This window comes from Patella vulgata, chromosome 3 (assembly GCF_932274485.2).
Source record: "Patella vulgata chromosome 3, xgPatVulg1.2, whole genome shotgun sequence".
NCBI classification, from domain to species: domain Eukaryota; kingdom Metazoa; phylum Mollusca; class Gastropoda; family Patellidae; genus Patella; species Patella vulgata.
In genome coordinates this window covers 7737188-7881366 of record NC_065881.2, presented here as the reverse complement: position 1 = coordinate 7881366, position 144179 = coordinate 7737188, and the positions used below count along the sequence as shown (strand labels likewise).

General features: G+C 36.4%; 6 protein-coding genes across 8 annotated transcripts; 3 read left to right on the top strand and 3 right to left on the bottom strand.

Moving 5' to 3' along the window:
• Nucleotides 1-10429: 10429 nt before the first annotated feature.
• LOC126815367 (M-phase inducer phosphatase-like) lies at nt 10430-13136 on the bottom strand. The gene is made up of 5 exons (XM_050540954.1): nt 12954-13136; nt 12137-12235; nt 11799-11926; nt 11262-11379; nt 10430-10573 (listed from the first exon to the last, which is right to left on the bottom strand). The coding sequence occupies exons 1-5, from the start codon at nt 13134-13136 to the stop codon at nt 10430-10432; spliced, it is 672 nt and encodes a 223-aa protein (XP_050396911.1).
• A 30375-nt stretch (nt 13137-43511) lies between these two features.
• LOC126815368 (uncharacterized) lies at nt 43512-60286 on the bottom strand. 3 transcript variants are annotated; one of them, XM_056099983.1, is made up of 6 exons: nt 60202-60218; nt 56095-56157; nt 54430-54853; nt 49340-49939; nt 47884-48040; nt 43515-45344 (listed from the first exon to the last, which is right to left on the bottom strand). In XM_056099983.1, exons 3-6 carry the CDS (start codon nt 54596-54598, stop codon nt 45083-45085), a joined length of 1188 nt encoding a protein of 395 aa, XP_055955958.1. In that variant the 5' UTR covers nt 54599-54853; nt 56095-56157; nt 60202-60218; the 3' UTR covers nt 43515-45082. The 3 variants fall into 3 exon arrangements, with proteins under 3 accessions (XP_050396912.2, XP_055955958.1, XP_055955959.1); XM_056099984.1 differs by lacking the exon at nt 56095-56157 and having other exon boundaries at nt 60202-60286; XM_050540955.2 differs by lacking the exons at nt 54430-54853; nt 56095-56157 and having other exon boundaries at nt 43512-45344; nt 60202-60262.
• A 2811-nt stretch (nt 60287-63097) lies between these two features.
• Nucleotides 63098-75811, bottom strand: LOC126815925 (mitochondrial outer membrane protein SLC25A46). The gene is made up of 10 exons (XM_050542032.2): nt 75562-75811; nt 74389-74431; nt 73889-73946; nt 73212-73289; nt 72733-72833; nt 70836-70892; nt 69799-69856; nt 68705-68920; nt 66070-66526; nt 63098-64697 (listed from the first exon to the last, which is right to left on the bottom strand). The coding sequence occupies exons 1-10, from the start codon at nt 75722-75724 to the stop codon at nt 64654-64656; spliced, it is 1275 nt and encodes a 424-aa protein (XP_050397989.1). The 5' UTR covers nt 75725-75811; the 3' UTR covers nt 63098-64653.
• A 70-nt stretch (nt 75812-75881) lies between these two features.
• On the top strand, nt 75882-86431 carry LOC126815369 (protein RRP5 homolog). The gene is made up of 13 exons (XM_056099949.1): nt 75882-76038; nt 76928-77049; nt 77266-77397; nt 79092-79262; nt 79489-79647; nt 81055-81178; nt 82066-82193; nt 82769-82840; nt 83553-83654; nt 84696-84905; nt 85725-85792; nt 86080-86136; nt 86386-86431. Exons 2-13 carry the CDS (start codon nt 76951-76953, stop codon nt 86429-86431), a joined length of 1368 nt encoding a protein of 455 aa, XP_055955924.1. The 5' UTR covers nt 75882-76038; nt 76928-76950.
• A 1554-nt stretch (nt 86432-87985) lies between these two features.
• LOC126815876 (protein RRP5 homolog) lies at nt 87986-106409 on the top strand. The gene is made up of 19 exons (XM_050541887.2): nt 87986-88123; nt 89309-89488; nt 89995-90129; nt 91057-91131; nt 91845-92036; nt 93373-93447; nt 93765-93860; nt 95275-95509; nt 96319-96453; nt 97076-97215; nt 97821-97934; nt 99927-99994; nt 100746-100962; nt 102063-102133; nt 102414-102458; nt 103292-103367; nt 103947-104030; nt 104707-104806; nt 105650-106409. The coding sequence occupies exons 1-19, from the start codon at nt 88058-88060 to the stop codon at nt 105892-105894; spliced, it is 2349 nt and encodes a 782-aa protein (XP_050397844.1). The 5' UTR covers nt 87986-88057; the 3' UTR covers nt 105895-106409.
• Nucleotides 106410-108166: 1757 nt separating this feature from the next.
• Nucleotides 108167-119016, top strand: LOC126815894 (protein RRP5 homolog). Its single transcript, XM_050541932.2, has 9 exons — nt 108167-108242; nt 109179-109733; nt 110838-110954; nt 111978-112043; nt 112438-112622; nt 113162-113330; nt 116146-116299; nt 117076-117241; nt 118813-119016. The coding sequence occupies exons 2-9, from the start codon at nt 109203-109205 to the stop codon at nt 118982-118984; spliced, it is 1560 nt and encodes a 519-aa protein (XP_050397889.1). The 5' UTR covers nt 108167-108242; nt 109179-109202; the 3' UTR covers nt 118985-119016.
• Nucleotides 119017-144179: the final 25163 nt, after the last annotated feature.

Sequence of the window (144179 nt, the reverse complement as noted above, 5' to 3'; positions counted from 1 at the left end):
CACAATTTTGGCAATTTAGTCTTACAGACAAAAGTTTCTTTCAATGAATTACTAGGGCTACTCAAATCAGAATTATCAGCTATACTGGTACTCAATTTTTCACTGGCCTTCTCATTCTTATGTAAACAAAATTTGATTTTATATAAAGTTCTATTAATAGTGTCCGCAAATTCACTTGATTCAAAAATATCATTACCCACTTCATCTTCGTCTTCAATATCTTCCAATACTTTTTCATCGTAAGATGCTAAAACAACTTTCTTTTCCGTTAAAGAAATTCTGTATCCTTCTAAACTTTCAACTGAAGAAGGAGATCCATCAAATTCGGCTAATAATTCTTGAACACTTTGAATAATTCGGGTAACAAAGGCCCTATGTCCCCCTCTGATGCGTTTGTTTTTCTTGGCCACATCACTACGCCTGTCTGCGTCGTTACTGGTCGTAGACATGATAATAAATGTCAATACTTTATAGGATTAAGATAATAAGGTCGACTGGCACATGAACTTAACTCAAGAGATTGACTGACATAACTGTATCCGTCTCGTCGGACCATGTTTTGGATTATAGAAACGATACTCGATTATATAGGAAACATGTTTATTAAAGGCTGTTGCCTTTCTATACTCAGTACTCACATCTTGACTATACAAGATTTTACAAAGAAAAACACATGGTTTCAAAATATGGCTGCCAACTCAACTTCTTACAACATTTTTTTTAACTCCAAAAAAAGAGAGTCAAAAGAAAACAAGAGTTGTCTCCCTTCAATCATTAATCATTTCAGAACAAGGTAGCCACAACGGGGTTTATAGGAAGAACAATTAATACTATCAATCTTTGAGGCGCCATCTTTATTCTCGATCTCCTAGTGCATAATTATCAAGCAACACCAATCATATAGACACAGATCACTAAAGATTTCCCCATTGACTCCAATGTTGATTCTCGTCTCTAAGTCCGGCTATAACTTTTTCCCAAATTTTCGTTGGGCAGAACACTTTCTACTACAGATGTAGCAACATGTGGCAATCTCTTGCACTAAAGCACGTATGAGGTTCTTCATGAAAAACTTGAGATACACAAGCTGGAAGTTAACATGCAATTTTCGGCTCGACACAAACTAGGTCATTTCGAGACTAACACATGGTTCAATTTTATTCAATAATTCGCTTGCGCGTAGGGGTCTTTAGCATTGGGAGGAAACCACAGTACCCGGAGAAAGCCCACGAGGTTGGACAGGCGGCCACTACTCCTTGTCACGTACAACCGGGGAATCGAAACCCCGCCAGTTGACACAATGACAGACCGTATGATACAGCGCGCGCGTGCTAACCATTCGGCCATCCAATCCCCCACCGAAATAATAATATATAAGTAAATTATAACAATGCATAAAACAGTGGAATAACATAAGATATTGGCGAAAAAGGGGGAAAATGGATTATGCAAATATCCCTACTCGACATTTAGCAAAGAATTGCTGAACTTATGAACGCCAAAAGTCGGATCCCGGTCTCCACAAAGTGTTGTTTATTATCACTTTCTTAAGTTGTCACAGATTCACAGTGCTACATTAAAAAATTTCTCGGTGGGGGGGGGGCATGTCCCCGGGCCTCTCTGGAAAGCCCGCGCCTGCGGTGCACGGCTCTAGGCTGCGTCATTCGTATTAGGGGCCTGTTCATAAGTCAGTCTCATTTTTATTAACCCCCCCCCCCCAAAAAAAACCCCAAAAAAACAAAATGGATATGTAATAAGCGAGTTGCAGTCTCTTTAAGGTCCGCTTTCTATGTACACGTTTCTGTCGGCGGAATAAACGACATTTTTGTATTTCAGTGTGTACAGAAATATCCCATGTAAATGACGTCATAGGTGAGGGTTTAGCTTTACAACACGGGGCCATTTGTAAGCTAAATTTGCAGTAGAAAAAACAGAAGATTGATTTTGTGAAAGACAACCCTTGTTGGTACGCCAGAACATAAACATCCGTTTTGCACGCATGCGCACACTTCGCCCATCGGGCTGAAAAGCTTACACGGAACCGGTCCCATTACATTAGCATAAGACCGACTTTTGCGCTGGTCTAACATTATCTAAAGCCTATGCACACGGGTGGTTTGTTTTCGCTTGTGCCAGCGATTCTGTCGAAATCAAGATGCTGTGTTTTCGTGCAAAAGCACTGGGGGTGGCCATGAATACAACTCACAGATTCAGAGGATTGGTGAAACAAATAAACAAAGGTCATATAACGGAGAAAACCCACGATGTTGGACAGGCGACCCTACTCCTTGTCACGTACAACCGGGGATTCGAAACCACGTCAGTTGACTCAATGACATGTGCTAACCATTCGGCCATCGAACCCTCTTGTCAGTTTCGAAAAATAGAATAAGTATCACTATATTGTCTTATTATCATGAAATACCTCTTAATAACAATATCTCTCCATTCATACAATCAGCATCGCCATATTGGTTATTTACACAAATATTAGGATTCAGCAAATGCATCAAACCCATTACTTCCCCTTCCCGGTGTGGTGACGTAGTACAGTCTGCAATAAAGAAAGGCAAAATTTCAATCATACTAAACTTACGCCGTCTGTCTACAGTTAGCGCCACTTGACAACAGACACGAAGCTGGTTGGTCGACATTTTAATTCTCAAATCGACGATTTCTCTGCTGGTCATTAATTTAGATTATTGCTTAACACTAAGGCCTTATTTAGCTTCCAGTAGCAGCTGGTGTCGTATAGCAGGTAGGGTATACATACTCTCTCTGAAACACCTGGTAATGTCATTTAGACTATAATAATAATCTTTATTCAGATCTCACAATGAAACATATGAATACAATTTACAAAAAATAATCCATACAGTCAAATTCAGATTTTGGACAATATGCTACATTCATATTCCAATTAAAAACATATATCCAGACAAGGAAATAAATTAACACATAAATCCAATCTGATTCAAATACAGATCTATATTTCGTTTCGTTTTTTATACTTTTGATGGCCTACACTACATGAAGATCTGACTAGTAATTGTGATAGGTCATGTCAGAGGTCATACGAGCGGCTTTTGAGTCTATGACGTCAGACATTTGATTAACCAATAACCATTGATGTTACTAGTGGATTACCCACAGTTCCGTGCAAAACACGCCTAAAGCTCGTCGTAACAGGCCGTGTCAATGGCTAATCTCCCACACCATTCAGATTACGTCAATGATAACAACTCTTCCAGGTCCTACCGTAGTAAAGACAAGTCAAACAAAATTGTGAACTATAAAAACGAAACGAAATAGGATCTGTGTTTTAATCAGATTGAAATAAATCGAGAAAATCATATGTATTCTAAGCTTTCCAGTCCATCGAACCCTTCAACAGAGACACGAAAAAACAAATGAAGCTATTAACAAAATTACATGCTTCTATATGTTTCAAAGGGAGAGAGAGGGAGAAATGAGGTTTAACGTCAACTCGACACAAACTAGGTCATTTCGGGACTAACATATGGTTCAGTTTTATTTCAATAATTCGCTTGCGCGTAGGGGTCTTTAGCAGTTGGAGGAAACCGGCGGACCCCGAGATAACCCACGAGGTTGGACAGGCGACCCTACTCCTTGTAACGTACAACCGGGGATTCGAAACCACGGCAGTCGACTCAATGACAGACTTTATGATACAGTTACTTTGGACGGTTCATTTAAACTTATTTACAATCATCGATATTAATTTACATAGGTTTTTAACTCGACACCATAAATTTTTAAAAAGTTTGACAAAATTGATATAGTTTTTGTAATCGTGTACTGTTTTATAATACATAATTCGGTGGTATTTGTTTCCATTGTGAACATTTTGTGACCTGTTCAGTTGTATCTTTACGCTCTTCTGTGACGTGACAATCATGTTTCTAGTCCAAGGAATATATGTGGTTAAATGGTCCAGACTGAGACATTAAGTAATATATTGAAACAACACGAGGGACGTTAGTCCCGAGTTGTTTTTTCCTATATATTATGCAATGTCTTAAGCTGGAGACCATTAAACAACATAAGATACAGATACTCGCAGGTGCTTTGCAATGAAATACGTCACGTGGGTCCAACATTTCAAGTAGTATAAATAATGTACGCTTGACACCTTGTCCGTAACATTATTTGAAATAATGGTACGCCAACATCAATGGATGACGTCACATCTGTTTTTTAAATTTTAATGAGATTCACGGTCACAAGCCCAATTTCGAACACCAACGCCATCCCCAGTCCCCGCAATTTTCCAACAATTTGCCATCGCAAATTTTAGTCAGGGCGGCATATTTGTTCCAAGACATCATCAACAGATAACCTATAATGTTCGTAGGCGTATGTCATCAAATGACAAATGGTGGTCCTGGATCCCTGTGTGGCAAGGTAGCTGGGTTTAGCTCTAAGTTCTTGGAAGTCGTGTTCCAGAAAACTGCACACGCTACGTCAGCAAATCCGAACGCGTGTATTTTATACACTCTTGCCCTGAACTACTCGTAATCTGATTGTGTTGCCTACTGGGTAGAAGGAGTCGCCATCTATCATCCTTGCACACTTTTCTGGCGACACCTCAAGCCTGCTTATTAATTCAGACCTTCTTTGTGATCTATTTACGCATCGTTCATTGTCGGTCATAAATGAGAGAGAACGTGAAATGGGGTTTAACGTCCAATCGACAAAAACAAGGTCATTTCGGGACTAAAATATGGTTCAGTTTTATTTCAATAATTCGCTTGCGCGTAGGGGTCTTTAGCAGTGGGAGGAAACCGGAGGACCCGCAGAAAACCCATGAGGTTGATATTCCTTGTCATGTACCTCCGAGGAATCGAAACCACGCCAGCTGACTCAATGACAGACCTTATGATACAACGCGCGAGGACCCGCAGAAAACCCATGAGGTTGAACAGACGATCATATTCTTGTCATGTACCTCCGAGGAATCGAAACCACGCCAGCTGACTCAATGACAGACCTTATGATACAACGCGCACGCGCTAATCATTCGGCCATCCATCTACCCCCCCCCCCCCCGGCCGTAAATGAGAGGCTAGCATAGGCTGGAGATATAAGAACGATTAAGAAATTTTACCTCGCTCTTTTCATTGATTTTGAGACATGGTGTCCAATGGTGTTGTTACGGACTGGGTCATCATTAGGTTGTGTGATCGACCGGTAGTAGGACGCCAAGGCTCCCCGCATGCCTAGCTTTATAATACTTCGTCCAGCAGAAGGCACGCTAAGACCATAATGAGGATGATCCGAACTCTCAGCAAATCCCGTATCAGAAAGGAGCGGCAAAATATTTCCTTCTGGATCCCGGGATAAGAATTTTCAGGATTTTTGAAAACCCAACGTCTGGGCAGTCTTCGTGTAGCCGCCACGAACAGATAAACATTCAACCGAGAATCCCGGGTTTAAGGATTTCCGAAATTTTGAAAACTCTAATTCTGGGCAGTCCTGGTGCAGCCACCTCCCTCGAATATATATATATGAGAGAGAGAGAGAGAGAGAGAGAGAGAGAGAGAGGGAGAGATATTAACGTCCACCCGACACAAACTAGGTCATTTCGGGACTAACATATGGTTCAGTTTTATTTCAATAACCCGCTTGCGCGTAGGGGTCTTTAGCTGTGGGAGGAAACCGGACGACCCGGAGAAAACCCACGGGGTATCGAAACCACGCCAGTTGACTCAATGACAGACCTATTGATACAAGGCGCACACGGTAACCATTCGGCCATCCCCCTCCCCCAGTGATGATGGAGAAAGCACACGCACACAAGCGCACACGCTAACCATTCGGCCCCCACCCCCCTATGGTTGATAAACACTTACCTGTTGACAGTATACAAATAACAGACAATACAATAGTGACTCTCAGCAACATGATGAATCAAGGATGATTTTAACAGCTGCTTCAGTAACATCAATCCAATGTATTCTCCTTTTATACATAATGATAAAGGGTGGAAACGGATCAACTTATAATAAGATCTACATGAATCTGTATTCATGTAGAAGACTCTGTCATCTTTCATCTGTCAAATAATTCACGGGATTATACTTAACTAAATATTCAAAAGAATTTTAAAGAAACGAATTGGTTAAAATACGGTCTGTCATCTTCTATTTAAATGGATATGAATTGATGTCGAACTTCCTAGTTTCTAGCAACTAGGTTATCTTTTGTTTTAATATGTCAGTCCCGAAATCATCTAGTTTGTGTGGGGTTCACGGTGGCTAAGTGGGTCAGACGCTGGCTCGCTAGTCTGGAGGTCGGGTGTTCGATCCCTGCATTGGCAGAGAAAGTTCATCCAGATTTTCCGGCGTGGTTCCCCCTTGTCAGTGATGAAGGACTGGGGGGGGGGGGGCTGACCAGGACATGTGTCTAGTCCTTCGAATGGAACGAAAAACCGAGGACCCGTGTATACAGTGGCGTGCAAGTAAAAGATACCTTGGCAGTTGGAATTCGATATAAGAGTAGGTCATAGCGCCGCTGTCCGAGCAAAATTCCCTCATAGCACACTGTATGGCGTATGCCCGTCTTTTTAGCCCAGTTTAGGAACAGAACAGTAGGAGGTTGAACCCCATTTAATTTCTTAGAGACGCATAGTGCTGCATTCTGCCTCATTTTCAAACAAAGAGTTTCTTTTAATTTTCTCGCAAAAACTATATAACTAAGGCGTGCATGTAAACAAAAAAGATCGCGACTTTCGGTTATCATATCGATTTGGGATATTGTAAGGTGTAATTTTGCTAATAGATTTGTTTTCAACCTATTTTAGAGTTAATAAGGCGGATATAATTATTGGTACGTGTTCCAATACTCTTAAAATGCGTATAGATAAAATAAACAAATAGCGACCTGTTTACGGCAGCAATGGCTGACATATTTGTTCGTGGGCGCGTACAGCATCAAATACAATATTTCGAATGCAACACAGCCTGTAACATTAATTTCACTGATTCTGACTTACACGGAACGATCTCTCGAATAAATGTAAAAACAGATTTTGGGAATCCCGGCAGAAAAACAAAACCCTTAAGTTGATGCCCCCCCCCCCTTCTCTATTCCTTATGTAAAAACACTATAAAATCTGATAAGCACACCAATTATCTTCTATGACACAGTATTGACAAAACACTCCCAGAATGGGAACACAAAGATATATTTAAAATCATGCTAAGTTAAAGTGGTAATTTTATGTATTTTTGACATTATTTCATTCTGTAGGCTACATATTCAATTTTGATGAATAACAATGCTTGTGTATATTTTATATCTATTACCCGTTTAATTCTATTTTTGTGTTGTTGGGCCTGCAGTTCAATGAATCGATGTCCAAATTAATTACCCTTGGAAGTGCGAATTTACTGGTTTTTGGAAACCTACAGCTAAATCATGGTTTCTACTGCATTTTTACACTACCTTACTGCATTGCAGCTATAATGGGTTGGCGGGTCTACCCGGTTTACATCTCCTGGCCTTGACGAAATCTGCAAGTGGCCTTAATATTTAGACATCCCTAAAACAATGACCAATTTCTTTATGCAAACTATAGTGTTTCTCTTTAATTTGAACAGCACAATCGATCTGTTTTGCACAACCATATGCAGTGATCTGAAAACCGACATTTATTTATGATAGTTTGGGACATAAACATACCATCAAAGAAAAATAAAGATGGATATAACATTTTATGCTTTAGATTGTCAAGGAAATTACAAATCGGACGTGTCTGTTTATTCATAATGCAAGAATAACAGGAAACTCAACAAGGGGCGGATGGAAATATAACGTTTGATTTGAATTACAGGTGGTTTTTATTTCCTAGTTAATTTAAGAGATAGATGGGAAGTGGAGGGAGAGAGAGAGAGAGAGAGAGAGAGAGAGAAGGGGAGAGAGACCTACAGACAAGCGAGCCAGCGTCTTACTCACATAACCATCATGGCTCCAGCTTGTAAAGAATAGCAAAAGAATTTATTTATTTATTTATTTATTGATAGAGAGAGAGGGGGGGGGGATAGATTTCGTATCCACTGTACACAAACTAGGCCATACATGGACATTATATGGTTCAATTTTATTTCAATGATTTGTTTACGGGTAGAGGTCTTTAGCAATGACCGGAGAAAACCCCACGAGATTGGAAAGAGCTGAAGAGCTCATGCTAAACTGAACTATGACCCCGTTTACATTATACATTTTAAGCGTGCCAGGCACGGTACCAGGTACGGCAAGGTTATTTTTTGTAGTGCCAATTTGGCTTATTGAAGTGAGGTCGTCTCGGCACAGTGCCAGGCACGCCTGAAGTAGGGGAGGGGGGGTCTCGGTACGGTGCCAGGCACGGCGCGGTTAAATTTTCGTAGTGTACACGCTATCCGGTCTGAGCATGGTTTTAGTACGGATTACTGCGCATGCGCCAAATGAACCTTGACCTTTTTTTCACGCGCATGTTGGTAGTTTGTCATCAGTTCTGTCAAATTGGCTACTCAAACCAAATCAACTGCAATAATCAACTTTTCTGTGAAGAGTTCCACATTTGGCGTGTCTGGCACGGTTCCGAGGCCGGTTATTTTAGAGTAATATAAACGGGTCAATTTCTTTAAATTTATCGCGGCCTGGTACCGTTCCGAGAACGGTGCGCTTATCGCGGCCAAGTGTAAACAGGGATTGGTGTATATGACACATCAATCGGCGCCGGCTAGTGTAGTGCGGTATAGTCATTGGCGTGCACGCAAAAGAACCCTTGACAGTTGGATATCGAAATAAGAGTAGACCATAGCGCCGTTGTCCGGGCACAATTGCCTTCATAGCAAACTGTATATAGCGTCTGTACGCCTTCATTAGCGCAGTCGGGGCAGAATAGTAGGACGTTAAACCCCATTTAATTTCATTTAAATTAATACAGCGGGACACCAAGAAGCTTGAATCATAAAACTTCTTGAGGGACACCCACAACCCCTGGTGCACCGTCTGTAACGAGGGGATTCGCGCCGGCTCGAACACCTAGACAGCTGTCCTCCATCCTGTACCACAAACAAGGGGAAACCACATCGGAAAATGCTGATGAACTTTCTCGGCCATTGCAGGGATGCTTATAAATGAAATGAGGTTAGGATATTACTTTTCTGCACCGACTGGGATAAAGAAGACGGATAAGACAAGTAATGAAGTCATGCACAGTTTATTGGTAAGATCCAAAATACATATCATATACAGCACATGCAAGATTGATAAATATACAATAAATAGAGATATAAAGTGATAGGAATAAAGGAAGAAGGAATAAAGCAAAAGGTAAAGAAGAAGGAATAAAAGATATATAGAGAGGGTGAAGGAAGAAAGGAAAAAAGATAGACATAGATCAATTATAGCATTTTATGGTATTTCATAACATTTCATAGCATTTTAAAGTATATCATAGCATTTTAAAGCATTTCATGGCATTTTAAAGCATTTCATGTTGTTTTCCATAGCATTTTAAAGCATTTTATAGCATTTTAAAGCATTTCATGGCTTTTTAAAGCAAATCATTGCATAATTTCATAGAATTTCACGTCATTTCACGTCATTTTATGGTTTTACATAGCATTGCATAGGATGGTATTAATCTTGACAATATATAGCGAGAGGTTGAAAGAAGAAGAACAACTAAAATATCATTTCATGGTATCAATCATAAAAAAAACAACTTCATGCTTCATGCAAATAAATATCATTGTTTATAAAAATATAAATACACCGTTGTTCATGCACTATTTCATCTAAGTAACTCATGCATAATTACATCTACGTATCCCATGCAATTACATCTACGTAGCTCATGCAATTACATCTACGTAGCTCATGCAATTACATCTACGTAGCTCATGCATAATTACAATTATAATATATACAAACATAAATCATAATACGTACAGAAATAAAAGAGGATAGAGAAGGGAGAAGGAAATAAAAGATGGACGAATGAGGATAGAAATGAACATCAATGTGACAAATGTTTCGCAGGGAATGTAGAATTAAATTTTCCTTCCTTGGATCAATTCTCTTTTCGTTCTTTCAAATCAATGGCCGTCATTTCATTGATTAATCTGTTTGTTTAAAAAAAAACGAAACGCAATAGGATGCGTGCTTTAATCCGATTGAAAGAAAGTGTGCAGAGAGGTGATCGATGCCAATCAAAGAATGAAATTAAAATTAACTTATTAAATGTATTCCCTTTTTACATTTCTGAGTAGCCTACTAGGCCCTAAATTTGACATTGTCCCTAGCAATACCAAACCTCTGCACATGTCACATTGTATCTGTTACAGGACACCACAAACAACACATATATTGCACATCCCGATGTATTGAAAGCACTTGGTATTGTTTATATACACGCCGTTTAATACGGTGACATTAAGGATCGTCGTAACTTGGATTTTCTTTCACCGGCAGTCCAGGATTTCGATCTTGTACGGAAATGACGTAGGTCTGCACTGTGATCTTTGTGTAACATGGGTGTATATGCGCAGGGTTCACACAACGACTGAAATAGAGATAAAAATGAATTAATTATATAATCCAATTGGAATAGGGATCGAGTGTGACGTCATCGCAGCCATATTGAATTGTGACGTCATATCAACAATCGAAATCCGTCAATCAATTCATAATTTTATTGGCAACTCAGCAACAACGCCAAGTGTCATGTCGATCGTGCATGGATTGACGGGGTCTTTTAGGCCTTTGCGAAGAGCATTATTTGTTTTTACATCGTCTGCAGACGTTGTCTAGAATTTCAATTCATCATACAGAACAGTGGGACATTAAACCCGATAGTGTTTGCTGAGCAAGTTCGTCGGGATATTTCGGTGTGGATTCCCCTTGTCAGTGGTGACGGACGTGGGGCCTGACTAGGATAGCTGTCTAGTCGTTCGGATGAGACGTAAAACCAAGGTCCCGTGTATACATTAGCGTATACGTAAAAGATACCTTGGCATTTGGAACTCGAAATAAGAGTAGGTCGTAGTGCCGCTTTCCGGACAAAATTTCCCCTCATAGCACACTGTATGGCATATGCCTAGTCAGAGCAGAACAGTAGGACGTTAAACCCCATTCCATGTCGTTAAACCCCATTTCATTCCAATTCAATTCATCTTTGTAAATACTGAATGGCGTTGTGCCTAGACTTTACATGCATGCAAATAGACCCCTAAACAAAACATGGTACCTACCTGTTGATTTTCATAGAAGACTTTGTAACCCTTCTCTAGAATATAGATTTCAGGGAAACTCAGGTACGGGTAACGATGGCTGTTCTCTTTACGGTCAGCACTCCTTAAGTAACGTAATCTGAAATTTAAAAAATTGACGTAATATAACCTTCCAAAGTTAATGTAAGCATAAAAGGTAGGCATGCGACCCTACGCCTTATGAACTAATGCGCACGTGTTCGACCATTCGACCCCCCCCCCCCTCCCTCTTAGCCCTTATAAGCATAAACAGACACCCATAGGGCACACACGCGGATAAGACACACCACTTTTTTTTTTATTTAAAAGAATAAATGTATGATGCGCTGTACTTTTCCCGGTTCGGTAACGAAACAAGGTTCACTCGAAATGAAAAACAAATTTAACAGAGAGAAAAGATGGAAGGTCAAGGATGGAGACAGAATGAAAAAGGGGGTGGCAAAATGGGGTTGGCATTTCAAATTTGAATCATATCTAGCGAATTTGAATCAGTGTAGCTTGTATCAATGATTTACTTACAATTTTGGGCCTCTCTCAGAAGAAAATTCACAGTGAAATATAAGAACTCGTCGACAACCTGTATCCATTGTACATTGTGTTCGTAGAAACTCAGAGATGGCTTGTTCTGTATACAAATTTAGAGCTCCCTGTAATGAACACAATTGGAAAAAATAAAATTAAGTTTAAAAAAAAAAGAAATAAAATTAGGTTTAAAAAATAAAATGAAAAAAAAATATGGAATAAACAATTCAGTCTAAGTTTTTTAAAATTTAAATACGGATATGCCTAGGATAAGTTGAAAAGCAATTTTTTCTTTCACATTACTAGAATATGACCAACAAACAAGAGTTGTCTACCTTGATATGTCCACCATCAAACTCGTAAGGATATCGACAGTCAATAACGGTATATTCATCAATCTGTTCATCATAATTACCATTAATTACATCAGCCATCTAATAAAATAAAATTATTCTATTATAATTTTGTATTGTCGATAATAAAAAACATGTTTATTATATAATGTTTAATAAATTTCTAATATTTTTTTTTTACATCAGCCGTCTACTAAAATAACATCAATCTCCTATTATAATTTAGAATTATCGCTAATAAAATAACATGTTTAAATAAATCATTTTTACATCAGCCGTCTAATAAAATAACATCATTCTCCTATTATAATTTTTGAATTATCGCTAATAAAAAACATGTTTTATGTATCATAATTTATAATCTTCCCAATAATAAATCTTTTTTCGTCTTTGATTTGTTAACGAGTTGTTAATGTCGTATATCATGGTATGAGGTACATTGTTTGTGCCTCCGGGTTGAATTCTGATCCCCCGAGGTTCTCGTTATATCGTACTTTATATATTATAGTATCATAAAAACGTCTAACATTTATCATTTCAATTGAAGCGAACATTCGAATTGCATACGAATATTAGTAAAATCGGCATTCGATTTGCCCACTAATAGCGTTACGTTTATAACAGTTATTTCTCTAAGGTATTTATCGCACCATCCGAAAGACTAGACACAGAATCGAATATTCGAATTGCATAGTAAAATCGACATTCGATTTGGCCATTTACAATAGTTATTTTCCTATGGTATTTATTGCACCACTCGAGAGACTATTAATAACTATTTATATTTATAATAACTTACTGTTTCGTGTGATATTGATACCAAATCAGCGTTTTTTCCAGCAATAGTAGGTAAAATATGAGCTGTTGATCCGTCACCAATTAAAGCTGTTTCTTCATCCATTCTCTCTAACACATCTTTAATCTTTAATTCATTGGTGGGTGGCGGTGATGGTGCTGATATGGATGTTGTGCTACACGGCATAGACTGTAATACGATATTTTCATTAAATTTTATAGCAATAATTTAGTTCAGTCTATTCTAAGTTAAAACGCATTAAAGATTCATATTTCGTTCTAGCTATAATAGTTCAAAACATGATAATGCGAAATAAAAAGTTGAGTTTTTATCAAGTTCTATTGCTACGATAATCCATTCAATATCAAGACCATACGATGTTCTATAGAGAGTTGATTATGTGAATTAAATTTTTTGAAGCCAAAATAAATTTAGCTTGTTAGTGATGCAGGACGGAGGGTCTGACAAGGACAGTTGTCTAGTCGTTTTGATGGGACCAAAATGCGAGTTCCCGCGTATACATTGGCGTGCAGGTAAAAGATCCCTTGACAGTTGGAATTCGATATAACAGTAGGTCATATTGCCGCTGCCCAGGCAAAATTTCCCTCATAGCACACTGTATGGCGTATGCCCGTCTTCATTAGCCCAGTTCGGAACAGAACAGCAGGACGTTAAACCCCATTTCATTTCATTTTAATCAGGACGTGTTTGATGTCTGAGGTGAAAGCAGACGTAAACCCAAGTAACTCAATATAAACCGATGTATGTCGGTACAAAATTTTTGACAATTAACTTGTGAGATTAAATTTTTAAAAAACAAACTTACAATGTGTTTTCTGAATCTTTGACCACAACGCCTTGGTGAAGCAAACATATTCTTGTCATCTTTCCTCAATCTTTTATGAGACAGTGGTGACTCAGACGTCTCAAAACTAAGTTCAGCAGAAACTGGCCTCTTTTTATCGTTGACAGGTGACATAAGAAAAGGAAAAACCTGAAAAAATGTTCCCAAATTAAAACAAATCATGTCTGGTTGATGTGTCCAGCTTCGAGTCAAAATGGCTTCTAATTTTCCTAATCGTCCGATCAAACGTAATAATCTTATCCAAAATACGGCTGCCTGTATTTGATTGGTTAGTATAAGATTTAAGGTGTAAGGACCAATCGTTTATCAGTATTGAAAATTATCATCAAAGTACGAGTGGTTTTTGTTTTCGAATATAACCCGAAGCCTGTTCCACTTTATCTAAATCCCTTAATACAAAAGTGTAATTATTCAACCGCTTGGAGTTAAATTCTAACACTTTTCATTGGATACAACCTTGGTCCCCGTAAACTTACCGAATCGTCATTTTCTATGTCCACTTTGTTTTCATTGTCAATTACAGCAAAGAAATCTAAGGTTCGTCGACTCAGTTGAAAAGATAATCCGCTCACATTGGCGATTTCTGGTGTGGCTCCCAAGGGCGCTTTATCCATGGCCTATAAGCAAATAAAAACAATGAACTTTAATTAAGCAAATAGAATATGTATTCATTAATATGGCTTATTCGTGATCAAGATATTATTTAGCGAATTTAAGTCGCTGCCTTTAAGGTGTTCCATAGTAGTAGAAGTAATATGCCCCATATGGTATCTTGGCAAAATGTGTATGCTGGGTTTTCCATAGCACTAATATGCATATGGTATCTTGGCAAAATGTGTAAACTGGTAAAGTATTTACGGCATAACTAATTGTCATTTAAATTTGACGATGTGTGCTTTCTATAGCAGTAACATCCTCCGCGCAGTGTCCTAGTAAATGTCTCGATTATCCATTTTGACGTTAAATCATCCATCACAAAATGTATTCAAATCCAGTAAAAATCGCAGGTTAGCGATGGCACCGAGAGTTAATTAATGTCTAATTAACATTTCAGGCCTAAAGAAATACCTGCAATAGGTAGATTTAGCTCTTGCATAATGTATGTTTAAAATTCGTAGTATTTGCCATTTATTCCAACCAAATCATAAATTTGGTAGAACGTATTGATTAGCCATTTACTCCCATACAGAACCCCACTAATCTAATTTTGTTTTTAATAATCTTGAAGCCAAATCATCCTGTTCCTTCAAAGTTCTACACAACCAACTAACTGATGACCAAGGCACCAGATTCCATTAAAAAAGAAACAAAAAACTAATTATTACCATACCTTATCTAGAATTGTGGGGGAATCGAAACCACTATCTCTGGAAGACTCGTCAATAACAGTAGAAGGAGGGGCAATATTCCAGTCGCGAACTGTGTTGACTACAAATTCCATCTCACTTTATCACTCTACACTACCAGCTGAAAGAGAACGAAAAGATGTCCTTAATCCAAATAGTATTTGAAGAATCTCACTTGTTGTCAAATTGTCCAAAGAGTATCTGAAGAATCCACAAATCTCTACACACCCTTCTTATCATATTGAGTACCCCAAAGTATCTGAAACACAAATTTCTCAGCGGCCTGAATCCGTAAAAACACTATGATAAATATTATAACATAATAATTAAATAATAATTCTTATCCAAATTCCTCCTGTTGATCTACAGACTAAGTAACCATCTTACCAAAAACTAAATCATATACTGACCACATTTCTTTGAATAACCCTACTAACCTCGTAAAGTATCCACGTGATACCATTATCTTATAATACACCATAAATTAGAAAGTGTACATATTGTTCGGTTACATTTGAAACACTGAATATACATAGACATAAATCCCATTCATAATTCATTAATTTGAAGTTCCAATATGCACCTGACAAATTAATCTATGTGGTATAATTCAAACGTTCTATAAAACACGACAGTCACCATAAAAATTCCAATATGCACATGACAAACTAATCTACATTGATTGAATAATTTCAACGTTCTTCGATAAACACAAAAGCCACCTTAAAAATTCCAATATATTCTATAAACTTGTATTATTTGAACGTACATTCGATAAAACACGAAAGCCACCTTAAATATTCCAATATACGCTATTAAACTTGCATTATCTAAACGTACATTTGAAACAGTTCTTCGATAAAACACGATTGACTTTTTTATGTCCTCGGGAGCCACCTTTCTCATCGGATCTTCCCAACACTGAATGAGGAACCATCGGTAGTATTTGGCTAATATACGAATATTTGATGTTAATGAAAATAAAACTAATGGATTATCATTAAACCCGCGATGTTTGTTTACCCATCGTGTATAATTAAAGGGAGCAGTCCCTATCTGTATTAAAGATTAAAAACAGCGTGGTAAATCTTTTTAAACCAATCATCGACTCCATGTTTTGTCAAAATTTCGCGAGATAATGAAAGGTTTCACTTAAGTTTTAGCACAACAAACCTCTAAAGTGGATTATCTTTTTAAAACCTGGCTTCTAGTAATATTAGAGAGATAATGAGTTACAGATTAAAGTATTTATTTTCTACAAACATTTTATTGGTTTGTAAACACTTAAAAAAAATTAAAGAATGCAATGAAAACATTTAAGCCATTTATAGGTGTTTATAATAAAATATATTTAGTAGCCAACCAATTTTATCAATTTTAGCCATTAGTCAACATAAAAGCTTCGCAGTATATTTAGCCTAATCGATATATGGCTAATAATTCCCAGAATTACTGATTTCAACGTAATATTGTACAGAATTTCCATGGCCTCGCCCTTGTCTAATATAAAAAAATATAAAAGATTAGCAGTATTTTAGCCTAATCGATGGATAATAATTTCCAGAATTACTGATTTAAATCTAATATTGTACAGACTTTCCATGGCCTCGCCCTTGTCTAATTACGATGGTAGCAACTTGTTTATTTAAATATATTTACTTTATGAGGTCAATCTTTAAGTAGCATTTAGAGACTAGGACACGCATATAACAGAACACAATTTATATGGGAAATAATTAGTGGTTTTATTATAAAAGTACGACGTTTCGACAATCATCTTCTCGTTGGTCTGCTTGATTGTCGAGTTACTATATAAATTTTAACTAACATCCACTTCATAGATGAAAACCTAATTGAACAACACCCAATGACACCTATTGATTTTGGTGCCAATGGTATATTTTTGTAAATATAATATTATGACATGATAATGAATATTCTAATATAATTTTTTTAAAAAAGTATTGTATATTTTGAACAATTATTCTTGTTAGTTACATGATAAACTGGATTAAGAATATTTTCCATATAATTATAAATTAAAAATATTTTCCATATAATTATATATTAAGAATATTTTCCATATAAATATAGATTGCGAATATTTTCAATATATATATAGATTAAGAATATTTTCAATATATTTATAGACTTCTGTGATTGGCATTTAGTAATTGAACATATTAACAAAAGGTACAGTTGAATGGGTACACAATTACCGAGTTTAATACTAAGCAACGTCTCGACGAGCAAATGATACGAGAGTATCCTCGTCGAAACGTCGTTTAATATTAAACTCAGTATTTGGGTATCCGGGACTTTGACTAACAATATTAAGCATAGTTATTAACTAACTAATTAATTCTATTCGCTTAATCTTATCTGAAAAACAATCTAATAAATCTGAAATAAGTATCTCTTAAAATATCCGTATTTGTCATGCAATTCGTTTTTATTCCAATCATATATGTATTTTCATAAATATGATATCAATTATTACTTAAATAACCAATTAAACGATTAGTTTTTTTTAATTGAACAATGCCAATAACTTATGTCTTCTCTAAAATATATTAATATTATTATAACGATCAGCCTAATATTATTATTAGCTATATATAGACAATATAACGCTTGTAATAATGTTAATATTATTATAATGTTCACTCTAATATTATTATTACCAATATATAGAAAATATATGATTTAACATTTATAACGCTTGTAGTAATATGTTATTATTTGAATATATGGCGTGGTGGTTAGAACGACCATATCTATTTACATTACTGAATCAAACTTTCGTCGTCATGAAACATGTAACTTATTATTTTCTTGAAATATCACAAGTAAGTAACATAACCATATATGAGACAAATCTATATAAGCTTTTAGCTTGTTTTTGTATCATATCTTTAAAAATTGTAATATTATATATGATATTTTAGGATTATTGTTTAAACCAATATATGAACAAATATTAAATATTAATTATTGACAATTATTATTGTTTACGTTTACATTACACAATATTATATTATAATTTTGGAGGATATATCTTAAAATATTATAATAAATGAATAAACTACATTACCTATCTTCGTACGTACTCGACTATAGTAATCAAAAATAATTATGATAAAAAAATTCTAAATACTATGATAGATGAATAAACTGCAGAATTTAAAGATAATTTTCGTAAACGTTTTTTTTTAAAAAATACTATAATTAATGAATAAACTACAGCGTTTAAAGATAATTTTCGTAAACGTTATTTCTAATACTATTTCTGAATACTATAATAAATGAATAAACTACAGAATTTAAAGATAATTTTCGTAAATTTATTTTTAAATACTATAATAAATGAATAAACTACATTACCTATCTCTACACCTACTCGACTTATATACTCAACCCGATTAACCCATTACCACGCGTTAAGCTACCTATCTATCATCAAACCATATTTCACATAATATACAGATTATAGCGAACATTACCATCTATTGCTGGGAGGCCACGATCCAACTTGCAAATTGTTGTTTTCGAATTAAGAAATATATCCAAGAAATCCAAAATAAGATGGTAGCTGAACGGGTGATGACACTGGTATAACTTTTTAAAAAAGAAGCGATGCTATGATGTAAAGATGGTTATAGATGTTGACCCGAAGAGCTCTGAATCGTAAATGTCAGATTTCCTGAGATTCGCGGGTTTTGTACAACTCGGAGAAAATTAGTGTATATTGATGTCAGACTAGTTCTGCTGTCCGGCTTTGGTCATTCAGGGGGCCTGGCCTTGTCAGTAGGTGTTAGCAAGTTTTGAAAACAATCAGATTAGTTATTGAATCCCGTGAAAAGACTGAGTTGGCTTTGACAGGGAACTAGACTGTCTGGTCGTGTCATTGTTTTCTACAGCTTTGGGTTCTCATCCAATAATAAGCGCTAAACATACCCCGATATACATTATCCCCTTTCGTCGTACAATACTATTACAATACTTACCTCAGAAGACAATATGGACTCCTGGAGTTTTCCTCACTGCACGAAATCAGTTGTTAATCCAATACGGCTTTGGACCACTTAATGGCAACATTTACTTATATACCTGTATCCAACCCTCATATGTAATACACACCCCTTACTTAACACCTGTCTGATAATTCTTGTGGGAAGAGACCATAACGCACAGTTGTGGTTACCTGCATGTTTATTAGGTGTTGTAAAATGTTTTATGGTATCCGTTGTAACCCTCAGCTGATAAACATATATTTTTCTAAACAATTGGAGTTTGCCTGTTGTCAGTAAATAATACAAGATTAATCTCCGACAGGAATATACTTTTTTATTTTATAATCTGGCACGAATATACTTTTATTTTTATACTCTGGCACGAGAATACGCAGATAATCTGATATATACAGCATATATTGGGATGACACAAGGTGCGATATTGTTACTAATTTTGTTCCAATGACCATTAACGGTATTTGAAATTAACACAAGGTATATTTTTATACTCTGGCACGAATATACGCAGATAATCTAATATATACATCATGTATTGGTGCGACACAGGGTGCGATATTGTTTTGTTCTCATGAATATCAACGGTATTTAAAATACCTAAAATGTTATCATTTGTAAATAACTTAATTAAATCAACCTGTCCATAATATCCTGTTTTATGTCATGGACGTTAAATTTGTAATAAACAACAACATTATCATTTCCCTTAGTCTGCGATATTACGCTAGGTGGGAGGAGGACGTCAAAGCCGAAAACAACATCATAATTCCTAAAGCCTTATTTCATGTATAGTAGAAGTATAATATGGTTTAAACAATATTTTATTTGGAGTACGACATTGAATATACAATACTAATTAACTAGATTTGAAAATCACCTTAGATATATTAATCTCTAATTTCCGCGATATCCCTTCACTGCAGAAGCAGACTTTGGATAAATCAAGTTATTTCACCCCCAATCTTATTATATTTTAATAATAAAATCCAAATATTAACTGAATAATGAGCTCGGTATATTTATACGAATATATAAAATACCGTTACTTTTACTAATAATATGACGACTTCGTTTTCAAATCTGAATGAAATCAAATCACGTTACTCAAACAGGTAAAATAGGTAGTCTGGAGTAACCTGTCTTCATAATTAGATTTAAGATCTTTAACTAGGCTTAATCCAAATTTGGTGAGAATAATCTGTTAAGGTGACAACTAATTTCTCTCTTGGCATGTCAAATACGACTTAATTTTCGGTCGCCATCAGACGTGAGCTTACTATGTTCATTTCACACGACAATGTGATTTCAACTATTATAGATATTATATAGAAAGAGGTTGAAATCAACAAAATTGACACTGAAACTTGTGTAAGTGTAAATTGTGTCTCGAATTAATGCTCCAGAAAAATGTTTTTAATTTCCATAACAACATAATGATTTGGTTGCTCAATAATTGATTTGATTTTATTCATTAGCCTTTTTTTTTTATTTTCTAACAATATTTATTCAATATTTACATATTATAAAGATAAATATTTAATTATGAGGTCAGAAATCAGGCCGGAGTTTATATAAATCCATTACCCGTAATAAATTATTTACAGACATATAGATACATTGTTTATAATTATTATCACGAATTATATACAGTTATCAATTACAAAAACAAAACTTATTTATTCCCACTTGATGAAAATATACATTAGCATTGTTGATACAGGATAGTTGTACGGCAATCTCCATGTCGTTTTCATTATTAACAGAATGCCGGAACAAACCAAAGGCTTCTATAAATTGGCTCAATAATTCGAATCAGTTTGAATGAATTGAATAGTTTTATTGAAGTTATTGACTCTCAAGTAAATGTACATAATTAAATGCTATAACATTAAACTGTATATTACATTGTATATAGTTTCATGCATATTTGAGTGTATTTATATTTTTTTTGTAAATAAACTATTTAAAACAAAATGAAGTTATTTGAACATTTCATTGAATTTAAGTCTGCAAGTAAGCCATTAGTCCATAATATTTAGTCAGCCAATTGAATGACACTCTTGACTTATATTAAATACCATCTAGTGAATATAAATTAATATTAATATATTTTTTTTCTTTTAGATTTTATTTCATTAATTTCCTTCTTTTTTTTATTGTTCTTCAGGTATACTCACTTAAAATAACAACACGTGCTACACAGGCCCTTAGGGTAAACTACACATTAAAGATTAAACAATGGCTGATTTCAAGTACCACTCGAATTTATGGTACATCAAAGAGTAAGAAACACCGCCGATGATAAATAGGAGGGTAAAAGGAAATTAATCAGTTAATTGGATTAAAATAAAATCATCAATATTTTGATAACTTCCGGAATTCGTCACAATTAATATCAGAGACTTGTTGCTTGTTTTAACAATATTTATTTTAGATTAATTATATTGCTCCGGAAATAGGTAACCAGTTTAATTAAGACACTGGTTTAGAAGCAAAAATGCGAATATTGGGAAATTGTATGTGGGGAAATTGTCCTTCCGTCAGAAATTACAATTCTGTAGTGAGTTAATTTTTAAAAAGTAGCTGTTCGTTTAATCATTATTTTAAAATTTCTTATGTTAAGCCGGAAATAGATAAATACTTTAATTAAGGCACTGGTTGAAGCATATAAAAGGGAAAATATATATATGGAAGGAATCTTTACATCAGATATAAAGAGTATATTATTTATGATTACACTCTTATACGATGTGTTATATTCCCGTGGAAATGAATTTATATAAGCCCCGGCTTGGTTTCAGATCCCATAATTATATAGTGTACTTTTATAATATGTAAATATTAATTTAAAAAAGGAGTTTCTGTTGATTCACGTAAACATTTTTTTAAAGTCTGTGAAGGCAAAAAGAAAAAAAAAAGAATAACGTTTTTTGGGGCCATGAAGATCTGAGAAATACGTTAAATTAAATTATGCTAATTGGGGCCATTAGATGTATAACATCTTTTAGAACGCGTTGTTCCATGTGTTTCTATATTCGAGAAGGGGGTAACACATGTGCTTTATTGAGGGATATAATGTTCAGATTTACAGTGAGTGATGAATGATTTGAGCAAAACGTGTAACACACACTTTGTGATATGAATGGATTTACGCTAGCGGTTCCACACTGTTATCATTAACTTAATTACGTTAATCGCTTTACAATTAACGTTAATCTGTTTTATGATTTAGGATAATCCCAGATTAAAAACAGGTTGAGCAGAATCTTGAATCGACAGTTTGTTTAATCTCAGATTTATTAATTGATTGCTCTGGCGTGAATTACTGACTGACTGTCTGAACCGATTGCATTCAACAGATATGTTTAATTACGATCGCATTCAAGTCAAGGAACACCAACCATTCAAGTCGAGGAACACCAACCATTCAAGTCGAGGAACACCAACCATTCACGAGAAAACTGTTATCCCCAATGAGATCCCGATCTTTGTGAATGTATTAGGGACACAAAAAAGAAGGCAAATCGTCATTGGTTACACAAATGAAATGCTCTTAACTGGGCTAATGAAGACGGGCATATGACCTGCAGTGTGCAATGAGGGAAATTTTGCCTTGACAAGGATTCTTTTACGTGGCAGACAATGTCAACACAGAAACTCGGGTTTTCGTCCCATCTGAACAACTATACATTTTCCCTTGTCTGACTTTCCGTGACACAATAACGCAGCTAACCGTTTCTCTTCCAAATATTGCGTTATAATTTCACAGAAGTTTAGTATCGTATCGTGCTCAGACATTAATAACACAGACTTAGTAGCTATTCTAAAACAGTACATTTTTGCAACGATTACGACTTTTCATAATATGATACGGGGTACTGCAAAGATAAATATTATCACCAATCTTATTTGTACATTCTATATAAAACCTAACGAATTGTGTAAATTAGAAATAAAATATGTCAACGTTATTAAAAACCGATTGAAGATGAATTCGGCATAGACATAATCATAAATTTAAGAATTTGTTTTCACATTTCTTTAATCCGTTAATTAATTAACTTGGGATATCGAGAGAGAGAGAGAGAGAGAGAGAGAGAGAGAGAGAGAGAGAGAGATGGAACGTCCACTCGACACAAACTAGGTCATTTGGGGACTAAGGCCTTGTTCAATCTCAATGACAGACCTTACAACGCGCACATGCTAACCATTCGGCCATCCTCACACCCCCTCCCCACTTGGGATATCAAAATGTATGTACAGATATCCAAGACAAAACAGCAGAACTACGCGACACCCGACCTTCAGTGATATAGACTATGTCTACTGTATTAGTCTGATGGTATTAAACAGAATCATATCAGGTTTAATTCACATTCGGCGAGGATAATCTTTTAAGCAGATAATCAACATACTGACATGTCAAATACGACTTAATTTACTGTCCACCATCAGACATGAGCTTACTTTGTTCATTTCACACCAAGTAATACCACTGTGATTTCTACTATATTTCAGTCACCTGCCTAAATTGGATCTTTTAGGGCTGTGGATTAATGCGAAGTACAAATTCCTATAACTATAATAAGTTATACCAATCCTAATACCCTCTTAGCACATTTAATAAGATTGTAATTAATAAATTAATTTATTTCAGTCATTCGTGAGAAGTACTGGAAAGTTATACCAATTTGATGATCGACCAACCCTTTCAGCACTTTCTAAAATGTACACAATTAATTAAATGGCTGAGACGTCAGAGGTAAAATTCCTATAACTTTTCAAAATTTGATGATCGTCCTTTCATTAACTTTTTGGCACTTTCTAGAATGTGCACTGTTAATTTCCCCCTGTCCTGTCCATCAAAGAAATGGAGAGAGGGAGAGAGATTGAGAGAGAGAGGGGAGAGGGAAAGGGGAGAGGGAAGGGGGGGGAGAGAGAATTAGTTTAACGTCCACTCGACACAAACCAGGTCATTTCGGGACTAACATATGGTTCAATTTTATTTAAATAATTGTCTTTAGTAGGAAACCGGAGTAGTAGTAGGAAACCGGAGGACCCAGAGAAAAGCCACGTGGTTGGACAGGTGATCCTACTCCTTGCCACGTACAACCGGGGAATGAAACCATGTCAGTTGACTCAATGACATACCTTATGATACACCGCTCACGCGCTAACTATTCGGCCATAACCCCCCCCCCCCCCCAGAAATCAATTTGGTCAAGATGGATTTCATGGTGTGATTTTGCAATGTTCTGACTTAATTGAATAACATCACATTTTGATTTTTTTTTTTAAACAATATTTAATTCTTCACAGGATACCGAAACAATCCAAAGGCTTATATAAATCGGCTTCCCAAAAACAAGATACATGAATAATATAAACATATATTATAGTTATCAATATACGTGCATATGGAGTATTAAAGTACATACATGTACATAATAAGATTACAAGAAGAATACAATGAAGTTTTAGCTAGTATCAGGACCAAGAAACACTCGACTGCTGAGTTTAAGTTCGTTACAACATAGCATTAAGTTGAGAACTGGAAGACAAATTTTAAAATCGCCATTCAGTGTTATGATATATCCCTTCTTTAAGGACTTGTTGAAGATCGGTCATTATATATCTCCCTTGGATGACGGGTCCGTGCTGTGCTGTACGATACACAGTCTATCTCAGTGGTTATCAACCTTTTTTAGCCAACGGCACACCTTGGAACACATGAAAACATAGCGGCACACCCGGCTAAATACATATGAAAAATGTTTGCATTTTGCACAATACAAACATGGCAAGTCAGACGGCATACAACCATAGACAGAGACCAGTCATAGATACATAGAAATACTCAAACTATATAAAGAAAAACACAGCTATGAACTTATCAGTAGACATCAGTGAATACTCAAATGAGATCATGTGATTTTTCGCATTTTCTTAGTGTGCCGTTAAAAATTCCGCAACACACTTAGGAAGATCTCGCGGCACAATATGTTAATTAGTTTAAACTGTTTACAGTTCAACTTAATCTGGTTTATGATTAAGGTAATCTGGTTTATGATTAAGGTAATCCAGGATTATAAAGCGATTTATTTTTTCACATTCTTTTACTAAATCCGGGAGCCATGTATGGTGGCTCAGTGGGTGAGACGTTGACTCGCTAACCTGGAGTGCCTGTGTTCGATCCCTGCGTTGGATGAGAAGATTCATCGAGCTTTTCCGGCATGGTTCCCCATTGTCAGTGGTGCATAACAGAGGGCCTGACAGGGAGTGATGTATAGTCGTTCGGATGGAACGAAAAACAGAGGTCCCGTGTACACATTGGCGTGCATGTAAACGATCCCTTGACAGTTGGAATTCGATATAAGAGTAGGCCGTAGCGCCGCTGTCCGGGCAAAATTTCTCTCATAGCACACGGTATGGCGTATGTCCGTCTTCATTAGTCCAGCCGGAGCAGAACAGCAGGACGTTAAACCCCATTTCTTTTCTATCAAATCCTGTCCAGTGAAAAAAAAACCTTCACAGTTGGAATTCTATCGTATCACACTACATGCGTGTCCTAGTTGGACTTTAAATAAATCTATTTCATTCTTTATATTAAATCCGATTTAAGTAAGAATCAAAATTAATTTTGAATGAACTCTATTTTATAAGAATATCCGATTAATTGAATGACGACAGTTGAATGACAAGTGTTTATTTTCTGACTTTTATTGAATGGAGCATACATTTCTAGGTTTCATGCCGTTTTAGTCCTTAATCTTTTTTATTTAAAGATTAAGGGCTTACAAGGCACTTAACCATTGTTATCAAGCACAAAGATAATGTTAAGAAATGAAATGAAATGAAATGAAATGGGGTTTAACGTCCTACTGTTCTGCTCCGACTGGGGTAATGAAGACAGACATACGCCATACCGTGTGCTATGAGAGAAATTTTGCCCGGACAGCGGCGCTACGGCCTACTCTTATATCGAATTCCAACTGTCAAGGGATCTTTTACGTGCACGCCAATGTTTACACGGGATCTCGGTTTTTCGTCCCATCCGAACGACTAGACAGCTGTCCTTGCCAGGCCCTTCGTCCTGCATCACGATAATGATAAGAAGATACATGTAGAAACGTCGTGCTTTTAGAATAAAACCAGTGGTTGTCTTCCATAAAAAAATTGTGTTCTGCTAATCGTATAAACCCAATTTAGAATATAAAAGTCCCATTGTCAGATCGGTGACGAAATGACCTAGTTTGTGTTTTGTCGAGTGGACATTAAACCCTGTCTCCATAGTTAGATAGGTGACGAAAATATAGTAGAAATCACAGTGTCGTGTTACATGGCGTGAAATGAACAGAGTAAACTCATGTCTGATGGGTCAGAGTATATTAAGTTATATTAGACATGTCAATTTAAGATAATTTAATTGACATCTTAAAAGATCTGTCTACGATATCACCCATGGTGGAAGTGGACGTAAAATTCTATGAACGAACGATCTTAAAAGATGGTCCACTGGACAGTAGATATCTTTCAAATGGGTTGTGTCTTTATTTTGGTGTACATGCTACTCAGGATTTCTTTATGAAATAAAACATAATTAGTTGCCATCTATGAGAAAGAGAGAGAGAGAGGGGGGGGGGGTTAACGTCCACTCGACACAAACTAGATCATTTCGGGACCAACATATGGTTCATTTTTATTTCAACAATTCGTTAGCCCGTAGGGGTATTTAGCAATGGGAGGAAACCGGAAGACCTGGAGAAAACTCACGAGGTTGGATAGGCGACCCTACTCCTTGTCACGTACAATCAAAGCCACGAGCAATCTAAGTCAAAGCTAGAGACACTTGAGTGGCCAGTTGTCAACTTATTGCAAAACATTGACTGAGTGCTGCGACAACCTTAATATTAGAATCCAAGCCATGGATAAGTGCGAAATCTATCAGTGTTTTACTTAAACATGCATTATGCAAGAGCTAAATCTGATTATTGCAAGTCTTAATTTAGGCTTCAGATGTTATAGAAATTATAAATTAGATCTTTATTTAAACAACAAGACCAAAATCAACTCTGTAGACCCACGGATGGCTCGGCTACAGCTCGGATTTAAATAGGATTTCACTAATTGATTAAATCAAATAAGGGGTAACCTGATGAAAATACGTCAGTTAGATCGAGGCTAAATGATAGAGTGTACTTAGCGAGGCCGCTGTAAAGCGTTTCCGTATGCCATTGAAAACTTTACTTGATAATCGAGATATGTAGGTGGAGTTAACGCCTGTCAATCAAACGATCGGCCAAGGTGAAGACACATTTCGCTACCATTTCTAGGCAAATATTACAACGATGATAACTATGTTCAGAATAAAGTAATTTGACTGAATTTTTCAATATATTCTTCTTTCATCATCTACTTTTGAACTGTTATAGCACGAATGGCCAACTCTCTATAAAAATCTCCCATAATGTATCTTTAAAGATATTTCTGTCTTGATTGTAAAGTTTGGATGATATTTAGATTATCTTCGGTGTTTTTATTGTAGGAAAGGATGATTTACCCAATAATACCTAATACTACACAATACCATCCAATATTACCCAATATCACCCCATAATAATTAAATACTAGCACACGGTTATGAAAATTATTATTTTTTTTGTAGAAGATATGGGGTTTAACGTCCACTCGACACAACCTATGTCATTTTGGGACTAACATATAGTTTTATTCTATTTGAATAATTTAGCAGTGGGAGGGAACTGTTTGACCCGGAGAAAATCTACGAGGTTGGACAAGGGATCCTAGTCATTAACACGTACAACCGGGGAATCGAAACTAGGCCAGTTGACTCAATGGCGGACCTTATGATTCAGCGCGCACGCTCTAACCATTCGGCCATCCAATCCCCCTTATTTTTGTGTAATATTGGCTCATTATTTTACAGAAATTGATTGATTTTTGATAGGATTGGTTAATATTAACTGTAAGAATTGGGTGATCCAGGGAGATAATTGGGAAAGCGAGACATTGACAATCACTTTTGTCACATATTTATTTACATGTTTTCCACAAATTAACTAAATTGTTTTGTTTTATATATATATATATATATATATATATATATATATATATATATATATATATATATATAACTGAAGTATAATGTTAGTTTTTCACAATGATGAGGTAGTATTTAAGTAGTATTCGGTAGTATTCGGTGGTATTGGGTAGTATTGGGTGCTATTGGGTAAATCGTCCTGCCTGATATTCAAGCAGAGTTTAAAGGCTAATGGTTAGTTCTTACAACCCGTGTACGATTCACGATACTTATTAAAACCTGAAGATTTCTAGATTTAAAAAAAGGGAGTTAGAAATCTTTAGAGAGATGTAAATTAAACATTTATGCAAGAGCTAATTCAATTTAGCTTCGAATACGTCTTGTCAAACCTTCCAAGGCTGATATCTTCGCTCGCAATAGAGTAATTTGAATGCAATTTTCAAATTATTCATTTTATATTATCTATTTTTGAACTATTACAGCACGAATGACTAGCTTTTCATCTACATCTTTAAAGAGATGTAAATTAATAGAATTAATATTTTGTTATAACATAAAACTAGCTGTTAGTCATCTGTTTCACAGCTAGTGACATTTGATTAGTTAGTTGTCATGTTGCCAGGGTGATCTTAATATCAGAATCCAAGCCATGTGGATAAGTGTGGAATCTATCAGTGTCCTACTAAAAGATATCTTTGTCGTGATTGTAAAGTTTGGATGATATTTTGATTTCGTGAAGTGTTTTAATTATTTGTTAGTTTAGAATAGCTTAATTTAAAGCCCGAGGTTAATATTAGTTTAAAGGGCGTACGACTTTATTTTTTAGAACCTTGAAATAGATAAAATTGGTCCTAAAATCACATATTAATGTAATATGAATGTATGTTAACTGATTTATAATCAACTTTTGAAAAAAAATAATTGTATTTTCTAATCAATTATGTTCGGCGAAATACGTGAACAATTCAAATTGAACGGCAGTCGTTTACGCCGGCTTAGTGCATTCTACACGTTTTTTAAATTATTATTTTGTCGTTTGTGAATCAGCCTTTACTAATTACTTCAACTCGAAACCATAGGGTACACGACTCGTGTACTGATTATAAAATGTTAATTGTGTCTTAAATATTGGATCCCCTATTTTCACGGCAAGATAACAAAATCAATATTAATTAAAACTTATCAGTATTGAATTCCAATTCGTGTTTTAAATTTTGAATATCATGGAAATTATTGAGTTAGAGGTTTAGCTCCTTTATATTCGTGGAGTAATTTTAGCATAGCACTCACCCAATAAGGTACAGGATAGATTATCTATACTTGAAGATTATCTAGATTTAAAACAATTAGAGATCTTGTCACATTTTAAATAAGATATAAAAAGATAATAGTAATAGTATATTATGATAAAAACAAATATATTTCATAGTCATCTTCGTCTTCATTAGCCCAGTTGGAACAGAACAGTAGGACGTTAAACCCATTTCATTCCATAGTCATCTATGTCAAAGCTAGACACATTTGATTAGTCAGTAGTCATCTTATTGCAAAATATTGACAGAGTGTCAAATCAATCTTTAACAATCTTTAACACTGGTTTTTTTTATTACTGAAGACTTTCCATTTTCTTTGGTGTTTTTGTTATGCTATGTATGTTTAACTGTAAAGGTAATAATATTAACATGGCGGTATCTTATAGGATAACAGATTTTTTAGACTTCAAAATGAAATGGGGTTTAACGTCCTACTGTTCTGCTCAGCCTGGTCTAATAAGCATACACCATTCAGTGTGATACGAGGCAAATATAAAATTCCAACTGCCATGTTAGTCCTGTGCTATGTCCTCTGTCCTGCGTCACTGAGAAGGGGTACCCACACCAGGAAATCCCAATAAACTTTCTCGGACAACAAAGGGATCGAACAAGGTATCTCCGGGTTAGCGAGCTAACGTCTTACTCACTGAGCCACCATGGCTCCACTTTTAGATTTCGAACAATTAGAAATATTTACTAAGATGTAATTACATAGAATTATAATTTTAAAATAATAATTTGATATTATATATACATATATTTTAAGGGTAGGTTAAAGAAACAACTCAAGCGTGACCTTTAAGCAGGGGAGATAATTCTTAATATATATTTTAAAATCCTAGATATTCATTCTAATAAAAAAAACAACAAAAAAAAACCCAAATAAAAATGTTATAACTCATTTCATCCTTCGATTATTATTTTACTGATTAAGGACCATAATAAATTAATTTTTAAAAAAAAACATGAATAAGTTCGATCCCTGTATTGACCGGGATTTTCCGGGGTGGTTAAACCACATTTCATTTGTATTTCCCCAATTATTATTTTGATTAAGGATCATAATAAATTAATTTTCAAAAAACTGATTTAGTTAGACCGTGTATTGCCCGTAATCGGAATACGTGTTTCTTTCCCGTGAAAATCTAAGGTCTCTGGTTAATCCCACAGGATTATAACACATATTTTACTGGTTAAAGTAGATGTAATTATTAAAGTGATAAGATTGTATTAATTCTATCTATTTATATCTTATTAAAAGGTGACAATATTTCTAATTGTTTTAAATCAAGATAATCTTCAAGTGTTAATATCTATCGTGTATCTTTATAAGGTACGTGCTAATATCACCCCCGGGCTTTAAACTATCGCTAAAATATCAAACATCAAACAAACCGAACAAAAATCTATAGATGTGTTTTAATACAGATATTGAGAGAGAGAGAGGATAAAGACTAAGACATTTCGGGACTAAGAATTCTTTCGATGTGTAGTACAAAATATAATTGGTATTATATAAAATGTTATAATTTAACTTATAGTCATATAATAAAGATTAACTCGTTGTGAATTTCGTCGGGGTAATGCAAAGTTGATCGCTGTTTCCAATGCAATTCGTTGGGGTAATGCAAACTTCGTCGCTGTTTCCAATGCAATTCGTTGGGGGCAGGTCATCTTCTCCCTTTGTCATAATAAAGTTAAAATAGGAGGTCCAGCTGACTTATGTTTGGCGGTATCAGAGCGGATAAAAAAAACACGTGGGGGAAAAAGGATGCGCTGGCTTTATGTGGAAAAGCGAAGTGCTCGCAGTAAAAACCACATGGCTGGACCCGTAGATTTTTGCATATTATTTGTATATTGCATAAGTAATTAGTTATGTTTTATGGGTAGAATAATCCGGGATTAAAGAAGAAAAGTTTATAGACTACAAAATAAAAACATTCTGCTTGACGATCAGTCATTACAGAACAGTATGATTGAGACTGTCTCCAATATCTTGCTTAATTATTTTAATCTGTTTATGGTTAACTTAATCTGTTTTATGATTAAGATAATCCTGGATTATAAACAGATTAGCTGGAGATAAAACACTGGATTTGTTTGTTTTTATTTAATGATCATTCGCGAGCCACAGTGGCTCAGTGAGTTAGAAATGAAATTAAATGAAATGGAGTTTAACGTCCTACTGTTCTGCTCCTAACCTGGGCTAATGAAGACGGGCATACGCCATACAGTGTGCTATGAGGGAAATTTTGCCCGGACAGTCAGTGAGTTAGAAAGGCGCTGGCTCATTAACCTGCATGTCTCACGTTCGATACCAGTGACGATGGAGAAAGCACCTCAGTGGAAAGAGAGATAGGGAGAAATGGGGTTTAAGGTTCACTCGACATATACCAGGTCATTTGGGGACTAAAATATGGTTTTATTTTATTTCAATAATTCGCTTGCGCGTAGGGGTCTTTAGCAGTGGGTGGAAACTGGAGGACCCGGAGAAAACCCACGAGGTTGGACAGACGACCCTACTCCTTGCCACGTAAAAGATCCATTGGCAGTTGGAATTCAAGGAAAAGAATTCGGAAGCGTCTTACGTGGGTTAATTATTATTAAAGGCAACTTATAGAAACAGTGCAATTGTTTATAATAGTGTCATGTAAATTCATTTTAGTTACAACAGTTACATATGGTGAATAATTGTGATTTTTTGTTTGGTGTGTGTGTGCGGGGTGGGGGGGGGGGTAGCCGCGTTGTATAATAAGGTCTGTCATTGAGTTAACTGGCGTGGTTCTATCCAACCTCGTGCCCGCCCCCTCTCTCTCCCTCACTCTCTCCCCTCTTTGTCTCTGTCTCTCTCTCTATCATTTTTGCTGGTAGGAGAGATAGTAAAGTTTTCAGCCCGTCAAATTTCTTCCGGTAAACACTAATATCCCCGGATTACTAAATGGAAATACGTCGATGGTCATATGTTTAAAGACCAGAGTTGATGACATGAATTTTAAGTAAGGGAGATAATAGATTTCCCAGTTCCATGAAATTTCTTACTTCAAACAATAATATATTTATATCCCCGACTTACTAAATAATAAAAAAACCGGTGGTAATTATCTCTCCAAAGATTAAAGTTAATGAAGTATAAAATGTTTAATAATGCTGTAATTATAATTTCGATTTTTGTTTTTGAGTGCGGTGTATAATCAGTTTTCAGCCCCATGAAATTTCTTATATCCCCGAATTACTAGATAATAAGAAAACGATGGCAATTATCTCTCCAAATATCAGAGTTAATGACGTATAAAAAACCATTTAATAATATTGTGATTATATGTATGTGTTACGAAACGTGGTTATTAAATAATAGAGACGTAGTTATATCCATATATACCTGGTGTTGTGTTTTGTTATGAATAATTAACCGTGCTTCTATTGACGGTGGTATTTATCTCTCCAAAAATCAGAGTTAATGACGTATAAAATTTTTTTATAATGATATTGTCATTATAATTGTGATGTGGGGTCACGGTGACTCGCTAGCCTGGAGGTCGGGTGGTCGATCCCTGCATTAGTCGAGAAAGTTCATCCAGATTTTCCGGCGTGGTTTCCCCTTGTCAGTAATGCAGAGGACGTTAAACCCCATTTCATGTCAATATTGTGAGTATAATTGTGATGAGCGTTTTTAAGTAAGGGAGATAATGAAATATCTCACGGTAAACAATACGGACTCAGACTAGCAATTATTTGCCCATTGACTTCAATGTTAAATGACTGTAACATCACAGGCTGTAGCTTTTTGCTCAACATTCCGTTGGTTCCAATCTTTATAGGCACAATGGGGACAACATTTGGCAATCTCCTCATAATAATTTTGTAGGGGGTTGACCATTTAGATTTTTTGCTACACAGATTTGAAGTTGACAGGGGTGGAAATCTCACTTCCGACACAATGATTGCTCTGCAGAAAGACACTTTACACCCCCTATCCCTCCGCTGTAATATCATCAGTATTACCCAAAACTGCTATGAAATTGCAAATTTGATCCCTTTTCTCCAATTCTAGACCAAAAAGTCAACCCAAAAATGCAGGAAGAGGGGAGAAAAAAATTAAGGGAAAAATTGTCTATTTATAACTCGCACTACATTCGTCCATCATGAAATAAAGGGAAATAATTACTAGTCTTAGTCCATACCACGTTTATATCCCCGTATTACTAAATATTGCAGGCCATAATAAAAAATACAGTGGTAATTATCTCTCTAAAGATCAGAGTCAATGAACTATAAAATGTTTAATAATATTATTATTAGGTTATTGACCTGCGATTACAACACCTCATCTGTTTATGGACTGTTATAGTAACAACACAGGAGCGGATCCAGGAATTTTTGCAGGGGGGTGGGGTTTGCCAGGTTCCTGTTCAGGAAATTACGTACATACACACTGAGTTTTTTAAAGAGAGAAATCCAACACCCCGTTTGACCTCAATTTTTTATGAATTAATAGGATCACACTGTGATTCAATTTCATTTATGCAAAGTATTAATTGTCATGTCACATAATTATGTCTTCATTAGCTGAATTTAGGCGCAGAACAGTAGGACGTTAAACCCCATTTCATTTCATATGTCTATATCATTATCTCACGTTTTGGATGCCCATCCCATCCCACCATCAGATGATAAAGGATAAAGCAGACAACCGTGACACTTTTCTCATAAAAATGGTGTTTTAACAATTGTTCCTAACCGAAATAATAACATGTTTTATCAGTCGGGGTTGTCTAGTGGTCTAACGCGTGCGTTTTTGATCATAAGGTCTGTTACCGTGTTAAGTGGCATGGTTTCGAGCCAAGGCTCGTAAACGAGGGGTAAGGTCGCCTATACAACTTCGTGGGATTTATCTGGGTCTCCCAGTTTCCTCCCATTGCTAAATACCCCTACGAGTGACTTATTGAAATAAAAATATTAGTTTCTAAATGACCTAGTCTGTGTCGTGTTAAACCCCAGCTTCTCTCTCTCTCTCTCTCTCTCTCCCTCTCTCTGAGTTATTTGATTGGTTATAACTAAAATTACATGGTCCTCTCTGACGAGGATGAGAGCCATTCGATTATCACCATAGGATTATAACACGCCCTCTACTGGTTAAAGTGGATGTAATTATTAAAGTGATAAGATTCTATTAATTCTATCTATTTATATCTTATTAAAAGGTGACAAGATTTCTAATTGTTTTAAATCTAGATAATCTTCAAGTGTTAATATCTATCTTGTATCTTATATGGTACGTGCTAGTATTACCCTTGGGGCTGACCAAATCGCTAAAATATCAAACATCAAACAAACACAATCTATAGCATCCCAAACTCAGGCTGCCTATCTACAGCTAGCTCCGGCTGAGAATAGGCCCTAAGCTAATTAACCGACATTTTAATTCCCACATCGACGATTTTAGTCGAAAACACTGAGTATGCTTTTAGAAATTTTTAAAGGTATTTATTTCTCTTCTATTGTCATATTGAATGAAATTAAATATGTTTATTTAGCCGCTGTGTGTATGAAAGATGTCAAACTAATCAAAGCCGAATCACAAAATAGTCCTCTAATTATTCAATATGGCGGCGCCTATGAAACATAATTTCACAGAGGCGGTTTTGTTTGCGAAAACAAATTTAGGAGTATCTAACCTTGTTTTGAAAGATAAACAGATTGAAACTCTAAAGACAGTTTACAATGGTAAATAATTTATTGCAATATTACCCATAGCACATATCATATATCGCTTTTACGCGAGTGTCAGCGACATGGCGTGTTTACATAAAACACACGTGCGTGGGTTATTTTTACTCTGTTGTCTAAATAAAACGGTGTCTCGTCGATAAGTCCCGCCCCAAAATGATCACGTGCGCGTTTTAAATGGCGGGTAATAAGGGCAGTGTCACATTCTGGGAAGTATGACGTAGATGGGTCGCTGCGTGCAGTATGAATCTATAGATGTGAAATGAAGGAAGATTATGCCCATATTTGTTAATGAATCAATCAGCATCTCGCACTTTTGAAAAATGAAATGAAATGGTGTTTAACGTCCTACTTCTCGGCTTCATCCAGGCTAATGAAGACGAGCTTACGCCACATGGTGTGCTATAAGGGAAATTTTGCCCGGGCAGCGGCACTATGGCCTGCTCTTATAACGAATTTCAGTCTTTACATCTTTACGTGCACGCCAATGTATACACTGGGCCTCTGTTTTTCGTCCCATCCGAACAACTAGACAGCTGTCCTTGTCAGGCCCTCCGTCCTGCACCATTGACACGTGAAAACCACGTCGGAAAATCCCGAGGAACTTTCTCGGCCAATGCAGAGATCGAACACGCGGCCTCCAGGCTAGCGAGCCAGCGTCTTACCATGGCTTCCACCCCAACAAAGTGCACACTCCCTATTTCTTTTTCTTTTAAAAAGGATAGATTAAAAGCCCATGGGTATGTTAATAATTCTGAGGTTCCTAATTAGAGCCGAACTTTGATCTTCTGCCTATCTTATCGGGTACTTGATATCTTAAAGGCCTACTCCCGTGTTAGCATAAAAACAAAGAAGATATTATCACGTTCTTGATTTAATAAGGGGGCCTTGACTTGAAGCAAAGACATTAGCTGCGTAATTACTGTTATTGGTTAATAGAAAAAGGAAAAAAAATGGCAAAAGTTGACTATTAGATAAATTAAGTTTTAAAAGATTAAAAAAAAAAAATCCCGAAAACAAATTAATAGCGAAAAGAACCCTCAATGTTTCTTCGCGAGAATTTGAACATTTAAAATATGTACTGATAATAATGTCGCGTATTTTATTTTTAGTTTGTGATTGGCTTATCTTCTAGACCAGTGGTTCTCAACTTTTTTGCAAATGCCACACCTTGGAACACATGAAAAATAGCGACACACCTGGCTAAATATATATGAAAAATATTTGAATTTGCAAAATAAAAAAACATGTTAAGTCAGACGACATACAATCACACGGAGAGACTGGTCATAGACACATAGAATAACTCAAATTAAATAAAGAAAAACACAGCTATGAACTTATCAGTTGACATTAGTGAATACTCAATTGGGATCACTGTTTTTTTCGCATTTTCTGAGAGTTCTGTTTAAAATTTAGCAGCACACTTAGGGAGATCTCGAGGCACACCGCGGCACACTGGTTGAGAATCACTGGTCTAGATTATCACACATCTTCTAGTCTGTTGTTTTAATCCTGTGTAATTATTAAAGTGATAAGATCCTATTAATTCTATCTATTTAGTAAAACGCGACGAAGTTTCTAATTGTTTTAATCTATGAAATCTCCAGTTTTTTCGAGCCAGTATAACCCTGGGCTTTAAAATACCCAAGATCAAAAATATCAGAACCAATCTGTAGAATTATTTCCTTAAGGGTTTAATAGTCCTCATGTATCAGTGAAATTCAGTGTAGCACACATTATGTTGCTATCAGATGACTAAAATACATGTTTATAATTCGGCTATATTTGGTTTTCTTTATTGTTCACAACCTATTAATCACTTAGCCATCATGGCTCGAACTTGTAATGGATGCCAAACGAATTTATTTATTTATTTATTGAGAGAGAGAGAGAGAGAGAGAGAGAGAGACGGGGTTTAACGTCCACTCAACACAAAGTAGGTCATTTCGGCACTAAGAAGTCCATATTATGATTGGTATTATATAAAATGTTATTGAGTTAGTGCAAAGTTCATCGCTGTTTCCAATGCAATTCGTTGGGGTAATGCAAAGTTCATCGCTGTTTCCAATGCAATTCGTTGGGGTAATGCAGAGTACATTGCTGTTTCCAATGCAATTCGTTAGGGTAATGCAGAATTCACTGCTGTTTCCAGTGAAACCTCCTGCCATGGATGACCAGACTGTAGATCACAGTATGATTTACAGACTATCTACAATATCGTTGTTGTTGTTGTTTATTACAGATTTAACGTCCAATACAATAAATATGATATTATGGACAGGTTGATTTAATTAAATTATTTACACTTAAAAATTGTTAAAAACACAAAACAAAAAAGTCCTCGGATATCAAAAGTTCCTTAAAACACACCTGAAAAGAGAGCGCTGGTCATCTTCTCCCTTTGTCATAATTAAGTTAAAACAGGAGGTCCAGCTGACTAATGTTTGGCGGTATCAGAGCGGATAAAAAAAAAACACGTGGGGGAAAAAGAATGCGCTGGCTTTATGTGGAAAAGCGAAGTGCTCGCAGTAAAAACCACATGGCTGGACCCGTAGATTATTTGCATATTATTTGCATATTGCATAATTAATTAGTTATGTTTTATGGGTAGAATAATCCGGGATTAAAGAAGAAATGTTTACAGACTACAAAATAAAAACATTCTGCTGTACGATCAGTCATTACAGAACAGTATTATTGAGACTGTCTCCAATATCTTGCTTAATTATTTTAATCTGTTTATGGTTAACTTAATCTGTTTTATGATAAAGATAATCCTGGATTATAAACAGATTAGCTGCAGATAAGACACTAGATTTGTTTGTTTTATATTTATTGATCAGTCGCGAGCCACGGTGGTTCAGTGAGTGAGTAAGGGGCTGGCTCATTAACCTGCATGTCTTCCGTTCGTTACCAGTGACGATGGGGAAAGCACCTCAGTGGAAAGAGAGATAGGCAGATATGGGGTTTAACGTTCACTCGACACAAACTAGGTCATTTCGGGATTAACATATGGTTTAATTTTATTTCAATAATTCGCTTGCGCGTAGGGGTCTGGAGAAAATCCACAAGATGGGACAGGCGACCCTACTCCTTGCCACGTACAACTGGGGAATCGAAACCACGCCAGTTGACTCAATGACAGACCTTATGATACAACGTACACGCGCTAACCATTCGGTCATTCAACTACCCCAGTGATGATGGAGAAGGCACCTCAGGATTTCCCAGCGTTGTTTCCCCTAGTAAGTGGAGCAGGACGGAGAACCTGGCAAGGAAAATCTTAAGTTCGGATCGGACGAAAACTCGAAGCAGAATGCACACGTTGGCGTGCACGTAAAAACAAACCTGTTTGTGGTTGGAATTCGATGAAGAGAAGGCGGCGAAATTGTTATTTTTTGTTAGTAGGGGAGATAATAAAGTTTTCAACCCAGTAAAATTTCTTAACATAAACAATAATATATTTAAATCCCCGACTTACTAAATACTTTAAGATTATAATCTAAATACGGCGGTAATTATATATCTAACGATCAGAGTTAGTGTAATGTTTAATAATATTATTATTATAATCGTGAATTTTAAGTAAGGGAGATAATAAATTTCTCAGCCGCATGAAATTTCTTACAGCAAACAATACTATATTTATATCCCCGAATTACCAGATAATAAAATACGCTGGTAATTATCTCTCCAGAGATCAGAGTTAATGAAGTATAAAATGTTTAATAATATTGTGAGTATAATTGTAATGGGTGTTTTTAACTAAGGGAGATAATAAAGTTTCCAGCCCTATGGAATTTCTCACGGTAAACAATAGCATATTTATAGCCCCGTATTACTAAATATTGTAGTTCATAATGACAATACGGTAGTAATTATCTCTCTAAAGATCCGAGAGTCAATGAACTATAAAATGTTTAATAATATTATTATTAGGTTATTGACCTGAGATTATAACACCTCACTTGTTTATAAACTGTTATAGTAACAAAACAGGAGCGGATCAAGGAATTTTTACAGGGGGGTGGGAGTTGCCAGGTTCCCGTTAAGGAAATTACGTAAGCATACATATATACACACTGATATTTTTAAAGATAGAAACCCAACACCCCGTTTGACATCAATTTTTATAATGAATTAATAGGATCAACTTGTGATTCAATTTCATTGATACAAAGCATTAATTGTGATATCACATATTATGTCTATATCATTATCTCGCGCTTTGAATGTCCATCCCATCCCACCATCTGATGATAAAGGATAAAGCAGACAACCGTGACACTTTTCTCATAAAAGTGGTGTTTTAAAAATTGTTTATGGAGCAGAGAGGGATGGGGTTTGGGGGGGGGGGGGGTCCTCTGGTTTCGAACCAAAGCTCGTACCCGACAAGGAGTAGGGTCGCCTATACAACCTCGTGGGTTTTCTCTGGGTCTCCCGCTTGCCTCCCACTGCTAAAGACCCCTACGCGCAAGCGAATTAATGAAATAAAAATGTTAGTTTTGAAATGACCTAGTTTGTGTCGAATTAAACTCCAGTTCTCTCTCTCTCTCTCTCTCTCTCTCTCTCTCTCTGAGCTATTTGATTGGTTATAACTAAAATCACATGTTTCCTCTCTGGCGAGGATGAGAGCCATTCGATTATCACCATAGGATTATAACACATATTTTACTGGTTAAAGTAGATGTAATTATTAAAGTGATAAGATTGTATTAATTCTATCTATTTATATCTTATTAAAAGGTGACAATATTTCTAATTGTTTTAAATCTAGATAATCTTCAAGTGTTAATATCTATCTTGTATATTTATAAGGTACGTGCTAATTTTACCCTTGGGCTTTAAACTATCGCTAAAATATCAAACATCAAACAAACCAAACACAATCTATAGAAGTGAAATGGAAGACGATTATGCCCATATTTGTTAATGAATCAATCAGCATCTCGCACTTTTGGAAGATGAAATGAAATGGGGCGCAACGTCCTACTTTTCTGCTTCATCCAGCTAGCCAATGAAGACGGGCTTACGCCACACGGTGTATTATAAGGGAAAATTTGCCCGGACAGCAACGGCCCTTTTATATCGAATTTTAACTGTCAAAGATCTTTTACGTGCACGCCAATGGTTCAACTACAAAGTTAGGTTCAGAATTACGCCATATATCAATGTATCATAAGACTGAAAAAACGTCCATTTTTAGATTTACGAATGATGCTAGTTTGAAAACCGAATTTCATCAAGTTTCTTATAACCGTAAATCTCTTTGATCTTGCGGTCTGAAAGTCAGGGGTGGCTTTGAATAGAACAGGGGAATTTGGGGTTATTCTTCTGAAAGTTTTTCTTTAAAACTGTAACAGGTTATTCTTCCAGGGTAGGGTTTATTTTCCATACGAAAACATAAGGTTTTTCTTACTGGAATTCTGGAATATTCTCATTTAAATATGGACAGCCTCGGTTTTTCTTTTTCTCTGGTTATTTTCTTCTGTCTTTCTTTTCCCAGCATAACCTCAGTCACGTGCTTTATCCTACACATAAAGATTCTTGGTTTAGAATCCCGGCTTCTGTTTATAAAAGATATATGTCTTGTCTGGGTTTACAATACAGGCTTCTTTTTATTAAGGGGTAAGTTTCAATTGGGTGTAGTGTTATGGTGGCGGTTGCTTGGGTTTGGAATCCAGGATTCTGTCTATTAAAGGGTTAAGTTTGAATTGAGGGTAATGTTTCGGTGGGGGTTGCTTGGTGATGGTAAATACAAGCAAACCAATCAACCTAGGCCTAGTGGTCTAGAGTGTCGCGCTTCGAGCTCTAGCTTTCCTCTAACCTCTGTCTTGCGTGTGTGGTTTGGAGATGAGGTGGCGCCTTCTCAACCTCGTGTGTTACTAAGGATACTCCGGTTTCCTCTCACAGGAAAGATCCCTACGCGTGCGCTAAGATAATAAAAGATAAGACAACTTGTCTGCGATATCACACCAAGAACAACGACAAAAACCAAAACAGACAGAAAGTTTCCGTGCATGTCTTGTCGCAATATAGCACGGTTGGTTCATCATTTCATTTCCGTGTCCGGTGCTAATGTATAAGTTATAACCCATTCTTAAACTAATCTGTCTCATACACCCGTTGATTTTGGTGTAACATTAAAACCGATAAGTTCTGGCCATATATCGTAATTTTAACCGTTCCTGCATGGGTATAGTCATCAAACTTACATTATACCTGAACGATATAAGGGCAGGTAACTCGTGGTCTCAACGATATAAGGGGAGGTAACTCATGGCCTGGTTCCATTCCATTACAATATTGCATACAAAAACACACGACATGAAATGGGGTTTAACATCCTACTGTTCTGCTCCGCCAGAACTATTGAAGATGGACATACGCCATAAAGTGTGCTATGAGGGAAATGAAATGAAATGAAATGAAATGGGGTTTAACGTCCTACTGTTCTGCTCCTAACCTGGGCTAATGAAGACGGGCATACGCCATACAGTGTGCTATGAGGGAAATTTTGCCCGGACAGCGGCACTACGGCCTACTCTTATATCGAATTCCAACTGCCAAGGGATCTTTTACGTGCACGCCAATGTGTACACGGGACCTCGGTATTTCGTCCCATCCGAACGACTAGACAGCTTTCCTTGTCAGCGTGCTATGAGGGAAATCTTGCCTGGGTAGCTGAACTATTGCCTATTCTTATATCGAATTCCAACTGCCAAGGGATCTTTTACGTGCACGTCAATGTGTACACGGGACCCGACTATTTCGTCCTATCCGAACGACTAGACAGCTGTCATTGTCAGGTCCTCCGTCCTGCACCAAAGACAAGGGGAAACCATGCCGGAAAAAATCGGAAATAACACAAGTCAAGTGACAACAAAATTCTTCCCTGGTAAAAAAAAAAAACTTCGTTTATCTCACAGGATAATAGCACATATTTTACTGGTTAAAGTAGATGTAATTATTGGCCGTTACCCCCCCCCCCTCTCTCTATTAATTCTATCTATTTATATCTTATTAATAGGTGAAAAGATTTCTAATTGTTTTAAATCAAGATAATCTTTAAGTGTTAATATCTATCTTGTATCTTAAGAGTCTCGCGCCAATACTACCCTAGGCGCTGACCAAATCGCTAAAATTACCCGACATAAAAAATACCGAAAAAAGACTTTATCTTTCAGGAGTTAAGAACGTAGTCCATTTTGTACATACAATACTAAAGGAGAAGGTCTGTAATATTAAGTACCACAATATGTAATTACACAGCTAATGTCTTTGCTTCAAGTCAAGGCCCCCTTTATTAAATCAAGAACGTGATAATATCTTCTTTGTTTTACAATGTTAACCCAGGAGTGGGCCTTTAAGATATGAAGTACCCGATAAGATAGAAGGAAGATCAAAGTTCGGCTCTAATTAGGAACCTCAGAATTATTTACACACCCATCGGCGTTTAATCTATCTTTTTTAAAAGAAATAGAAATAGAAAGCGTGCCTTTTGTTGGGGTGGGAGCCATAGTGACTAAGTGGGTAGGACGCTGGCTCACTAGCCTGGAGGTCGGGTGTTCGATCCCTGCATTGACCGAGAAAGTTCATCAGGATTTACCCGCGTGGTTTCCCCTTGTCAGTGGTGCAGGAAGGAGGGCCGGGCAAGAACAGCTGTCTAATCGTTCGGATGGGATGAAAAAACGCGTCCCAGGGTATATACATTGGAGTGCATGTAAAAGACCCCTTGGCAGTTGGAATTCGATATAAGTGTAGGCCATAGTACCGCCGCCTGGGAAAAATTTCCATCATATTATAGCACACTATATGGCGTATGTTCGTCTTCATTAGCCCAGTCGGAGCACAACAGTAGGCCGTTAAACCTCATTTCATTTTGTTGGGGTAATCCAAACATCTATACTATCACCAATTTCATTTATAATACTAAAACAAAAATATACAAATTTCAGGTCTACGGACAGGGATATCACCTAAACCATCTGTGTCAAGGCTGTGTCTAAAATGTCCAAAAATAAGTTAATTAGACAACGCCCATTTGTGCTAAAGAAAAAAGGATAGGTGATATCCAAATTCCAAGTCTACGGACAGGGTTACCGCCTAAACCACTTGCCTGGGACAAGATTATGTCTATGGGCAAGTACATAAGACAACCCGATTTGTGCCAAAGAAAGAAAAAGGTGTGATGTCTATTTTATTTATTCTTTCAGTATAATAATATATTGATATACAAGTCAAACAATGTTCAATCTATGTTTTGTTTATTGTGTTCAAATGGTAATTGATTTATTTCCAGATTTTTTCACAAATATAAATGTATGTCATGCGCGTAGGGGTCTTTTAGCAGTGGGAAGAAACCGGAAGACCTGGAGAAAACCCACGAGATTGGAATAGCGAATTGAATACTATTACTCATATTATTGTTGACGTCATGTGCTCTCTTTCTCTCTATGATCAATGTCAATTTAAAATACAAAAAAAAAACAAAAAACCCACGCGGTTACATTTACAGTGAAGCTATTTTCTGACAACATATGCTTCGTGTTTCTTGTTTCAATTAGGGGATGGGGTCGGAATCTAGTTTTAAAAAATAAACTGACTGTAAATGGTGATTCCTAGAATCTATCCTGATGTTTCTAGCTTATGACAATCTTATCAATTCAGCAAAACCAACGTAAATTCAAGACTAAAATGGCCGGGCACGTGATTGTTGACGAGTTTGTAGGTAAGGGCTAGGTCCAGGGTTAGGGTTAGGGTTGGGATTAGCGCTAGCCCTGTTTACATCCCGTGACCTTAGACCAAACTTGACGTTGGCCTTATGAAATGGATCTAATCATCGAAGTACCAATTTTGCACATGGAGACAACTAGCAATTATTCGCCCATTGACATCAATGTTAAATGGCTGCAAAATCACAGACTAGCTTTTTGCTCAACATTCCGTTGGTTCCAATCTTTATAGGCACATAGGGGACCGCATTTGCCAATACCCTCATCATATTTTTGTAGGGGGTTGACGTTTAGATTTTTTTTGCTGCGGGGATTTGATGTTGATGTTCCGACACAATAATTGCTCTGCAGAAAGACACTTTACATCCCCTAACTCTCCGCTGTGATATCATCAGTATTACCCAAAACTGCTATGAAATCGCAAATTTGATTCCTTTTCTCCAATCCTAGACCAAAACGTCCACCCAAAAATGCAGGAAAAGGGGAGAAAAAAAATTAAGGGAAAAACTGTTTATTTCTAACTCGCGCTATATCATGAAATAAGGGGAGATAATTACTAGTCTTAGTCCTATAATACGTTCGGCCAATAGATCGCACTGGTTCAGGTCGAGAATCAAAATCTAAGACAAGAGATTCCCCAAAAACTATTATAATAATTAAACATACATTATGCAAGAGCTAAATCTGTCTATTGCAGGTCTTTCTTTAGGCCTAAAATGTTATCCAAACTATTAATTAGACATTAATTAACTTATCCATACTCGTGATGACATCGCTAGACTGCGACGTTTATTGTATTAGGCTCCGATTTGCTGTTTTATCCTACCGACTTCAGTAATGATGATCGAGGCTAGGCCGAAAATCCAATCGCTAAAATCTCGGTTCATAGTGAATCAATTTGACTGAAATTTTCAGCAAATTGCCTTTACAGTATCTAGTTTTTAACTATGATAGTAAGAACTGCCAGCTCTTTATCTAATCTCCCATAATGTATCTTTAATAACGTATCGTCTAAAACACAACTGTCAAGACAATGCAATAATATCACTTGTTATTCCGTACATTTTGTTTGAAGTCTCTGCGTTTCCTGTCCATATATGTCTTCCAAACGCTCTGCCAAGCCTTTCACGACCGCCAAATCTGATCGGAAAAATCCGTGGAAAGGTGAGTCCATGTCTGCCACTATGTAGCACAACATGGAGATAGAGACAACCGTTATAATGCACATTGATAATTCCATACGATAAGACTCGCCTTTCACCAATAATATCCCCAAAAATGTGAAATAGCCCAATGTCTCCAAGAACGCCCACCTGAAAATAAAAAAAAGTAAAATTAATCAAGAATTTAATGATGTAGAGAGAGACAGATACTAGGTCATTTCGGGAATAACACATAGTTCAGTTTTATTTCAATAATTCGCATGCGCGTAGGGGTCTTTAGCAGTGGGAGACAAACGGAGCACCCGGAGAAAAACCTCGAGGTTGGACAGGCGACCCGACCCCACTCCTTGTCACGTACAACCGGGAATTCGAAACCACGCCGGTTGTATGTGACAAGGAGTGGAGTTGGGTCGCCTGTCCAACCTCGTGGGTTTTCTCCGGGTCCTCTGGTTTCTTCCCACTGCTAAATAATTATTGAAATAAAATTGAACCATATGTAAGTCCCGAAATGTCCTAATTATGTCGAGTTGACATTAAACCCCGGTTTCCTACCACTGCTAAAGACCCCTTGTTAATCCAGAAATGACCTAGTTTGTGTCAAATGGACGTTACCCCCCCCCCCCCCTCCCCCTCTCTCCCTCTCAATGTATTCAAAATGACTGTAGTGCTTGCATTCAGCTGGATTTTCCGACGTGGTTTCCCTTTGTCAGTGGTGCAGAATGCGGGACTTGACAAGGACAGCTATCTAGTCGTTCGGATGGGACGATAAATGTATACATTGGCATACACGTAAAATATCCCTTGGCAGTTGGAATTCGATATAAGAGTAGGCCGTAGTACCGATGTTCGGTCACAATTTCCCTCATAGCACACTGTATGGCGTATGTCCGTCTTCAATAGCCCAGTTGGAGCAGAACAGTAGGACGTTATCCCCCATTTTATTTCTGTAGTGCTTGCGAGAGTGTACTTAATTGAGTTTGTGTGTTCATACCCACAGAACTCTTATCCAGACAATGGTAAATTATATTAATATTCCAAAAATACGATATGATGTTAATACATGCAATACAAATCAATATGCCTACTATAGAAACATAGTCACTATCATTCAGTCAGTCAATAATTAATTATTGTTGTACATTTTAGTAACGGTTTTTCTATTTAAAGTACAATTAACTGAATGCAACGCGTTCAATTCTATGGAAACATTGTAATAACATAAAAAATGTTTTATGATATAGATCAGTCAGAATCAATAATATCAATAATTGTTGTACATATAAAAAGGTGCATTATGTAGGAGCTAAATCTTGTCTGGTTTCAAATTTTAATGTTATATAAATCATACAAAGCGATGCATTATGAAAGAGCTAAATCTGGATATTGCAGGTCTTTTGCCTCGCTTCAAATGTTACATAAGTTATATAAAAGAATGTATTATGAAAGAGCTAAATCTGGCTATTGCAGGTCTTTTTTTCTGGCTTCAAATGCTTTATAGATTATTTTTCATACATTTCTTCACGTATGCTAACCCTATAATCAACTCTCTATAGACCCCCGGGTGGATTGATATTGAATGGAATAGAACACACGCGACATTTAATAATTTCAAGTTAAAATGAATAATCGAGACTTTCCTTATTATCGTAGCAATGGAGACTTTCTTGTCAAAACTTCAAACACTCATACATCGCCCAGTAATTTGAAATTTTCAATACATTAATTTTCATTATCAATTTTGAACCATTATAGCAAGGACAAGATTAATATGCGTTTGTAAGCAGTTTCTGGTAACAATTAAAACAGCATGATCGCGATGGGAGAATTTAAACCAAACAAGATACAATCGGGACGGGAGAATTTAACCTAACAAGATGAGATCGGAATGGGAGAATTTAAACCAAACAAAATACAACCGAAAAAAAAATAAACCAAACAAGATAAGATCGGGGAGGGAGAATTTAAACCAAACAAGATAAGATCGGGACGGGAGAATTTAAACCAAACAAGATAAGATCGGGACGGAAGAATTTAAACCAAACAAGATAAGATTGGGATGGGACAATTTAAACTCAACAAAATACAACCGGGACGGGATAATTTAAACCGAACAAGATAAGAATGATACGGGAGGAAATAAACCAAACAAGATAAGATCGGGACGGGAGAATTTAAACCAAACAAGATAAGATCGGAACGGGAGAATTTAAACCAAACACGATAAGATCGGGACGGGAGAATTTAAACCAAACAAGATAAGATCGGGACGGGAGAATTTAAACCAAACAAGATAAGATCGGGACGGGAGAATTTAAACCAAACAAGATAAGATCGGGACGGGAGAATTTAAACCAAACACGATAAGATCGGGACGGGAGAATTTAAACCAAACAACATAAGATCGGGATGGGAAAATTTAAACCAAACAACATAAGATCGGGATGGGAAAATTTAAACCAAACACGATAAGATCGGGACGGGAGAATTTAAACCAAACACGATAAGATCGGGACGGGAGAATTTAAACCAAACAACATAAGATCGGGATGGGAAAATTTAAACCAAACAAATTAAGATCGGGATGGGAGAATTTAAACTAAACAAAATACAACCGAAAAAAAAACCAAACAAGATAAGATCGGGACGGGAGAATTTAAACCAAACAAGATAAGATGACAAGAATACTTACTGTAGAAGATTTATTCGTTGCTTACTTGGAGCTTTAGAACCCACGGTATATGGTGCATCTGTGACTATCCGGACTATGGCCTTTCTAACACTTGTATTAAATACTGGAGACCAACCAGTGGGATCATCACTTATAAGACGAATAACATCCATCAAATCTACAAAATTTTAAAAAACTGAAATTTATACAAAATTGACAAAAATTGAAATTGATACAAAATTAACAAAAATGAAATTTATACATTAACAAAAATGAAATTTATACATTAACAAAAATGAAATTTATACAAAATTAACACCGTCTTCATTAGCCCAGTTGGAGCAGAACACTAGTACATAAAAACCCATTTCATTTCATTTCATTTCACAAAATGAAACTTGTACAAAAATTAACAAAAATTAAAATTTATACAAAATTAACATAAACCCATTTCATTTCACAAAATTAAACTTATACAAAAATTAACAAAAATTAAAATTTGTACAAAATTAACAAAATTGAAATTCATACAAAATTAACAAAATTGAAATTTATACAAAATTTGGAAAAAAAATTGAAATCCATACAAAATTTTAAGAAAAATTGAATTTTATACAAAAAATTATACAAAATTAACCAAATTGAATTTAATACAAAAAATTATACAAAATTTAACAAATTGAATTTTATACAAAATTTAAAAAAATGAAATCTATACAAAATTAAACATTAAACCCCATTTCATTAACAAAATGAAATTTAGACAAAATTAAAAAAATGAAATTTAGACAAAATTAAAAAATGAAATTTAGACAAAATTAAAAAATGAAATTTAGACAAAATTAAAAAATGAAATTTAGACAAAATAGTAATGTATATAAGTAGAAACAATGATAGCCGCTAAGTCAAGATCTGGGATGACTGAAAATAACCCAAGATATTCTAGGCATCGATGTTCCTGGGGCCGAAAAAAAGAGAAATCTAAAAGCAAGTTTCATGATTTTTGTGAATAATTTATAGGAATGAAATTAAATGCTATGATAATTTATATGAATGAAATTAAATGCTATGTCTCAACGAACGGCGAATATGGACTATCCGATACAACGTCTAGAACGGAAGTTCTCAAAAATCTAGATCTATATTAGAAATGTCTGTTGATAACGGGATAGGGAGAAATGGGAATTATCGTACACTCAACACAATCTGGGTCATTTCGGCACTAACATATGGTTCATTTTTATTTCACTAAATTGCTTGCGCGTAGGGATCTTTAGCAGTGGGAGGAAACCGGAGGACTAGGAGAAAACCTACAAGGTTGGACAGGCGACCCTACTCCTTGTCACGTACAACCGTGGAATCAAAACCACGCCAGTTGACTCGATGACAGAGCTTATGACACAACGTGTGCACGCTAACCATTCAACCTGTTGATAAAGAACGTTTGATTGATATAAAGATCCATGTCTATACGTACCAGGTAGATGAGTTGGTATGTCCTTGTCTTGTATGTACAGAATGAACTTCACCATCTCATTCTTTACCAACTGATAAATGTCCAGCTTGGTTGTAGAACACGATAATGTCATCTTGGAGACCATGGTTAGCAAGCGATGCATGTCATCCACCTGTTGATTGATGTACAGATCAGTCGCCTGCTGCTTGGACATCACCTGCTGGAACGCAAATCCAAATGAAATGGCGTACACCATCCCCGCCGGTACCAGAAAGCATGCGATCCCATCATTGGTGTTAGGAATAGGCTGGAACAACTCTTCAGGCCAAAATAGATTTAGAATAGGAATGTGCAGGAACAGGGTCAGTGGGCAAAAGGCAAGTGATAAAAAACATGGCAGAGCTATCAAGAACAATTCTTTGGGTTGGTTGACAAACAGATCCAAAGATTCCAAAACATTCTGATCAAATTGGGAAAGAAATGGCCATGGTCCTGTACCGTTGTTTAGTTTTGTTTTAATTGTTGCAGTATCCAAGTGCGCTACGGCACTATGCCCGGTTACATTCGGTACTTTTCGACAGCAGGAACTTTTCTTTGTCACACAGACCAAAAGGATCAAACCTGTAATAAAAAGTCATTGATAATAATATAACTTCCTTGTCCGAGATGAGAAAAAGTTGGGAACCAATCGCTTTGGGCACAATCTAATTAAATCACAGATCCTATTTCGTTTCGTTTTTTATAGTTCAAAATTTCGTTTTATTTGTCTTTAATACACTAGGATCTGGAAGAGTTGTTATATTATAACCTGCGTTCTGGTTGGCGCGATGGATTAGTCAATGAAACCATCTGTTACGGTGTATTCTTTGCGTGCGATCCACAGAACTGTGGGTAAACCAGGAGAAACGTCAACGCTGATTTGTTAATCAATGTCTGACGTCATAGAGTCACGACCTCTGACGCGACCTTTTACTACAACCGGTAAGATCTGTATGTAGTGTAGGCCATGGAAAGTATATAAAAAAAGAAATGAAATATAGATCTGTATTTTAATCAGATTGTTGTCCGACATGGGGGAGTCACGGCGGCTAAGTGGGTAAGACGCTGGTTAGCTAGCCTGGAGGTCGCGTGTTCGATCCCTGCATTGGCAGAGAAAGTTCATTGCGATTTTCCGGCGAGTTTTCCCCTTGTCAGTGATGCAGGACGGAGAGCCTGAAAGGGACAGCTGTCTAGTCGTTCGGCTGGGACGTAAAACCGAGGACCCGTGAAAATATTGCACCTTCTTAAGTGCTATTTCCAGCACTTTCCAGTATTTAAAAAAAAAACACCACAGAACTGACTGCATCATACAATATCATGATAACGGTAATATCAAATATGGGCCAGGGACTGATGTCTTTTAATAAGACAAGAAAACATGGATGCTACACGACTGTTAACAAAGTAATAAATATCTATAACAAAATATCAACAAAAACAAACAAGAAAGCAACTAATTATAACTGACTAATTCAGAAACCCTTTACATATCTTTAAAATACGGCTTTCGTCTATCGCACGTCATTTAACGTTGGATTTACCAGACTTCTTTTTCTACGTGCCAAATTAAACGAAAAAATATGTACTGGATAACGTAAAATGCCCATTGTGACGACATAATGACATGACGTCATAGCTATAACCAAACTCTGGAAATAAGCTGTGTATTACGACTATTATTACGAAAAACTTCAAATTTAACCTGATTTAACCTAGAAAACAGTGATTATATTCTCAGGTGAGTTAAAAATATTACTATTCATCAAATTTACAACATATTTTACAATTAGAGCGAAATACTTACAATAAAAATAGATTAAAACCCGATTCAAAATATCCCTACTCCATGTTGAAATATGCCTATTGCAAGTTATAACTATTTATTGTATGTTTTACAGTAAATACTAGATACAATAACATCAACCATGAGAAAATCTATAAGAGAAGAGGTTATGTCTCAGCGTAAAGGTAATTATCATTTCATTCCTTCATAAATTAAATACAGGGATAGGAAATTAGTCGCCGTTTACATTCTCAACAAATTACTACCTATAACTATTTGTGCATAAAGTAGCAAATTTTTATATTGTCAATTTACGGTTTATGACATTTTATATTCTGTCAAAATTAATTGAAAACAACCGAAGAAAAAATATGTATGTATAATCCAGTTATATCTAATGAATTCAATATAGATCTAATCATGCTATTTAATTATTTCTTAAAATAAATATATCAAATATTTATTTCTTGTTACAGCATACGAAATGTCAGAGCTTCTTATTGACGTTGTCTTTGAAGTACTCGATGAAAAAGACAAACTGCAATCATTATTAGACGAAATGGAGAGTTATAACAGCCAAATTCAGACTGAAGTCTCCAAAAGCGACTGTAAGGTTGAAATGAAGGATGCATCTGTAAAAACAAGTTCGGATATAGAACTAGAAAAAGAAAAGAGTGAAGCGATTTCCAAAATGATGGATGAATTAGAAGATGCACTAGAAAGACGGAAAGAACCATTATTAGCTGAAACAGAGAGTTACAATATTCTAACTCAGACTGAAGTCTTCAAAGTGGACTGTAAGGTTGAAATGAAGGCTGATTCTGTAAAGACAAGTTCCTGTGTAGAAAAAGAAACTGAAAAGGACGATGAGATTTCCAAAATGATCGATGACTTAGAAAAAGAACTAGAAAGACGACAAGAACCAGAACTTGACAAAAATGCTGAAAAATTCACGACAGATGAGTTGTTTGAAAATTTAAACATGACGAAGGAAACAGATGGAGTTTATTGTAGTTTATTTGGTGGATCTGATGATGTCGACTATAGACCTATTATTATTAAAAATCGTCAAACAGAAACATATAATTATCATTTAAACCAAGATCCATTAATGGAATTTTATAATTTATTTAATTATAACCATAGTAAATCTGTTGTGGAAATCAACCATATATCTAAAAATAGTACAGAATATGGAAAAGATATTGATGATGATGTGAATAATTTTGTTAGCGACAAACAAGACAGCACTTTAAATGGTAAGTAAAACGCCCAAGTAAGATGTCATCAAATTATAGTCCTACATGACATACTGTTTAACAAATTTACAAGGACCACGAACCAGGCCAAATATAAGACACTGCTACACATTTAAACAAAATATTGGTGCAGGTGTGTCGTATTGTTAATTAGATTTTATTTGAGTTTCTGTAAATTTTACAACGCCTTTTTTTTGCCACTGTAATATTTTCAAATATACTTATTTTTATTCACTGAACATGATGCTAAAAAAATGAGTTTTAATGAAATATCGTTTTTTGGGGGGTGGGATGGGGATACTGTATGTTATCCTTGGCTCGACTTTGCGGCATATTTAACGATATTTTTGACCCCTTGTAATATAATTTCTATAAATATACAAAAAGAAAAGCCCAAGAAGATCGTTGAAAGAAAGATTTATGGCATTTTTCTGCTGTGGAAAAACAAACGAATAGATGAATATTAATATAATGTTTTACTTTAAAACATTATACAAAAAAAAACGACTGATTGTCTTCTTTCATAAACAACTGGTTGCCTCAATTCATTCACTCATTCATTCATTCATATCATTCATTCATTCATTCATTCATTCATTCATTTCAATTCATTCATTTCAATTCATTCATTCATTTCAATTTATTTCAATTTATTCATTTTTGTATTAAATAATAATTAAAGATGCATTATGTAACAATTATATGAAAAATAAGGGTTCTTCTTGCTATAATAATTCAAAAATAGATATTGAAAATTTCGGTCATATTACTACTACTACTACTACTACTTTATTCGGTGTTATGAAGTTATGAGTGTTTGAAGTTATGACAAAATGTAGCGTAGATTGTTTATTATCGTAACATCGCTACTTGACTCTCGATTATCTATTTTATCGTTAAACTAATTATGGCCGTGGTGTTCTAATCTACTTAAATTAAAATCAAAACCATCCCATGATTTAGAGAATTAATTATGGGCTTGTCATGTTAATAAATGTTTAAATAATAATTTTGAAACATTGGAAGCCAAAGAAAAGACCTGCAATAGGAAGATTTAGCTCTTACATAATGCATCTTTAACTGATAAATTAAAATAACCCTTTAGTGATATTTATCGATTGGAAACGTTACAGAACTGACACGGTTATATAGGACAACAATCACTGGCTTATTATATACAAGCACGACGTTTCGATAAGTATTCTCTTATCGTTATCAATCACAAGGATGTCATTGTGCTTGATAACGATAAGGAAGTACTTATCGAAACGTCGTGCATGTGTATAATAAACCAGTCATTGTTTTCCCATATAACTCTGTCAGTTCTAATAAATTAAAATTGTTGCTTTATGAATCAAGTACAATATAATAAACTGACTGTTTATACGACATCCGTCCATCTTTTCTTCTGTTGAAGTATTTCATTTTCTAAACATGCTGGTAATTTAGCTTTAAATAATCGAAAATTAATTAAACGAACCCTAATGTAGAATTTCCATTAAATAAATTCTCTTTACATCCACAGCATATATATTTTAATTGAACATTGCTTTGATCTTATTTTATAATATTTTTTGTCTCATGGATACTGTATTTATATATTATTTAAAGTCTGGTTAATTTAACAGACCAATGTGGAATAAAAATAAGTTTAATTTAACAGACAAATGTAGAATAAAAGTAAGTTTAGAAAATGTTTTTATTTGTTTGTTAAAAATGTAATTATTATTGACGGTGGAGACAGAGTTAGTATAGTGGTGGGATGGGATTGTTAGAATATTATCACAGGAATTAATGTAAAACATCCCATGGAAGTATGAATTCGATATAAGAGTAGGCCCTAGCGCCGCTTTCCGGGTAAACCCACGAGATTGGACAGGCGATCCCACTCCTTGTCACGTACATCCGGGGAATCGAAACCACGCCAGCTGACTCAATGACAGACTTTATGATACAGCGCGCACACGCTAACCATTTAGCCATCCAACCCACCAACCGCGGATGAAAATGCAAAATAAAAAGGTACTTACCTATTATTGCTGCTACTAAACAGAGACATGGCGGAACAACAATCTCGTAGACGTTTGGTTTAAAATTTTCCCGGGTTAATGTTCCGTTATTCATGATTTTCCTTAAAGTTTCTGAATAACGAGTGTCATTGCCAATAATAACCGCGAGGTCTTTAACGGGCACAAACATTAACACCGCGCATAGATTTATATCAAATCCTTGCAAGAAACAATACTTTCATCAAAACGATGCAAGGAGCAATACTTTCATCAAACCGTGGCAAGGAGCAATACTTTCATCAAAACGTCGCAAGGAGCAATACTTTCATCAAACTGTTGCAAGGAACAATACTTTCATCAAAACGATGCAAGGAACCACCGTTTCTGTCAATCAAATCCTACTGTATTTAGTTAAACACAGACTCGCTGTCATTCAAAGTCGTTACTGAAAGAAAAAGCAAAGTGGAAAATAAAAATCGAATCGATTGGAAATGCTATTGATGCTTGGTTGATATCTATGGTGGCTGATTGATATCATGTCGTGACAACTCGACATCACGACATTTTAACGCGACACCACGACAACCCGACATCACGAAATTTTAATCCGACAATACGACATTTTTACGGTTTCCTCCCACTGCTAAAGACCCCTACGCGCAAGCGAATTATGTAAATAAAATTAAACCATATGTTAGTCCCGAAATGACCTAGTTTGTGTCGAGTGGACGTTAAACCCCATTTCTCTCTCTCTCCTTTTAAAGGGGGGTGGGGTGGGGGGGCTGAAAGGTTAGCACGTGCGCGCTGTATCATAAGGTCTGTCATTGAGTCAACTGGCGTGGTTTCGATTTCCCGGCTGTACGTGACAAGGAGTAGGGTCGCCTGTCCAACCTCGTGGGTTTTCTCCGGGGCCTCCGGTTTCCTCCCACTGCTAAATCCCCTACGCTCAAGCGATTTACGGAAATAAAATTGAACCATATGTTAGTCCCGAAATGACCTAGTTTGTGTCGAGTGAACGTTAAACCCCCTCTCTCTCTCTCTCTCTCTCTCTCTCTCTTTCTCGTGTTAGCTCCCGTGTTCTATACCGACAAATTGGACCGGATTTTCAGGCGTGCTTCCCCTTTTATCAGTAGTGTGGGACTGAGGACCTGGCAACTTCTAATTTTATGGAACCAAACTGCTGATTATAAGAGACAGCCGATTTTAAGAAAATTAAGTTATAGCCAATCGGATGCTTCGTGTAGTAATACCGGACTTCATTGTGTTCTCTTAGTGATCGTAAATATAACTACAGGTTAGGTCGTTTATACAACATTATTATTAAAACCGCTTGGCATCACCCCCCCCCCCCTCTAATTTCTTTACGTCATAGACTGCCCTTGGTGTTAATGGAACCAAACTGTTGGTAGTAAGAGACAGTCGATTTAAGAGAATTACCAGTAAGACAATCGGGTGTTTCCTTTGCAATCTGATTAAAACACAGATCCTATTTCGTTTCGTTTTTTATAGTTCAAAATTTCGTTTTACTTACACAGATTGGACATCAATTGAATCTGATAATCCGGATATTGCCAGCAGAGACAACTATGACGTATGCATCACAAAAGCAAATATACATAATCAAAAACAAAATTACCGTCCTGTGAAAGTCGGTAGAATAGAAAAATAACGTTCAATAATATTTACCCAGGCATCAGTACATTACTCTCTCCTTTAATACATAAAACAAGAACCAATATATTCCAGTATCTATGAATGGTAGCAAATATGTAATATCAGTGTGAATTATTGATGGAGTAGTAATTTAAAGTACCACAATGTAAACGTTTTAGTACGGTACTAAGTACATCAACATTCAACGATAAAACACCCTTTCAAATAAATGATTGGATTCGATTCCCAATGGACAGAATACCTGTTTACACGACAGTAAATAACATGATGTATGGTTTATAGAGTATACAGCATGTGGCGAAGTTAAGGAGAGAGGGCCAGAGCACCTAATACGCATTTTACAAAAGTAGCGGGGTTTCGATAATTTTTCGGGACCAGCAACTAGTTGTTCTTGGAGCGAAAGGCTCCACCAATTCTTGTGCGATCGACATGGGGGGTTGGATGGCTGACTGGTTAGCGTGCGCGCGCTGTATCATAAAGTCTGTCATTGAGTCGACTGGCGTGGTTTTGAATCACCGGTTGTACGTGATAAGGAGTAGGGTCGCCTGTCCAACTTCGTGGGTTTTCTCCGGGTCCTCCGGTTTCCTCCCACTGCTAAAGACACCTACGCGCAAGCGAATTATTGAAATAAAATTAAACCATATGTTAGTCCCGAAATGACCTAGTTTGTGTCGAGTGGACGTTAAACTCCATTTCTCTCTCTCTGTTCTCACGATCGACATGAAACCTGGCATGGTTATTCCTTGGACAACTGCGCATAGATGTTGGTATGACGTCACAATTCCAAGATTGCTGAGATGACGTCATACTTAGTTCTTTATCCATGGTACTGTACGACCTTCCTGAAATCAATAAATTATGCGCCCCCCCCCCCCCCACACCCCATAACTTCAGATGCTGGCTACGACTCTGGTTGACTTATATGATTATTAATAATCATCGATTAATCGTTATCAATATAATAGCCTGATGAGAATACAGTGTTATTGAATAGGCGTTAATTATTTAGTCGATCTGAAATCAATGTCCTCTGTAAACTTCAAAGGGGAGATTCGATTCATGGACAAAACTAGTATGTGTATACAACTGCAATTCAATAAAATATATTGGTGATTTTGTATGAAATTATTAGAACATAACGACGAAGTTTAATTGGGTTTAATTAACAGATGATTAATATCTATCGATTAATTGTTATTAAGTTAATAATGAGTATTGTTTAATGGTCGAGAGCGAGACATTAAGTAATATATTGTATATATATACAAAATAGAATAAAAAATGACATATTAAATATGATGACCCTGACCTCTACTATCAACTAATATAAAAAAATCGGATCTTGAAGTATAACTTCCGGTTTTAATAAGACAGTGTTGAATATGGGAGGTTTTCGCCACTTCGGCACTTGGTATTTGGTATTAATATATTCGATACTGCACGGTGTATCTTGATGGTAGCCGTGATATGGCATTTTCCATTCATCGTATTTTTACCATTAAATTGTCAAGTAGGCCAGTGTCCGCGCACATTTGTATATACATCTCTTTGATATTGTTCTATGAAAAGAGTAGCTGCTTTCAAATGTCAATATTATTGTCTCCGTAAATGTACTTATCATGTTTTGTCACCGACGTGGACGTGTTGAATTTCCCCGCCAATCTGTTTCACAGAGGACTAATAACTGTCAATCATTGGCTTAATGGTGCCTACATTGTTTACAAGTCAGTCAATACACTGTGGTGACAAATTATACAAGAGAGAGAGAAATGGGGTTTAACGTCCACTCGACACAAACTAGGTCTTTTGGGACAAACATATGGTTTAATTTTATTACAATAATTCGCTTGCGCGTAGGGGTCTTTAGCAGTGGGAGGAAACCGGAGGATCCGGAGAAAACCCACGAGGTTGGACAGGCGACCCTACTCCTTGTCACGTGCAACCGGGGCAAATTATACAAATATTCAGTATAAAGTTCTACACTGAAAATCATGTTTACAGTAATTTGAGCAAATTTATTTGTTATTTTTCTTTTTTTGTTTAAACTGACGGGTTCTGAATTTTAAAATTCCGACCTTTTATTGTTGATGGAAGGGATGATTTCGTAGAAAATAGGAATTTCGAACATGATAATTCGCTCCCGGTCTTGGCCCAGCAAGTTCATCGGAATTTTCCGGCGTGGTTCTCTCTTGTCAGTGGTGCAGGACGGAGGGCCTGACAAGGGACTACGTAGTCGTTTAAATGGGACGAGTACACCGGAGTGCCACTGTTAGCGCTCTGTATGGCGTGTGCCCGTCTTCGTTAGCCAATGAATTAATAACGCTATAAAATGACCAATTTAATTACATTGGAAGGTGAATAATGATCAAATAAAGTTTCGTTGTCAATATAAACGACGGGAAGTGTTAGAATTAGTGAGTATTGTAAGATGATAGGAGACGAAATGAATGTCTTGAACGCGTGAAACTCTATATGTACTGTAATATATAGTCAAGCAGTAGTATGTAGTAAGTTTTATTTTAATCCCTTCAAGTGACTGTGAGTGTTCAACTAAACTGCCTATTAAGTCGAACAATAATCAATTATTGAGTGAAAGTCCTGTTCTTAGGCAACAACGATTTCATTTTATGTTCGTGAGAGAGACAGAGAGAGAGTCTTAAAGGAGCTAAATCTCTAACATTTGGGACCTAGAAATTGACAAAAGTGGGTCGCAACGCATATAATACTGTAATATGAATGTATATAAACTGATTTACAATCAATGGTTTCCGTTTTTACTCCAATTTCAAAATCAGTTATGTTCGACGAAATAAGCCAGCAGTCTCAAGCGAGTGCAAATTTCTAGCGTCTGGTTATTCCAGTATACATACGCCGTTTGATTTGGTGCAATGTGTCTAGCCTCGTCCCTCGAGTCTCTTGATACAACTGGGGCTGAAGCGCATTGTGGTACACGATTCGTGTACTAATGGTAAAATGTTTATTTTGTCTTAAATATTGGATATCAAAAGCCCATATTTCCGGTAGGATCACAACATGAATGTTGATTTAATTTGACAAATAAATCGTGTTTTCAATGTTGAAGATTTTGGATGATATTGAGTTAGAGACTTAGCTACTTTAATGAACGGCGAATATGGACTATCAGATACAACGTCTAGAACAGAAGTTCTCAGAAACCCAGGTCTATATTTCAAATGTCTGTTGATAAAAAGGGGAGGGTGAAATGAAGTCTAATGTCCACTCGACACAAACTAGGTCATTTTGGGACTAACATATGGTTCAATTTTATTTCAATAATTCACTTGCGCGTAGGCGTCTTTAGTCGTGGGAGGAAACCGGAGAACCCGGAGAAATCCCACGAGGTTGGACAGGAGACCCTACTCCTTGTCACGTACAGCCGGGGAATCGAAATCACACCAGTTGACTCAATGACAGACCTAATGATACAGCGCGCGCGTGCTAACCATTCGGCCATCCAGCCCCCTTATTTATGAAGACCGCGAAGAACGGAGAATGAAGTTAGTGTGGCCTTAATGTAACCACTTTCTTGTCGGGATATGACATCATCTTCATCTCAATATGATGAATGACACCGTTACATCCTTGATCTTTATATACTGTATCATTATGTAAGGACAATGAAAAGAGAGAGAGAGATTTTAATCCAATTGACATGGTTGAAATATATTTCAATACATGCGACCCTACCCCTTGCCATGTACAAGCTGGGAATCGAAACCATGCCAGTTGATTCAACGACAGCCCTTGTTATCTAGAACATTTGGCCAACCAACACCCGTATATTTTATACATGTAAATCTAACAATTATGAACAAACAAGAGAGAGGGGGGGGGGGTTACCGTCCACTCGACACAAACTACGTCCTTTGGGACTAACATAATAGTTCAATTTTATTTCAATAATTCGCTTACGCGTAGGGGTCTTTAGGGAGGAAAACCCGAGGACCCGGAGAAAACCCACGAGGTTGCACAGGCGAGTATTTTATATAACCAACCCTAATATTATCTAATTCACTAAGTAAATAATATGTTAAACAGATAAGTAAATAATATGTATAATTTTAATAAATAAGTGATATAAAAAAGTAAGACTCTTACCAAAAACATCCGTTATGTGCAATATCATCGCGATGTAGTAACTCAGTGCTAAATAAATATATTCACGGAAAAGCGTCCCACCTCGTCATGCGCAAGACTTCATTCATTGAACAAAGGCCTATAATGTCACTAGCTTTATGATGGCCAACGACTATGCATTTCTGGCTATATAACATGTCTGCTGTATTTAAAATCTAATGAATTACAACAAAATTATACAGGTGTGCCGCGAGATCTTCCTAAGTGTATATACCGCGAAATTTTGTTTGAACGGCAATTGAGTATTCACTGGTGTCTACTGATAAGTTCATAGATGTGTTTTTCTTTATTTAGTTTGAGTCATTCTGTGTGTCGTTAACTAGTCTCTGTCTACGGTTATATTCCGTCTGACTTACCATGTTTTTATTTTGCAAAATTCAAATATTTTTCATATATATATAGCCTATATTTAGCCAAATGTGCCGCTGTTTTTTTCATGTGTTCCAAGGCGTGCCGTTAGTAAATAAAAAAAGGTTGTGAACCACTGCTCTATCCTATACCTTTTTGTTTTACCACTCATCAGATATATACACAAACAATATTGTAAAGAGCCGGGAAGTGGTGACCCATGATTTTGCCTGAGGAACAAGATCCCGTCCGAGCCGCCGTCAACAATATTTAACTGTGGGGAAGGGTGGGGTTCCCAGTGCCGGGTAATATTGAGCTGTTTGGAACATGCTAGACCCACGGTATATGTTTGACACTACTGGCTAAGCGTTATGATTATAATGCTGAAAACCGCTTTGAAACCACGTGATTTTTTGACATTTGCGAGAGGGCGCAAAAACTCGAGGGGACGCTAATCAAAACCATGACGCAAGCGCGTGGTAAAGACAATTATGGCAGGTGCGTCTGCATGTTCCATACTAAACTGTGCTGTCTGTCTATCGTTAGCTCCGCGTGAGAACAAACACTAAACTAGTTGACCGACATTTTAAGTTCTAAATGGATGGAAATGTGGCAGTCAATCTCCTATCAACCAGATTCCTGGAGGTCGGGTGTAGGCCTACGATCCCTGCATTGGCCGAGAAAGTTCATCCAGATTTTCCGGCGTGGCCCCCCTTGTCAGTGATGCAGCACAAGGACAGCTGTCTAGTCGTTCGGGTGGGACGAAAAACCGTGGTCCCGTGTACACATTGGCGTGCACGTAAAAGATCCCTTGGCAGTTGGAATTCGATATAAGAGTTGGCCGTAGTGCCGCTGTCCGGACAATTTCCCTCATAGCACACTGCATGGCGTATGCCCTTCTTTATTAGTCCAGTTCGGAGCAGAACAATAGGACGTTAAACCCCATTTCATTTCATTTAGTTTAACATTTCTCATTTGTACTTGATAACGATAAGAGAATACTTGTCGAAACGTCGTGCTATATGTGTATAAACCAGTGATTGTATTCCATATAAATTGTGTTGTGTTTTTTTAATGTGCTCAATCACTAAATGTCACTCAAGGAGTAGACGTAGAGATAGTTATTTAGTACCGAAAGGATTCGCTCTCATCCCACCGTTTGATGGTTTCTAAATGATTATCTCTGTATATAGGTGTTTGTCTTTGTTCCAAATTTTGTATATATATATCTGCATTGTAATATGGTTGTCATTCTTTGCTTGATAAAGACGGACGTCGCTGAAATAAATCCTTTAAAAATACATTATGTAAGATTTAGATAAAGAACTAGCCATTCTTGCTATAATAGTTCGAAAGTAGATGATGTAAAATGAATAATTTGAAAATTTCATTCAAATTACTCTATTGTAAGCGAAGATATTAGCCTTTGACGGTTTGACAAACGTGTGCAATAATTTCAACCACTGTACTGGTTGATCGAAGCTAAGTCTCGGTCCTTTGATTAAATCAAAGTATCGCTGAACCATTCTAATCTATTTCATATCGGAGAAATCTGATGCCTTCGAGAGTTGATTAAGGCCTGGATCAGTTAATTAATGTCTAATTAATACTTTAGAAAACATTTCAGGCCTAAAGAAAGACCTGCAATAGGCAGATTTAGCTCTTGCATAATGCATGTTTAAGTAACTTGTATTACATATAATTGTGTCATGTGTTAATTCATGTGTAACACGTATCTACTGTTTGAGTGAAAGATGCCAGATCTCCAGTGTTCTAAACAATTTTAAAGATCTCAATAAATATTATCATTCACAATGTTGCCTCCTAAAAAAAGGTACGCATTCCAAAGTGATATGATAATCCAAAGAGCTAACATTTTCTGGGAGTACAGGATTTGAAGGGAGTCGTTCGTTCACATTATTAGCATGTCGAATATCGTTTTCTTTGGTACCTAGAGAGAGAGAAATGAGGTCTAACGTCCACTCGACACAAAGTAGGTCATTTTGGTACTAACATGTTTTTTAAATTTTTTTATTTCCATAATTCGCTTGCGCGTAGGGGTCTTTAGCAGTGGGAGGAAACCAGAGGACCCGAAGAAAACACACGAGTTTGGACAGGCGAACAACCGGGGATTCGAAACCATGCCAGTTGACTCAATGACAGGCCTTATGATACAGGCGCACCTGCTAACCATTCGGCTATCCAACCCCCCTTTATTGGTACCTTAACTAATGTATATCGCAGTCTTTGATCAGAGGTAAACTAATAGATATGACACAGTCTTACTTAGATCAGAGTTAAACTAGAAGATGGGGAACTGTTTTACTTACAGTAGAGGTAAACTAGAAGATGGGGCATGGTCTTCCAGTAGGGGTAAACTATATCTAATAGATGTGACACTAATAGATGAGGCATGGTCTTACTTACATCAGAGTTAAACTAATAGATGGGGCATGGTCTTACTTACATGCAGGGTAAATATTTCTGGATATAAAAGAAACACTTATCATTTGAAGGTGACTCATATATTTATTGGTTGTAAAATTCATATCGCAAATACAGCCATATAAAAACCTATACAGTTATTCAATCAACTGCAATCCGATTATAATACAGATCTATGTTTCGTTTCGTTTTTTATACTTTCGATGGCCTACACGCCAGGGGTCTTACGAGCGGCTTTTGACCTGTGATGTCAGACATTTGGTTAACCAATCAGTGTTTTGTTCATAGTGGCTTACCCACAGTTCCGTGCACCTCACGCCTAAAACTCGCCGTATTGGCTAATCCCTCACATCATCCAGAATGTGTGTTATATAACAACTCTTACAGATCCAAGTGTAGTAAAGACAAGTAAAACGAAATTTTGAACTATAAAAAACGAAATGAAATAGGATCTGTGTTTTAATCAGATTGAATCAACTGAGATATATACAAACTATACATGTAAATCTAACAATTATGAACAAACCAGAGTGAGAGTGGGAGAGAGAGAGGAAGGGAGAGAGAGTTCAACAACCACTCAACACAAACCAGGTCATTTCGGGCCTAACATATGGTTCAATTGTATTTCAATAATTCTCTTGCAGGTAGGGGTCGTTAGCTGTGGGAGGAGACCGGATGACCTTGAGAAAACCCACCACGAGGTGGGACAGGCGACCCTACTCCTTGTCACATACAATCGAAACCACTGTATCAAATGAAACACTGAGAAGAAAACGGAGTACTACAGGAAAGAAGATAAGTTTAAATTCATATCCTAGGCATTTATAACATAAACATACTTACACTTCATTTCCTACACTTGAGAAATGTCTATTTTAATTATTATGTCTGCCACACAATCACACATAAATAATTTAATTCATTATATTATAAATCTTCAAATAAACTACTCTCATAAAATTATATCACATTTATTAAACAATAACAAAGTCCTGTAAAAAGTGTATCACATATTTACTATACTAATGTTAGGGTGCCCCACACAGCAAAATTTAAGATGTAATAAAAGTTGACCCTACCTTAAAGGGGCATTATGAGAGATTAGATAAAGGGTTAACTGTTCTCGCTATAATAGTTAAAAAATAGATAACGTAAATAGAATATGATGAAAAATTCAGTCAAATTGCTCCACTCTGAACCAAGATATTAATTTTTGAATATTAGGCTAGCCTCGATCATCATTACTAAAGTAGGGGTAATAAATAACAAAGTCTCGTTTATCCATTTTTAGGTTCAATTATTTTTCAAAAAAATATATTCCAATCCGCTAAATATCATAGGCTAGCGATGGCATCGAGCGTTGACTATGGTGTTGATAAGTTAATTATTGTCTATTTAATAGTTTATATAACATTGTAGACCTAAAGAAAGACCTGCAAAAGGCAGATTTACCTCTTGCATAATGTATGTTTAACAAAAGAAAATAAAAATACCAATGTTAGATAGTTAGATTTAAAAAGGCCTGTTATTTCTGATGACTAGGAGAGAGTTATATGTATAACAATACTTTTCAAGAGGTTTTACCGTGTGGGGTGTAGCTTACTAATGTTTTAAGGATTTTTAAGGATAAGGGTCTCTATAGGAGGATTGGTAATATCCGGGATCTGCAAATAGAAAACAGAAATATTGCCTTGAATACTAAAACTTGACAACACAATACAGAGAGAGGGAGAAATGGGGTTTAGTGTCCACTCGACACAAACTAGGTCATTTCGGGACTAACATATTATTCAATTTCATTTCAATAATTCGCTTGCGCGTAGGAGTCTTTAGCAGTGGGACGAAACCAGAGGGCTAGGAGAAAACCCATGAGGTTGGAGAGACGACCCTACTACTTGTCAGTTGTCACGCACAAGCAAGGATTCGAAACCATGTCTCTTGGCGCAATGACAGACCTTATGATCAAACGTGCACCCGTTAACCATTCAGTCACCACTACCCCCCCCCCCCCAATACTTTAGTCGGTTTGAGGCAATCATATGATAATTGTTTTTTCTATGGTTATTTTTGTAATCCAACAAAGAGAACTGTGCCCAGGCAGCAACATTTTTATCTCCTCTTCTTACTTTGATGCAGTGTGCTATGAGGGAAAATTTGCCCAGATAGCAGCGCTATGGCCTACTTTATCTTGAATTCCAACTGTCAAGGTTTTTTTAACGTGCAAACCATTGTGAAGACAAGTGGATATCGTAACGACTACACAAAACTTTCCTATACTTAAGACAAAATGACGTCCAATTTGAAGAAAATAAGCAGTATTTAAATAATAAAATATGAATAATGAATGAAATGAAATGGGGTTTAGACATCCTACTGTTCAGCTCAGACATACGCCATACAGTGTGCTATGAGGGAAATTTGGCCTGGGCAGCGGCACTACAGACTACTCTTATGTCAAATTTTATGTGCACGGGGATGTGTACACGTGACCTCGCTTTTCGTCCCATCCGAATGACTAAATGTTGTCCTCTGTCAGGCACTGACACGGGGAACCATGCCGGAACTCTCTCGGCTAACACCAGGACCTCTAGGTTAGCGAGTCACTGTCTTACTCACTGGGAGCGATGATGACTAAGTGGGTAAGATGCTGGCTCGTTAGCCTGGAGGTCGCGTGTTCAATCCCTGCATTGGCCGAGAAAGTTCATCGGGATTTTCCGACGTGGTTTCCCTTGTCAGTGATGCAGAACGGAGGGCCTGACAAGAACAGCTGTCTAGTTGTTTGGATGGGACAAAAAACGAGGTCCTGTGTACACATTGGCGAGCACGTAAATTATCCCTTGGCAGTTGGAATTCAATATAAGAGTAGGCCATAGTGCCTGTATCCCGGCAAAACTTCCCTCATAGCACACTGCATGGCATATGCCCATCTTCATTGGCCCTGTCGGAGCAGTAGGATGTTAAACCCCATTTCATTTCATTTCATTTGTCTTACTCACTGAGCCACTGTGACTATAAATAATAAATTAAGTAACTTACAAGAACTAGTACTTGGTCTACTATAAGGAGAATGATGAATGCTGCTACTAGCACTGGTATTAACTTTAGGTGAAGGTGGTGGAAGCTGTGGTCTATACTGGTCTGTTAACTTTACAAACAGAAAGCGAGCCGTTCTTAAAATGGCTGCATGTATTGCATACTGTAACACAAGAGCTCCGAAACCTCGATACAGCCCCGGTAGTCCTTCTTCTAATATAATACTCCTAAAACAGTCGATAAATCCCTCGTAGCCTGTGTTAATAGGTATTACACCACACCCAGTATCCATATTATCTATGATGGTTCGTGTGCCTTGAACATATAGTCTGTTTAGAACCGTTTCTATCGGATACAGAGTTACGTCTGCTATGATGGCACCAGAAAATGTACCAAGTAAATCTGGGAAATATTGATCATACAGGGTCTGGGACATTGGCGTCTGCTCTATAGAATGATCCTGAAATATATGAGATAAAGTTTCACAGAAGTAGAAAAATCAAAAACTCTACACAAGAACATATCACAATGAGAGACGGAACTGGGGCTTAACATCCACTTGACACAAACTAGGTCATTTCGGGACTAACACATGGTTCAATTTTATTTCAATAATTCACTTGCGCCTAGGGGTCTTTAGCAGTGGGAGGAAACCGGAGGACCCAGAAAAAACCCACAAGGTTGGACAGGCGATACTACTCAAAGAAGGCAAGACACAAGATAGTAGAAAATTCAAAAACTATACACAAGGACATATCAGAGAGAGAGAGAGTGCGAGAGAGAGAGAGGGGGTTTAACCTCCATTCAACACAACTAGGCCATTTCAGGACTAACATATGGTTCAATTTAATTTCAATAACTTGCTTGTATGTAGGGGTCTTTAGAAGAGGAGGGAAACCGGAGGACCGGGGGAAAACCCACAAGGTTGGACAGGGGACCTTATTTCTTGTCACTCATTAGAAGCCATCAATCGAAATCACGCCATGAGACACAATGACAGACCTTATGGTGCACACGTTAAACCATATGGCACCCCAACACCCAAAAAGACAAATACTTTTAATGAACCACCAAGGGTTAACAGGTAATTCAATGCAAATCGTGACAAGCATGATGTAAATTATTATAGATAAGATTATTATAGATAAGATTATTATAATTTTAGATAAGATTATTATAATTTTAGATAAAATTATTATAAATATTAGATAAAATTATTATAATTTTAGATAAAATTATTATAATTATATATAAAATTATTATAATTTTAGAAAAAATTATTATAATTATAGATAAAATTATTATAATTTTAGATAAAATTATTATAATTTTAGATAAAATTATTATTGATAAAATTATCATAGATAAAATTATTATAGATAAAACTATTATAGACAAAATTATCATAGATAAAACTTTTATAGATAAGATTATTATAGATAAAATTAAAATTATTATAGATAAAACTATTATAGATAAAATTAAAATTATTATAGATAAAACTATTATAGATAAAATTATTATAGATAAAACTATTATAGATAAAACTATTATTGATAAAACTATTATAGATAAAATTATTATAGAGAAAACTATTATTGATAAAACTATTATAGATAAAATTATTATAGAGAAGATTATTATAGATATTTAGGGGTGTGTTCAGGAATTTAAACAGCAGAGGATCAAGGTTGAATCAACCTCAAGTTTGGCGTGAGTTTTAGGGGATTACCGAGAATTATATAAAATCAGAAGCTCTAAGACAATATTTCTGTATTAGAGTCGAGTGAGGCCAAAACAGCGGCAATGCTTTGCATGTTAGTTTGTTCAATGTTATTTTGATGAATTCAGGAGAGAACAACAATTATCTGTGCAAGCAGGGGAGGGTTCGGACCCCGTCTCTGGACACGCACCTGATACCTATACTAATATATGTGACTCTTGTTTGTTTGTCTGTTTAGGGATGGTGGCTACACTACTAGAGTTGTCTCAAGGATGAAATTTGGTGTATAGACGGGTAGCTTATCGGGAAGTAACGTAGTCCTTGTGGCGAGGGACTTCCGGTTTCAGAGTTATACTATGTTCGGTTCATGGCTATACCCATCCTACATCTGGGGCCTGTTTCACGAAATTTTAACTAAGATAAACTTCAAATTTTAGTAATATGATTGGATAATATTAGATTGATTTTAGTGCTTAGCCAATCAAAACTGAAGTATCTACAAAAATTTGGATTTTATCTTTAGTTAAGATTTCGAGAAACAGGGCCCAGGTCAACCGCTAGTGTATACAAGCCGGGAAATAAGGCAGGTGTCACAGACAATGCCAGGCACAGATTCAGGCTTTGTCAGTCACAAAACCTCTGGTGCCTGTCAGTTTGTCCGGCACTGATTTGGGTTTTTTTATTGATATTATTAATACATGTCCGGCACTAAGTTGAAAATGTCAGGTACTATTTCATTAATGTTGACATTTTGTCAGGCACATGTAAAACCGTTATTTCTAGGTCTGAGTGTATATTATATTTTCTTTTAAAAAACAACATAAAACATATTTATTTAATCAGGCTTTTAACTGACTCCGTATACAATCGTTAACATAATCGTTAATAATAATAATAATAATAATAATAACTTACCGTGTTTTCTTGTTGATCTGATCGTATAGAAGACACGACAGTATACTGAGCTATAGATGTAATTATATAATGGGAAACTCGAAATACAGCTGTAGGAAAAACTAATTTCCAGATAGGCAATAAACGTGTTGTCTGTGGCATTCCCCATCCCATTACTCTGGTCACACCTTCTTTTAAACAATCAAATACTCCTGGTTTCTCACTGGCGATATCACTCTACAAAAACAACCAAAACATACAATTATCATAATACTCCTGGCGATATCACTCTACAAAAACAACCAAAATAAACAACTATCATAATACACTCTACAAAAACAACCACAATAAACAATTATCATCATAATAGTTTAGTTAATTTTAAAAATATCTGGGCAGTTAAAGAGATAATTTAACAAGTTCTATCCGTGGTGTCATTTAACCCAGCTGTGAGTTATATTAGTTGACCAGCTGTAGTGGAAGGTCGCGTCAGAGGTCATAAGAGCCAATCAGTGTTGATGTTTCTAGCGGGTTACCCACAGTTCCGTGCACCTCACGCCAAACACTCGCCTTAAAAGATTGTTTCTTTGGCTAATCCCTCACATCATCCAGAATGCAGGTTATATAACAACTCTTACAGATCCAAGTGTAGTACAGACAAGTAAAACGAAATTTTGAACTATAAAATAACGAAACGAAATAGGATCTGTGTTTTAACCAGATTATGTACTATACTAACCATGTTTCTGAAGCAACGACTGCAAGTTTTACAACATCTGGACGTTGTTAGATTACTTCACAATTCCCGAACTTATAGCTACGTTATCTGCAGACACGTGAACAGTAGCGTCCAATCAGAGGTTGTGACATAGCGACCTCCACAGAAACCTTGACATTGAACGAACCTTGAACTTTGCAACTCGATTATCACAGGTAGACATTTTAACTTGAAAGCGCGCGACTTGGTATTCGCGACGATCTGATAGGAATCAGATGGGCTCTAAAGCTGGGAGAATACCCAATCGAAATTAGTGTCGAAATAGGCAGAGTATTACATAAATAAGATGTACGTAGTTAAAGCGAGATCAAGCCTTCTATTGAAGATGACTACTAACCTGAAGAGTCTCTATGAGACTTGATGCAAAAAAAGGTGTAGTCAACACAAATGTCAAGCTGAAATATAAAAACAGATGAACTGATCAGGGATTTTAAAGGGCCAATCCTGATAATACTTTGGAGAATAAAACTGCTTAATTTTGTGTTAAAATCCCTTAAAATCCTCTACCTTAAGGCCGAGCAACTAACTCAATATATGTGATTCATTTTCAAACAACTTAAACCCGTCAGAGTCTTCATCTGAAAATGGAGACCGGCGTCCCAAGCTGTATTATGCAGTGTCTGGATAAAACCAGACTTTTTTTTAAATAAAAATAATGTGTAGGTGAAATTTACCTTTCGTTATCAAGTACAACACATGGGTCATGCACTGTATTGACCTCTAAAGGAACGGGAATCGATTATCAGGTCACCCACCATTCCTCTATATTTTGGAGCTTAAATTCCATACGTACTCAGACTTTCATTTTCGAGACTCTGTTCAAAATCGGGATAGTCCCTTTAATTGACTGATTATTGTCGGCTTCATTTGCTTGATGTTTAAAAAATCTGATTCATAAATCGATGAACCGGTCACTATGGTATCGGCTAAATTACGACAGGTTAATTATTACTTGTCGATTAAGATGTCAATCAACTTGCTTGTTGGCTACATAAAAGTACCACGCCAGTTGACTCAATCACAGACCTTAAGATACAACGTGCACGTGCTAACCATTCGGCCATCCCCCATCCACGTTTTTTTTATTTCCAAATCCAACTGTCAGTGGAAATGTAGCATTAGTATTTCCTCTAGTTAAACTTTACCATAACACAGGATATATTTATTTATGGTAAAATAGAACTAATCTGGGAGCCCCTTTAATATTGGAGCCCCTGGTTGTAGCCCAGTCTGTAAATGCCTTAATCCGACTAAATAAAGATACATTTTACATTAAATACACGTCTATCTGTTGGTCTTTATAAGCACTTTGAGCACGACAGGAAGTGGATTTTAGCGCTATATATAAATGTAATTATTATTATTTGTACATACCTTTTCAACAAAATGTGCTCAAAATTCTTTTTAATACTACTATGTCTGGTTATTTCCCTACAAAATAGATTTGAATTACTTTGTAGAAAGTTAATGCATCATATCCTTTCATAAACCCTGAAATATGTACCTTGTAGGTAAATCTAATGATCTAAAACGAGAGAGAGAGAGAGAGAAATGGGGTTTAACGTCCACTCGACACAAACTAGGTCATTTCGGGACTAACACATGGTTTAATTTTATTTTAATGATTCGCTTGCGCGTAGGGGTCTTTAGCAGTGGGAGGAAACCGGAGGACCCGGAGAAAACCCACGAGGTTGGACAGGCGACCCTACTCCTTGCCACGTACAACCGGGGATTCGAAACCACGCCAGTCGACTCAATGGCAGACTTTATGATACAACGCGCGCACGCTAACCATTTAGCCATCCAACCCCCCATGATCTAAAACAGATGCAATGATAGTTCCAACATAGTTAAAGTGGCAATAGGTAAGATTAGATAAAGAGTTTACAGTTCTCGCTATAATAGTTAAATAGATAAAGAGTTTACAGTTCTCGCTATAATAGTTAAATAGATAAAGAGTTTACAGTTCTCGCTATAATAGTTAAATAGATAAAGAGTTTACAGTTCTCGCTATAATAGTTAAATAGATAAAGAGTTTACAGTTCTCGCTATAATAGTTAAATAGATAAAGAGTTTACAGTTCTCGCTATAATAGTTAAATAGATAAAGAGTTTACAGTTCTCACTATAATAGTTAAATAGATAAAGAGTTTACAGTTCTCGCTATAATAGTTAAATAGATAAAGAGTTTACAGTTCTCGCTATAATAGTTAAATAGATAAAGAGTTTACAGTTCTCGCTATAATAGTTAAATAGATAAAGAGTTTACAGTTCTCGCTATAATAGTTAAATAGATAAAGAGTTTACAGTTCTCGCTATAATAGTTAAATAGATAAAGAGTTTACAGTTCTCGCTATAATAGTTAAATAGATAAAGAGTTTACAGTTCTCGCTATAATAGTTAAATAGATAAAGAGTTTACAGTTCTCGCTATAATAGTTAAATAGATAAAGAGTTTACAGTTCTCGCTATAATAGTTAAATAGATAAAGAGTTTACAGTTCTCGCTATAATAGTTAAATAGATAAAGAGTTTACAGTTCTCGCTATAAATAGATAAAGAAAACGGGATATGCTGAACATTTAAGTCAAATTGCTCCACTCTGAACCAAGATATTAGTGATTCAATTTTAGGCTAGCCTCGATTGTCATTACTACCATTGGTCGATAATAAACAAAATCTCAATTATCCATTTTTACATTATATCATCCATTATAAACTGTATTCAAATCCACTAAATATTGCTAGGTAGCGATGGCATCGAGAGTTAATTATGGTCTGGATAAGTTAATTAATATCTAATTAATAATTAAGATAATATTTCAGACCTAATGAAAGACCCGCAATAGGCAGATTTAGCTCTAGCATAATGCATGTTTAAGGGGTTTTCAGTACTGGTAAAATAATAAAAAAAAGTATCAGATATTTTAAACAAAGAGAGAGTGAAATGGGGTTTAACGTCCACTCGAGACAGACTACGTCATTTCGCGAATACCACATGGTTCAATTTTATTTCAATAATTTGCTTGCGCATAGTGGTCCTTAGCAGTGGTAGGAAACCGGAGGACCCGGAGAAAACCCACGAGGTTGGACAGGCGACCCTACTCCTTGTTACGTACAACCGGGGAATCAAAACTATGCCAGTTGATTCAATGGCAGACCTTATGATACAGCATACGTGCTAACCTATGGCAATCCAAACCCCCTATTTTAAACAAATTGTCTGAGATCCAGTATATTAGGTCAAAGATGAAGCATGAGTTTATTTACTTACTTAGGAAAGGGAGTGAATTCACTAATAACTGTATCTGAAATCATCACTAGGCCTCGAACAACAAAAACACTACCAATTCCTTTCCATAGAGTTCCCAGTCCCTGTAGTATAAAAAAGAAAAAAATGTATTACTAATTTAAAATAACAATCTGATTAAAATACTGATCTACATATCGTTTCATTTTTTTATACTTTCGATGGCCTACACTACATGAAGATCTGACCAGTTGTAGTGGAAGATGATCTTTCTAGGTCAATGCAGGGATCGAACACGACCTCCAGGCCAGCCAGTCAGCGTCTACGCACTTAGCCACCATGACTCCCACCCTTTAAAGGAATACCTACCTGATGTTTATGGAGGTTTAATAACACCTGTATTAAAGGAATACCTACCTGATGTCTATAGAGGTTTAATAATACCTGTGTTAAAGGAATACCTACCTGATGTTTAGTAATACCTGTATTAAAGGAATACCTACCTGATGTCTATGGAGGTTTAATAACACCTGTATTAAAGTAAAAGGTGTTAAATGATACCAATCTCCATTATGATGAACCTACAAATAATACAAATGTTTCGTTAAAAAGCATAATTCTAGACGTAAACAGTGAAGGATTTATCAAACCAATGTTTAGTTAAAAACATAATTCTAGAGGTAAACAGTGCGGGATTTATCAAACCAAAAGTGTAACATCACAGTTGCTTTTTCAAATCTTACTTTGTCCAGCTGTATATGCAAGGAACTTTCTCAGCCAACATCGACTGTGAACCCAAGATCTCCTGGTTAGCAAGCTAGCCAGTTAGCTACTGTATCAACAACACTCACTGTAATTCGGGTATTGTTTAATCTTGTGTATCTAGCACTAATATCTTTCACATTCGTTTAATATCAAATCTTTGTTGAAACATTCGTAAAAATCATTTAAAATCACTCAAAATCATCTAATTTGTTCTTGTGTCCTGTTGATTTTTGGTGATTTTAAACGATTTTTACGAATTTATAAACAAAGATTTGATATTGAATGAATGTGAAAGAAATTCATGCTAAATACACAAGATTAAATGATACCCAGGTTATAGTGACTGAAAATCTCTAATATCAAAGGAGAGAAAGCGCTCTGCAGCAAAAAAACAAAAACAATAGTTGGTAATTACCTGGCACTGTCTCCTCAATACTTGACAAGGATGTGACAATAACTGCTCCGCAAAAACACTGAAAAAAAATATTAATTCTTTTTGGTAATGATCAAACATATAACTGAATTCTTCTTATCTTCTAGCTTTTTTTCTACATCTACATCATTACGGCCTAGACCAGGTTATTTATAACGAAATCAGTCCGTTTATACATGGATAAACAGCAACTTGCTTTTTTTGTTTGGTAAATTAATGACCTCCATCGTATGAACATAAAGGCCCACATTCAAGAATATGGGACCACATGGGACAGCCTGAGCCACTATGGCTTGCTTTGTGTGTGCAAAGCTGGACCATGGATTTTCACCCATCCGAAAGACTAGACACTTGAAGGTCACGTGAAGGTCAGTCTTGAAAATCCCAGAAAGCATTAAGGCGTCAATTTTAAGAATTCCATTTAAAACTGCATTTGATTTGAGTGATGGTTTTAAACTACAACAGGTATGAGAGAATATTACCTTGAAAGACCTATTGCAAATCCAGCAGCCTTTTGTACTTGATCTGAAATATTTAAAAAAAAAAGATTTACAAACAAATTCATCGAATGTAAAATGTCCTGGGCATATTCAGTGACTAATTGATGGCTGACTACTAGTACTAGGGACAGTCAGAATGATATCATGGTTCTTTTAATATTATAATCAACTTCTTCAAACATTTTCACACTAATCAAAAGAGGAATGCATAACCTTTTACGACATATTCAGGGCAACTATTTAATTGAAGATAAAAAATCATGGAAGTATTGGTTTACTATCTCTTAGAGGGTGAAGAGCTCCTAACTCAATATTATCCGGAGTCTTCGACATTACAAACAGAAATTATTGGTCCATTCCAATCAATAGTGAAGTTGTTATCTCTCTTACTGTGAAAATATGGGTTCTTGATATCCAATATTTAAGACATAATCAACAATTTTAAAATCAGTAGACACTGACGAGAACTCTGTGCTCTCGATTGTCATTGTAATGGCGTAAGCCTTGATGCACGAGGCTAAACGTCAGTAATTAATGTTAAACTGTATATGTACTTCCAATTATAATTATAAATAGATTGGACTAAGAAGGCGCGAGGGAAAGCCATTCAATTTGGACTCCACACACATATTTCGATGATCAAAACGTTATACAATCATATTACATGTGCTTTTCGACCAATTTTCATCCATTTTAGGTTCAAAGAATAGGGATTTAGCTCCTTTTAAATATGGTTTAATCATTATCAGAGGATTAACACTTGACAGTCGTTAAATTTCCAAGACTTCTGGAGAAAAAGGCATAGACACTGTTATTTATTACGTTGAATAGGGTCCGGTAGACCAAACCCTGGTGCACCAATCTGGTTTTGCACATTTTGACAGATTAATAGTAAACGCTTTGCTATATAGCTCCAATGAGTTAGGGGTTAACCACTACTCTGTGACTGCAGTTATCAAACTGACGACATGACATACAGGCTTGATCTCGGCAATATTGTAGGTCAACATATGTTATGTATTTGTCCTAGATTTTGACATCACGTAAACTGGTCGCTTGAGAGTGTTGTACAATATGAATGTCAAACTCAAAGTTGTTTGATTTGATAAAAAAAAATATTTCCTGATAATAGTGATAATTGATGATTTCACTCACCCGGTTGCGATGGAACCGTTTTTGGTTGTTCGGCTTCAAGAGATTGTCGAAATCGATCATAATCTTCATCTTGTTGATAACGTCGGGGAGAATAATTTGGGGAATAGTTTGGAGAATATCTGTCACTCATTGGTAAACCGTCCTGCATTACATTTGTACCCATCTAAACATTTTCATCATTCTTCGATGTCACTTTGAAAATAAACAATGACGTTTTTCATTTGGAGTTACCTCCCGTTGAACTATTTGGAGTTAGCTCCCTTGAGTTGCGGTCCAAATCTCAGTGAAGAGGGTAAAACATTCGTGGGTCAAAAATGTTGAAGACCGTATAGTTTCATATACCCAGACTCAAAAGACCTTTAAATTTCAACATTGTAAAATGCGACTTGATAATAAAGAAAAACAACATGGTATCTTATGAAAACACGTGTTGAAAAGATCGAATTGTTTGTTTATATATTTTAAAAGTTCATTTGAGTAAGAAATAATTTCCTGTTATTAGCAAATGAACGATAGCGAATACAAATCAATTATTTATTCAATAACATTGTGTTGTAATCAAATCATAACAATTCCTATTTATCACAGTCAAATATGGGACTCCAGTCCAATTTGATTTCTCGAAACCAAATAAGCAAATTGCAAATAAATGTCGAAATGAATACAAATTACAATGAAATAAGAAATGAAATGAAATGGGGTTGAACGTCCTAATAAAATAAGAACATTTTCTCCAAAATGTATGTTGCAGCATCAGCTCACAGTGTGGCCAGAAAATTCCATTCCCTTGATTGACCTTATTCGACCACTTATCTGCTTGTTCTCTTGTTCAACTTGTTGTTCTTTATTTAAAGGAGGTAAATCGCTAACATTTGGGACCTCAAAATTGAGAAAAGTGGGTCGCAACGTATATAATACTGTAATATGAAATGAATGTATATAAACTGGTTTACATTCAATGGTTTCCGTTTTTACTCCAATTTCAAATCAGTTATGTTTGGCGAAATAAGCCAGCAGTCTCAAGCAAGTGCAAATTTCTAGCGTCTGGTTATTCCAGTCTACATACACCGTTTGATTTGGTGCAATGTGTCTAGCCTCGTCCGTCGAGTCTCTTGATACATCTGGGGCTGAAGCGCATTATGGTACACGATTTGTGTACCAATGGTAAAATGTTTAGTTTGTCTTAAATATTGGATACCAAAAGCCCATCTTTTTCCAGTAAGATCACAACATGAATGTTGATTTAATTTGACAAATAAATCGTGTTTTCAATGTTGAAGATTTTGGATAATATTGAGTTAGAGACTTAGCTCCTTTAATAATCGTAATTGACAGAAAATTAAATTATTATTTTTTATTATTATAGGTTTTTGATTAGTTAAATCTAGAATGGAAGTTGATTTTCCCCGAGGTAAAGTTGACAAAAAGAAGCAACAAAATGTTCTGAGGAAACCTGTTCGAAGAAAAAGAGAAAAGAACCTGTTTATGGTACGTAGATTTCTATGGTTTAACTGTATCTTAAACGAAATGCAGTAATTAAAAGAAAAATCAATTTATAGTTTAATCATAAATAAAGATATTTTACATAGTTGAAATATACTTTTCAGCCGAGAAACTTTAGCAAATTAAGATTGTTACAATATTAGAAGTATTCATGTGAAATATTGTCAACTAGCTGTGTTAAGATATCTTCTATATTTTCAGACAGAGAGGTCAAAACCAAAAGCTAAAAAAAGAAAAGTTGCGAAAGGTGAAGAAGATGACGGAAAGAAACGTAAAATAGAGGGATCTGTTGATGCTCATGGGGCTGTGAAAATAGAGCTATTAAATAAAAAGGTAATTTACCTGGTTTGAACACTGCTCAGGGATTCGGTCCTGGTGTATTTCCAGCCTGGTTTCTCCTTGTCGGTGGTGCAGGACAGAGGGACAGGCAAGGACAAGTATCTAGTCATTCTGAGGGAATGAAAAACCCAAGTCCCATGTATACCATTGCCAGCACTTTAAAAATTCCTCGTTACTTAACAAACCCACCGCCATTTTCCTGTGGGCAAACAATTATTGATGGACATATTTTAATTCCGATTGAATCCAATTAATTAAATGTTCAAGAATCCGAGTACATGGATTAAACATATATTATGCATGAGCGAAATCTGTCTATTGCAGGTCTTTCTTTAGGCCTGATATGTTATCTAAATTATTAATTAGACATTAATTAAAGATGGGTTCCCGCGTACAAACTGGGTGATTTAATGGTATATGTGGACCAAAACATATTCAAACTAATTAATTTGTCATAATTATGCTTCAAATCCTTCTCAAACATTGTAATTGCGAAGGAATGCCCTGCTATTAAAATTCGATCAAACCAGGTCATGTTTACGTCACGTCTTGGGAGTCAGAGGAGAATTCATTGCATACATAAGACGATGTTGTCTTTAATCGCTTACTATTTATTACAAATATCGAATCCTAATTAAATTCTCGGATTATCCACTACCCGCGTCTTTTATCGTCATTTTTATCCCAGAAAGTATTGTACGTCTAACTCTTCATAAAGTTTGTACATCAAGTGCTCAATGTTCGCTTGTGACCTTTGACATCAAGCGTGCAGAAGTTCTTAATCGTCGGGCTGTTGATTAGGGGAACCCTTACATTTTTGTCCTGTATATGCTCCATGAGTGTTTTTTGGGGAATCCAGTATTTTTCTAGTAAGATTGGATATCTCTACTTTCCATATATACCAAAATTGCCATACTTTTATTGGAAATAACCACCTGATAAATACTTTTCTGGGAGGGGATCACGTGGCTAAGTGGGTAAGACGCTAGCTCGCTAGCCTGGAGGTCGGGTGTTCGATCCCTGCATTGGCCGAGAAAGTTCATCCAGATTTTCCGGCGTGGTTCTCCCTTGTCAGTGATGCAGGACGGAGGGGCTGACAAGGAAAGCTGTCTAGTCGTTTGGATGGGACGAAAAACCGAGGTCCCGTGTACACATTGGCGTGCACGTAAAAGATCCCTTGGCAGTTGGAATTCGATATAAGAATAGGCCGTAGTGCCGCTGTCCGGGCAAAATTTCCCTCATAGCACACTGTATGGCGTATGCCCGTCTTCATTAGCCCAGGTTAGGAGCAGAACAGTAGGACGTTAAACTCCATTTTATTTCATTTCACTTTTCTGGGAACCCATCTTTAACTTATCCAGACCATAATCAACTCTCGATGTCTTATTTACTGGATTTGATTACATTTTGTGATGATGATTTAATGTCAAAATGGATAATCGAGACTTTGTTTTTATCGCACCAACTTTAGTAATGTTAATCAAGGTTAGGCCAAAAATTCAGTCACTAATATCTCGGTTCAGAGTGGAGCAATTTGACTGAAATTTTCAGTATATTCTCTTTACGTTATCTATTTTTGAACTATTATAGTGATAACTGTTAGCTCCCATAATACCCTTAAAGCCGTGAGAAATTTGATATTATAGCGAAAAATGCAAATGACACCTTGTTACTTTTATTTGTTTCAGGTTGTATGTCCTGGTATGCTGTTATTAGGTTGTATTAGTGAGATAAGAGATTATAAATTAATTATATCTCTAGCTAATAATATGAAAGGTGTGGTATCTATAACTGATATATCTGATACATATACTAGTAAACTACAACAACTAGCAGAAGGGGAGATAACTGAGGATGAGGTAAGGATGTTCTCATTTCTAAAAGATTTCCATCATTACACATTGAGACAACACAACACACTTAGAAAACACAATGCACGGAGACAACACAACACACTGAGTCACCACAACACACTGTGACAAAACAACACACTGAGACAACACAACACACTGACACAAAACAACACACTGGTTGCCTCAACTTCAGGAAAACATTTTAATTTATTTTTGTATGTATGTGTTATAGGGTGTTCACAGTTTAAATGAAATGTTTAAAGTTGGTATGCTGGTTTGTTGTAAAGTCTCGGAGACCAGACTAAAAGTGACCAAACAGATTCTGGATTTATCGATGAATCCAAAACATATCCATGAAAATAAAACCGCTAAATTCTTAAAGAACAATATGGTGAGTGTTCCTTTTTTATAGAATCCTAACAATAAAAGGAGTCACAGTGGCTCAGTGAGTAAGATGTTGGGTCTCTAACCTGGAGATTCCGTGTTCGATCTCTGCGTTGGCCGAGAAAGTTCATCCGGATTTTCCGGCATGGTTTCACTCGTCATTGGTGCAGGACGGAGGCGTGGCATTGAACAATGTATAGTCATTCGGATTGGAAGTTTCAGGCTTGATTTCCTACCCCCCTTGTCAGTGGTGTAGGTTGGAGAGACTAGCAAGGGACAAAGTAGAGTCGTTCAAATGGGACTATAAAACTGTGTCCCGTGTACACGTAAAAGATCCCTTGGCAGTTTTAATTCGATATACGAGTAGGCCGTAGTGCCGCTGTCAAGACAAAATTTCCCTCGTAGCACATTGTATGGCGCATGCCCGTCTTCATTATCCCAGTCGGAGCAGAACAGTAGAACATTAAACCCTATTTCACTTGAGTATGGGTTTCTATTCTGATGTTGGCCGTGAAAGAGTCTTAGTCAGTCTGATGGAAAGAAACCAAGGCCCTTTGTATGCCATGGGCAGTATGTTAAAGATCTTTGGAGATCACAATAAGACTGAAAGAGTAGGCTGTAGTGCCGAGGCACAGTTAATTGTCCTCCATAGAAAACTGGATGGCATAAGCTTGTCTTCATTAGCTTTGAGGTAAGATTAATTGTCCCTCATAGCACACTGTATAGTGTATGGCATATTCTTGTCTTTATTGTCTTGGTTGTTGCTGAAAAGTATTACGTTAAACCCCATTTCATTTTCATAATAATTTTCATAAGAATATTACTCATTTCATTTCTTTAAAATTTTATCACTGAATTGTAATGTAAAATTTAAACTCTTTTGCTTTTAATGTGTTTGTGTTAATGAAATATTTGTCTGCATTGGAGGGGTCGGATTGCCGAATGGTTATCATAAAGTCTGTCATTGAGTCGACTGGCGTGGTTTCGAATCCCCGGTTGTACGTGGCAAGAGGTAGGGTCGTCTGTCCAATCTTGTGAGTTTTCTCCAGGTTGTCTGGTTTCCTCCCACTGCTAAAGACCTCTACGCACAAGCAAATTATTGAAATGAAATTGAACCATATTTTAGTCCCGAAATGACCTAGTTTGTGTTGAGTGGATGTTAAACCCCTTCTCTCTCCGGGTCTTCCGGTTTCCTCCCACTACTAAATACCCCTACACGCAAGCGAATTATTGAAATAAATTTGACCCATATGTTGGTCCCAAAATGAGTAGGCCTCTCTCTCTCTCTCTCTCCCCCCCCCCCCCCCCCCCCCCCACCGACTGGGCTAATGAAGACATGGTTTGTGTTAACGTAATTACGTAGAAAAATGTTGTAGAAAATTTTTTATATAGATTTTTATGGTAATAATTGTAGATAATATGTGGAAGTGTTGTTAGTCAAGAAGATCATGGTTATATAATAGATATTGGTGTACCTAATACCAAAGGTTTTCTACTCAATAAAAATGCTGAGGAGTATATACAAAAGATGGATGATAGTAAGTATTTTACGGAGAGGATCATAGATACGGTGGCTTAAGTAGTAGTTTACAGTAGAGCTAAATCTGCCTATTACAGGTTTTTCTTTTGGGTTTAAATGTTATATAAATTATTAATAAGACATTTATTAACATAAAAAGACCTTAATCAATTCTCTAGACTATCAGATGGTCGTGATGTTCAACGGATTGAAACAGGATCACCATTTAATAATTTAATTTAAAAATGGATAATCAAGACTTGTTTATTATCATAACAATATCGTGAAACGTTGAACCACGAATAACTTCGATCAGAATAAGGTAATTGGCTGAAATTTTTAAAACAATTATAGCAAGAACGACCATCTCTTTATCTAAACCTTATATAATGCAACTTTAAATAGTTCACAACTATTCATGTGACTTGGGCAAGTGTTTGAGATTTTAGAGAGAATCGCCGTTTTGGGCAGTCCACGCTTGCTAAAGTGTTCAAACTAATTTTCTGATTATTGTAACACTTTATAATGTGTTAATTTGCAAGTTTGTTTTGTATTGCTGTTTATTGAGCAGTTTTCCTTGATTTTCTGTTTGTTAAAATTTAGAACGTATCTTTTGTGTACTGATCATTTTCTAAGGGTCATTTAATGGCATTGTAATATTGTAAAGATCCCCTGAACACGTGTGAAAGGAGGAGAGTAAGGCGAAAAGCACACAACGATTGTACTTGCTTCTATTGAGCATTTTGATAGGCTCTAATATGGATTAGTTGTAGAGGGGAAAAATGCAAAATTTTTGAATGTCTGCAAAATTTTACGCAGCTCAAAATTGAACCACTGTGACCTTTGGTCGAGGACTATTTACAATTTGTAATAATAATTAAAGAATGCTATTTTTACATTTTTAAGGTGAATCATTAATGGAAGGACAAGTTTTATGGTTCTGTGTTAAACTGAAAGCAGATGAAGATTTATCAACAGATAGCCTACATACAATACATCTTACCATTTCTCCTACAAAAATATCCAAAACTAAGGTAAGCATAAGTTAATAACTATCTGTACAAAAATATCTGAAAGTCTTGTAAATTTAAGATAATTATAATATCTTATCTAAAAATGTCTAAAACTCTTGTAAATTTAAGATAATTATAATATCTTATCTAAATATATCCAAAACTGTTGTACATTTAAAATAATTATGATGATTACGATATCTTATCTAAAAATATCTAAAGTTGTTGTAACTTTAAGATAATAATTATGATTTCTTATCTAAAAATATCTAAAACTGTTGTAAGTTTAAGATAATAATTATGATATCTAAAACAGTTGTCAATTTAAGATAATTATCAAGATTACGATATCTTACCTAACAATATTTAAAATTGTAAGTTTAAGATAATAATTATGATAATATCTTATCTAAAACTTGTAAATTTAAGATAATCATGATATCTAAAAATATCTGAAGCTGTTGTAAATTTAAGATGATCATTATTATCTTTCCAAAAGAATGTCTTCCTCATATTTGAACTGGAATTATACAGTAGTATTTTGATATCTACTAGAGATGATTGAACTATTTATTTTGGTGATTGTTATATTTCAGATAAATGTTGATCAACCCATGACATTCAATAATCTGATGCCAGGTGTTTGTGCTACTGCAATCGTTAAAAAGGTTTGTTATTCTTCTATAGGGTGCAGGGGTTACTCAATGGCTCGCTACCCAGGAGGTCTAGGGTTCGCCTACGGTGTTGGCAGAGCAAGTTCCTCTGGATTTTCCAGAGTGGTTTCCCCTTGTCAGTGGTGTAGGATGGATGGCCTGAAAAGAAAAGTGTTTAGTTTGATTGGATAGGGAAAAAATCAAAGTCCTGTGTACACATTGCTGAGCATGTAAACGAACAGTTAAAATTGAATTAGATTAGGATTTACTTCCACTCTCTGGCCAAAATAGTAGATTGTATGGCATATGCTTTATCTTCATTAACAACTCTTCCAGATCGTGTTATAGTGACGACATAAAAGGAAATTTTGAACTCTAAAAAAAAAAAAAAAAATACAAATGCCATCATGGTGTTGGCCGAGAAAGTTCATCAAAAGTTTCCGGCATGGTTTGCCCTTGTCAGTGGTACAGGACGGAGTGGAGGGCCTGACAAGGACGGCTGCCTAGTCATTTTATTGACGTAAAAGCTCCCTTGGCCGTTAGAATTCGATTAGAGTAGGCTGTAGCTCTGCTGTCCGAGCAGAATTTCCCTCATAGCACACTGTATGGTGTAAGCCTGTCTTCATTAGCCCAGTCGGAGCAGAATAGTAGGACGTTAAACCACATTTCATTTCATTTCAAGTGCCATCATATACTTATAATGATGAATGCTGTTTTATAATTTTAGGCCAGTGAATATGGATTAGTTGTTCGTATAGGGAACAAGATTTGTGTGATTCATCCAACTCATATTAATGGAAACCCAACAGATTATAAAGAAGATCAGGAGGTACGTATTAAAGTACATTATGGGAGATTAGATAAAGAGCTGACAGTTATCACCATAATAGTTAAATTCTAGATAATGTAAATGGAATATGCTGAAAATTTCAGTCAAATTGCTCCACTCTGAACCGAGATATTAGCTTTTTGAATTTTTTCTAGCCTTAATCATCATTACTATAAGTCGCTATTATCCATTTTGACTTTAAATCATTCATCACAAAATGTATTCAAATCCAGTAAATATCACAGGCTAGCGATGGCATCCAAGAGTTGATTATGGCCAAGATAAGTTAATTATTACAACATTTGAGACCTAAAGAAAGACCTGCAATAGGCAGATTTAGCTCTTGCATAATGTATGTTTAAAGGAGCTAAATCACTAATATTTGGGAACCAGAAATGGACACAAATGGGTCGCAACGCATATAGTAATGTAATATGAATGTTTATAAACTGATTTACATTCAATCGTTTCTGTTTTTACTCTTAATTTCTAATCAGTTATGTCCGGCGAAATACACAATTTGAATGGCAGTCTATGGTGTGTGGGGTATTTTAGCTTAGTTCATCAAGTCGCTTTATTACAGTCGAAAGCATTCTGGCTCACAATTAAATGATACGTGAGTAGTAGAAAACGACAACAACTCTCATAAACGACAACAACTCTCTTATGTAGCTGAAGACTAGTAGTAGGAAGACATCTAAACAGGGATCTCAGTGATACACAAGGGGTTCAGGAAGAAGATGAAATGAGTAGAAAGGCAACCCCTATAACCAGGGAAGATAGACGAACGCCTAGGTGGTGATAAACTAATTTATTGTAGACGCTTCGGACTAAAGGTGTCCTTCCTCAGTAATGATTTGATGGAGCGCAGCATACAGTATTTATAGGAGAAGTTATTGTGACGTAATAAGAGCGTTTAGGATTGGTGGTGAGTAAATTGGAATAATCCTGATCAGCTAGGAATGATCACGATTATTTAAGATAGTTTGTTTAATTTTTTGGAGATAAGTGTGATACTAAATCTCTGTATTTTTATTGTAGGTACCTGTATCAGTACTTTATATACAACCAGAAACTAAATCTGTGTATTTAACTACACTACCTCATCTATTAAACTATAATGGTATAGTAACAGATACTATGTTAGATAAACTAGCTATAGGAGATATTATAGATAATGCTGTTGTATGTGAAGCTAATAAGAAAGGTGTTTATATCAAGTTACCTCATGCTCTCACTGGGCTAGCTCAGGTAATAATCTTTTTAATGTTTAATTAAAATGTAAAATCAAGATGCTACCTGTAATGTGTTGGTATTAATAATGTCTTCTATAACACAAGGAGTAGGGTCGCCTGTCCAACCTCATGGGTTTTCTCCAGGTTCTCCGGTTCCTCCCACTGCTAAAGACCCCTACGCGCAAGCGAATTATTGAAATAAAATTAAACCATATCTTAGTCCTGAAATGACCTAGTTTGTGTCAAGTGGACGTTAAACCCCATTTCTCTATAGAGAGACTACAACACTAGATAAGCCACGGTAGCTAAGTGGGTAAGACGCTGGCTCGCTAGCCTGGAGTTCGCGTGTTCGATCCCTACATTGGCCGAGAAAGTTCATCAGGATTTTCCGATGTGATTTAGTGGTGCAGGAAGGAGGGTCTGACATGGACAGCCACCTAGTCCTGTGTATACATTGGCATGCACTTAAAGATCCCTTGCCAGTTGGAATTCGATATAAGAGTAGGCTATAGTGCTACTGCCCGGGCAAAATTTCCCTCATAGCACACTGTATGGTGTATGCCCATCTTCATTAGCCCAGTTCGGAGCAGAACAGTAGGACGTTAAACCCCATTTCATTTCATAACTAACACATCTGGCCCGTCAGACTTGAGTTAAGAATTTACTCAACTTTCAATCACTGTTTATGAGTAATATCTTTGATCCAGAATCACGAAACTTTGCACATAGTTTCTTATTTTTGATTACTCATGTTGTTATAATCCATCTCCAACATCAAAAGATTTATTTTTTAATGTTTTTTGTAATTTTTGAACAATTTATATTTTACTTCCAGAAAGGGAATTTATCCGATTCAAAAGTTCAGAAAATAGAAGAAGAATTTCCAATTGGATCAAAACACAGGTTTGGTATTCATATTTGTTAAATGAATATTTCTGAATTTATCTTTGAAATTTTACGTCCAGCTTCACTTCAAGTAAACAAAATATAATAAACTATTTAAGGTATTGGGAACCGGAATGCTCAGATTAATTTCAAGCAAGATGATACTTAATGAGAGATCAACAGCCATAGCTATAAAAAAGTGTTCATTAAGCTAAATTCTAAAGAGCAAAGAGTAAACAAAGGGAGATTGGTTATTATCCCTGAATAATTTTTTTTTTTAAGAAGTATATATGTTTTATTTTCAGATGTCGAGTTGTTGGATTTAATTCTATAGATAATTTTGTTATGGTTTCAATGAAACAGTAAGTATATCAATATTATATATTACTTAATATTCATTATTCCATGTAAATTAAAACTTATGTAGTTTGATCTTTTTTTTTTTATCTCATGTTAAACATCTACTAATATTGACTCAGTGAAATCAATAATGTGGAAACATGCTGTCTGTATGCCTGTCTTAGTATCCCACCGTTTTCATTATTTCATATATAATTTAGTTTATTTTAGGAGTATTATAGACGTACCATTTCATATATAATCTATTTTAGGAGTATTATAGATGTACCATATCATTTTATATATAATCTATTTTAGGAGTATTATAGATGTACCATATCATTCCATATATAATTTATTTTAGGAGTATTATAGATGTACCATATCATTCCATATATAATTTATTTTAGGATTATTATAGATGTACCATATCATTCCATATATAATTTATTTTAGGAGTATTATAGATGTACCATATCATTCCATATATAATTTATTTTAGGAGTATTATAGATATACCATATCATTCCATATATAATCTATTTTAGGAGTATTATAGACGTACCATTTCATATATAATCTATTTTAGGAGTATTATAGATGTACCATATCATTCCATATATAATTTATTTTAGGAGTATTATAGATGTACCATATCATTCCATATATAATTTATTTTAGGAGTATTATAGATGTACCATATCATTCCATATATAATCTATTTTAGGATTATTCTAGATGTACAATATCATTTTATATATAATTTGTTTTATTTTAGGAGTATTATTGATGTACCATTTATTAAAATAAGAGATATAGTCCCCGGTTCCATTTATAAGGTAATATTTCTGTTAAACCGTGCAATATACAAACATTAAAAACATGCAATAATTATTTGATGAATATAATTATATATATTTCATTATTTACATTATTTCCGATATTATTTCATGATTTAAAGGGACAATAACACTCTTGCTGGCTTGACAGCTCCAGAAAATAAAAATAAAACTTATTCTAAGTACTAGATGTGTTAGTGTTGTACCTGTTGTGTAAATTATCCATTAAATCCTATTTTACTTGTCCAGAGGGTTCAAAATTATTTTTAAATCCAAGTCACATTTGAAAAGCTTTACGTCAGGCTTTTCAAATCATTTAGTTGAATTTTTCCAATTTTTTAAATTAGGTGTGTTAAGGTGAAATTTGTATCATCAATTAATTGGAATGTTGTAAAATAGTACAATTTGTTGGCCAGAATAAAGTTTGGGACATATTATTCAGTTACAACAAGAGTGGTATTGAGCCTTTAAGCGTATTTGAGCATTGTAATTCAACCAGGGAGCCTCGATGGTTCGCTCCCAGTGTTGGCCAATAAAGTTCCACAGTTTCACTTTGTCAGTGGGTGCAGAATAGAGGGTTTGGCGAGGACTGTGTCAAGTCATTTGGATTGGACGAAAAACCAATGATCTGTGTACACTTGGCTAAGTTGGTATGCGCTGGCTCTCTAGTCTGGAGGTCAGGTGTTCAATCCCTGCATTGGCTGAGAAAGTTCCTCTAGGTTTTGCTTTGTGGTTCCCCCCTGTCAGGGATGCAGGACAGAGGGCCTGACAAGGACAGCTGTCTAGTCATTCAGATGGGACGAAAACCGAGGTCCTGTGTACACATTGGCGTGCACGTAAAAGATCCCTTGGCAGTTGGAATTCGATATAAGAGTAGGCCATAGCGCTGCTGTCGGGCAACATTACCCTCATAGCACACTGTATGGTGTATGTCTTCATTAGCCCAGTTGGAGTAGAACAGTAGGACATTAAACTCCATTTCATTTCATTTTCATTTTATATAATATTATTTTTATTGTATGATTAGGTTGAGGTGAAGTTTGTTAAAGATACAGTATTAGTAGTTAAACTAGGTAATTTAAAGGGTCTGATACCTGCTCTACATATGGCTGATATTCCTTTAAAAAATCCCAGTAAAAAATTTACAGAAGGTGATGAGTTAGAATGCAGGGTGAGTAGAATAAGAAAGGTCTAGATTGTTAAAATCTGTTAAAGATGCATTATGTCAGATTTAGATAAAGAGCTGTCCATTCTTGCTATCATAATTGATACATAGTTCATGGAAAAATAAAATTCATTTAAATTACTTTAATCTGTGCAAAGTTATGAGTGTTTGAAGGTTTTACAAGATAGTCTTGTTTGTCAAGTACCATGGCTACAGTAATAAGCAAAGTCTCAATTGTCAATTTTATAAATTATGAAATAGCGAGAGGGTTCTAATCCATTCCAAATAGAAGTCATCCGATGGCCTAGAGTGTTGATCATGTGAATAAATGTCTAGATAATGATTTATATAACATTGGAAGCCAAAAGAAAATACCTGCATTAGGAAGATTTAGCTCTTACATAATGCATCTTTAACTGATCTTTTCAATTAAAATTATTGTTTAAGTATCTCTTTAATTATTTTCAATATTGGGAGCTGCAGTGGTTGAATGTGTTAAGTTGCTGGCTTAATTACCCGAGGGGGATCACGGTGGCTAAGTGGGTAAGACACTGGCTCGCTAATCTGGAGGTCAGGTGTTCCATCCCTGCATTGGCCGAGAAAGTTCATCCAGATATTCTGGTGTGGTTCCCCCTTGTCAGTGATGCAGGACGGAGGGCCTGACAAGGACAGCTGTCTAGTCCTTTGGATGATACGAAAAACCAAGGTCCCGTGTATACCTTTGAATGCACGTAAAAGATCCCTTGGCAGTTGGAATTCGATATAAGCGTAGGCTGTAGTGCCGCTGTCTGGGCAAAATTTTCCCTCATAGCACACTGTATGGCGTATGTCCGTCATCATTAGCCCAGTTCGGAGTAGAACAGTATGACGTTAAACCCTATTTCATTTCATTTACTAATAACCCGAGGGCCCGGGTTTAACCCCAGTGTTGGGCTATCAATAAGTAGCATCTAGTAACTACGATGCCATAAAAAAAAAAACAGGATTCTGTGTACACATTGGTGTGCATGATAAAAAACCGTTGACAGTTGGAATTCAAAATAAAAGTAGGCTGTATGCCACTGTCTTGGCACAATTTCACTCAAAGTACACCGCAGAAAAGTTGGGGCAGTAATTAGTAGTATGTTAATCCCTGTATCATATCATTTCATTTCTAAAAAGAATGTTTGAGTATATTTTTTTATTTTTCAGGTTTTATCAGTGGATATAAAGGATAATAAAGTTATATTAACGAACAAGAAATCTCTTGTCAATACTAAACTACCAACTATACACGATAATAGTCAGATACATAAACATCTAGAGATAGATGGATTTATAGCCATGATTAACAACAGAGGTGTACTGGTCGCATTCTATAATAATATCAAGGTAGGTTATAGATATGATTAATGATACAGGTAGGTTAATATCAAGGTAGGTTATAGGTGGGTTTATAACTATGATTAACAACAGAGGTGTACAGGTCGCATTCTATTATAATATTAAGGTAGGTTATAGACAGGTTTATAGCTATGATTGATAATACAGGTGTATTAGTCACATTCTATAATAATATTAAGGTAGGTTACAGGTACTGATAAACTGTCAAGTATAAAATGCCCTGGTACCTCGACATATTAAGAATCTCAGTAAAAACGCTGAAAATAGATAACTCTGTGGCAGGCAAAATGGCTGAATGTTTTGTCATTGTGTTTTACATTGTCTATGATAGTTCTTTATTTCTAAATTCGACTTAATTTGATGTGCTCATTTGTTTTGTGAAATGAAAATTTTTTTGATTTAAAAAAAAAAAGGTATTTGAGAAATATGAAGTTAACTCCATACAAAGACCAGACATTGTTGTTTTTTTATAAATTGATATTGTTATTTTATAGGGTTGGGTACCTCTCTCTGAACTTAGTGAAGAAAAGATTGAACAGCCTGAGAAGGTGTTTTATTTGGGTCAAGTTGTACGATGTCGAGTGAAGAATTATGATGAAGAAACTAATAAGATAGTTTTATCATTTAGAGTAAGTATTAACTGTATGAGTTAGTTCCTTGGTTACGGAGAAATGATTTACCTAAGTGGTTGTATATTTACCATGGCAACAATTTTTCTTCAACTGTTTGGAAAATATGGGGGTTGGATGGCTGAATGGTTAGCGCATGCACGTTGAATCATAATGTCTGTCATTGAGTCAACTCCTTGTACGTGGGTTTTCTCCAGAAACCTCTGGTTTCCTCCCACTACTTAAGACCCCTACACGCAAGCTAATTATTGAAATATAAATGAATCATGTTAGTCCCGAAATGACCTAGTTTGTGTCGAGTGGACGGTATCATTGCAGGTCCAGGATTGTACAGTGTATTCATCTCTTTAACAGACATTTCCCATCCCCTCTCAAATGGACAAAAAGCCTGTTTCAACGCTATAATCATAATGATATGCTCAACCGATGTCAAATATATTCTGTGTTTCAAATCTACTCTGCATTTTTCACACAGCCAATCACCACTAACGAAATATATATAGAGTTTTTGTTCCCCCCATTGAATCTTGTTCCGCATGCATAATCAAGCCTGGAAATAAGGCACCTGTCACTGACAATGTCAGGCACAGATTCAGGCTTTATCAGGCACTAAACCTCTGGTGCCTGTCATTTTGTCCGGCGCTGATTTATTGATATTATTAATGCATGTCCGGCACTAAGTTGGAAATGTCAGGTACTATTTCATTAGTGTCTGACATTTTGTCAGGTACATGTAAAACCGATATTTCCAGGCCTGTGCATAATCACTGGTTACCACGTCCCTGATTAAGATTGAACTGTTGTCTATGCATAATGTCCGTATAATATACTGTATAGTTGGTACAGAAAGGTCAGACATTAAACCTCATTTAATTCGTTTCTAAGATTTTACTAGAAGCTTACAGATTTACTGTTCACTTATTTCAGAAAGGTCCTCGACAAAAGGATCGAAAGTTAAAAGAGAGAGATACATCAGTACCTGATGATTTTGAAGCAGGAAAGGTAATTTACTATCAGACAATCAAATAGATTGCTGAAAGAACACTTATCCTCTTGTTTCTTGGAGATTTATAAACAAAATAGCCTAAGATAAAAGCTCTTTGATACAACTACGTCGCTGCAAAATCTTCGTCATAGAATCCTTCATTTCGTATACACCAATCTTCATTAAACCTGTTGATTGTGTCACAGTGGTTCAGTGAGTGACCCACTAACCAGGGGGTCCGGATTTTGATTCCAGTGTTGGTTGAGATAGTTCCCCTGAGACAGTGGGTGCAGGACTGGCAACCAGAATAGGACAGTGACAAAAAACCAAGCTCCCATGTACACATTAGCATGCAAGTAAAAAGAACCCATGATAGTTGGAATTTGTAATAATAAAGGCTGTATTCACTCATAGCACATTGTATGGGCATGCTCGCCTTCATTAGCCCAGTTGGAGCAAAACAGTAGGACGTTAAACCCCATTTCATTTCATTTCATTAACCCTGTTGATATAGAAAATTAGGACATAAAACACCATTTTATTCAGTTTGAGTAGTAGCTCTGTGTTTCGTATGGCAGTTAGATTCTTTTGTTTTTTTATGAACAATTTGTGATTTTTTTGTTTATAATCAACTTATTTTGTTTCTAATCAACTGATTTTGTTTCTAATCAACTGATTTTGTTCATAATCAACTTACTTTGTTTTTACTCAACGTATTTTGTTTTTTTAGATTGTTGAGTGTAAAATAAAGAGTAAAAGACAAGAGTTAATGATAGTATCTGACACATCAACCGGTAAAGACGCCATCTTGTATAAAGCTCATTTAGCCGATTTTGATGATTTGTGTGATGTATTATGGGAATCTTTACAAGAAGGAGATATCTTAGAGCGGGTTGTACATTTTAGATGTACCAATAAAATTGTATCCTTTTAGTTTTCATCTGTGGCCATTGCCCTGATAAGCTTTTGTTTCTAAATCCATCGAGTTCCTTACTGTTTCGCAGCCTATACACTGGGATCCTGTGACAGTTGTTGCCTGGATGTCTGAAACGCCTGGAGGTCGGGTGTTCGATCCCTGCATTGGCTGAGAAAGTTCATCCAGATTTTCCGTCGTGGTTCCCCCTCTTCAGTGATGCAGGACGGAGGGCCTGACAAGGACAGCTGTCTAGTCGGTCGGATGGGACGAAAAACCCAGTGTACACATTCATGGAGCGTTAAAGATCCCTTGACAGTAGGGTTCCCGCGGTCCTTGAAAATCCTTGAATATCCTTAAATTTAAAATTTCATTTTCAAGGTCTTGAATATCCTTGAATTTCGCAGAAATAGGAAAATATCCTTGAAATTCAGTTGAGATACTTAATTTTGTTTCAAATTGGTAATAATAGTAAGTTGATATGAAAATCCTGTTTAGATTAGAAGTTTTATAACGATAGTTGGTAAAGTTTTGGTTATTTTTAAGATGAAAAATTGTAACTTTAGGCTAAAAAATGGCCTTGAAAATCCTTGAATTTGACGTATATTTATCCTTGAATATCCTTGAAAAAATGTTTGACGAAGCCGCGGGAACCCTGCCTTGACAGTTGGAATTTGATATAAGAGTAGGCCATAGTGTCGCTGTCCAGGCAAAATTTCCCTCATAGCACACTGTATGGCGTATGCCCGTCTTCATTAGTCCAGTTTAGGAGCAGAACAGTAAGACGTTAAACCCCATTTCATTTTATTTCACTATCTGGTCGAACGACAACAGACAGTAAATAAACGATGGCTGTACCCTATAAAACTGAAGCTCATTTTGTGGGTAATAATAAACTGAACATTCATTTCCAGATTGTTTCTTCAACGCAGGGTATGCATGTTTTCTAGAATATCAGGTCCCAGTTTCACAAATCATTCTCAGACTTTTAAGTTAAGAATTTACTCAAAATTGTTTGCCTTATTGTAACTAAATATAGCTATTGATAACACTACTGTTAAAAATAAAAACACTTACATGGATATACTACTTCTGAAATTTATTAAAATGCTACGTCTCAATACACATACAGGTATCGTTATCAAGCGAATTGTTTTAACCTGTTACGTTTCAATACACATACAGGTATCGTTATCAAGCAAAAACTTATGTGTAGCATGTTAATAAAATTCAGAAGTTGTATATCCATATAAGTGTGTTTATTTTTAGTAAAATCTATTTCTATATGTTTTATAAGGATTAAAAGTTTTATTAAATCTTTAATAAGTCCTTGACCCTGTATTAGATTGTATCCATGAAACCATCTTTATTAAAACAGACAGAAAATGACATTATACCAACAGATTTTACAGAAATATCCGTAAGTTGAGAATTATACACTAGTCATTAATTATACAATAGTCAGTAATTGTAAAAGATGCCACTTCTCGTGTGAAAACCGGACTAATATACCATTTCTAATATCCACCACTACTGAATACACAAAACCCAACTAATAATGGTGTATATTTTTTATTAGTCAAGAAGCCACGGTGGCTAAGTGGGTAATACGCTGGCTCGCTAGCTTGTAGGTCACATGTTCGATCCCTGCTTTGGTTTAGAAAGTTCATCGCGATTTTCCGGCGTGAATCATAAGTGAATGATATTAAGATGACAGTGTGTATGAATATTTTACAGAAAGATATGATATTACCAGCTGTAGTCAAGAATATAGTAGAGTATGGAATATTCTTTACATTAACTGGTGGATTAGGTGGTCTCATTCCAATGAAGGTAAGTATGTAGATAATTTAGGCCTTAGGCCCATAACTTGTAAGAAATAAAGAAGCTTCAAATAGCAATCATAAAGACCCTTCATGCAATTCTTCAGATTTTTTTGCATTTCTACCCGTATCTGTATTTCTAATAATTAAAGATGCATTATGTAAGAGATAAATCAGCCTACTGAAGGTTTTTTTTTCTGGCTTCGAATGTTATATAAATTATTTAAACATTTGTTAAACATGATAAGCCCATAATTAACTCTCTATAACATCTGATGCCATTGAAGTGTTTAACGATAAAATAGATAATCAAGACTTCGTCTCGATCGTCAAGTACTGTAGCTACAATAATAAACAGTCCATGCTGCATACTTCAAAAACTCAGAACCTTGCATAGAATTAAGTAATTTGGATGAAATTTTCATTATATTCATTTTTCATTATCTATTTTTGAACTATTGTAGCAAGAATGTCCAGCTCTTTATCTAAATCTTTAGCAACACAGAAAAATAAGAGATTAAATAACATTGATCATATTACAACTTTACAGGGGGGTTGGATGGCTAAATGGTTAGCGTGCGCGCGCTGTATCATAAAGTCTGCCATTGAGTCGACTGGCGTGGTTTCAAATCCCCGGTTGTACGTGGCAAGGAGTAGGGTCGCCTGTCCAACCTCGTGGGTTTTCTCCGGGTCCTCCGGTTTCCTCCCACTGCTAAAGACCCCTATGCGCAAGCGAATTATTGAAATAAAATTAAACCATATGTTAGTCCCGAAATGACCTAGTTGTGTCGAGTGGACGTTAAACCCCATTTCTCTCTCTCTCTCTATTACAACTTTACAATGTTTGTACAATACATTTATATTTCTTACGAACGGATTAGCATTATTGTTTACTGACAGATCACTTGATACAAGGTTATGCTTAGTGCCCTGTCTTCATTAGCCCAGTAGGAGCAGAACAGTAGAAAGTTAAACACCATTTCATTTTGTGGTTTCGATTCCCCCAGTTGTACGTGACATGGAATAGGTTCGCCTATCCAACCTCGAGGGATTTCTCCGGGTCCTCCGGTTTTCTCCCACTGCTGAAGACCCCTATGCGCCAGTGAATTATTGAAATAAAATTGAACCATATGTTTGTCCCGAAATGACCTAGTTTATGTCGAGTGGCCTGAAGATCTGTTGGTGTATAATATTCACTGCCATAAGTCTTTGTTTCATGCACTGTGGTCTTAAAACAACCGCCATAATCCTCGACTTCCTCTAGTCTTGAGGGTTGGGGATCGAGAAGGGACTTATAAGTGGAGTAGCCTAGAGCCACTTTTTAAGTCTTCCACTGATAGAGATACACCACTTTGGCATGCCTATGGATGAAGGTCACAAAAATCATGATTTTGTATTGGTAATCTGTATTTGTTTATGAACAGGTAGCGTCAGATAATTATTTACCGTATGAAGAAATTACCAACTATATCCATGTTGGTCAGAGTATAGTAGTTAGAGTTACCTACCTTGATACAGATAAGAGAACATTTGTTGGGTCCATGTTAACCAGACATTGTTTTCCCCGATCATCAGATAAAGCAGCCATATTGATGAAATTATATTTAGAAAATAAAGAAATGGTTACTAAAGTATTGAGTGCTGGTCAATCTATGGGAGGTAATTGTCTTTTTTTTTCTTATATTGCAGGTCTTTCTTTAGGTTGCATTTAATGCACACATTTAATCAAACTTTCAAAAGCTACTATCTTTGCTCCCAGTAGAGTAATTTGAATGAAATTTTCAATATATTCATTTTTCATTGCAAGAATGACCAGCTCTTTATTTAAATCTTACGTAATGCATCTTTAAACCATCTCACAAAAATTGTGTTTGGTGCTGGTTCACTAATCAGGAGTTTCCCCGAGTTTAATCCCAATAGGGGCTTGGATGGCCGAATGGTAAGCACGTGCGCGCCTTATCATAAGGTCTCTCATTGAGTCAAGTGATGCGGTATTGATTCCCCGCTCATACGTGACAAGGAGTAGAGTCGCCTGTCCATATTCGTGGGTTTTCTCTGGTTCCTCTGGTTTCCTCCCACTGCGAAAGGACCCCTACGCACAAGTGATTTATTGAAATAAAATTGAACTTTATGTTAGTCCAGAAATGACCTAATTTGTGTCGAGTGGACGTTAAACCCAATTTTCTCTCTCTCACTTTTTCTACTTATTTCATTTAAAATATATCGTACAGATTTGAGTGTGTGGGGGGGAGCCACGGTGGCTAAGTGGGTAAGATACCGACTCGCTAGACGCTAGCCTGAAGGTGGCAGGTTTGATCGCTGCAGGCTCTCTCTCTCTCTCTCTCTCTCTCTCTCTCTCTATCTCATAGCCATCTCCCTGTTTCATATCCAAAAGGGAATTTGTTGTCTTTTGAGCATGTGATGTAACTAGAATCTATAATCGAGAAATGTATTGATATATTTTATAGGTTTATTATCTAAGATGAAACAGATACCAGTAGGATCAGTAGTAACAGCTGTAGTAACTGATATAACTACCGATGGTATATCATGTAATATGTCTAATGGTTTATCAGCTTTTATAAATCATCATATGTTATATGGTAAGTATATAAACTTTGGTCATTGCTTACATTTATAAATCATCATATATTATATGGTAAGTATATAAACTTTGGTCGTTGTTTAAAAAACTCTTAGATAGTAATTAAGTTCTATTCTCAGTGTGAGCCACGGTGGCTAGGTGGCTAAGACGCTGACTCACTAGCCTGGAGGTCGCGTGTTTGATCCCTGGATTTTCCTACATGGTTTCCGCTTGTCAGTGGTGCAGGACGGAGGGCCTGACAAGGACAGCTGTCTAGTCATTTGGATGAGACAAAAAAAAGGAAGCCCTGTGTATACATTGGCGTGCAATAAAAGAACCCTTGGATGTAGGAATTTAAAGTAAAGTACCGCATTGTGCTGCTATACAAGCAAAATTTTCCCTCATAGGTACAATGTATGCACTATAACATGGGTAGATGCAGAAAAGTTTGCCTTAAACCCTGTTGCATTCCATTTGAAATGACTGTGTTGTAAACTGATGAATGAGGTATGTTTATTTGATATGATTGTGTTGTAAACTGATGAATGAGGTATGTTTATTTGATATGATTGTGTTGTAAACTGATGAATGAGGTATGTTTATTTGAGATGATTGTGTTGTAAAATGATGTTTATTTATAGATATAAAACCAGTAGTAGGAGATAAAGTATTGGGTGTCGTATTATCTATAGATATGATAAAACAACGAATAGATCTCTCATTAGATCAATCTATAGTAGCAGCCATGAAAAACAGTGAAACCGAAGATCAAATTCAACAGGTACTGAACATTTATATTTTTGATAACCCATGAAAGATCATCAGGTACTGCCAGTTTTCTCCCACTGCCAAAGACCCCTATGCCCAAACGAATTATTGAAATAAAAAATTCAACCATATGTCAGTCCTGAAATGATATAGTTTGTGTCTAATGGACGTTAAACCCCATGTCTCTCTCTCTCACCAGGTACTGAACTTTTATTTACATCTGATAACACATGAAAGATCCGAGAGTTGGATGGGGGGGAGGGTGGGCGAATGGTTTAACACATGCACTTTAGATTATAAGTTCTGCCATTGAGTCATTTGGATGGGACGGAAAACTGAGTTCCGTCTACACCTGCATGTAGAAGATCCCTTGGCTGTTGACATTAGAAATAAGAGTAGGCCGTAGTGCCTCTGTCCGTTACAAATTTCCCTTATAGCACACTGTATGGTGTATATCGATCTTCATTAGCCCAGTCGGAGCAGAACAGTAGGATGTTAAACCCATTTCATTTCCTTCGGTTTTTACTTTATGCATATTAATGAATATAACCATTTCAACGAAGTGATTATGTGCATACTAATTCTAAATAATGTGATATATGTTTTCTTGTATCTCAGTTAAATGTTGATGAGAATATACCAGCTGAAGTTCTACAAGTTAATTCTAATTATTATATGGTATCTTTACGAGGTAAAGCTCTAGGTTCAATGGCATACGTTCCCACTAAACATGTAAGTATTTTAAATTAGATTAATAACTCACCTTTAGAGTTCAGTATATCTTAAATGAAAAGCAGGTATATACAGCTTCCTACTCGTATTACTTATCAATATATCTTGAAGGAAGGAATGGGGGGGGGTTGGATGGTCGAATGGTTAGCACGTGCACGCTGTATCATAAGGCCTGTCATTGAGTCAGCCGGCGTGGTTTCGATTCCCTGGTTGTACGTGACAAGGAGTAGGGTCGCCTGTCCAACCTTGTGGGTTTTCTCCGGGTCGTCCAGTTTCCTCCCACTGCTAAAGACCACTATGGGCAAGCGAATTATTGAAATAAAATTGAACCATATGTTAGTCCTAAAATGACCTAGTCTGTGTCGGGTGGACGTTAAACTCCATTTCTCTCTCTGAAGGAAAAGTGTCTAGTCATCTGGATGGTATGAAAAAAAAAACAAGCCCCCTTTTATACATTGGTATGCACGTAAAAGAACCCTTGAAGTTGAAATTTGATATAAGATTAGGTTGTAGTGCAGCTGTCCGGGCACAATCTGCCCCATAGCCCACTCTATGCTAGTCTTCATTAGTAGTCAATGTAGAACAGTATGGCGGTAAACCCCATTTCATTTATTGTCCCCCGCCTTTCGAAGAAAGCAGGGGACTATTAAAATGGGTTCGTCCGTCTGTCTGTCCGTCTGTCTGTCTGTCTGTCCGTCACACTTTTTGGGACACAATAACTCTCTTCCTAATTGAGCTAGAATGTTCAAACTTGGTGTATGTGTTTATTAGGTCAATGCCTTGATGGAGTTCGAAGATGAGCATTTTCCGCTTAGGGTAAGCAGAGATAAGCAATTTGATTGGTTGATGCTTTGGGACACGATAACTCTCTTCCTAATTGGGCTAGAATGTTCAAACTTGGTGTATGTGTTGATTAGGTCAATGCCTTGATGGAGTTCGAAGATGAGCATTTTCCGCTTAGGGTAAGCAGAGATAAGCAATTTGATTGGTTGATGCTTTGGGACACGATAACTTTTAATTGAGCTAGAATGTTCAAACTTGGTGTATGTGTTTATTAGGTCAATGCCTTGATGGAGTTCGAAGATGAGCATTTTCCGCTTAGGGTAAGCAGAGATAAGCAATTTGATTGGTTGATACTTTGGGGCACGATAACTCTCTTCCTAATTGAGCTAGAATGTTCAAACTTGGTGTATGTGTTGATTAGGTCCAATGCCTTGATGGAGTTCGAAGATGAGCATTTTCCGCTTAGGGTAAGCAGAGATAAGCAATTTGATTGGTTGATGCTTTGGGACACGATAACTTTAGTTCTAATTAAGTGAGATTGATGAAACTTGGTGTATAGTTTCATTACAGTAATACCTTGACTAAGTTTGATAATGAGCATTTTCTGCTCAGGGTAAGCAGAGCGATACGCAATTTGATTGGTCGAGACTTTGGAAAACAATAACTCTCCTACTTTGATTGTTAGACTATAAGTAAAGATATACTGTTTGATTGTTCAATACTTTGTAAAAGATAATTTGTGATAAATTTATATGTGTCCTCTAATTATTTTCCTATTTCGGCGGGGGACATCAGCCTCACTGTTGGCTTGTATCAGTTCATATATCAATGTTATGGTGAATGTTAAACTCCCATCTCCTGCCCATATGGAAGATACCAGGGGACTATTAAAAATGGGTTTATCTGTCGTCATTCATTTTGGACCATGATAACTCTACTTTTGTTTGAGGTGGAATATTCAAACTGGTTATTGGTTGTATACCTTGACTGTGTTGGATGATGAACAATTTCTGCTTAGGCTAAACAGAGATAAGCATTTTGATATGTCAATGTTTTGGGACACGATAACTTTTTATTTTCTGCTTAGTTGAATTAGTGTCATCTGTTTATTTTGAGATTGAGACAGGAGACTCAGGCTCACTATTGACTTGTTTATTTCTGGATGAGACAGGAGATATCAGACTCACTGTTGATTTGTTTATTTTCCAGACTATAAATTGTATAAATGAATTAGATTTATATCCAGTTAAACAGAATATTCATGTTAAAATACACAGGTACAGTAGTATATAATTATTTATATTAAAACAATATGAATAAATAATATATAAGATATTTGGTTTATTTAAAGGAGCTAAATCACTAATATTTGAGACTTAGAAATTGACACAAATGGGTCGCAATAACTATATTAATGTTATGTTTGGCGAAATACGCCACATGTCTCAATGGAATGGCTATCTCTAGCGTCTGGTTATTCCAGTCTACACCAAAAGTATTTATTGTGCATGCTCTCCAGATAAGAACATTATGAGCTAAATCTGCTTATTCCATGTCTTTCTTAGGCCTGAAATGTTATCTAAATTATTAATTAGACATTAATTAACTTATCCAGACCATAATCAACTCTGGATGTCATCGCTAGCCTACGATATTTACTGGATTAGAATCCGATCTGCTGTTCAACGCTCATTGATGATTAAATCCAAAAATTGATAATCTTGACTATGTTTCTTATCGTACCAACGTCAGTAATGATGGTCGAGGCTAGGCCTAAAATTCAAAAGCTAATATCTGGGTTCAGTGTGGAGCAATTTGATTGAAATTTTGAGCATATTCCATTTACATTATTTAGTTATTAACTTCCAGCTCTTTATCTAATCTTCCATAGTGCCCCTTCAAGCACGAAAGTGGGAAATCTGATTGAAATAATATATTTCAGTTTAATATAATCAGTGACCCAAGCTTTAATGCATTAATATAGAAATTCTGACTGAAATAATTAATTCTAATATATTCTAATTTCAGTGTATATAATGAAAATTTGATAGCTTTGACACATTTACATCAAATCAAATCATCAACACCAAGTAAAAGTAAAGATAAAAAGAATAAATTATATTTATCTATTGGTGGTGTTTATAAAGCGAAAGTAAAACAGATACATCCTACTATCATGTATCTAGATATAGAAGGAAAACCTGGTCGAGTTCACTGTACAAATATGGTGGATACTATACAAGATGTAAGTACTCATTTTTACAATATGATTAAAACACAGATCCTATTTCGTTTCGTTTTTATAGTTCAAAATTTCTTTACTACACTAGGATCTTGAAGAGTTATCATTTATGTGTTCTGAATGATGTGAGGGAATAACCAATGAAACGGTCTGTTACAGCGAGCTTTAGGCGTATTTTGCACAGAACTGTGGGTAATCCACTAGTAACATCAATGCTGATTGGTTAATCAAATGTCTGACGTCATAGGGTCAAAAGCCACTCATATGACCTCTGACGCGACCTATAGCTACAACTGGTCAGATCTTCATGCCGTGTAGGCCATCGAAAGTATAAAAAAAAGAAACGAAATATAGATCTGTATTTTAATCAGATTGTCATTTTTAAAGCCATTGACCGACATTTGAGGGAATGGTAAACTACAATATTTCGGAAGTTGGTTCTTTAAAATTACCAGTGATTCAGTATTTACTAAGGTAGTGTGATGATATAAACCAGAGAATGCCATATATAAATGTTTGGTAAATCTTTAAGATGCTGGTCAACATCAGAGGGAATGTTTTGGAAGTCAGTTCTTTAAAATGATTGCTAGTCCAAAAATGGTTTGATTCTGTTTAGTATATACTAAGTTAATCAGTTGATATAAACAGTTTATCAGATATAAACAAGTTAATCAGATGATATAAACAAGTTAATCAGATGATATATAAACAAGTTAATCAGATGATATATAAACAAGTTAATCAGATGATATAAACAAGTTAATCAGATGATATAAATAAGAGAGTGCCATATATAAGTTAATCAGTTGATATAAAAAAGTTAATCTGATGATATAAACAAGAGAGTGTCATATATAAGTTAATCAGATGATATAAATAATTTGAAAGTACCAGTAAGCATAATCCTAGGGGTTGATAATGGCCACTATGGCCACTGGAATATTTTCTTTATTGCTGATTATAGAGTAATATTATTGATATTTCAGGGTCACCATCCATTCAGTAATTATTAAGATGGAAGGTTTTTTTATTGTCGAGTAATATTATTGATATTTCTAAAGATGGAAGTTTTTGATTTTAGAGTAATATTATTGATATTTCAGGGCCATCATCCGTTCAGTGATTATCAAGTTGGAAAAGAAATAATGGTGAGAATAACAGGACATTCTAAGATGTAAGTAAAATTTTAGTAAACTTAAAAAAATTATGAATTGTTTAGAAAGTTCCTTGTAATTGGTGCAGGATGGAGGGTATGGCAACAGTGTCTAGTCATATGGATGGGATGACAAACCAAGGTATTTGGGACAATGTACAGTCGTTCGGATGGGACGAAAAACCAAAGTCCTGTGTACACATTGACGTGGACATAAAAGAACCCTTGACAGTTGGAATTTCGCAGGCTAAATTATCAGATGATTTTGTATATTCTTTTATGTTTTTTTAATTCCTTTTAGGCCCAAAAAAGAAGAGAAAGTGGCGGAATGTACTGCTAGACCCAGGTAATAATCTTAATAAAAATTGATTTAAATCGTTTTGTAGCCAAGGCCCAAACTATAATAGACTTAGAGGGCATTTAATTTGACTTAAAGGAGCTAAATCTCTAACATTTGGGACCTAGAAATTGACAAAAGTGGGTCGCAACTCATATAATACTGTAATATGAATGTATATAAACTGATTTTCATTCAATGGTTTCCGTTTTTACTCCTATTTCAAATCAGTTATGTTCGGCGAAATAAGCCAGCAGTCTCAAGCGAGTGCAAATTTCTAGCGTCTGGTTATTCCAGTCTACATACGCCGTTTGATTTGGTGCAATGTGTCTAGCCTTGTCCCTCGAGTCTCTTGATACAACTGGGGCTGAAGCGCATTATGGTACAAGATTCGTGTACCAATGGTAAAATGTTTATTTTGTCTTAAATATTGGATATCAAAAGCCCATCTTTTGCCGGTAAGATCACAACATGAATGTTGATTTAATTTGACAAATAAATCGTGTTTTCAATGTTGAAGATTTTGGATGATATTGAGTTAGAGACTTAGCTACTTTAAGGCAATATCCTAGGCTTAGGTACATTTTTCAGTTATATTCAGATCCTTGGATCCCCTGGGGTGTTACAAAGTTACATGTGGGTAAAGCAGAAAAACAACCATTCTCCATGTTAGAATTCCAATCTCTTTCTTTATTACTCAAAAAGGCAGAAGAACTACAACATAAGGGAGACAACTTGTGTCGACTTAAATATAAGGGTTCAGACCACAATGATCCAGAATATATCACAATATTATGACATGTATGACATATCAATCCTTATATTTATAATTTTATTTTCAGTCAATTAAAGGGCAGGTTAGAGAAATCTAGTAGAAGTTTTCCATTAAAGAGTAATAGAAGAGTATTTATCGATAAGGTATTTATAATATGTACACCTTTATATTCTAAGAACTAAGAAAATCTAACCTCTGCGCTAAAAACTTCTATTGAGGGCAAGAGGCAAACTGGGCCTTGGGCCTCTTAAATAAATTAAAATTTATCTTTGCATCCGAGGACAAAAAATGATCTATGCGTTAGCTGTGGAAAAGGTGAATCAAGTTGGTTTTCTTTTCTTGTCATGTCACGTATTCTTCACCACGATAGGGGCCCAAGGATACCAGTTGGTCCGAGGGCCCAGAGCTACCCAGTCCATCCCTGTTTAGGGCAGGCTTTAAGCCAATGGCTCCCAAATGGGTTTGTGCCAAGTTGTTTCCCGTAATCTACTCTAATCTTGTCATATGAAAATGTTCCGTGTACACATTGGCGTGCCAATAAAAAATCCCTTGGCAGTTGGAATTTGATATAAGAGTAGGCCATTGTGCCGCTGACCGGGCAAAATTTCCCTCATTGCACACTGTATGGCATATGCCCGTCTTCATTAGCCCGGTTAAACCTCATTTCATTTTTGTTTCATTTTTCAATTCTGTTATATTTATCCTGTTTGTTTCTCCTTCAGATTGATAAAGAAAATGTTTTAGTTGACATAACTTCACAAAGGACAGGAATAACTTCTATATTTGATTTATCAGATGATTTAATGGTAAGTGATCAAACGACTCGTACTCATTGGACATCTGATCTTTTATCATCTTCAGATCAGCTCATGTAGATCGTTATTGGCATATTGTGGTATATTCTATATCATTGTGGTCTGAAACCTTATGCTTAAGTTGACACTAGTTGTCTCCCTTAGGTTATCGTTCTTCTGCCTTTTTGAGAAAAGAAAGAAAGAGATTGGAATTCTAACATGGAGAATGGTTGTTTTTCTGTTTCACCCAGATATAACTGTGTAACGCCCCAGGGGATCCAAGGATATAACATATAATATTATCAAGCATGTAATTTTGTATGATTGAAAATGACTAGTGAAACCTTGTAGGCTACTCTCTTATACACTGCTGTCATATTAATATTTCCCTTTAATTGCCGTAAAATAGCCCAAATATCGATTACAACTTCATGCATGACATTCCATTTTGCTTCTGTGGAAACTGAACGTAAAACATTAGAAAATTACAGAGTCTTGTTAGAATAGCCCAAATTTCACCTGATTAGAACACCATTACTAACAGTTCATTTTGTTTCTGTGGAAACTGAAAGTAACACATTAGAATTACAGTCTTGTTAGAATACCATTAATGACATTTCCATTTCACTTCTGTGGAATCTGAAGGATCCATTAGAAGATTACACTCTCTTGTTAATTTGTTTTGCAGATATTAGAAAACCTGAAAAGCCATTTTAAGAAAGGTCAAGGTTATAATGGGGAGGTAATTGGTTGTCGAGGAAGATCGAAAATAGTCTTTACATTTACAGGTACATATACTCCATTTCTTCTTTACTGAATTAAAAAGTTACAATTTCTTTTCAATATTATCCTATATTAGAGTTATTTTCAAGTTGGTAATGTTTCGGACGTTCCAGGGAGGAATGGTTTTGATTCCCCGCTTGTATGTGACAAGGAGTGGGGTCACCTGTCCATTGTTGTGGGTTTTCTCTGGGTTCTTCGTTTTCTTCCTGCAGCTGAATTAAGACCCCTCCGTGCAAACAAATTATTGAAATAAAATTGCACAGTATGACCTAGTTTGTGTCGTGTGAACATTAAGCCCCACTTCTCTCTCTCTGCTATGAGAGGGATTGGGTGCCTGAATGGTTAATACATGCACATTAGATCATAAGGTCTGTCATTAAATCTAGGGTCGTCTGTCCAACCTCGTGGGTTTTCTCCGGGTCCGGCGGGTCCTCCGGTTTCCTCCCACTGCTAAAGACCCCATTGCGCAAGTGAATTATTGAAATAAAATTAAACCATATGTTAGTCCAGAAATGACGTACCGGTAGTTTGTGTCGAGTGGAGTTAAACCCCATCTCTCTCTCTCTCTCTCTCTCTCTCTCTCTCTCTCTCTCTCTCTCTCTCATTGAATCAAGCGGCTGATTTTGATTTCACAATTGTATGTGGGGTCACCTGTCCAGTGTCGTGAGTTTTCTCTGTGTCCTCCTGTTTCTTCCTGCAGCTGAAGACCCCTAATTCGAAGACAATTATTGAAATAAAATTGAACCATATGTTAGTCCCGACATGACCTAGTTTGTGTCGAATGGACGTTAAACCTCATCTCTCTCTACTATGATTATTCTTTTGAATGAATTTTTTTTATTCTTCAGGTCGAAGAGAAAAGGCATCTGAAGGAGAAACAACAAAATGTTATATAACTGATATTGATTCAGAATCTAAAGAGTTAAAATTATCGTTACCAGCACGTCATACGGCTGTCGTTAAACTTTCTACTGATATAAAAAAATATCATAAAGGACAGTGGTTGTGGTGTCAAGTTACATCGGTTGATGATACGGAAAAAAAATGTTCTGTTACTCTCAAAAAATCACGTGGATGGAAAACAGATAAATAATAACGTGGATATAAATATACAAATTGCAGGTTGGTCCGTGGATACTTACCACTTCATCATGTGGAAGGAAAACATAAAAAATAATATCTATATTTAATATATCAGTGGTCCGTTGATACCACTTCATTTAATGGTTAACTGATGGAGAATATTGGATGGCTGAAGGTCAGCGTGTGAGCATTGTATCATAAGGTCTGTCATTGAGTCAACTGCCGTGGTTTTGATTCCCCACTTGTACGTGACAAGGAGTAGGGTCACCTGTTCAACCTCGTGGGTTTTCTTCAGGTCCTTCGGTTTCCTCCCATTGCTAATGACCCCTACACACTAGTGAATTATTGAAATAAAATTGAACCATAGGTTAGTCCCGAAATGACCTAGTTTGTGTCAAGTGGACGTTAAACCCCATTTCTCTCTCATATGATAAAATTTATGTACAATTATTGTCTTTTACTCTTGTTCATGTCTCCTAGTTTCATGTTATAACTGATTAAACATTTTATTGTAGAAATAAAGTATACGACGAATAAAAAAATTTCATTAAATAGATTGTATATATATTATTATGATTGCCATCACTTATTTGTTACATGAAGTATGAAATAAAGTGCTGGTATAGACCTTTTCATCTTTTATTCACAATTTGTAAGGTCACATGTTCATGAAGTATGAAATAAAGTGCTGGTATAGACCTTTTCATCTTTTATTCACAATTTGTAAGGTCACATGTTCAAATCATGATGCTGACGATCAGGGGCTAAGTGAGAGGGACGCAATGACGCACTTTGCCTCATGGTTGTAAGTTTGTGCACCTCCTTGAGTTTTTGCACCCCCTTGCAAATGGCAAAAAAATGCTCGATAATTAGAAGGTCTAATGTTTGCTTCCTGTGTTGGTCAAGAAATTTCCTCAAGATGTTCTGGTGTGGTTTCCCACTTGTCAGATACATGTCTAGATACATGTACTTGTACTGTGTTGAGGTCCTGTGCACACAATGGCATGCACGTTAAAGAACCAGTGACAGTCCAAATTTAAAATACGTGAAGGCCTTAGTGCCCCTATCTAGGCAAAAATTTTGTCATAGCATGCTGTATGGCAGGGGAAGAACGATCTAAGTCATATTTTTGTCTTTCGTCATAAAAGGCAAAACAGACTTTTGGACGGGAATGCTTGATGCAAACAGAACAACGAGTGGATTTTATTACAACTTCAAAATGATGTTTAATACAAATCATAATTACCAGTACAACAACTGACTTCCACTTTTCAGCCAAATTAAGGTCAAATAAATATGATGGTCTTGTATTTGTCCAGGAGGCTCTGTCAGAAGGGCCTTGGTTCGATGTGACTCTGATCGTTTTTACCTGAAATTGATTGTTCCACAGAAACCTTATACAATTTGCTACCAGATGGCGCCATTAACTGGGGTTCGTTCAAAAAGTGACTTAGATCGTTCTTCCCTGGGGCTCTTCATATGTCAGTTTTTATTAATATGGCAGCTGGTCAATATTCCAATACCGTAACTTATAAATTAATGGGTCTTGCTGTCAAGACAAAACAGGAAAAATGTGATTGCATATAATTGATACTAGGGGCCTACAGTTTCCTAATCTGAAGTGATAGCAAATTGTGGAAGATTCGTGATCAAATTGGGTGATTTTCAGCAATAATGTATTATTTGGCTAGGTTGATTTCTGCCAGGGTTTCAATTTTTTATCCCAAAAACGAAAATCTATCTTAATAAGGGTGATACATGAAAACTACTGCTGTTAAATTTAGAAAATATTTGCCATTATTTTATTATCTCCCTTTGTCACAATATTCAGATTCAGAATGCATTTAACAAAAAGAAAATTAAATAAATATCTAGGAATATTCACAGAAAACATCTATGTTCCTTTTGAAAAATTCGCAACTGCCTTATGTCTTATGAAAAATTTTGGATGTAATTAATAATCTTGAAAAGATTTGCGCAGACACGAAATGGGCTCTGAATTTTATAGGGTGTGTTAATTGTAAAAGACACCGCTAGGACCAAAGATAACTTCATTGCAAAAGATATCCAATATGGCTGCGCCCATGAAGCATGGTTAAAATCTATTTAGAAGGTAAACACACATAAAATTAAAATAACACAAGTCTGTTTATAAATTTCATATGCATCAACAATACTTAGATAAAATTTTGGATGTAATTAATAATCTTGAAAAGATTTGCGCAGACACGAAATGGGCTCTGAATTTTATAGGGTGTGTTAATTGTAAAAGACACCGCTAGGACCAAAGATAACTTCATTGCAAAAGATATCCAATATGGCTGCGCCCATGAAGCATGGTTAAAATCTATTTAGAAGGTAAACACACATAAAATTAAAATAACACAAGTCTGTTTATAAATTTCATATGCATCAACAATACTTAGATAACAAGAGTGGCAAGAATTCATTCAAATACAGTCCGTTTATTAATTAAAGCCTTCTATAAAATGATTTTCAGTGTCACAACCTGTTACCTGGTGCCAAACTCCTTCATTATTATGCTAGAATCAGTGGCGGCGCCAAGGGTTTTTTTTGTTGGGGCTGGGGGAGGGCTGTAAAGTGGGCATTTGCCCTCCCATAAATCTGGTCTGCCCTCAGTTTGTCCCCAATAAGTTTTACGGTGATTAAATCCCACATTCCCACTCAGTCATATACTTGCGTGTTGTCGAGAGTCCGAGTGATTTCTTACCACTGATGGCTAGCATAGATTTTAGAGTCCCGTAAAGATAAAATATATATGAATAGTTATATCACATGTCACCATCATACAAGCCATACCATACCTTAGTTTCCTGATTCTGAGTAATAGTAATTATGTGTCAAAGCATTAAAGAATCCACATGTTTTTGCTGCTACTAGGCTAGCGTTTCGAAATCACTAACTTCAACATGACCAACATTGCATAGCCTTGCTGGATAACTATGTGTACGTTGGAGTGACCCCTCTGATTAGGATTTATTTCACCTTTTTATAATGGTATTCGCAAACTGATCGCATGGACTTTCATGTTACATTGATGACAAAATCCACCACCCAGTTTTGGCGACCAAATACAGTACATTTATATGTACCAGCAGGCCTTCTAAAATTATTTCTTGTGAATTGTGACAAGAGTGCTGGTGCTTTAATATGTGGCCCAAAACTATTTGGGTTAGGTCCACCTGTAGTATAGCTATTTTAGAACTTACACACAGTAGAAATATAATCTTACTTTTATGTACATGACATCTTTTTTTATAATTGCTTTTTCAGAATTGAAGACATATTTTGAAAAATATGACAAAAAATAAAACTAATAATAAACAGAAGGTAAAAGGAAATCATTTGAAATCTGAACAGAAAGAAAGCAAAAAAGAAAGCTTGGGGAAACCATTAAAAGCAAAAAAGAAAAAGAACAAAAAATTGAAAACAGAAATGGTGGAAAGCAAAAGTTTATTTCCTCGTCTCGCACATACAAAACTAAAAGACAAAGATACGCTGATAAAAGAAAGTAAAACGAAAAAACAAAAGAATGACAAATCAGAATTGACACCTGTGCGGAATGAGAAACAAACTCAAAGTGATAAAAGTGTGTTTGAAAAGAAAACAAAACACAAATTGAACGATACAGAAGAAAGTGATAATAGTGAGGGGGTTATATTACCGAAAAAATTTAAACTTGAAAAGAAAACTTTAAAAAAAGAAAAGAACAGAAAACAATTTAAAAAGAAAAGACAAGAATCCGCTAGCAATCAAGGTAGACCATTTCCAAGTACAGGTACTCATACATCACCATCTGTTAGTCATCAAACATCTTCTATAAAACAGGTAAGTCTTAAAGGGGCATTAGGTAAGATTAAATAAAGAGCTGATGTGACGGAAGGAATACGGGGGTTGCCGTTTTTGCGTTTACAGTTAAAGGGAGATGTAACAACTGTTTTGACACCACTCCTGGTTACGTTATAAAACCGGAAATGATGTCAACCACATCAAATCAAACCCCGCAATAAAGTGTGTATTCCTATTCCTAAACGATGTTATTTTTTATCTCCACAGGTTAACCCCATGATTGGAGTACCGACAGTATGATGTACATATGTTTGTACCCTTGCTAACCTACCTATGCCAGTTCCCCTAGACCAGTACTTGCCCAGTGCATAGTGTAGTGTAACACTGACAGTTCGCGCTATAATTTGTTAAGAAATAGATAATGAAAGCAGAATATGCTGAAAATTTCATTCAAATTGCTTCACTCTGAACCGAGATATTAGCGATTCAATTTAATGCTAGCCTCGATCGTCATTACTACCATTGGTATGATAATAAACAAAGTCTTGATTACTCAATTATCCATTTTTACGTTAACTTATCTATCACAAAACGTATTCATATTCCACTAAATATTGCAGATAAACGATGGCATCGAGACTTGATTATGGTCTTGATCAGTTAATTAATGTCTAATTAATAATTAAGATAATATTTAAGGCCTAAAGAAAGACCTGAAATGGGCAGATTTAGCTCATGCATAATGTTTATAACTGAGGCAAAATATTGTACATTTATCAAATAGAAAATGTTTATACATATACTTTTATATGTGAGCTCTGTGGCATTATTGATAAAGATCCCCAGTTGTATGTGACATGGAGGAGGATCTCCTCTCCAGCATCCTGGGTTTTCTCGGGTCCTTCGGTTACCTCAGCTTGCTAAAGACCCATAAACACACAAGCGAATTATTGAAATAAAATTGAAACATATGTTAGTTCCGAAATGACCTAGTTTGTGTCGAGTGGAGGTTAAACCCCCCCTCTCTCTCTCTCTTTCTCTCTCTCTCTCTCTCTCTCTCTCTGGTCATATCCACGGTGTACCTTTCAGGACAATGGCTCATTGTTATGAGATTTCATGTAGAGTAATTTATTGTATTTACAGGATGTGGCTAGATTAAAAGTATCAACAGGTTTTAATTGGGATAATCAGTTTACCCTACCAACAAGTAAAACTATAGAAGATAGTAGCAGTGATGAATCTGATGATGAACAGGAGAAGGTATTGTCTTCTATGTATATATATTGGTGGTGGGGGGGGGTACTGCTAGGGTTGGGCGATATACCCATTTTTCGGTATATTATGATAAAATCATCAGCGATTTTTCATATCAAGAAACCGGTGTATCGTGATAGCCAAAATAGCCAAAATTGTAGCGGTAGGATTATCATGTCCCAATATGCTATATCCTTTGACAGTTTGAAATAAGAGTAGACTGTAGTGCCACTGTCCAGGCAACATTTCCCTTTTAGCACACTGCATGGCGTATGCCCGACTTCATTAGCTGATTAAACCCCAATTCATTTTATTTTGAGATGTTAAACTCCTTTCCTGTCCAGTTTAAATATTTTCTGGCGTGGTTCCCCCTTGTCAGTGGTACATAAAAGAGGGCCTGGCAAGGGACAACATATAGTCGTTCGGATGGGATGGAAAAAACTAGGTCCCGTGTACACATTGGGGTACACATAAAAGATCCCTCAGCAGATGGAATTCGATATAGGAGTAGACCGTAGTGCCGCTCTCTAGGCAAAATTTCCCTAATAGCACACTGTATCGTGTATGCCCGTCATTAGCCCAGTCAGAGCAGAACAGTAGGAAATTTAAATATATTCTGTGTAAGTATATTTTCTGAAATCCATATATAATTCCATGATTTATTTATAGAATGGCTATACTTATAACTTGTCTACGATATCACCAATGGTGGAAATGGATGTAAAACTCTAGGAACAAATGAACGATCATATATGGATTTCAGAAAATATACTTACACAGAATATATTTAAATTGGAAATGAAATGAAAAGGGTTTTATAGGATAGCTACATGTATAGTTATAGGGCTAGATGGATGTTAAAATTTAGTTGAAACTGTATTATTCATATTTTTGCAATATCGTACAGCCCAATCCATATATAATGTCATTATTTATTTCTAGAATGGCTATACTTATAACTTATAGGGCTAGATGGATGTTAAAATCTATGGAGCCTTTGTTTTATTATTATTCATATTTTTTTTTCAGAAAGTAGAAAAGACAAGAAATGAAATAAGGTTAGAAAAAAAAGCAGAGGAGAAGAAAATTTATGAGGTAATGAATTATTTTTATGTTAAATAATAATTCAAATATTTACACCGTAATTTAAAATGATGTCAATCTGTTTCACAGACGATTGTGAAAAGTCTTCTTATAGCTCTGTAAAAGATGATCGCCTTCAACATATGACGTCACATCACGGGGCGTCAATCATTGGCTCAATAGTGTGTGTATTGTTTACATAAGACGTTCTAGTTCGGGCAGAATGGCACCTTTTATTCGTTTTACATACCGATTTACACTAAAATAGGAAATAATTTTTACCTACAAATACTTCAAACGTCTTTATTTATTTTTCTAGTATAAAAAAAAATGTTTTATAATTTAATTTGTCTGATCAAAAAAGTTAATATTTATATGGTTTTCATATTTTTTTTTCTAAAATTAGGTTGAAAAAAGACGTTTAGAAGGTGATGATGAACCACAAACAGCTGATGATTTTGATCGTTTAGTTCTACAATCACCTGATAGTTCGTTAGTATGGACACGTTATATGGCGTATCATCTAGAATGTACAGAAATAGATAAAGCTAGGGCTGTAGCAGAACGAGCTCTTAAAACAATCAGTTTCAGGTGAGCTCTTTGTACCGTTGAATACAGATTAAACATCCATAAGTGTACAAATGTGTTGTTATTGATGTGTTCCCATTTGAATATTGTTCACAATAAGAAGCAAAATAAATAAGATATTTTTACAGGATCATTTTGTTATACGAAAAACTAAGTGATGCTTTTTCCATGGCGCTCAGTATATAACACTGGCTAGCCAATGAAACAGTCTGTTACGGCAAGTTTTTGGCGTGCGGAACTGTGGGTAAACCACTAGAAACGTCAACGCTGATTTTACTTGTCTTTACTGCACTAGGATCTGGAAGAGTTGTTATATAACCTGCATTCTGGATGATGTGAGGGATTAGCCAATGAAACGGTCTGTTTGTACAGTCTTTGATGCGACTTTCCACTACATCCAGTCAGATCTTCAGATCTTTCAAGGCCATCAAAAGTATGAAAAATAACGAAACGAAATATAGATTTGTATTTAAAACGAATCGAAATATAGTTCTGTATTTTAATCATATTGAGCATATTTTTAACATGTGTTTATATTTCAGAGATGAACAAGAGAAGTTGAATATTTGGGTAGCGTATTTAAATCTAGAAAATATGTATGGTACGTCAGATCAATTAGAAGAATTATTTGAAAGAGCTAAAACAAACTGTGATTCCAAGAAAATACATCAGAGGATGATCAGTGTTTATGTTAGGTCGGAAAAATATGAGGTATGTTGTAAATCTCTTTTGTCCTTGAAATGAAATGGGGTTTAACGTCCTACTGTTCTGCTCCAACTGGGGTAATGAAGATGGGCATACGCCATACAGTGTGCTATGAGGCGAAATTTTGGCCTACTCTGATATTGAATTCCAACTGCCAGGGGATCTTTTACGTGCTCACCAATGTGTACACAGGACCTTGGTTTTTCGTTCCATCCGAACAACTAGATAGCTGTCCTTGTCAGGCCCTCCGTCTTGTACCACTGACAAGGAGAAACCACGCCGGAAAATCCCGATGAACCTTCTCTGCCAATGCAGGGATCGAACACATGACCTCCAGGCCAGCGAGCCATTGTCTTACCCACTTACCCACCGTGGTTCCCTGTTTTGTCCTAGAAGCATTGAACGTGTCTTTACTTTTTACCCTATGACGTCAGACATTTAATTAACCAATCAGCATTGCTGTTTATAGAGGGTTACCCATACTTCTATGTAACTCACACCAAAAACTTGCCATAACAGAACGTTTCATTGGCTAATCCCTCACAGACCGTGTCATTGGCTAATCCCTCACTTTAACCAGAATGCCGGTAATATAACAATTCTTCAAGAGCATAGTGTAGTAAAGACAAGTAAAACAAAATTTTGAACTGTTAAAACACAAAACGAAATAGGATCTGTATTTTAATCCGCTAAATGAAGCGGGGGTACGGCCAATTCCATTTTTCAATGGTAAACACAATATGTTATGCATATGTTTTAAACGAGCTAAATCGCTAATATTTGTGACCTAGAAATTGACATAATTGGGTCGCAACGCATATAATAATGTAATATGAATGGAAATAAACTGATTTACATTCAATCGTTTCCGTTTTTACTCTAATTTCAAAGCACTTATGTTCGGCGAAATACGCCAGAAGTCTCAATTGAATGACAGTCTTTAGCATCTGGTTATTCCAGTCTACACCGAGGATATTTATTATGCATGCTCTCCAGATAAGAATATGGCGTCACCATTTGGCATGACTTGTGGAATATGTTTAGCCCTGTTCTTTGTGTCCCTGGTTCCAAATGGTGCTGAAGCGCATTATGGTGCACGATTTGTGTACCGATGGTAAAATGTTTATTTTGTCTTGAATATTGGATATCAGAAGCCTATCTCTTCCCTGTAAGGTCACAAGACCAATATTGATTTGAATTGACAAATAATTTGTGTTTTCAATGTCGAAGATTTTTGATGATATTGAGTTAGAGACTTAGCTACTTTAATAATTAAGTAGTAATCTGTATTAGCTTAATCTGTATTAGCTTGATAACGTTGAGAAAATACTCTCTGAAACATTGTCTTAAAATACACTAGTATTAGCTTGATAACATTGAGAAAATACTCTCTGAAACATTGTCTTAAAATACACCAGTAGCTGTTTTCCATAAGTATGTGTTTTTGTTGTTAATCATTAAGTACTTGATATTATCCAGTTGGAATTAACAAGTTGTACCTGTTCCACACAGCAACAATAAGAGTTAGTTCCCCTTAAACTTACACCAAGGGGATACTGGATTGAACGTTCCAGAATTGAATTATCCCAATCCTGAAAATAGTGTCAGTCGAGTGAAATTAAGAAATTATCTCAACCAACCAGGACAGCGGTGCTTAGTTACCTCACGATTCTACTCACACCACCTCCCTTGTCGAAACTGACAAAACTGTGACAGTATAATGAATGGAAGGGCAGCAATATTTTTGGCTAAAACAGTTTTTGGAAAGGGAAAGCAATGGAAGCTAACATCTTGTCAACATTAGACCAGTCGGTTCAGTAACATTAAAGGAAATGAAATGAAATGAAATGGGGTTTAACGTCCTACTGTTCTGCTCCTATACTGGGCTAATGAAGACGGGCATACGCCATACAGTGTGCTATGAGGGAAATTTTGCCCGATCAGCGGCACTATCGCCTACTCTTATATCGAATTCCAACTGCCAAGGGATCTTTTACGTGCATTCCAATGTATACACGGGACCTCAGTTTTTCGTCTCATCCAAAGGACTAGACAGCTGTCCTTGTCAGGCCCTCCGTTCTGCACCACTGACAAGGGGAAACCATGTCGGAAAATCTGGATGAACTTTCTCGGCCAATGCAAGGATCGAACACCCGACCTCCAGGCTAGCGAGCCAGCGTCTTAACCACCTGGCCACCGTGGCTCCCAACATTAAAGGGACTATCCCAATTTGAACAGTCTCAAAAATAAAAGTCAGTGTACGTATCAAATTTAAGCGCCAAAATACAGAGGAATGGTGTATTTACCATGTCTTAAAATTTTAGCTCAAAATATTAAGTTGTTTGGACATGAACGTCAAAACCTCTTATCCGGACACGTAATCCTTTTAAGATTTCGGGTCAATTTTTGTCGTTGGGTGACCTGATAATCGATTGCCATTCATTTAGAGTTCTATACAGTGCTTGACCCAAGTGCTGTATTTGATAACGAAAGATAAATTTCACCTACACGTTATTTTTATGAAGTAAAAGTCTGGTTTTATCCAAACACCATATTATACAGCTTGGGACACTGGTGGCCATTTCTAGATGAAGACTGACGGATTTAAGTTGTTTGAAAACGTATTGTGTATATTGAATTAGTTGCTTGGCCCTAAGTTTTAGGGCCTTTAACACAAAATAAGGCAGTTTTGTTCTACTAAAATATAATCGAGATTGGCCCTTTAAACTCCATTTCATGTTATTTTCCATCTACTACATGTATGTATTTAAAGAAAGCTTCTAGTCCGCTTTATTTTTTGAATTTTTATTTTATCTTGCAGGAAGCTGAACAGCTGTATAATGTGATGGTCAAGAGATTTCACACAGATAAACAAATATGGATGAATTTTGTTCAGTTTTGTTTCCGTAATAATCGGTTAGATACGGGAAGAAAGTTACTACAACGTAGCTTTAAATGTCTGGAAAAAAAGGAACGTAAGTTGATCAAACTGTATAGTACGTTTTTGTTATATTACCATAATTCTCAAGTAAGGTTTGTGCACATTGTTTATGTTACGAGGGAACTAAGTGGGTACGACGCTGGCTCGTTACCCTGGTGTTCGATCCCTGCATTGGACAAAAAAGTTCATCAGGATTTTCCAACATGGTTTCCCCATGTCGGTGGTGCAGGATGGCCTGACAAGTACAACTGTCTAGTCATTCGGATAGTACGAAAAACAAGATTCGGGTGTACAATGCACGTAAAAGATCCCTTGGCAGTTGGAATTCGATATAAGAGTAGGCCATAGTACCACTGTCCTGGCAAAATTTCCCACATAGCCCAGTCGGAGCAGAACAGTAGGACGTTAAACCCCATTTCATTTCTTTTTGTGGACAGTACGTGCATGACCTCAATTAATTGGTCAAGACTTAACGAAAAATGTTGTTGGACACCACTGCATCAAATTTAGTTATTTATTTATTTATATAGATGTTATAATGTGTACTTGTATTTGTGGTTATTTATTTATAATGTGGTTAGTTATTTATTTATTTATATAGATGTTATAATGTGTACTTATATTTGTTGTTATTTATTTATAATGTGGTTATTTATTTATTTATATAGATGTTATAATGTGTACTTATATTTGTTGTTATTTATTTATAATGTGGTTAGTTATTTATTTATTTATATAGATGTTATAATGTGTACTTATATTTGTTGTTATTTATTTATAATGTGGTTAGTTATTTATTTATTTATATAGATGTAGAGATGATATCTAAGGTAGCTCAGATGGAGGTTAAATTTGGTGATGGTGAGAGAGGTAGAACTATGTACGAGAATCTTGTTGCTAATTATCCTAAACGATTAGATTTATGGTCTGTGTATATAGATATGGTGAGGATATTGGGAGATTTTGATGGAGTCAGGTACGTAACATCATCTTCACCAAAACCCAACTGTCATATACTCCTTTACTAAACCAGCTTATTCATATTATTAAGGAATAGTGGTCTGAAACCTTCTTAAGTTCTTTGTGTTAATTGAGTTACTTCCCTTGATTAATAAAAGGCTTTGATCCTAGATGAAATTATGGGATGGAGTGACCTGTAAAATGGCTGTTTTTAATTAGTCCATCTGATTATCATAAACAATCCAGGCCATCTTGTGGCCTATACACCCCAATACCCAACATATACCCGTTCTTACAACACGATATAATACCAATACACTAAATATAACACTGTAATACGGGTATTATTTAAAGATACATTATGGGAAATTCAATAACGAGTTGGCAGTTCTCATTATAATAGTTAAAAACTAGATAAAAGGCAATTTGCTGAAAATTTCATACAAATTGATCCACTATGAACCGAGAACTAAGCGAATGAAATTTCCGCCTAGCCTCGATCATCATTACTAAAGTCAGTACGATAAACAGCATAGTCTCAATTATCCATTTAATCGTTAAATCGTGAAGGAAAGTTATGCAGTAAATCGGCTCACAATCCACTAAAGATCGCAGGCTAGCGATGCCATCTAGAGTTGATTATGGTCTGGATAAGTTAATTAATGTCTAATTAATAATTTAGAAAACATTTCAGGCCTAAAGAAAGACCTGCAATAGACCGATTTAGCTCTTGCATAATGTATCTTTAATCTTGTGTATCTAGCACTAATTTCTTTCACATTCATTCAATATCAGATCTTTGTTTAAAAATCGTTTAAAATCCTCAAAAATCATCTAATTTGTACTTGTGTCCAGTTTAAAGCTGACTGATTAATTCTGATAATGAGTGTCTTAATTTACAAGTATTTAATTTTATGTATCAGTGTTTAAAAATTAATCATTATACATCAATAATCAATTGGGTTGTTTATTTTTTAACAATGATCAAGAAATTAAATGGTTGTAAATTGTACACTCATTATCAAAATTGAATAGTCAGTTTTAAACTGGACACAAGTACAAATTAAGTGATTTTTGGTGATTTTAAACAATTTTTACGAATTTTTAAACAAAGATTTGATATTGAATGAATGTGAAAGAAATTAGTGCTAAATACACAAGATTAAATGATACACTGTTCTCATAACATAAACGGGTTGGATGGCCGAATAGTTAGCATGTGCGCATTGTATCATAAGGTCTGTCATTGAGTCAACTGGCATGGTTTCGATTCCCCGGTTGTATGTGGCAAGGAGTAGGGTCGGTCGCCTGTCACACCTCATGGGTTTTCTCTGGGTTTGTGTCGAGTGGACGTTAAACTCTATCACTCTCTCTCAAATGACCATAGCTTAGTAACTGATTGGTCAAATTGCTAAAAAGGCAATTCAACAGGAATCCTCAATCTGTATTAATTGTGACATACAGGTATTTTATTGGTGATGACGATATTAAATATTTTAGCTTTATAAAGTTGTAAAGATGGCTTGGAACCCAGGTAGCCACAAATCTGACATTACATCTAAACTCTTTCTTCTTTTTTTTCTCCAGAAAATTGTTTGAAAGAGCTTTATCACTTAAGATGAATGCTAAGAGAATGAAGTTTATTTTTAAGAAATACTTGGATTTTGAAAACCAATATGGCAGCCCAGATAAAGTGGAAGAGATTAAAGAAAAAGCATTAAAATATGTTGAATCTAAAGGATTTTATGATGAATTATAACTTCTAAACTCTTTTTACAGCAAAAATAAAAATTTGAATAAAATTTGAAAAATAGTTTTGTTGTTATCTAGAATATATTATCTATATTGGGAGCCACAGTGACTGAGTGTGTAAGATGCTGGTCGCAAAAGTTTAATCAGGATTTTCCAGGAAAGTTGTATGGCTGAATGGTTAACGTGTGTGTGTTGTATCATAAAGTCTGTCATTGAGTCAACTGGTGTGGTTTCGATTCCCTGATTGTACTCAACAAGGAGTAGGGTCGCCTGTTCAACCTCGTGGGTTTTCTCTGCACTCCGGTTTCCTCCCACTGCTAAAGACTCCTACGCGCAAGTGAATTATTGAAATAAAATTAAACCATGTGTTAGTCCCGAAATGACCTGGTTTGTGTGGAATGGACATTAAACCCCATTTCTCTCTCTCTCTCTCTCTCTCTCTCTCTGGGGGGTTGGATAGCCGAATGGTTAGCATGTGCAGCATGTGCGTGCTGTATCATACGACTTGTCATGAGTCAACTGGCGTGGTTTCGAATCCCTGGTTGTACGTGACAAGGAGTAGGGTCGCCTGTCCAACCTCGTGGGTTTTCTCCAGGTCCTCCGGTTTCCACCCACTGCTAAAGACCCCTACGCGCAAGTGAATTATTGAAATAAAATTAAACCATATGTTAGTCCCGAAATGACCTAGTTTGTGTCGAGTGGATATTAAACGCCATTTCTCTCTCCCTCTCTCAGGATTTTCTGGCATTTTTTCCCCTTGTTAGTGGTGCAGGATGAAGAGCCAGGGAAGGACAGCTGTCTAGTCGTTTGGATGGGACAAAAAACTGAGGTGCCGTGTACCCATTAGCGTGCTTGTAAAAGACCCCAAGACAGTTGGAATTCAAAATAATAGTAGGCTTTTGAGATGCATTTGAAATTGATCAAACGTTTTAAAGATAAATGTATTCCATTTTTCAGTGGAAACCTTTTCTTTAAGAGTTGCATGTCTGGCCAAAAGGAGCCAAGTCATAGACGCAGTTTTTGAAATACAAATTAGAAATGAAATGAAATGAAATAGGGTTTAACGTCCTACTGTTCTGCTAATGAAGACAGGCATACGCCCAAAATTGTGCTATGGGTGAAATTTAGCCCGGGCAGCGACACTATGGTGTACTCTTATATCGAATATCATCTGCCAAAGGATCTTTTACGTGCACACTAATGTATACACAGGACCTCGGTTTTTCGTCCCATCCGAACCACTAGACAGCTGTCCTTGTCCCTGGATTGAAAATTTGTTAACATTTGGCATTCACAGTAAACAGCTCAGTGCCAACTATAATCTTTGCTAAACTCCTTTGATGGACGTCTTTTTAATCCAAGATTGTAGAATGTCATCATTTATAGTGTGACCAGATAATGATCTCTGTCATTATTTCTTTGATGTAAGAATGTTATTTCTAAATGATTCTAGATCAAAGTAGCCTAATTAATGTTCCTCACACAAACAAGTCAATGTGATTAAAAAACAGATCTTACAACTTTCTGTTTGTATACAATCTGATTAAAATACAAATCTAGATTTCGCTCCGTGGTCGTATATTGTCGTCGCCCCCGTCCGTCTGGCGTCCACAATAGCTTGTGGACGCTCTAGAGGCTAAAGGCCAAGAACATGTTGGGGAGTTGGGTGGCCGAATGGTTAGCACCATCATAAGGTCTTTCATTGAGTCAGCTGGCGTGGTTTCGATTCCCCGGTTGTACGTGACAAGGAGTAGGGTTGCCTGTCCAACCTCTGGGTCTTCCGGTTTCCTCCCACTGCTAGCGAATTATTGAAATAACATAGAACCATATATTAGTCTAAAAATGGCCTAGTTTGTGTCGAGTGGAAGTTAAACCCAATCTCTCTCTCTCTCTCGTCTGTAATAACAATATTAACAACCGATAAATCAATAGCTTTAGGATTATCTGGATTGTCAACGTGGATATTAATATCGCCTACGTTAAAAAATCAACTTAATGAGGTAGACATTCACTGAATAAAACAGTTAGGTTTCTAGAGAGTCTGTTTTCATGTGTCGCCCACGGCACAAGTCGACATAAAACCTGAATCAGGTGTAATACTATGATCTTTACGACCATATTTGATCTTTAATTAATTAATAGATTCACACAGTGTAGAGAAGTCTTGTCTCACGTACTCAAATTAAAATGAGTGATGTTTTGACACATAAGAGCCCAGATAAAATTTAAAATTCTTGTCAACACCTATAAATCAGTAATAATCAAAACAGTTCCTAATTATATCAGCAGTGAATATTCGCTAGGCCGCTACAATCACTGATAAGGATGTCATCAATGCAGCTTAATGAGTCTCAAATATTAACTTTTTTCCACCGACAAATTAAATTCTAAAACATTTTTTGATGTATTAGAAAAATAAATAAAGACGTTTGACGTATTTGTATTTAAAAATTATTTCCTATTTAGTGTAAATGGGCATTAAAATGACTAAAAGGCAGCATTCTGCCCGAAGCAGTAACGTCTTGTGTTAACAATGCACGCGCCATTCAGCCAATGATTGACGCCGCGTGCTGTGGCGGCTTTTCACTACGGACAAAGGAACAAATGGTCATGTCTTTGCACTAAAATTTGTATGAGGTTGACCACCAAAATTTTGAGATACACAAACTTGAAGAAGCATAATAAAAACATGTAACTAGTTGCCGTACATATCACCGTAGCCACCCTGGTAACCCCGTTATCCTTCCGCCTCCAAATCATGAATATTTACCAAAACCTGGCAGAAAATGTTAATTCAAACCCTCTTCATCCATTCTAGACCAAAAAATCAACAAAAAAATGGGCATGCAAAAGGGGAGAAAAGACACACAGAGAGAATTGCTATAAATAGACGAACTACAATTTGATGTTGGTCTGCCTCCATATAGGACCGTCACTTCCTGGAATATGGCCCCTGATTGTGCGAACAATCACATGTATGTTTATACCGAGCAATCTCGGTTTCTGTGCATATAGGACCGTCACTTCCTGAATTATGGCCCCTGATTGTACGAACAATCACATGTTAGCCTTTGTGGACCCTATAGATGCCACAGTGTTTATTTTATGGTAAAAAAAAGTTCACTTATAAATATCAAAGTTACACCATTCCGCCGGTCCTGCAATCTGCAATAACTTGGAGATACTGAACAGAATATTGATATTCCTTTTACAGAGATTCATCTTTCCTAGTATTATACTCAAAAGCGATTGTTGTTTATTACAGATTTAATGTCCAATACAATAAATATGATATTATGGACAGGTTGATTTAATTAAATTACTTACACTTGTTAAAAACACAAAATAAAAAAAAAGGTCCTTTGATTCCAAAGTTTCTTAAAGCACACTTATAAATTCGCTGTCGTGAGAAGAGAGGGCGGGTCATCTCCCTTTGTCATAATAAAGTTAAAACAGGAGGTCCAACTGACTGATGTTTGGCGTCATCATAATAGATTAAGAACACAGTGAACATATTTGTGTGTTGCCTCCCCTAAAAATCACCTACTTAAAGTAATATATCATTGTATAAGTTTTCTTGGTCACCCGACCTATTTTCGACAGTTGTCTATTTATCTCACAAAAGGTTGATCATATTCTGTACATTACATAAATTTATCATTTTCGTGACTATAGAGACCGACACATGTAATAATATTCCAGACAGCCATATATCTTTTCCTTCATATATTACAGCTATCATAATACGGCTATATATATTGGTTAAAGAGCGCGGTTGGATGGTCGAATGGTAAGCACGTGTGCGCTGTATATCATACGGTCTACCATTGAGTCAACTGGCGTGGTTTCGAGACCCCAGTTGTACGTGACAAGGAATAGGGTCGCCTGTCCAACCTCGTGGGTTTTCTCCGGGTCCCTCGGTTTCCTCCCACTGCTAAAGACCCCTACGCGCACGCGAATTATTGAAATAAAATTGAACCATATGTCAGTCCCGAAATGACCTAGTTTGTGTCGAGTGGACGTTAAGCCCCATTTCTCTCTCTCTTTCTCCCATAATGTAAATTAACAATACCACAATCTGCGCGTTGGTCTCAAGATTAGTTTTAAATTATCGCGACCCTTGTCATAAGTTCAGCCGCTTTCCTTCCCAAGTTTGTTTATATGTTATAAATCTAGTTATCATGATAATTATACACCGGGGAATGTTTCAATTTACCGTCTCCTTGCTGTCTTCATTCATGGATGGTGTCGTGATTCAAACTCGACTGTATTGGCTAATTATTTTATCCATTAACAAGCTTCTAATACATAACCCGAAAGGAAAAAGGTGGTCAACACATTGCTAGTTGTTCAAGTTTAACTCCCACTCGACACAATCTAGGTTATTTCGGGACTAACATGGTTCAGTTTGGTTTCAATAATTGGGGGTTTTAGGGAAAACCGGAGATTCCGGAGAAAACACACGCGATTGGACAGGCAACCCTACGCCTTGCTAGTTGTTCAAGTTTAATATCCACTCGACACAATCTAGGTTATTTCGGGACTAACATGGTTCAGTTTGATTTCAATAATTAGGGTTTCTTGGGAAAACCGGAGAAAATAGACACGATTGGACAGGCAACCCTACGCCTTGTCACGTATAAGCGTGGAATCAAAACCACGCCACTTGACTAAATGACATAATTTATTATCTAAACGCGTTTAACCATTCGACCCGGCAATACTATATACCGGAAAACACCGAAAAACACCGGAAAACACCATTTTATACACCATATTACCGGAAAACACCGGAAAAACACTAAATACCGGAAAACACACTAAATACCGGAAAATACCCTAAATAGGTAACCCGGAGACTGGCACCCTAAATAGGTAACCGGAAGCCTGGTCCTCTGTGTGCCTGGGTTAGGCTTAGGGTTAGTTTCCGGTTTATAATATAGCCCTTTTCCGGGTTACCTATTTAGGGTGGTTTCCGGTATTTAGTGTGTTTTCCGATATTTAGTGTTTTTCCGGTGTTTTCCGGTATTCAGTATAACATGGTGTTTTCCGGTAGTTTTCCGGTGTTTTCCGGTATATAGTATAGCCCCATCGACCCTACCCTACCACGCCTGGTGATACATAAAACGAATGTCTTTTTGTTGCTTAAAGGGGGCAAGTTTGTCAGTTTATATCAACATTGATGTTGTTATCTTACCGTGAGAAAATGGGCTTCTAATATCCAATATTTAAGACCAAATCGTGTGTCATAATGCTTTCGAGCCCCATTTGTAATGAAGCGACTTGATGAACGAGGCTAAACATAACCCATGGGAGAATACTACCGATGTAGACTGGAATAACCGGACGCCAAAGACTGTCATTCAATCACGTATTTCGATGAACAAAACCGATTAGACATTACAGTAAAAACAGAAACGATTGAATGTAAATCAGTTTATATACATTCATATTACATTATTGTATGCGATGCGTTGCGACCCATTTGTGTCCATTTCTCGGTTCCGAAGAATAAGGATTTAGCCCCTTTAAGCCAATGTTAAGATTTATCTTGAAACGTGTCCTTCACTCCTTGACAGGAACGGATGCCAACACATGCCAATTATATCATGTCTACAATTCTAATTCGATAATAAACAGCAATGAAGAAAATCTGTAAGTGTTTTTTTTCTACGAGCGCATGTTATTCCCATTTACATATGCATTATGTACGATTTTAGATAATGAAACAGTTTAAAATGTAATGAATGAATGAATGAAATGGAGTTTAACGTCCTACTGTTCTGCTCCGAACTGGGCTAATGAAGACGGGCATCCGCCATACAGTGTGCTATGAGGGAAATATTGCCCGGACAGCAGCACTACGGCCTGCTCTTATATCGAATTCCAACTGCCAAGGGATCTTTTACATGCATGCCAATGTGTACACGGGACCTCAGTTTTCCATCCCACCCTAACGACTAGACAGCTGTCCTTGTCAGGCTCTCTGTCCTGCATCACTGACAAGGGGGAACCACGCTGAAAAATCTGGATGAACGTTCTCGGCCAATGCATGGATCGAACAACCGACCTCCAGGCTAGTGAGCCAGCGTCTTACACACTTAGCCACCGTGATCCCCCAGATAACCACATAGGGTCAAAAGCCGCTCGTACGACCCCTGACATGAAATCCCACTATAACTTGTCAGATCTTCATGTAGTGTAGGCCGTTGAAAGTATAAAAAACGAAACGAAATATAGATCTGTATTTAAATCAGATTGAATTAATGATTTATATAATATTTAAGGCCAAACGAAAGATATACATGGTTAAATCTCAGGAGAGATTTATTTTATTGTAAAATACAAGTATGTTGCAATCCTTGTTGTTTTACGTCAAGATTCAGTGTTTTTTTAGATATTTTTTTTATTTTTTTTTATCGTTGCTGCAATTTTCCAAGTAAGATAGATTAGGCTATATTGTTATAAAGTTCAATAAAAATGTAAATTACCATCTTCTCTGTTAAAGAAAAACTAAAAAAAAACCAATATATTTGATTAAATATCACGAAATATGTAAGCTATCCGTTTTTCTGATTATAATGAAACATGGGGGGTTGGATGACTGAATGGTTAGCACGTGCGCGCTGTACCATAAAGTCTGTCAATGAGTCAACTGGTGTGGTTAATTATGTTATTTCACGGAATAAACGGTGGAATGACAAGGAAGTTCCTTGAAATTAAGGGATAAAATGTTTTATTCCGTTCTGGAATGGACTTAAGTCTGTTACAATACTGTAACAACAAAAATCCGTGAAAAAAAGTAAAAAATTCCGCAAACAAAAATTACCAGGAAAATTTTATCCGTATTTGTTTTTAATGTAATTTACCGAAATTTCTTTAATCAACATAAATTCCATTTTCAAATACCTTTTTTTGCCAACTGCACACCTTGGAACACATGAAAAGGTAGCGGCACACCTGGCTAAATATATATGAGAAATATTTGAATTTTGCAAAATAAAAACATGGCATACAACCGTCAGACTAGTCATAGACACACAGAATGACTCAAACTAAATAAAGAAAAACACAGCTATGAACGTAATTGATTGCAGTCTTTCGAATTTAATCAGTTAAATAGCTGGCTTCTTTAGTGAGAATTGTTTTAAGTGTGCCGTTCAAAATTTCGCGGCACACTTAGGAAGATCTTGCGGCACACAGGTGTGACGTGGCACACTGGTTGAGAATCACTGAGTTAGAGGCATTAAGATGTAAGCTTGCGGTACTATCAGTTTGCAGGTATGTCAACTCTGCCATAGAGACAAACCGGATTACACTGACCAATCGGTCACATTATCCGGATTTAAGCGTGTTTGATTACCAGATAATAATCCTTTACACATGCAGGGTTAAAAACATTTTTTAATACATTAATGAAAATACTTACAATCTGATTACCGTATGATAAATAACAATACACTTTATAGATCTTATAAATAATGGAAATTAGATATACATGACATGTAATATACCAAAGTTTCCAAAACATGATTCCTCATATTATGGTTTATAAATTGAAAAGAATACTATAACATGATAATTATTAGGAATGATTATATATGTATACGATTACTTATCGTTGCATTTACAAACAGAAATAATCCGGAAATAACATACCAGAATTAAGTCCATTATAAAATGGAATAAAACATTTTATTCCTAAATTTCACGGAAATTCCTGGTCATTCTACCGTTTATTCCGTAAAATAACAGAATTAAGTCCATTATAGAAGGGAATAAAATCTTTTATCCCTAAATTTCACGGAAATTTCCTGTTTAATACGGAATGTCCGTAAAGAAAGTATTGAATAAACACGGTTGGTTGGAAAATTCAACCTCGTGAGTTTTCTCCGGGTCCTCTGGTGTTCGCCCACTGCTAAACGACCCCTACGCGCAAGCGAATTATTGAAATAAAATTGAACCACATGTTAGTCCCGAAATGACCTAGTTTGTGTCGGGTGATACAACACGCACGTGCTAACCATTCGGTCACCCCCCCCCCCACTAGACAAGAGAACACGAAAGAAAAATAGAAAAAGGTCCATGCATTACCATGTTTTTATAAGTATTGAATGAATAAAAACAAGGGAATGTACGGACTGTTTCTATTTTTCTCGTGGTCTCTTATCTTGTGACATCCAATTACGTTTTTGAATTGTCAGGTATCCTTTCAGTCATACATAACAACTTTTGGTCTTCGAAGGAATTTTTTGTGAGCAGAAATTCGCCCGTGTATTTGTTATCACTCGTCAATTCAGTCAGTTATATAGAAGGATAACTTGTCTTTTCCTTTTGCGTTCGTCACTTCCGTTTGTTGAACCTCCATTACCCTTCTATCGTAGCAATGATCTCTGTGTTAAAATTATAACCAGTTCTATCACATTTCTGATATTGACTGACACCAATATGTAAGATTTTTAATACAGAGCTGGCCGTTCTTGTTTCAAGTGAGTATTTGGAGATGCAATGTTTGCTTCGAATGTCTACCCACAATTCCGAGGGTGGGGATGGCCGAATGGTTAGCACGTGCGCGCTGTATCATACGGTCTGTCATTGAGTCAACTGGCGTGGTTTCGATTCCCCGGTTGTTCGTGACAAGAAGTAGGGTCGCCTGTCCAACCTCGTGGGTTTTCTCCGAGTCCTCCGGTTTCCTCCCACTGCTAAAGACCCCTACGCGCAAGCGAATTATTGAAATAAAATTCAACCATGTGTTAGTTTGTGTCGAGTGGACGTTACCCCCCCCCCTCTCTCTCTCTCTCTCTCTCTCGCTCTCGCTCTCTCTCTCTCTCCCGGGTTGCTCTAGATAATCTCTGGGTGTGGATTCATCAATTAGGTTCATGTGAAATAAAGATGGCGGCGATATGTTACATAGTGAGCAACATAAATGGACGAACAAGCAAGTGACAAGTTATTTTTTGCACAGTTAAATCTCTAAAGTTTGCATATGGAAATTGTGTCGCTGTTTTTTTTTATGCCAATAAAAGTGAAATAGATAGATAAGCTAATGAATATTGCATTAACCAGAAAAATAATTTGGGCTGTAACTAAGAAGTCACCATCAAGTGAGCACGCTCTGTCAACTGAGAAACAGTACAAGCTGATTTAGCACGCAGATTCCATTTCGTTTCGTTTTTAATTGTGGGGCCATCAAAAGTATTTAAAAAAAACGAAACGAAATATAAATTGGATGTAATCATTCATTGTACATCAGTTTGTGTAAATATTGTCTTTACCATTTGTGTCATAAAGTGATTTGAAGAAATTTGGTTTATTTATTCCAAGAATAGGACCAAGTCCACCAAATCAATATCCAATTCTAACGCTGGTTGAATTGTGTAAGTGTGAATATGCCATTATTCTGTGGGCAGTAGAAACTAACAGATTTTAGTGAGGTTCCTGATGATGAAAATGTTTTACAAATGTAATATATTACCCAACAATATCACCGTCACCTAATGCTCGTTTGAAGATGTGTTATGTGGGATGGTAGAAAATAGTTTGAAGATCTGTTAGGTGGCATTATGGAAACTAGTTTGTGTTAAGAAGTTGTCTCCAGTTTCAGGGAACACTTCGCTATTGACAGGAATATCATTCAAAGAAGTTATCAAAATAAATAATCGATTTCTTGTTAAGAAATATTCAAATATAATCACGTAATGACAGGGAACTGTTAGCCAACAGTAATAATTACATAAAGAATTCCAGATTCCCCACTTTTTATGGTTAGTGCTAAATGATAAGGCCAGCTCAATTTTTCGTCATAGGTCACAAAATGTAAACAGGGCTTGCGCTAATCCCAACCCTAACGCTAACCCTGGATCTAGCCCCAATGCTCGCACTTACCCTAACCTATCATCTCGCCAACAATCACGTACCCTAACCTAGTTTACATCCCAACGACCTTGACAGAAATTGAGCTGGCCTTAACAAATAGATTTAACCGCTTTGAATATTAAAATGTCGATATGGTATAAAAAAATTTGAGGCTCTGCTTATGTGGATAAAAATATTATGTTTTACGGTCAGACATATTTACTACTGAAGAATAACTTCCTTTCTACATATCCATTTTATTCTATTTTATTACACCCTTTTCTGGGGGATCACGTGGCTAAGTGGGTAAGACGCTGGCTCGCTAGCCTAGAGGTCGGGTGTTCGATCCCTGCACTGGCCGAGAAAGATCATCCTGATTTTCCGGCGTGGTTCCCCCTTGTCAGTGATGCAGGACAGAGGGCCTGACAAGGACAGCTGTCTAGTCGTTCGGATGGGACGAAAAACCGAGGTACCGTGTACACATTGGCGCGCACGTAAAAGATCCCTTGACAGTTGGAATTCGATATAAGAGTAGGCTGTAGTGCCGCTCTCCGGGCAAAATTTCCCTCATAGCACACTGTATGGCGTATGCCCGTCTTCATTAACCCAGTCCGGAGCAGAACAGTAGGACGTTAAACCCCATTTCATTTCATTTCATTACATTCTTTTCTGAGTTTTCTCTTACACAACGTTAAATTTTTTTATTTAACGCCAGGACCCCATTAAACTTTAGCGTGTCATGTTCAATTTATCATTCCTTTATTCTCATCTAAACGTCACTACTGATCTATCATTCTCGGATCTTTGGAAGCTAAGTTTCTAATTTATAAAAAAAATGCTCAAAGACCATTTTTGACTTCATGTCGTTAACAAGTACAAGTAAGATAAAAACCCTTACAAAAACACTGTCGTAAATTAGTTCCTTGAACTTAGTAAAGATGGAGAATGCTCAATGCTCGCTAGTCCGCGGGTTCATTAGCAGGGGCGGACTGGGCCATCGTCTAAAAAACCTTTTTTTCCGCTGAACATTATATGGGGGGGTGGGGGGTTGGCGGGGGTATTGGACCGGCCATGGAGCGATGATGATCATGTTGTATGTGGCCGGTGGCTTTAACGGGCCGCCACGCCATCACTAGAGTCTGGAATGGGCTGGTATAATAGACTTTCTGGGAAGGTGTTGCTGGGTATGGGCCTGAATTCGGAATCTTGAAATGGGGATTCCGAATTTTTATCCGAAAATTTCATTGGATTCACCCGACACTGTCGCCCGCAAATTTACTTATTATTAAGTCACCTGCATCTTGTTTGTGGGGATACGCCAGAAACGTCTGCCAATGGTTCGTATATCAAAAGGCCTCAGCAAAATTTGGTGATAGCTGGTCTGCTGGCTGAATTTGACAGAGATTATAATCAGATATGCCACCAAATCGAATATTTGGGGTTCATTTTTCAAAATATTCCCGGAGGAGAGCACCCGGACCCAAGTAAAAGGGGCCGCTCCGACACGGGAGCCCGGGCCGGTTTCCGGCCCCAATACGCCTCTGTTCATTAGTCTACCGATATCTATTATTAGGGTTTGGGTTAAGGCGCATTAGTCCGTGGGTTCATTGGTCCACCAATATCTATTATTAGTGGTTGGGTTTAAGAATTTGGGGGAGAGGTTAAGTCTCCACATAAGCACTGACCTAGGATGATGAAAAATTAGTTCGTGATATTTCCTAGTTTTATTAAAAATACATACAATACATTAGATTTATATACAAAGGCGATTTCACTGTTTTTTGGTGAAGATACTTTATGGGAGATAGAATAGTTAAAAACTAGATGATGTAAAGGGAATTTGCTGAAAATTTCAGTCAAATTGATCCACTCTGAACCGAGATTTTCTCGATTGAATTTGGGGTTCAGCCTCGATCATCATTACTAAAGTCGGTGCGATAAAAATACATAGCAGCAGATAATGTAAAGGGAAGTGGCTGAAAATTTCAGTCAAATTGATCCAATTTGAACCGAGAATTTGGCGATTGAATTTAAGGTCTAGCCTCGATCATCATTAATAAAGTCGGTACGATAAAAAACATAGTCTCGATTACAAACTAGGTCATTTCGGGACTAACATATCGAAACGACGTCAGTTGACTCAATTGCAAAGGAGCACGCGCTAACCATTCGGGCATCCAACCCCGTAAACCCCATTTTAAAGTTGCAATTTCATATTTTTACGTTATATTTTTAAAATTTATTAAAATAAAGCCTTAAAATAGATGGTATCTATAAACAGTCCTACCTTGTTAAAGAATAATCCTATTAATCCTATAATTCACTATTGCCAGTTGAGAAATTGGCAAAAATATCATTTTCCTCTTCAAATTTAAACGTTTGAGGATAGCTACTCCATGGTGGAGAATAGAAAACAAGGGAGGCAATTGTGTTATTATTTCCGGTGTAAATGAGTTTCAAGTGTGAGAATGACACCTATGATCGTATAATAGTGAGTTGACAACCTATTGAGCAAAAGACATAGAAATAATTATGTTTTGACTTTCTTAGAAAATATGAAATTGTAACTTTAAACATGTCCTTATTATAACCGTGCAGGTTATAGTAGTTATATGTTATAATTTAAATCTTGAATATTTAAGATAATGCATTATTAATTTTAAAAGTGAAAGCCTTCAAATTGAATTTATTTAAACTCTCGGGACAATAACTATTCCATTCCTTTAAAACATTAATTATAGGTGTGCTATTGAAAGGTGACTAGCCAATGATGAAATGTTATGTAATGCTAATGACATTTTAAATTATTATAATCCCATATTGTTTGTAAAACTTTTACAGACAGAAAGTAATTGTACTGTTAAAATAGCCGGTCTCGTGAACATGCCAATCGTATGATTAATCTATTAATTGTTTTATTTACCATTGTTTTATTTCTTATATTGTACATTATTACATCAATGCTTATTTATGTCAACACTTGATCTAGCCAAGTGATTAGAAGTAATTCCATATAAATATGTAATTGTACTTGATACGTCAGTCTTCTAGATCTGTCCGACTTAGTAGCATAAGGTACTAGTCGGTTATCTGCGGTCCTGTAAGAGTATGTAGATAATTGTTATTATAAGTTTCCAGTATTAAAGATTTGAAGAACCATTCCAGACTCTTGTAATATCTGACGGATCTCACGGTCACATTATAACGATGGCCTTGTTCTATTGGAAATGATATGAAATGGTGTTTAACGTCCCACTTTGCTGCTCCGACTGGGTTAATGTATGGCGTATGCCCGTCTTCATCAGCCAAGTCGGAACAGAATGAGTAGAACGTTAAACTACATTTCATTTCATTTCATTTATCGTCTCACCCGAAAGACTAGACACTGACTTTGTCAGGCCCTAAGTCCAGCACCACTGTCAAAGTGGGAGTTTTCTCGTCCACAGGCATCGAACCCCGAATCTTGTGGTTAGCGAGCCAGCGCCTTATTCGCAGAGCCACCGCGACTCGCACTTATTAACAAAGATACAAAGGAAACGTAGGTGTTAAAGGAAACCAATCCAGATTAAATACTTCCTTAATGCGATGGCCGAGTACTATTGGAACGGGTCGCCTACTTAATCATATTAGTTGAACTTTAGCATTCCAAGCCGCATAAATACAAGCAATAATTATTCTATATAAAAATAACTTATAACCTACATTCTTTTTATATTATCCTCTGTCAACATCCTTTATAACTTTAAAGGTTAATGTGCAGTTTATCAATAACGCTGAAATCCCACGAGTGGGGCTTTATTTATATGGGTTTTTTCTCCTCTGACCTATTACGTAAAGACTCTTTAATATCCCAAGAACAAAAGATTTCTCCCCTGGTCTTTTGCGTGAGATTGTTTTGTTATCTTAGAACAAAATAAATAAATTTCAAGTAAAACAAAAATATCCATAATTATAAAAAAAAACCCTGATAATTCATTCCAACCACGTAAAATATTACAAAATATTCTACACGAAATGATGCCAAGACATGAAATGAGGTTTAAAGTCCCACTGTTCTGGAAATGCAAAGACACCCTTTCTTCTTTTATGTATTTCAAAGAGAGAGAGAGAAATGTGGTTTAACGTCCACTCGACACAAACTGGGTCATTTCGGGACTAACACATGGTTCAATTTTTTATTTCAATAATTCGCTTGCGCGTTGGGGTCTTTACCAGTGGGGGGAAACCGGAGGACCCGGAGAAAACGCACGAGGTTGGACAGGAGACCCTACTCCTTGTCACGTACAACCGGGGAATCGAAACCCCGCCAGTTGACTCAATGACAGACCGTGTGATACACCGCGCTCACGTGCTAACCATTCGGCCATCGATCCCCCCATGTATTTCAAAAACAAATTGTATTCGAAAAAACGATGAAGTTTTTTTTTCTTTTTCTATTACTATTAGAGATTCAAATTTGACCCCGTTAAATAAAATGCTTGAATTCATTGAACTACAATCTGAAGACTATGTAATAGGTATGTTATTCCTGTCTGGAAGACGTCACGGAGCCAAGAAATCTGAGGCCAGACGATAAAAGGATTGCAGAATGTTCTTATAAACACACACGATGTCGGACGAGGAAATGATTGCAGAATGTTTGGTTAAATACACAAGATGTCGGACGAGGAAATGATTGCAGAATGTTTGGTTAAATACACAAGATGTCGGACGAGGAAATGATTGCAGAATGTTTGGTTAAATACACAAGATGTCGGACGAGGAAATGATTGCAGAATGTTTGGTTAAATACTAGGGCTGGGGCCATTACATTGCCAATGTAATTAATTACATTACCATTACCATTACTTTTTAAATGTAATCATTACAATTACTTTCTCATTTTTAGCAATGTAATTAATTACCATTATTCATTACATTGAAAGTAATTAATTACCATTACCCATTACTTTATGACTATATAAATAAAAAAACATTTTCATAGAAATAAAAAAGACAACATAATTTTTCTGCCATGAAGTACCTACAAAATCAAACTCAAAATAATCCTTGATTCACTTAATAGATATTTGTTTATGAATTATTATTTCTAGCAATTATAACATCAAGGCAAATTTTATAGTGACGGGCAGTGGTGACAAAAACTGACATTTTCACTGTATGACTTGAAAAATGAATCAAAACTATAGTTAATTAACTGTATTTTCTTTTAAGTAATTTTTAAAAAAATTTAATCAGTCCAAATAGTTTTTCTATAATATATTCTATAATAAATGGTAAATTATTCAGCATGACTCTAACACAAAATATATATTAGTTTTAAGTAACCATAAAATGATGAGATACTTGAAGGTCATTGTTTGGTTGGTCACTTGTTACCTTGAGATTAAGATTAAAGTGCAGTAAGACTATTTATTGTCTTTTAATCTAACTGACTGATTGATGATTGATTGATTGACTGAGTGATTGGGTGCAAATTAGTACTAATCTTTGATTATAATATACATCTTATCAGAAATCCACTTCTTAGGTTACATGTCTAAAAAAGGTTCCTACATAAAAAGTAATAAAGAAAATGTTTAATGCCTTCTTATTTTTCTTATAATTTTTTAAAACTGATTTAAATCTTTTTTTTTTAGAATTATAATGAATTGGATTTGTGTCAGATACACTTAATTACTTCTTTGGTGCTATAAAATTTGAGGCTTGTCATATTGGAAATATTTATATATGTCATAAAATGTAATTGAAAAGTAATTGAAATGTAATTGACCATTACATGATTCTTGGAATGTAATTAATTACATTTCCATTACTCATTACTTTTGAAATCTTCCATTACTCATTACATGGCCATTACTTAAAAAATGTAATGATTACATTCCATTACCATTACCCATTACCATTACCTCAGCCCTGTTAAATACACAAGATGTCGGACGAGGAAATGATTGCAGAATGTTTGGTTAAATACACAAGATGTCGGACGAGGAAATGATTGCAGAATGTTTGGTTAAATACACAAGATGTCGGACGAGGAAAGGGTTGTAGAATGTTCGGATTAACACACAAGATGTCGGACGAGGAAATGGTTGTAGAATGTTAGGATGAACATATAGTCTAGGACTCGTGCACGCATCTTCAGAAAGTCACTCGGCAAACCTCAGCAGATTCCAGTACCCTACAGCTAGCCTCGGCTGTATTATAGTAGGGTGAATTTGGACTCAATAGTAAATGTTTAATACGTCATGCTAATCCGCACAGTATTACACAATTCAGTCAATTATATTTTAATGGATCTTAATCCACCTTAATTACCCACCATTTATATCTCCTTCATATTGTCTGACATATTTCATTAATCACCCGTCTCCAGTACTCTTTGTTTTAAACTTTAAATTGAGCTTATAAATTATAATTAACGTCTACGGGCTATAGCGTTTAGTTACCAGGGTATATTGTTTGTAGATTTATAGGATTAATGCCCTAGGCGATGCATGGGGATATATAGACCCAAAATGACAGAAATTGGGAAGAGCTGGCTACACACGTGTCTTGGAAGATCAACTTAGATCACATACCTAAGGACAGACCTTATTTACCTGTATTTGGAGACATAAGTTTATGTCAATTCCCATATCCACATCGGAGCTTATTTACTATTAAGCATTGAACCAATAATTGTTATATTAATTGTCTGCTATGATTTATGTTGATTACTGTTTACCAAAGAATATAGAGAACTATTAACAACCATCAACAGTCTTGTCTTCATTTAATCAACAACTATGATTCCAGAGAATACACAAGAATTGCACTTGTACAGTATCATAGAATATTTCTATGGCTGTATGACGAAATCCGCCATTGGAACTACTTTCAAGTTCACGGATTACCAACGTCCTTGCTCATAATGACGCCTTTGAAGAATGTTTCATCATACAAATATTTCAAAGTCTGATACTGTTTTTCTTTCAAGTTTTTCCAATTTTCTTCAAACAAGGACAACTTTGCATTAAAAATTATACACACGCTCTTTTTAAAAGCGGCAAGTTTTCCTAATAAGTAAACCGGTGCCGTATCGCAATTGTATAGGCGTGGGTATATATCACTTACCGTCATACAGCCGAGGCTAGATGTAGAGTAATGGAATCTGCCGAGATTTGCCGAGTGCAGAAAGAGTATTAGTTCCACAATTCACAAAAGCTATACTAACAAACATAATCAGCTCATCCGAAATCAATTATGGGTGACTGTGTTTATTGGTGTATTATGACTTCGTATGTCTATTAATCCAGTGTGTAACACTATTTTAGTGATAACAGAGATCAGTTTAGTAAATATAGGATTTATTTACATCCGAAAACAATATCAATTAGTTACATACAACGTGAACTAAACTACATCGGGAACTAGACTACGACAGTAACATATCAGGACGGTACATAACTATATTAAATCCACCATTCCGCGCCTCTGCCAAGGTAGCGGCTTAACTCGGATGAGTCCATCCGCCGGTCCCTGCTTTTTTCTCGCCGGCGTCTCCCCTCCTCTCCGCTCGTCTCTAACTGTCAGTAAACTCCTGATTATATAGCGTGGGAGAATAGATAAGACTCATGATCATATATGCAATTGTCTCTTTATCACGTCATGGTATGATTACTGACCAGTGCATATTCTTTTGAAGTCACGTGGAGCTTGTACACAGAGCATATGTAGTTTGTATATGACATATGGGATTAATTACATAGCCAGTTGGTGCCTTAACAGAAGTATATACGAGTCAATATATAGAGTCAATATAATATATTATCAAAAGCAGCCTAGGTCAATAAGCTCTATGCACCTAAATGATCGTTCAATTTGATGAAATTTATAGAGTACTTTGTCACAGCTGACTGCATACTGAACTTACACTGTCTGTCTACAATTAACTCTGGTTGAGAACAGACACCAAGTTAGTTGACCGCCATTCCCAAATAGACGATTTTTGTCGAAAACACTCAATATTTTGACAATTTTGAGAATGATTTATTATGCTTCCATTTAAAAAGCTAAAAATGGTTATTTTATCTCTGTATGTATGACAGATGTGATACAGAAGCATTGCAAACTGGTATACTAATTTTGGGATATGGCGGCCATTCAGTTCAGAGATCTGTTCTCGAAGTAGATAGTCCTCTGTGTGCAGAATGTCGTGCCTGTTATCGGTCATTCACGTACACGCCAACGGGTACAAGGGACCTGGGTTTTTCGCCCCATCCCGACGACTAGACACTGTCTTGCGCCACCCCCACCCCCATTCCCCGCTCCTACACCACTCACGGCACATATAAAATAATCAATTGACAGATGTTGATGTTTTTCCAATATTATTTTCGTGCCACCCGACCAATTCGATACCTTTCGTTGACATGTCTCCCAACAAGGTGCTATTTCAATTAACGCGACAAGATTGGTCAGATGATATAGGTTGTGAGGGAGAAGACTGATGGCTGATACTAATAGGATTCCTGCTTTCATTCAAAAATACTAGGTTCCCACTATCACGATTCGTGCTACGATTAAAATCCTGGTTTTAATCATGGTGATCCTATCAGGTCTTATCATATATTGAGGTCAGTCGTAGCAATCGTGTTGATCGCATCGAAACGCATCGAAACGGATCTGAACGTATCTGCACGTAGCAGATCGTGGAACCAATAGAGTCAATCCTATTGTAACACATCGCACAACAGTGTGAACCTAGCATCACAGGAGAAGATTAGGCTACCTTGACAAAATTGAGTTGGCCTTAACTTTTAGATTTAGCCCTTGATCATCCTCGGCTTTTCTCAGTTGTGTTTCAAACACACTTTTATCTTCCTTTAGTCGTGGGGGTGGGGTTCTTATAACTGGAATAGCCCAGGACATCTCTTCATCTAAACCTTGGTTAGGGTTATGGTTGGGTATTTGGACGTCTTTAGTTGTAATCAACAAGATGTCAACAACTAATTTACCATGCTTATGGCGATTTTAACGCGATCTGGGACCATTTTCCGTCGCCGTAGCAGCGCAGTAAAGGACGCCACCCCAGTCTGACAGGGGTATAACGGGAGAAGACTGGGCTGATGGGATTCCTTCGTTCATATTTGAACGTGTTTGTTTGTAATCAACAAGATGTCATCAACTATTTCACAATCTGTGAGTGAAAACGATTATATAAAACATGTTAATGGACTTGTTGTGTTTTATTTCAGGTATAAAGTTGTAAATGGTTTGTTTTGTTACATGCTTGATTGATTGTAAACACTCAATAACAACATCAAAACTATCCATGTATAGTGAAAACCAATAAACTGACAGGAGGAGTTCTTCAAACGTTACGTGCTATTTTGTTACCAGTAACGTCAGTGGGAAAAAAGTAGCTAAGTTTCCAACTCAGTATACTATCATCCAAAGTCTTCGACATTGGAAAGACGAATTATTTGTCAATTTAAAGGAGCTAAATCGCTAATATTTGGGACCTAGAAATTGACACAAATGGGTCGCAACGCATACAATAATGTAATATGAATGCATATAAATTGATTTACATTCAATCCTTTCTGTTTTTACTGTAATTTCTAATCAGTTAGCTTCGGCAAAATACGCCAGAAGTCTCAATCGAATGGCAATCTCTAGCGTCTGGTTATTCCAGTCTACGCCGATAGTATTTATTGCGCATGCTCTCCTGATAAGAATATAGCGTCACCTTTTGACATGACTTTTCGAATATGCCTTTTGACATGACTTTTCGAATATGCCTTTTGACATGACTTTTCGAATATGCCGAGCCTCGTTTTTCTGGTCCCTTATTACAAATAGCGCTGGAACGCATTAAATTGTAAAATGTTTATTTTGTCTTAAATATTGGATATCAGAAGGCCATCTTTTCCCGGTAAGATCACAACATCAATGTTGATTTAAATCGACAAATAATTCGTGTTTTCAATGTCGAAGATATTGGATGATATCGAGTTAGAGTAGAGACTTAGCTATTTTAAATCAACATTGATGTTGTGATCTTACCAGACACGCTCCTGGAATTCAAGTTGTCAAGAGTTCTTGTACGTGGAAGCCAATATGTATACACAGGTCTATCCTCCAGAATTCCGTCCCACCCGAAAGCCTAGAAGCCTTTCTCCACCCGCAACCCTGACATCGGAGACATTGCTGGGAAATCTGGAGTATCATTCTCGACCTCCTCGTTTATGAGTCATGCAGCTACACCATGACGTCAGAATACACCATGACGTCATATACAACATGACAGTTTGATGATGCGCTGAACACAGTTGTGTTGTGGCAGAACTCCAACGTTCCTGTTGACAACAGCAAAAGACACTGCTACAACCAATCTGAACGACAGACTCACCCTGCCTGCAGATTTAATTGTCGTACGTTAGTTACGTACGTGCTACGACTTAAGACAGTTTCTGTATGGGGCAGCTGGTTGTATCGTGTAAATGCCGATTTAACCAAGTGCAGATGAGTCGAGATGATTTTTATGATGTAGTCGATGATGGCTTGAGGTGCTATCGCCATTTTGTTGTACTGTTTTTATTAGCATCAACATCCGCCCTACTTCCTCTACAAAATGAAATGAAATGTGGTTTAACGTCCTACTCTTCTGCACCTAACCTGGGCTAATTGAAGACGGGCATACGCCATACAGTGTGCTATGAGGGAAATTTTGCCCGGACAGCGGCGCTACGGCCTACTCTTATATCGAATTCCAACTGCCAAGGGATCTTTTACGTGCACGCCAATGTGTACACGGGACTTCCTCTACAAAGTTTCCTGTATAAACTAATGACAATATAAGTGGTGTCTAATGAGCTATTATCGCTCACCCACGCACCCGTTATTTGTTTAAAATAAAGCATTAATAAGAGTATGAACTGGAATAACGAGGTTAACAGTTCCAGCCTTTCTCTCATTTCCACGTCAATAATCGTATCACTGCATGGAGAGAGAGAGAGAGAGAGAGAGAGGGAGAGAGAGAGAAAGGGGGAGGGGCTAGCGTCCATACGACACAAACTAGGTCATTTCGGGACAAAAATATGGTTCAATTTTATTTCTATAATTCGCTTGCGAGTAGGGGCAGTGGGAGGAAATCGGAGGATCCGCAGAAAGTCTGAGGTTGGACAGGCAATCCTACTCCATGTAACGTACAAAAGGCGAATCGAAACAATACCACTTGACTCAATGGCACGACAGACCTTCTGATCCGACGCGCACGTGTTAACCATTTGGCCACCTATCCCCCCAAGAATGAGTAAAAAGGTGAAACCAGACTGCAAAATTCCGAGGAACTTGCTCGGCCAATACCGGGATCGACCCCAAGACCTCCTGGTTAGTAAGCATGACCGTTTCCTTCGCGTAGGGGTCTTTAGCAGTTGGAGGAAACCGGGTCTCCACTAGACTGGACAACCTGCTCTAAATGACGTCAGACTGGTTCCTACGTCACTGCTGACATATTAGAGCAGGTTATCCAGTCTATGTCTCCACATGGCGATCACCTAATGTTTACATTGTAGCCGCTTTGGATAGCTTCGTTGGTCACACAATTATTTTTTTCTGCAATATCCTGCTCTGTACTGGTTAGATGGGCGTAATAAATTTCGTAAGTCAGGACATAACGTTATGTAACCATATTTGGAGTTCTGTTTAAACTCGAATGATTTTGTTACGCTTTAATGTATTGGTTGTTGATCCGACTGTTGACCAGTCATATTTTGGAACAGAAATTTGCGGTTAGTACGGCAGTGTTTGGGTGGGATAAGGTCTAATCAAGCGAAACACTGCGAGGAGTATGCAGTACCACCAGTGAGTGGACAAGTGCGGTAAGGCGCTCGTTGCCGATCATTATAGAAATAAAATTGAACCATGTGTTAGTCCCGAAATGACCTAGTTTGTGTCGAGTGGACGTTAAACCCCATCCCTCCCTCTCTCTACCACGACCCCGTCTACATTAGCTCAGTCGGAGCAGAACAGTAGGACGTTAAACCCCATTTCATTTCATTTCTCCCACGCCCAACAGCCTAATCTTCTAGATTACAAGCACTAATTAGAATTTAATATTGGTTCATTTCAATTAATATTGTGAATATACGGGTTCCTGACATCTAAAGAACATTTTAAAATCAGCGAGGGACGTCGTTCTCAATATGGTCTCGAGTGCCTTTTGTATCGAGGTGCCTTGAACGAGTTGCAACAAACAAGCCGCCATATTGTTGTGAATGTAAGCAATTCGTGGCTAAGTCTAGTTTATAAACTGTTTTTGATTGGTTCGTAGAATCAAGCTACGGTCAAGGGTAGATAATTTGAATACGTGAATACCCCATGGATGAACCCAGGGTATAATAGAGTAGAGCGAAATGAGGCCACTGGGGATACCGAGGATGAGAAAGGAGAGAGAGAGAGAGAGAGAGAGAGAGAGAGAGAGAGAGAAATGGGGTTTAACATCCACTCGACTAGGTCATTTCGGGACTAACATATGGTTTTGATTTTATTTCAATAATTCGCTTGCGCGTAGGGGTCTTTAGCAGTGGGAGGAAACCGGAGGACCCGGAGAAAACCCACGAGGTTAGACAGGCAACCCTACTTCTTGTCACGTACAACTGGGGATTCGAAACCACGCCAGTTGACTCAATGACAGGCCACGTGATACAGCGTGTACGTGCTAACCATTCGGCCATCCAACCCCCCAGGATGAGAAAGGAGAAGAACGTTGGATAATATTTTTTCTTAACCGACACACTCTCTGTATTCTCGGGTTGTACGTGACAAGGAGTAGGGTCGCTTGTCCAACCTCGTGGGTTTTCTCCGGGTCCTCCGGTTTCCTCCCACTGCTAAAGACCCCCTACGCGCAAGAGAATTATTGAAATAAAATTGAACCATGTGTTAGTCCCGAAATGACCTAGTTTGTGTCGAGTGGATGTTAAACCCCATTTCTCTCTCTCTCTCTCTCTCTCTCTCTCTCTCTCTCTCTGTATTTTCCCAAATTCATCGAATCCAATATTAATTCACCAATCTCCAGAGCTATCGTTTCAGACGATTGATGTTCTACCAGCAACTCGCCTGACCTACCGACTAAATGAAGGAAAACTAAATTGACACCCTTTGAATTGTGTTAGCTTTATAAATTAGAAAAAAAAGAGAAGATTTATTTATAAACCTCGGCTATAAAGAAGTTCGAGGGAAAAAGAATGGTTTAGTGTATAAATCAGAAATTGATTACCACAACCCGTTTCAGTAATCCAGTTGCTGCTAAAATGAATGACGATATACACCAGCTAAAAAAAGTATTGTGTCAGAATAGAGTTAAAAATCCTAAAATCATTGGTTGACTTCTTTGTGGGTTATTCAATCTGATTAAAAATACAGATCTATATTTCGTTTCGTTTTTTTATACCTTCGATGGCCTACACTATGTGACGATCTGACCAGTTGTAGTGAGAGTTCGCATGACTGGTCGTACGCCCGGCTTTTAAGTTTGACCCTATGACGTCAGATATTGATTAATCCATCAGCGTTGATGTTTCTAGTGGTTTACCCACAGTTCCGTGCATCACACGCCAAGGACTCGCCCATCATTGCTAATCCCTCATTTCAACCAGAACGCGGTAATATACTATTCAAAAAAAGTAGGGGATATTTGATTTTGGGGGCATAATACTAAAATATGCAAATGACTACGAAAAAAGTCACTATAGAACCTAACAGAAGAAACATTTCCAGTTACATGTGACGCCCAAACGCACCAATAGCTACCGCATGGAATGCAGGTGATGCTTGGGATCATCATGGGGGTCCAACCCAAGATTTGCACGACTCTGACTTTGAATGTTACAGTCATTGTGGCATTGAATTCCAGGGTGGAAACATCAGTTTAATTGTTTTAGTGACCAGAAAACAAATTTTGATATGCGTCGGCTTACCCAAAATGAAAGGTTACGTGCCCTTGGCATGCTACAGATCGGCACAACACAGGCGGTTGTGGCGCGGACGATGAATGTTTCTCAGTCTGTCATAAGCAGGCTATGGTCCAGATACCGTGATACACAATCTGTACAGGACAGACCACGCTCAGGTCGACCAAGGGCGACAACTCAAGCCCAGGATCGATTTATCCGTACCTTGGCCTTGAGAAATCGTGTCATCACAGCAAATCAGATCAGCGCTCGTCTTCAAACAGACACTGGTGTGAGAGTTAGTGGCCAGACGATTCGGAATCGACTGCATAGGGGTCACCTTCGCGCCCGACGTCCTCGCGTGATCCCTTGTTTGAGAGATCATCACATTCAGGCAAGACGTCGTTGGTGTAGGGATCGTCAACACTGGGATAATCGACGCTGGAGCAATGTGATGTTTTCAGATGAGTCAAGGTTCACTGTTGATTTTTTGGACAGACGAAGGAGGGTGTGGCGTCGTCGAAACGAGCGCTTCCAAGACGTTAACGTCATCAGACATGATCGATTTTGGGGTGGTTCTGTTATGGTGTGGAGAGGCATCACTGTTGCTGGAAGAACGGCTTTACATGTTGTTGCAGGGCGTGTTACAGGCCAGTACCACCGGGACAACATCTTGGCAGTCCATGTTGTGCCGTTCGCACGACGTCATGGCCGCCGTTTCATCTTCCAGGATGACAACGCAAGATGTCACAGGGCCAGGATCGTTACAGGTTACCTCCAACAACAGAACATCACCACATTACCTTGGCCAGCACTGAGTCCCGACCTCTCCCCCATCGAGCATGTCTTGGACATGCTTGGACAGAGGTTACGTCAACGTCAACAACGTCCTGCCAATGTCCAAGAACTTGCTGCTGCGTTGCAACGGGAATGGGACAATCTGGACCAAAATGACCTTAGACGTCTCATTAGGAGTATGCCACGTCGGATCAATGCTTGTTTGGCAAACAGAGGAGGATTTACCCGTTACTGACTTGGTTGTGATGCTGTGGTAACTTTGCTGTTTGACCCCGGGTATCATTTTACCCTTATAATGGTCAGTCTGTGCCTTACTTAGTCTAACGATCATTTGGAATAAATCGATGAATGTGAACTTCATTTCATTTTGTCATTTGTTTCTTCGTCAGTTTCATTAGGTGACTTTAATAACACTTAAAATTAAAAATCAAATATCCCCTACTTTTTTTTGAATAGTATATAACAACTCTTCCAGCTCCTAGTGTAGTAAAAGGAAATTTTGAACTATGAAAAAACGAAATGAAATAGGATCTGTGTTTTAATCAGATTGGAAAATCTACTAAAAATGGATTTATTTGAAAAAATCATACGATCTGATTTAAAAACAACGGC

What these genes read in the sequence shown, in the direction of transcription:
- LOC126815367 (XM_050540954.1), bottom strand. Translation starts at nt 13,136, where the DNA reads ATGCCGTGTAGCACAACATCCATATCAGCACCATCACCGCCACCCACC. An exon ending in TTGATGGTGGACATATCAAG is followed by an intron (nt 11,927 to 12,136) that starts GTAGACAACTCT and finishes TGTTCATTACAG; the next exon opens with GGAGCTCTAAATTTGTATAC. An exon ending in TCTTCTATGAAAATCAACAG is followed by an intron (nt 10,574 to 11,261) that starts GTAGGTACCATG and finishes TCTCTATTTCAG; the next exon opens with TCGTTGTGTGAACCCTGCGC.
- LOC126815368 (XM_056099984.1), bottom strand. Translation starts at nt 54,598, where the DNA reads ATGTTTGTGCCCGTTAAAGACCTCGCGGTTATTATTGGCAATGACACT. An exon ending in CATACCAACTCATCTACCTG is followed by an intron (nt 48,041 to 49,339) that starts GTACGTATAGAC and finishes AAAATTTTGTAG; the next exon opens with ATTTGATGGATGTTATTCGT. An exon ending in CAACGAATAAATCTTCTACA is followed by an intron (nt 45,345 to 47,883) that starts GTAAGTATTCTT and finishes TTTTATTTTCAG; the next exon opens with GTGGGCGTTCTTGGAGACAT.
- LOC126815925 (XM_050542032.2), bottom strand. Translation starts at nt 75,724, where the DNA reads ATGGGTACAAATGTAATGCAGGACGGTTTACCAATGAGTGACAGATAT. An exon ending in GTCTCATAGAGACTCTTCAG is followed by an intron (nt 68,921 to 69,798) that starts GTTAGTAGTCAT and finishes TTGTTTTTGTAG; the next exon opens with AGTGATATCGCCAGTGAGAA. An exon ending in TAGACCAAGTACTAGTTCTT is followed by an intron (nt 64,698 to 66,069) that starts GTAAGTTACTTA and finishes TTCTATTTGCAG; the next exon opens with ATCCCGGATATTACCAATCC.
- LOC126815369 (XM_056099949.1), top strand. Translation starts at nt 76,951, where the DNA reads ATGGAAGTTGATTTTCCCCGAGGTAAAGTTGACAAAAAGAAGCAACAA. An exon ending in GAGAAAAGAACCTGTTTATG is followed by an intron (nt 77,050 to 77,265) that starts GTACGTAGATTT and finishes CTATATTTTCAG; the next exon opens with ACAGAGAGGTCAAAACCAAA. An exon ending in CAAAAATATCCAAAACTAAG is followed by an intron (nt 82,194 to 82,768) that starts GTAAGCATAAGT and finishes GTTATATTTCAG; the next exon opens with ATAAATGTTGATCAACCCAT.
- LOC126815876 (XM_050541887.2), top strand. Translation starts at nt 88,058, where the DNA reads ATGGCTGATATTCCTTTAAAAAATCCCAGTAAAAAATTTACAGAAGGT. An exon ending in CATTCTATAATAATATCAAG is followed by an intron (nt 89,489 to 89,994) that starts GTAGGTTATAGA and finishes GTTATTTTATAG; the next exon opens with GGTTGGGTACCTCTCTCTGA. An exon ending in TTAGATGTACCAATAAAATT is followed by an intron (nt 92,037 to 93,372) that starts GTATCCTTTTAG and finishes ACCCTGTATTAG; the next exon opens with ATTGTATCCATGAAACCATC.
- LOC126815894 (XM_050541932.2), top strand. Translation starts at nt 109,203, where the DNA reads ATGACAAAAAATAAAACTAATAATAAACAGAAGGTAAAAGGAAATCAT. An exon ending in CTTAAAACAATCAGTTTCAG is followed by an intron (nt 112,623 to 113,161) that starts GTGAGCTCTTTG and finishes TTTATATTTCAG; the next exon opens with AGATGAACAAGAGAAGTTGA. An exon ending in GGAGATTTTGATGGAGTCAG is followed by an intron (nt 117,242 to 118,812) that starts GTACGTAACATC and finishes TTTTTTCTCCAG; the next exon opens with AAAATTGTTTGAAAGAGCTT.